The 144,179-nt window shown below is 38.1% G+C and overlaps 3 protein-coding genes and 1 long non-coding RNA gene across 4 annotated transcripts; 1 reads left to right on the top strand and 3 right to left on the bottom strand.

Moving 5' to 3' along the window:
- Positions 1–9,962: 9,962 nt before the first annotated feature.
- On the bottom strand, positions 9,963–12,363 carry LOC145807810 (uncharacterized). The gene is made up of 2 exons (XM_082906762.1): positions 10,853–12,363; positions 9,963–10,761 (listed from the first exon to the last, which is right to left on the bottom strand). The coding sequence occupies exons 1-2, from the start codon at positions 11,288–11,290 to the stop codon at positions 10,132–10,134; spliced, it is 1,068 nt and encodes a 355-aa protein (XP_082762888.1). The 5' UTR covers positions 11,291–12,363; the 3' UTR covers positions 9,963–10,131.
- A 47,887-nt stretch (positions 12,364–60,250) lies between these two features.
- LOC145807322 (uncharacterized) lies at positions 60,251–62,777 on the top strand. The gene is made up of 6 exons (XM_082905302.1): positions 60,251–60,791; positions 61,299–61,478; positions 61,571–61,651; positions 61,759–61,922; positions 62,423–62,569; positions 62,667–62,777. The coding sequence occupies exons 1-6, from the start codon at positions 60,251–60,253 to the stop codon at positions 62,775–62,777; spliced, it is 1,224 nt and encodes a 407-aa protein (XP_082761428.1).
- A 20,370-nt stretch (positions 62,778–83,147) lies between these two features.
- Positions 83,148–86,082, bottom strand: LOC145807809 (uncharacterized). The gene is made up of 5 exons (XM_082906761.1): positions 86,007–86,082; positions 85,139–85,327; positions 84,696–84,771; positions 84,494–84,585; positions 83,148–83,409 (listed from the first exon to the last, which is right to left on the bottom strand). Exons 1-5 carry the CDS (start codon positions 86,031–86,033, stop codon positions 83,269–83,271), a joined length of 525 nt encoding a protein of 174 aa, XP_082762887.1. The 5' UTR covers positions 86,034–86,082; the 3' UTR covers positions 83,148–83,268.
- Positions 86,083–86,211: 129 nt separating this feature from the next.
- LOC145807808 (uncharacterized) lies at positions 86,212–86,844 on the bottom strand. The gene is made up of 3 exons (XR_014351222.1): positions 86,760–86,844; positions 86,565–86,659; positions 86,212–86,461 (listed from the first exon to the last, which is right to left on the bottom strand). It is a non-coding gene; the product is annotated as an uncharacterized LOC145807808 (long non-coding RNA).
- Positions 86,845–144,179: the final 57,335 nt, after the last annotated feature.

The raw sequence follows: 144,179 nt of genomic DNA, 5'->3' as shown, positions 1-144,179 counted from the left end.
GCAAACCATCACTTCTAAGCCAAAGAAAACAAACTTTGAGAGTCCAAACAAGGTCCTCTAGTACCTCAGCAACAAAGCAATGGTGCTTTACTAGGTGTTGTAGTGCAAAAGTGAAGACAAAACCCACTTTTAAGCAATATATATAGAGAGAGATATATGTTTTGTATCTCCAATTTTCAGAACCTCTGGAAAGGGAGAGGGTCTCCCTTCTTATAGAAAATCAATTCCTAAGCTTGTTGGATAAGCTAAGGGCTTGGTTCAATCCCTCTATACACGTGTATGGACGATGAAATCTGTGCTCACCAGCTGTCACAGCTGGCACAAAAATATTTGCAAAAGCAAATAAAAAGGCCTTGGCCAAGAGATATGGCCGATCGGCCAAAAGGGGTGCCGATCGGCCAAAAAGAGTGCCAACCGGGCAACATTGATGGCCGATAGAGAGAAAACATGGCCGATGAGCACAAGACTTGGCCGATGGGTTGTAGGGATGGCCAACAAGCCACCCCTTTCCCTCAGAAACAAAACCACAAGCTCTTGGTCCACAACCAAGCACAAAACAGACAAGTTGAGAGGTTCCAAGGCAAGGTGCGCAGCCGAGACCTTCAGAAACTCAAAACGAACACGAGCATGGATGATCATCGAGTGTTCAAACGATGACGTCCAAGTTTTGAGAATGGTAAAAAATGGGGTGTCTACAAGGAGCATGTGTATATTTTGTGCATAATTTTAGGGGGAGTATATATATATATATATATATATTTTCCTTATTTGCACTACTTCTTATCTACACCACCAAATTTTTTTTTTTGCAAAGACAGAATTTATATCTATATATATATATATATAAATTAAAAAAAAAGAGGAGAAATGCTTGCAATTTTATTTTCGAAGGAGAAAATATTACTTGATTATATGTAAGTTTTTAGAAGGCTTCCTAGATTTTTTCCGTTTCACTTCTCTCAACAATTTTTCATGAGCCTCTTTTACATGCCTCTCTCTATTTTCAACTTCTGTGAGTCTTGGCATTATAACTGTTGCATAATATTGCAACGCATTCTCCAACTGCGCATTTTTCCTTTCTAACTCTTTCTTCTCCTTGCGAATATTAGCCAATTGTTGCTTTACCAAGCACACCTCATCTCTCCATTGTTGATTTTCTTGCATTCTTGTTTGTAATCACCGAGCCATATTGGAAACTGCAGTCATTGCCTATGTACTCAGAGCCATAGTGTTGTTAATAGCATCGATATCATTCCAATTACCAATAACACTAGGACCCTCATTTACAGTAATAACATATGCCTGCACCACTGGTAACCTCTCATTTGCCTGCATTACAGGCACCTCATGCATGTCCGAACCATTGATGGCTAAGGTAAGGAATGACATGATTACACAATGAGGTGAAACAAAATTTTCTCTCCGACACTTGATAATTTCGTATTTTTGCCTATTATCCTTGTCCCTTTTTACGCACTCCACTGATCCAATACTTGATGCATGTTTACTCAAATATTTTGTTTGTCAACATTTCGGGCGTCAGAGATGCTCCAAAATCCCTACAATGATCTCGGCAAGACCTAAGGACCATTATTATATTTTTGGCATCTCAAATTATTTTATTCAATGTGTTTGTTTCCTATCTCCGTATTTTATTTTGATGATGTCAAAGGGGGAGAAAAAATATGATCTTGAATTGTTGTGTATGCATGTGCTTTAATTATATGCTGTAGAGTTATCAAGCAAAGTTATCAACTATTTTTTTGATTTTAATTTTGTGTCAAATCCATCCATTCATGCATTGCCATCATCAAAAAGAGGGAGATTGTTAATCATGTGGTTTAATTTTGATGATGCCTAAAATATTAATTGATAATTTTTTATATACATATTGTATATTATTTGACACAAAATTTTATCTGTTTAAATTATATATTATATGATATATTTGTTAAATATTATTTAAATGAAAATATTGTGAAAACTTTACTATTCACTTTTTGACAAATTTAAAATTGATTAGTTGTATTATTTTGACAAAATTGATTGGTTGGTTGGCTGGTGACTATTCACCTTTTGATAGATTTAAAATTGATTAATTGTATTATTTTGACAAAATTGACTGATTGGCCATATTATTTTGACAAATGTGATATTGATGATTTGTTTCCTTTTGGTATATGAGAGGGTGATTTATGCTCCGGCGTTGGGCCGAGGTATAAACCGAACAGGTTGGGGGCCCAGCAGAGCAGTGGGCCGAGATGATCGACTGTTCACCCGGAGATGGGGTACCAGAACTTCGGCCGGGCAGAGTTTGGACTATGTGCTGCCCCGAACCGTGCAGAAGGTGCCCGGCTAGGAAGTGACCGGTCAAACCAGGATGCTCGGTCTGAGGATTGTCGAGATCAGACAGACCGAGAGGCCGGCGCTCGGAAAGGCGCGGTCAGCCGAGGTAGTTGACTGACCGGCGAGAAGACCGACCAAAGGAGGATCCCGGGCTAAGCTTTGCCGAGATGCCGCCTAGCCCGGTCCTTCATTCGGTTATCCGGTCGGGCGCTTAAGGTATGAAGCATGGTATGACCGAGGTAGGGCAGCTCGGCTGCCGAGCTCCAGCTATGCTGTCAGGCAGTTGAGAGCAGGTGATGAACGGCATGGTTTAAGCTGACAGATGGGATAGCAGAGCCACGTGTCAGGAGATGACAGGGAGTGGATATGGGGCACAGAAGGTATATAAGCCTGTCTGCGCCCCCCATACAAAAACACGAACACTCTGTAAGAAAATCCTTACACTCAAACACTCTCCCTTCTCTCTATCTATCCCCTGTGTGTGTTCTAACTTGATCGTCGGAGGGGTTTTCCGGCCACACACCGCCGGGTAGCTCACCGCTATTGTGCTCGCAGGTGATCGGACAGAAACGGAGCTTGGAAGAAAGGAGTACGGGCTTGCCGGAATATTTGCTCCCCGTACAATTGGCGCCGTCTGTGGGAAGCTTGACAGACAAAACCTTGTCTTCCAGGTTCATCTGATCGCCGTCCATGGCGAACAACGACGAGTTCCCGTTGTCCGCCATCGATGGAGCCACCCCGGAGTATACCCGAAGGAGAGAGGGACCACCTGCCGTCCATCCAATGGCTGAGTTGGGGACGCCCACTGGAGGACAGTCAGGGGACGCGCGGGATAAGCGCGGAAGGAGTCATGGGCATTCACGGAGTCCAGACGGTCACCGGCGGAGAGACTCACACGCCAGGCGACTGGAAAGCAAGTTAAGGGACCAAGACGCTGTCATCAGGCGGATGGCGGCGGAGATGGAGGATCTTAAACGGCATGTCAAAGGGAAAGGTGTAGCTGGAGTGGGTGACCACAGTGAGCGCACCCTATCCCGCCGTTCAGGCGGACAGAGCCAACGACATACTCAGTCCATATCTATCACCAGAAGTTACCAGGTTGGTGATTCCGACGTGCGTGCAGAAAAGTCCAGCGCGCAAGACAGCACCTACAAACCCTCACGTCCGGCGACGACGTCGAGGTATTCTTATTCGGCTCAGTCAGAGGACTTACGGGCAGTATTAAGGGAGCGGGCTCGCCGGCGCGAAGCTCAGAGAATACCTGCTTTCCAGCGCCTCTCCTACGGGGTACATGCCAGCGAGGAGGTCGGAATGCCTCCACCCCGCCAGGCAGTGCCGATATTCGAAGATACAGACTTGGCAAGGTTGAATGCCACTCCTTTCTCCCTGGAAATAGAAACAACGCCGCTTCCAGCGGGCTTCCATCAGCCTAAGTTCACGCTTTACGACGGGAAAACCGATCCATACATGCATGTGAGCCACTTCCGACAGGTTATGGCCGGACATCGGCGCAATGACGGACTTATGTGCCTAATCTTCCCGTCAAGTTTAGGCGAGCTGGGCTTAAAGTGGTTCGAGAGGTTGCCGGAAGGGAGTATACAAAGGTGGCATCAGTTGGCCGAGGCGTTTGTTACGCGCTTCAAAACCAACACAAAAACACCAAAGGAAGTTGATCACTTGCTGAGTGTCAAGATGGAACCGTGCGACACACTGAAGGCGTACAATTCGAGGTATTGGGAAACCTTCAACGAGATCTTAGACTGCCCGGTCAACCTTGCTATCACGCAGTACAAGCGTGGTCTCCCGGTCGGACATAGACTGCGGGACTCGCTTACCATGCACCAACCGACTTCCATGGGCCAGCTCATGCAGCGCATCAACGAGCACATCCGAGTAGAGGATGATGCGTCGGCTTCCACCGTAAAGGCCACTCCGGTCGGAACAGACAAGAAGACAGCAGGCAAGGTGCACGCAGTTGGGCAAGAGTCCAACCGCTCAAATGACCGGGCAGAGGAATCAGACCGAGGTTCAAGTCGAAAAAACCGGGGTAGAGGACGTCGGAATGACCGGGATGACTACCCCCGTGATGACGTTGAGGACGCAAACAGGAGAATGAAGGCAAGGACTGGCATAACCACGGTCTTTAAGATTCCAATCTATCGCATACTTAGCGAAATCCGAGACGAGGAGTATGTCCGGTTTCCTGCTAAGTTGGGCGATGGACAAAAGGGGTACAACCCGCGGTATCGTTGTACGTTTCACCGGGAGAGGGGCCACCGGACTGAGGATTGTTTGCCTTTGCGACAACATTTGGAAGAATTGGTTGCGGCCGGGCATCTGGACCTTTACATTGATGGCGGAGTGAAACCAAATCAGGCTCCGGTCGATCCCAGGGGACAGGACGACCGAGATGCACCACCACAAGGAGTCATTAATGTCATCCACGGCATCGTGGAACCGGAGCGTGTCTGCGAACTCCGGGGCATGATCAAGAAGGCAGAGCACATGAGGGAAGTTTTGTCAGTACAACCCGCCATCAAGAGGGGGAAGACAGAAGAGAAAGACGTGATAAGTTTCACCTCAAGAGATTTAGAGCGCATCCAGACGCCGCACAACGATGCTCTTGTAGTAACACTACGCGTCAAAGAATTTGATGTTAGACGAATCTTGATCGATCAGGGAAGCTCGGTCGAGATCATGTATTATGATGCGTTCAAACAGCTCAAACTCCGTGAGGCAGACTTGGCTCCGGCCACTTCGCCACTAGTTGGATTTAACTCGCAGCCGGAGTGGCCATTGGGAAAGATTATCCTGCCGGTCAAAGCGGGATCCGTGGTCAAGCAAGTGGAATTTTGGGTGCTACAAGTCCCTTCAACGTACAACCTTATCCTTGGAAGAGGATGGCTTCACGCCATGCAAGCCGTAGCATCGACCTACCACCAGGTGATGAGATTCCCCTCGGCTATGGGGGCAATCGAGGAGATTTGGGGTGATCAGGTCATGTCCAAGCAATGCTTCGTGGCGGTCAACGGGAGCCGGGCTGCCAAAGGATTCGTTCAAATGATCGAGGGACCGGAGGACCAGAGTGTCCTGGATGATGTTGGCACCAAAGCCGAGGACAAGGCTGTCGAAGACTTGGTGGAGGTGCGGATTGATGCCGAGCAGCCGGACAGATTCTTCTTGCTCGGTTCAAGTCTCTCGGCCATGGAGAGAACCGAGATGATTGAGTTTTTGATGGCAAATATTGAAGTCTTTGCATGGTCGCCCTACGACATGCCCGGCCTTGACCCAGGTTTTATCTGCCATCACCTCAATGTCTTCCCTGGAGCAAAGCCAGTCATCCAGCGAACAAGGCGATCGGCGCTGCATCACGCCGAGGTAGTAGCAGAGGAGGTAAAGAACTTGCTTGAGGCACGAGCAATACAGGAAGTGCACTACCCTCGGTGGATTTCCAACACGGTGGTGGTGCCCAAGAAAAATGGAAAGTGGCGAGTTTGTGTCGACTATAAGACAGTCAACCGAGCTTGTCCAAAAGACAGCTTCCCTTTGCCGCGCATTGACCAGCTAGTGGATTTGACGGCTGGACACAGCCGGCTCAGTTTCTTGGATGCATACCGCGGCTATCACCAGATTGCCATGCATGGGCCTGACCAAGAAATCACCTCTTTTACGACTCCAAGGGGACTCTTCTGCTATCGAGTTATGCCCTTTGGTTTGAAAAACGCCGGGGCAACCTTTCAGAGGATGGTGACCAAAATGTTCGCTCCTTTGCTCGGCCGGACAATGGAGGCTTACATCGATGATATGGTGGTAAAGAGCCGACATGAGGCACACCATCTGTCCGACTTAGCCGAGATGTTCGCCATTCTTAAGAAGCACAAGCTGCGCTTGAACGCCTCGAAGTGTACCTTTGGCGTGGGATCCGGGAAATTTTTGGGATTCTTAGTCACGAACCGAGGCATCGAAGCAGACCCTACTCAGATCAAAGCCGTGCAAGAATTGAAACAACCTAGCTCGGCTAAGGACGTACAGCATCTGGCCGGTATGGCCGCCGCGCTTAATCGATTTATAAGCCGGTCATCAGATCGCTGCCGCCCTTTCTTTCAAGCATTGAAGTCAAAATTCTCATGGGATGACGAGTGTGACCGAGCTTTGGCTGAGCTCAAGGCTTATTTGTCTTCCCCGCCGCTGTTGGTTACACCAGAGCCCGGTGAGGAACTCTACCTTTACCTTGCCGTCTCCCAGCATGCAGTAAGTGCGGTGTTAGTTCGGGCTGAAGGAATTAAGCACCTCCCAATTTTTTACGTAAGTAAGACCCTTCTGCCGGCTGAGACGCGGTACTTGCCGCTGGAAAAACTAGCGTTGGCACTGATGATGGCTTCGAGGAAATTGGCACATTATTTTCACGCCCATACCATCGTCGTACTGACCGAGTTCCCTCTCAAGGCCTTGTTTGAGCGCGCAGACTTTTCCAGCCGAATATTAAAATGGGCGGTCGAGTTGGGACAGTTTGATGTGAAGTTCCAGCCGCGCACCGCAATCAAAGCCCAAACCTTGGCCGATTTTGTTGCCGAGTTCTCACCTGGCACTCATCCGGTATGCCCGGTCGTCATTGCCGGGGCAGATGATGAGACGCCCACAATGCCAACCGAGGAACTACTATCCGCAGAAGGTCGCGCCGCGGAGTTAGCGCGCACCATCGAAATTCCCTCAGTTTGCACGGTAATACCTCCCGGTGTTGCGCTGACGGAGTTGTGTATCACCAACCCATCCACTCTGTCCGGTACCGCATCACCAAGGGGGGAAGGAATGGTTCCACACCGCTCAGAACTTGATGATTCGCCTACGGACTTGGGCATTCTGAACCAACTTGCTGAGTCCGGTGCCGAATCCTCAAGGAGGGAAGGAATGGTTCCAGGCAGCTCAGAACCTGCGGCCGGCCTCACACCGCAACCTGGTGTTTCGCCTACGGACTTGGGCATTACGGACCAACTTGCTGAGTCCGGTGTCGAATCACCAAGGGGCACTGACTTTGAACCGGTCAACACCAAACTTGACACCGCACAGCCGAGCAGTTGTGATCCCATTGCCCTTCGCAACTCTCAGGACCCATCTGACTGCTGGAAGCTTTTCGTGGGGGACATGTGGAAGCTTTTTGTTGATGGAGCGTCCAACCGCCATGGTGCCGGCCTAGGTATTGTTCTTATATCCCCGGACGGCCTAACCATAGAGCATTCTATCACACTCGGCTTCCCGGCATCTAACAACGAGGCTGAGTACGAGGCGCTTCTTGCCGGGCTCAAGAGCGCAATCCAAATGAAGGCTGCCGAGCTTCTGGTATATAGTGATTCCCAGCTTGTGGTTAATCAAGTTTCCGGGATTTATGAAGCGAAGGACGACAGGATGGCGAAGTACCAAGCTCTGGTCAGGGACCATATCAAGCAGTTTGAGGCAATCAGAGTCCAGCAGATTGGCCGGGAAGAAAACAGCCGGGCTGATGAACTCGCCGGCCTCGCTTCCATGGTAGATAGCACATCTCCAAACCCCCTATTGATTGACTTTCTTCCGCGGCCAAGCATTGAAAACGCCGGGCAGACGGATGTACTCTGCGCCGAGCTAGGTCCTTCATGGATGGACCCATTGATCTCGTTCCTCAGAGACCGGACTCTTCCAGCGGACAAGAAAGAAGCACACAAAATCCGGGTGAAGTCCGAGCGGTTTTGGCTCTCTCCATCAGGCGCGTTGTATAAGAAGTCCTTCACCGGTCCTTATCTCAAGTGCGTGCACCCGAACAGTGTGGAGGCCTTCTTGTTTGAAATTCATGAAGGCAGTTGTGGCAGCCACGTCGGGGGACGGTCCTTGGCTTACCGAGCTATTTCGCAGGGATACTGGTGGCCGTGCATGCAGGCCGACGCCCAAAAATATGTCCGCAAGTGCGAGAAATGCCAAAAATTCGCTCATCAGATCCACCAGCCTGCCAGGGAACTTCTTCCCCTCACCAGTCCTTGGCCTTTCGCCATGTGGGGGCTAGATATAGTGGGACCGTTGCCAACAGCACCGGGCAACCGGAAATTCTTCATCGCGGCCACGGATTACTTCACAAAGTGGGTTGAAGCTGAGCCCCTGGCCACCATCAAAGAAAAAGACGTGAAGCGATTTGTCTGGCAGAACATTGTCACGCGGTTTGGCGTCCCCAAGATTTTGATCTCTGACAACGGTACCCAGTTTGACGGTCGCCTATTCAGAGGATTCTGTGATGACCTAAAGATAGAATTCTACAACTCCACCCCGGCCTACCCGCAGTCCAATGGTCAAGCCGAAGCATCAAACAAGACTATACTGGATGGGTTGAAGAAACGGTTGGAAAAGGCTAAGGGCAAGTGGGCTGAAGAATTACCGAGCGTCCTTTGGGCATATCGAACAACCCCGCGACGTTCGACCGGGGAAACTCCATTTGCTTTGGCTTATGGCATGGAGGCGGTCATACCCTTGGAAGTTGAAATGCCCACCCTCAGAACTGAGAGTTTTGAGCCCGAGCTAAATGCCGAGGCTATTGCCTTGGAGTTGGACTTAGCGGAAGAGCGCCGGGAGAAAGCCCTCATCCATGTTGCCGCTTACCAACAAGAGCTCTCCAAGAAGTATAACAAGACAGTGCACCCCAGACCGTTCAAAGTTAGGGATTGGGTTTTGAGGAAAATTATGGGCAACACCCTGGTGCCAGGAGAAGGCAAACTAGGGGCAAATTGGGAAGGACCTTACAAGATCACTGGTCTGGCGGGCAAGGGGGCTTACCACTTGGAGGATCTAGAGGGAAGAGCCATACCCCGGCCATGGAATGCGGCCAACTTGAAATTGTATTATTTTTAAGCTTTTTACTTTCCTCTTTTTTGTAAAGCAATTTTTTGGCTTGCAAAGCAGAATGTAATTCTTTTTGTCAAATTATAGAAGTCATTTTGCATTAGCACTCGGATTGTTCTTTTAATGTCTAAAACCGAGATGATTTGTTCCGGTTGGAAGAGTTGGTGTTTTGTCCAACTTAGGATCCCCAACCGAGATGATTTGCTCCGGTTGGAAGGGCTGGTGTTTTGTCCAACTTAGGATTCCCAACCGAGATGATTTGCTCCGGTTGGAAGAGTTGGTGTTTTGTCCAACTTAGGATCCCCAACCGAGATGATTTGCTCCGGTTGGAAGAGTTGGTGTTTTGTCCAACTTAGGATCCCCAACCGAGATGATTTGCTCCGGTTGGAAGAGTTGGTGTTTTGTCCAACTTAGGATTCCCAACCGAGATGATTTGCTCCGGTTGGAAGAGTTGGTGTTTTGTCCAACTTAGGATCCCCAACCGAGATGATTTGTTCCGGTTGGAAGAGTTGGTGTTTTATCCAACTTTGGATTCCCAACCGAGATGAAGTACTCCGGTTGGAAGAGTTGGTGTTCTGTCCAACTTGGGATTCCCAACCGTGATGAAGTACTCCGGTTGGAAGAGTTGGCGTCTTGTCCAACATGGTATCTTGTCCAAACTTAGCAACAACCGAGATGGATATTTCGGTGCGTGAATTTGTTTTGTTATGCTCAACTGCGTCGACCATGTTATGGACTCCGGTCGACCAAGTGTTCAAATGATAAGTCGTACCGAGATAGTTTGCTGAAGACGGAATTAATTACTACCGGGCAAACACTTGGCGAAAATTCAAAATTTTTCATTGATAAAGAAATTCATTACAAAAGGTGGGGACAAAGCCCGGTTACATCAAGTGTATTGAAAGCAAAAATACAGAGAAAAGAAACCTAAACTAAGGGGGAAAGATTGGCGAACTCATCCTCGGCAACATCAGCGTCAAGGTCAACAGCTTGGCTTGCTTCTTGAGCGCCGGGCTCATCGTTGCCGGGCTGTTCAGGCACCTCGGCCTCTTCTTCCTCAGAATCTGTGTCATCCTCTCCATCTTCAAGTCCTTCCTCGGCCTCCGCTTGAAGCGCAGTAAATACATCATTTGCATATGGCACGAGGTAGACCGGTAGTGAAGCTTTGGGAGGATTGGCAAAAACGTCGGTGTCAGAGCCCTGGCCGAGGTGTTCACAGGCAGACTTCCAACCGGCCTTGAAGTAGATGTCTTGTGTTGCAAACACCTGCTTCTTATAGCTCTCCTCGGCCTCGTTGAACCCGGCCTTGTTGGCAGCCCGGCAAGCCTTCTTCTTCGCCTTCTTCAAAGCGTCAACCTCGGCCTGAAGCTCACTTTGTTTTTTTTCGGCTGCGCCCAGCTGACCGAGCAGTCTATTGTTGTCATGGTTGGCCATTTCGAGAGAAGCTTTAGCCCGGCCGAGCTCGGCTTGGAGGCTTTCAACATGGCTCGCAGTGTCGTTGGCTTTCTGCCTAAGCCGGTGGATGCGCTCTAGGACCAAATGTTGTTTTTGAATGGCCTGCAAAAAGAAGCAAAGTACATCAGAAAGGGGACCGAGCAAGAAGGACCGAGCAAACACCTGTGAAATGTTAAAAAGAACGCCGACTTACCCTGGCCATCGACTTCACAGAAGATTTTACCAGCCGGGTGTCAGGGACGTGGTCACTGCCTACCACGTCGCCCGGTAGGAGAAATGCTTTGGAGAGATCGAAGGCGAGCAAATGTTCTTTGTCTGCCTTGATCGATGCAGTCGCCGGGATGTCCTGTCCCCGGTGCTTCAGCTGAGGACGCCAAGCGGGCACGGGAGCAGGAGTTTCAACAGGATGCTCGGTTGTCAGCTCGGTGACGAGCTCGGCGGAGGGATCTGCCCTTGGTCTTTTTCCAGCCCGGCGCGCTTCTCTGGCGGATTGCACGGCAGCTGGAGCCGGAGAAGCAAGGGCTACGACGGCTGCACTCGATTGACCGGCAGCCGGGGAACGGGTGGTGACGCTCGGTATCTCGGCTGAGGTCGCGGTTAGAAGGTTTTTGATCCGAGATCTTTTGGCCATTTCTTGCTCGTCAGTTAACCGGATTAATGGGACGTCTGGTAGTGTTGGATCTGGAGGTGGCGAAGGAGCTCTAAGAAAGTCAGTTACTCTACTCCGGCGCGGAGCAGAATATCTGTAAGTCGGTGTGTAGCCGAGCAATTCGTTGCAGTCTCGGTGACGGTACCTAAGCACGGCCCGAATTGCCTCGACGTTGGGGAATTGGTAGTTGGCTTGCAAGGCTTGGATAGCTGTAAAAGAAACAGGGAAACCGGTTAGTAAAACTAAAGAATAAAGTTAACCGAGCAAGTTTGAGTGGCTTACATGAAGAACCGAAGTCCTTGCTTATGAACCAACCCGGCACCTCGGCTGTTTCGTAGTTGCCGGACACCCAGAAGAAATCATCATCGTGCATATCTTTGTCCGGGGTGCCGGTTACGATTTTTTCCTTGCCCGGTCTTATTTTCAGGTAGTAAGCCAGGCCGTCACCGGTGTGGCCCATAGTGTATTGCCTTAATATCTCGGCTAGGCCTAAATTGGCGCCCAGCCGTTGGTTCAATTCGTGTACGCCGTTGATTATTCTGTATGTGTTGGTGGACACCTGTGTGGGTGCCAGCCCGGTTCGGCGGAGGAACTCGGTTATGAGAGGGTTGAGTGGGAAACGAAGACCCCCTTCAACGATGGATAGCACGGTGAAGGGGCATTCCTCCCTACCCCAAGGCGTGGTCTCTTCTTCGGCCAGCTCGAGATGGACGTCGGCCGGGACGCCGTAGTCCTCTCTGAAAGCGGCTAGCGCGGCCGGAGTATCCACAAGGAAGCGGAACTTCCCCATTTGTGGCCGACTTACTATAGCCCGGTTGATGGGTTGGGCACGGTGATAAATTGCTGCAGCTCGGTCCTGAGAGGTTCAGGAATGACAGGGGTCCCTTTGGACTCTGCAGGAAAAGGATGGTAAGTGTAAGTGTGTGGTTTCGCTAAGAGAGCTAGACTTCAGCTCGGTCGGTAAGGGGGCCAAGCTACCTCGGTTGTCTGATTAAGGAGCTCGGTCGCCCAAGCAGACCTGATGTTAGCCCGGTTAAGCGACCAAGCCCTTTGGTTATCTCGGTTTTTGCCATAATTGGAACAAACACGTTGTTTGCCCGGTTTGGCTAACTTTTCGGATCAAAAGAAGGCCCAGAGCCCGGTTCACCCCAGTTTTTCGATGTTCTTCAGGAAGACGAAGAACACCAAGAACAGTGGGAGGTTTAGGACGTTTTCTATGGTCTAAGCCCTAAAAGCTATGTTTTCGGGTCCTAATGTGTGCAAAATAAGAGTAAATAGCAACATAAGAGAGATTGGACATCTTACATGTGAAGGGCCGAAGGTGTTCTTCCCAAACACGAAGAATGGCAGGATGGCAGTCGAGCTTGGGTCTGAGAATCGACAGAGATGGATGCAGCAGTAGAGGAAAAATGGAACTGGGGGGGGCAAATTTGTATAGGCGTTAGAGACCGCCCAAATTCAAATTCTGGCAAAAACGGCGGGTTGGCTGCCCGATGACCAATGGCAGACCGCCACGTGTCACCATTTATGGCTTTGGCAGGACTGAAGCGACGGGTTGAAAAGACGAAGAGCCAACCGAGCTGCTTTCAACGAGAAAAGGTCAGCCGAGGAATACAACCGGTCAAATCTGCGGACAATTGCGTCAACTAGCTCGGTCGAAGCTTGGCATCCTGACGACCGGATAAACGTTATCTCGGACAAGGTGAATAATCCCAGTCACGCTTCCGCGGACGGAATTAAGGGGCAATTGAGAGGGTGATTTATGCTCCGGCATTGGGCCGAGGTATAAACCGAACAGGTTGGGGGCCCAGCAGAGCAGTGGGCCGAGATGATCGACTGTTCACCCGGAGATGGGGTACCAGAACTTCGGCCGGGCAGAGTTTGGACTATGTGCTGCCCCGAACCGTGCAGAAGGTGCCCGGCTAGGAAGTGACCGGTCAAACCAGGATGCTCGGTCTGAGGATTGTCGAGATCAGACAGACCGAGAGGCCGGCGCTCGGAAAGGCGCGGTCAGCCGAGGTAGTTGACTGACCGGCGAGAAGACCGACCAAAGGAGGATCCCGGGCTAAGCTTTGCCGAGATGCCGCCTAGCCCGGTCCTTCATTCGGTTATCCGGTCGGGCGCTTAAGGTATGAAGCATGGTATGACCGAGGTAGGGCAGCTCGGCTGCCGAGCTCCAGCTATGCTGTCAGGCAGTTAAGAGCAGGTGATGAACGACATGGTTTAAGCTGACAGATGGGATAGCAGAGCCACGTGTCAGGAGATGACAGGGAGTGGATATGGGGCACAGAAGGTATATAAGCCTGTCTGCGCCCCCCATACAAAAACACGAACACTCTGTAAGAAAATCCTTACACTCAAACACTCTCCCTTCTCTCTATCTATCCCCTGTGTGTGTTCTAACTTGATCGTCGGAGGGGTTTTCCGGCCACACACCGCCGGGTAGCTCACCGCTATTGTGCTCGCAGGTGATCGGACAGAAACGGAGCTTGGAAGAAAGGAGTACGGGCTTGCCGGAATATTTGCTCCCCGTACAGTATACTTACAAGAGAAGATTGGTTATTTTTATTTGAGTGTATTTATAATATACATACAAATATTTTATTAAGAATAGCAATGTACATTCAACTAGTTTAAAATAAAATTCACTATGCACTTTTTGTTCTTTACGTACTATTCATTAATAGAAATCCATTGCCTTTTATTCAAAATATTTGATTTGTTCTTTATGAAAATCAAAAAGCACCAACAACCAGCTGCCACTCTTTTTGAAAAAAATGAAGCCACATAATGAGCATACCCCAGCTGCTAATCCATGTGAAGGGACTCCAAAGTCAGAAGAGAAGCGTCCCCTCTTCCAACGGATATATATTTTTGTGTATAAATAGAAGTGTTATGTGTGAAGAAAAATCAAGAACTTGAAGAGAAAAATTTTTGTGTGCTCCAAAATTTTGAATATATTGTGTTCTGCTCTTTCACTTTCAGATCTAAGTGTAGCCTTTGTTCTTACACTTTCATATCTACTATTTGTGAGAGATTTATTGTAAAAGAGGGTTTAAGTACCACTTATTTTTATTCATTATTTTTGTGAGAGATTTTGTAAGGGTAAAGCATTTATTGTTGAGTGAGGCTCAATGGATAAGAGTACGTCCTATACCAAATCCACAAGCTTAGTAGTGTATTTATTCAGTTGATAGTAAAGAAATTTTCAAGGAGGTTCCTTGGAGAGTGGACGTAGGCCTGGCGCGTCGAACCACTATAAATCCTAGTGTTTGATTTTCTCTCCATATCTCTCTTGCTTTTATATTGATAATTATTATTATTTTTTTTGTTTGTTAAAATTCTGAATATTGTGTTAATTTTAATATTATAAAATTTTTTAATAACCCAATTCACCCCCCTCTTGGGTTGCCTACTTAGGATAACAACATTTTATAGGAATGTGATCATAGTGAAGTGAAAAATCTTGAAGTTGTTGTTTCATCCAAAATAATTGTGCACAACATCCAGTGGCGGCAATGTATTCTGCTTCAGCAGTTGACAGAGCCACTGAGTTTTGTTTTTTACAAAACCAAGAAATGAGTGAGTGTCCAAGAAAGTGACAAGTACCACTTGTGCTTTTTCGATCAAGTCTACATCCCGCAAAGTCGGCATCCGAGTAACCAAAAAGTTCAAAAATGGTTCCCTTAGGATACCATAATCCCAAATTTGGAGTGCCAACAAGATATCTAAAAATATGTTTGATTGCAGTTATGTGTGACTTTTTCGGTGCAGATTGAAAACGTGCACACATACAAACACTAAACATTATATCGGGTCTACTTGCAATAAGATAGAGTAAGGAACTAATCATACTTCGATATTTCTTTTCATCTACAGGTTTACCTTGTTCATCTTTGTCGATTTTTATTAATGTACTCATTGGAGTTACGGCAGGCTTTGATGATTCCATTTCAAACCTTTTGAGTAGATTCTTGATATATTTCAATTGATTTAAATGGATTCCATCATTAGTTTGTTTAATTTGTAGACCAAATAAGTAATTTAACTCCCCCATCATACTCATTTCAAAAATAATAAGTAAACACTTTGCACAAATTTTCATTAGTAGCACCAAAAATAATATCATCAACATAAATTTGAACAATTAGCATATCCTTATTTTTGGTTTTTTTAAAAAGTGTTGTATTAATTTTTCCTCTAGAAAAACCTTTGTCAAGTAGAATATTATTTAATCTTTCATACCATGCTTTAGGAGCTTGTTTTAAATGATATAAAACTTTTGAAAATTTGAAAACATGATCCGGGTATTTATGACTTTCAAAACCAAAAGGTTGTTCAACATAAATTTCCTCCAAAATGTACCTATTTAAGAAAGCAATTTTAACATCCATTTGATACAATTTGAAATCTTTAAAACATGCAAAAACAAGTAACATTCTAATAGCTTAAAGTCTAGCAACCGATGCAAAAGTTTCATCAAAATCAATGCCTTCTTCTTGATTATAACCTTAGGCTACTAATCTAACGTTATTTCTAGTAACAACTCCGGATTCATCCATTTTATTTCGAAAAACCCATTTTGTACCAATAACGGGATGATCATTAGGTTGAGGAGTTAAAAACCAAACTTCATTCATTTCAAATTGATTTAATTCTTCTTGCATTGCTATAATCTAGTTTTCATCATTTTCAGTTTCTAAAAATGATTTTGGTTCAATTTGTGAAACAAACACTAAGTTACCACAAACATTTTTAACAGAGGAACGAGTTTTTATACTTTCTGCCACATCACCTATGATAAGGTCTTTGGGGTGGCCATGAGCATACTTCCATTCTTTTGGTAGATTTGAGTTGTTTTTTGGAAGATCATATATTTCTTGAAGTTTCTCCATTGTCATTTCTTCTTCATGTTCGTGTAATGAATTTTCTTCATTTTCTTTATGTAAATGCTCTCCATGCTTGGTTGATTTTATGCAATATCATTACTTACAATATTCTTAGAAATCATGTTGTCAGATTCATCAAAAGCAACATGCACAGATTCTTCAACAAGTAGAATTCTTTTATTGAATACTCTGTAAACTTTACTGGAAGTTGAATACCCAAGAAATGCAGCTTCATCCGATTTAGCATCAAATTTTCTTAAGTTATCTTTATTGTTATTCAATACAAAACATTTACAACCAAATGCACGCAAGTGACTAATACTAATATTAGCATGGTTTACAACATAGTATGCAGAGTTAACGGCTTCCGCCCAAAAATATTTAGGCAAATTATTTTCACAAAGCATAGTACGGGCTATTTCTTCAAGAGTTCTATTTTTTCTTTCAACTACATCATTTTGTTGAAGAATTCTAGGGGCAGAAAAATTATGATCAATTCCAAACTCATCAAAAACATAATAAAATCATCATTTTCAAATTATCTACCATGATCACTTCTAATACTACAAATATTAAGATTTTTTTGATTTTAAATTCTTTTACAAAGTCTTGAGAAATTATACAAAGTTTCATTTTTGTGTGCTAAGAATAATACTCATGTATATCTAGTTTAATCATCAATACAAACAAGATCATACGATTTTCCTTCTAAACTTAATATTTTAAGTGGTCCGAATAAATCAATATGCAAAAGTTGAAGCAGTTTAATAGTTGAAACGAAATTTTTGTATTTAAAAGAAATTCTACTTTGTTTTTCAAATTGACATGCATCACAAAGTTTGTCTTTTTCAAAAATAATTTTTGGTAAACCAATGACTAACTCATTTTTTAAAAGTTTGGAAATTAAATCAAAATGAGCATGCCCTAATCTTCTATACCAAAGCCAACCATTATCATTTGTAGCAGATAAACATTTAATATTAAAATGAGAAGACAAATCATGCAAATTAAATACATATACATTCTCATGTCTATAACCTACAAATAAAGTTTTGTTTTCTAGGGTGTTCTCAATGGTACAATGAGTTTTCTCAAAAATAACTCTATACCATTTATCACATAATTAACTAATGCTAAGCAAGTTATTGTTTAAACCTTCAACAAGTAAAATATTTTCAATAATAGGAGAACATTTTTATCAATACTTCCTACACCAATGATTTTACACTTGCTATTGTCGCTGAAATTCACATATCCACCATCCTTTAGTTAGAGTGTGGCGAACATAACTTTATTTCCGGTCATGTGCCTCGAACATGCACTGTTGAGATACCATTTATCGTTACTGGATTTTGTCTTGAAACATACCTACAAAAATTTGATTTTTCTTTTGGTACCCTTAATTTTCTTAGATCCACAAGAGTTAGAATTTGACACTCTTAAAATGTTCTTAGGGACTCACATTTTTTTTTTATTTTAGCAAAATGATTTCTTTTAACAAGACATGAAGGTGAAATATAACCTTTTGTACCACAAAAATGACATGTGAGATGAGAGTGACTAGAAGATGCATACACAAAACCATTTTTAACAGTTTTTACTTTTGAAAAATGTTTATATCCAATTCCGGTTCTACCAAAAGTACGATTTTGATTTTTAAGAATTTATCTAAAGTCTCTCTACCTTAAGTGAATTTTGAAAGAGTATTTTTCAAATTTTCAATGTTTTCTTTCAAAACAATTTGCTCATTTTTTAAAATCTCATTTTCTTTTTGCAATACAACTAATTTTTTTTTTCAAAAATTAAAGACTCTTTTTGAGTTAAAATATCATTTTCTTTTTTCATTTTCATGACTTCATTTTCTAAAGCATTTATTTTGGAAGTGAAGGATTCATTTTTGTTTGATAAATTTGAAATTACTTTTTTCTAACAATTACTTTTCAAATTAAGTTTCTTAAATTCAGCATGTAATTCATCAAAAGCTGATTGTAATTCATCAAATGTAAAAGATTCTTCATTTACCTCATCTTCGTTTCCAAGTGCCATTAAGAATAGGTTAGCAACGTCATCTTTTCAAACTTCGGTTTCTGAGTTGCTTTCATCGCTATCTTCTCCCCATGTTGCAATCATGACTTTCTTCTTGTCCTTCTTGAATTGTTTTTTAAGTTCCGGACATTCTGATTTGTAGTGTCCAGGTTTGTTGCATTCGTAGCAAGTAACTTCAGATTTTTTGTGATTTTCTTCCCTTTGAAATCCTTATTGTTGAAGTATTTTCTGAAAAATTTTCACACACCCTGTTTCTTTTTCACAGATCTTTTGAACTTTCTAGTGATGAATGCTATTTCCTCATCATCATCCGAATTATCTTCCTCATCCTCTTGATGTTTTGAGGTGGATTTGAAGGTTATTCCTTTATTCTTCTTCTTCTTGTCCTCCTCTTCCTTTCCTTCTTATATTATGAGCTCATGAGTTAAAAGAGATCCTATTAACTCATCTAGACTTAGATTTGATAACTCCTTGGCTTCCATAATGGCAATGACTTTTGTCTCCCAACTTTTTGGCAATGACCTAAGCACTTTTCTTACAATTTCAGTATTAGTGTATATTTTGCCAAGAGAGGTTAAACCATTAATAATATCAGTAAAGCGAGTAAACATTTGAGGAATAATTTCATTAGGCTTCATTTTAAAGAGTTCATAATTATAGACTAGCAAACTGAATCTAGATTCTTTAACTTGTTCGGTTCCCTCATGAGTCACTATAAGCTTATCTCAAATTTCTTTTGCGATTTTACATGTGGAGATTCTGTTGAACTCGTTGGCATCTAAAGCGCAATACAACATGTTTGTGATTTTGACATTAATTTGGGCCATTCTAGTATCTGATTCATTCCACTCATCTTCAGGTTTTGGTACCTTAAGGTCATCTACAAAACCTAGGAATTTTTGGACCATTGCAAATAATTTTTCAGCATTCATAATCATTAGATTGAACATATATGGTCATCCTAATTTTTCAATAGCTAAAATTTGTGCCGCTAAACAGAGGTAGTCTATTGGATGCTTGTCTATCAGGTAAGGAATAACTAAGGTTATTAAAAATTTTACAATATTACAAAATAATAAACACAATATTTAGAATTTTAAAAAACAAAAAAACAAAATAATAATTATCAATATAAAAATAAAAGAGATAGGAAGAGAAAATCAAGCACTGAGATTTATAATGGTTTGGCACGCCAAGCCTACGTTCACTCTCCAAAGAACCTCCTTAAGAATTTCTTTACCATCAAAATGAATCAATACACTACCAAGGCTTCACCAAGCCTGTGGATTTTGCACAGGTCTTATTTTTATCTAATGATCCTCACTCAACAATAAATTCCCCACTCTTACAAAATTCCTTCACAAAATAATAAATAAGGATAAGAGGTACTTCAACCCTCTTTTACAATAATTCTCTCACAAAGAGTAGATATGAAAGTGTAAGAACAAAGGTTACACTTAGATCTGAAAGTGAAAGAGCATAATACACTCAAAATTTCGGAGTACACAATATTTTTTTCTCTTTAAGTTCTTGATTTTTCTCTACACACAACACTTTTATTTATACCCAAAAATCTACCCGTTGGAGAGAGAAATGCTCATTCGAATCATGAGAAATCAGCACAAAACTTTATCATTATGGGTTTCTTGGAGTCAAAAACCATATGAAAATTGTGTCTACTTTGTAACTTTTTCTTTTTCTTTGTGTAAGCAAATTCAAACCAACTTACAATTTTTTCTTTTTCATTCTGCCGGCAAAACATCTTCAAGGATTTGTTTACAATAAAAAATTAAATAAGTATTTTCCTGTAATCATTATAGTATATCAATTTCAAGATTTTGACTATATATATATATATATATATATGTAAAAAGTGCATCACATGGCACCGCCCCCACCCCCATACTTATAAATAATATATTATAAACAACATACAAGCAATGTATACATATATTTGAATAAAAAGTCTGATTTGCTGTCAAACACCACTTGAGTATGTTACACAAATCAAATATTTTTGTGATTGCTATATAGATTTTAAATATACCAACCATCCCATGTGAGTATATTAAATTTGTCAAAAGATGACAACTCACTAAATTCACATTTGTCAAAATGATACAACTAATTAATTTTAATTTTGTCAAAAAGTGAATAGTGACCAGCCAACCAATCAATCAATTTTGTCAAAATAATACAACTAATCAATTTTAAATTTGTCAAAAAAAAAAAAATAATATTTTCAAAATATTTCCATTTAAATAATATTTATAACAAATATATCATACAACCTATATTTTAAACAACTATTATTTTGTGTCAAATAATATAGAATATATCTATTGAAAAAATCCAAAATTTTCAAATAATATTTTAGACATTATCAAAATTAAACAATATGATTAACAAACTGCATAAGCCTGTAATCCAATAAGTATCTCAAGTCCCATTATTAAAGTTTCATATTCAGCTTGGTTATTGGAACAAGTAGTTTCATCCACTCTGAAACCATTAGTGGTGTAACAACCCCGACCCATGATTAACATTAATCCATACTTAATTATCCTAATGATTAAATAAAGTGAAATTTTACATCATATGTTGCCTTATTTGTGTTTATATTTGTTTAACATAGGAAGATCTGTTCATGTTTTCGTTTCGATTGCGAAATTGAAGGCCTTGTTGGCACCTAATTAAAAAATTAACTTGATTTATGTGTTAATTAGAATTTTAGAATTTTAAGGTAGGTTTAATTGAATTTCGAATTGGAACGATTAAATTAAAATAATTTAATGTCTATTTGATTAGTTTGATCAATTAATAATTACACCTTACCCAAGCCTATATAAGGCAAATTGTAGACTCAAGGCTATTATATACATTTTCATCTCCTCATCTTTTGACTCAAACGTGAGAGAGGAGAGAGTGTAAGAGTTGGGAGAGGAACTTTAACAATTAGAGTGAATTGTAGGAAATTTAGAGGGAAAATCAAGAATTACTCAACCTTGGAGGGAAGTTTGGCTCCAACACTTGTTAGCTCATGGCTTAAGGTAGGAAATTCAACTCCTTAAACATGAATTTGAATTACTTAGTGCAAGAATCCAAAAGAATTAGAAGATTAAGCATGGGAATTAAAGTAGGAATGTAGAGTGAAATATTAATTCATGCATGCATGCATCATTCATGAATTTTGAGTTTAATTTACAATCAATCCATGTAAGCAAGAGGTCATCTTTGTTAAATGTTCACCATAGTTTTGCACTTACAATCCCAAATTACTTATGTTTTGAAAGACAATATCTTATATCACTGCATGCATGTTGTATATACAAAATTTCAAGCTTAGTTTTGAAGAATTGATTTGGTTTTGGGCTTTGATTTTGGGAATTAATCTTCATTTCATAATGTTATACAAGTTTCTAAATGTTTCCTTAAGTTTTTGGCTCCAAAGAACAAAAATTGTAGCTTTGAAGTTGGATTTGGGAGCTTGGAGGTGAATTTGGAAATTCCAGAATTTAACCTCTTCGCTCGAGCGTGAGATTCTGCGCTTGAGCAGCCACCTTTTTTTTTGCATCTCCGCTCGAGCGATCAGAAGTTTGCTCGAGTGTGAAATGCATGCTCTCAGAAGTTTCATATTTTTGCAAACTGCTCGAGCGGCAAGAGTTGTGCTCGAGTGACCATCGAGCGTTCGTCGAGCGTGAAAATCACTTAACCAGAACTTTTTCAAAGTTTGAGTGGAGGAAGTTACGCTCGAGCGTCCCCTCACATTTCGTATATCCGTTCGAGCGGGGACCCTGTTTTCAGAAAATTTGATCAAGTGTTTTCAAATGCATTTTTGCATCCTCATTCCATCCTAGGCATTTCTAGGCCAAGTTTAGGGCATAATAATGAGGGTAACATGTAGAAACACACTATAAATAGAACATAATGAGTTAGATATATTCCAACGTGTGTTTCAAATGTGTTTTCATTATGTGAGTAATAAATTAGTTAGTTTAATTAGTTTGCTCTGTCTGTCTGCACCCGAAGCCAACTGTGAGTAATAAATTAGTAAAACTATGTTTAACTTTATTTACTTTCTGTATGATAAAATAAGATCTGTTTTTTGAAATGCTATGTTCTATACAATGAATGATTGTCCAATTTCTGACAATGTATTCGTGGCATCCTTAGCATCATGTGATACCCTTTAGCTGTTACCCGGTATCGGAGGTTCCATTATAGAAGTTATTATGTCTGTCATCTGTTACCTGTACCGGAGGCTCCATCGTGGAGCTCAGCATGTATATTCTCTGTTACCTAGATCCAGAGGTTCCTTTATGGAACTGGTTACTCATAATCACCATACGTTCTGCATCTGTTCTGTATCTTCTCTGTTAGCACTAATGGATGTACCACGTATAATTAAGCATTATCTCTGACTTTTGTGTATGATTTGAACAAGGATATGAATATGAATCTGAATTATGATTTCTGAATCTGATATGGACTTCATTCATTAAATCCTTTACTCCGTTGTTATTCACTGAGCTTTCACTCACTATTTATATTATGTATGTAGGTGACTAGGCACGTGATCAGGGCTAGAGTTGATGGCTTGGGATTCCGTTTTGTCAGCCATCCTTTGCGCCTCCCGAGGGGGGGTTCCGGACCAAGTCATGTCGTGTGGCCATGTCTTTTTGAACGTTCAATACTTTGATTTCTCTTGTTTAATGAACAATTTGTTTTTGGTTATCTGTACATGGGATGACGTATAATTATTGTATCTATGTGACGTCACATGTATGCTTATAAAGTTTAACATTATTTGTCCCATGTCTGTTTGCACAGTTCAATGGACACTGTATTTTGTATATTTGCTTCCGCAGCCTCTTGATTATACGTTATTCTGTTCAGAGGCCTTGGTAATCCAATGATTACTAGCCGGTTACAATACTAAACCTATAGGAGCCGGTTTATGTCGTGACATGTGGTTTCTACCGCCTGTGGTGATTTAATTATAACACCAATTTCAACCAAACCATTGGCTTTTGATCCGTCGAACCACATTTGCCGTGGCTCAATATTGACCACACCAAGGTCCATTATCTCTTGGCTTTTTGTTTGACATGAATGATCTGCCAAGAAGTTAGCCAAAACTTGTCGTTTTATTGCCTTTTGGGGGACATATTCTAGATGAAATTTTGATAGAGCTAATATCCATTTGCCAATTCTTCCTCTCAGTATAGGTCTAGATAACATGTACTTAACCAAGTCTGTGGTTACAATTACCAAGACAATAGTAGACAAAAGATAATATCTTAATTTAATTGCTGCAAAGTACAATGCAAGGCACAACTTTTTTACAACTGAGTATTTACATTCACAATAATTTAAAAACCTACTAAGGTAATAAATTGCTTGCTCCTTGTCTTCTTCGTTGTCTTGAGCTAAGAAAACTCCCAATGAATCTTCTATTGCAACAATGTATAACTTCAAGGGCTTATCTCTCCTTGGTGGCAACAACACTGGAGGCTTGGCCAAGTAGGCTTTAATTCTTTCGAAAGTAGCTTGATGCTCTGTTGTCCACACAAACTCTTCTTCATTTTTCAGCTTTAACAAAGAAAAAAATACTTTAGTTTTTCCTGTAGTATCAGAAATAAATCTTCAAAGGAAATTAACTTGACCAAGGAACTTTTGTAATTCTTTCTTACTTGATGGAGGTTTGGCCTCAATGATGCCTTTGGCTTTATTCTAATCAATTTGTATTTCCTTCTTGTGCACTATATACTCCAAGAAGTTTCCAACTGATACACCAAAAGTACATTTAAGAGGATTACGTTTTAACTTAAACTTTCTCATTCTTTCGAAAGCTGCTACCAAGTGAACCAAGTGTTCCTCCATAAACTGGGACTTTACAACAATATCATTAATGTAACACTCTAGGTATCCTCCAATAAGATCATGAAAGATAGTATTCATTTCCCTCTGATATGTTGCCCCAGCATTCTTTAAACTAAATAGCATTTTCACTCATTCGAAGGTGTCAATATTCCTAGGACACCTAAATGCTGTCTTGTGGACATCCTACTCTGCAATGCAGATTTGGTTGTAACTAGAATGCCCATCCATCATAGACAAAATCCTGTGCCCTGCTGAACTGTCCACCAATAGATCAACTATAGGCATAGGGTATTCATCTTTTGGAGTTGCCAAATTCTGATTTCTAAAATCAATGCATACCCTGTGGATGAAGGCTTGATTACTTGAATTGGAACAATTCATCAAATGTGAGTTTTAAGCCCACTTTGTGAAGTGGCAAATCATCATGTTTTAAGCCTACTTAAGGGTGGCACTTTCAAACCATTTTCGAAAACAAACATGAGTTATTTTGTTCCAATTCTCGCGATTTAGTCTATACTTGTATGCTGTGCGCATCACATAGTAAGTTAGTAACTGGATAAGAACGCATGAGGTTTATAAAACAACATATCATGCTTAGTAGATGCTGATCCTTTGATCGGGCAAGCGAGGGTGCTCATTTCATGGCTTTCCCCCCTCGTACCCAAGTTCTCGAGTCGAGGAAACTTTGGTGATGACAGACACGTGGCCTTTGGCATGAGTCAGGGTTTCCTAAATTTTCCTAAAATAAAATATTTAGGTGGCGACTCTGTAATCTGGCAAAGTAGTCTAGTTTGGCATTATTTGATTCAAAATCTGATTTTCCAAAATGATTTGCCGGATTGGATTCTTTGGTGATTTATCAGCCTTACATTGCACTTTGTGAGATTAGATTCAAAACCGTGATAGGAGTCCGAACTGTAGGACCTATTCGCGCCTTCTCCAAAAGGGGGGCGCGCGAAGAAAGTCAAGCGCTACATCTACCCTTCTTCCACTCGCGTGAAGACGCGTTTGAACTTCGAATTTACCTTTACTCCTTTCACGTGAAACATGTTAGGATTTGAAGTTTATTCAGTCAAAATCTTTCCCCTTCTCCGTATGAAATACGGCTAACAACATCTGTTGGTTACACCACTATTCCTCCTCTCGTGTGCAACGTGTTAGGATTGTAAACTTCCTCCTCTCGCGTGCGACACGTTAGGATTGTAAACCTCCTCCTCCCGCGTGCGACGTGTTAGGATTGTAAAACTCCTCCTCTCGCGTAAGAAACGTTAGGATTGTAAACCTCCTCCTCTCGCGTGAGACGCATTAGGGTTGTAAACCTCATCCTCCCGCGTACGACGCGTAAGGATTGTAAACCTCCTTCTCTCGCGTGAGTCGCGTTACGATTGTAAACCTCCTCCACTCGCGTGAGACTCGTTTGGATCTCAAGTTTACTATTCCTCCTCTCGCGTGAGACGTGTTTTGATCTCAAGTTCACTTTTCTCCTCTCACGTGAGATGTGTTTGGATCTCAAGTTCACATTTCTCCACTCGCGTGAGACGCATTTGGATCTCAAGTTCACTTTCCTTTTGTGTGAGACGCGTTTGGATCTCAAGTTCACCATTCCTCCACTTGCGTGAGACGCATTTGGATCTCAAGTTCACATTCCTCCACTCGCGTGAGACGCGTTTTGGATCTCAAGTTCACATTCCTCCACTCACGTGAGACGCATTTGGATCTCAAGTTCACTATTCCTCCACTGGCATGAGGCGCGTTTGGATCTCAAGTTCACATTCCTCTACTCGCGTGAGACGCTTTTGGATCTCAAGTTCACATTCCTCCACTCGCGTGAGACGTGTTTGGATCTCAAGTTCACTCTTCCTTCACTCGTGTGAGACACGTTTGGATCTCAAGTTCACATTCCTCCACTTGCGTGAGATGCGTTTGAATCTCAAGTTCACTATTCCTCCACTCGCATGAGACGCGTTTGGATCTCAAGTTCACATTCCTCCACTTGCGTGAGATGCGTTTGGATCTCAAGTTCACATTCCTCTACTCGCGTGAGACGCGATTGATATTCCTCCACTCACGTGTGACGCGTTTGGATCTCAAGTTCACATTCCTTCACTCGCGTGAGACACGTTTGGATCTCAAGTTCACATTCCTTCACTCGCGTGAGACGCGTTTGGATCTCAAGTTCACATTTCTCCACTCGCGTGAGAAGCGTTTGGATCTCAAGTTCACTATTCCTCCACTCGTGTGAGACACGTTTGGATCTCAAGTTCACAGTCCTCCTCTCCCGTGAGACGCGTTTGGATCTTAAGTTCACTATTCCTCCTCTCGCGTGAGACGCATTTGGATCTCAAGTTCACTTTCCTCCTCTCACGTGAGACGCGTTTAGATCTCAAGTTCACTTTCCTCCTCTTACGTGAGACGTGTTTGGATCTTAATTTCATATTTCTCCTCACGCGTGAGATGCGTTGAGATTTGTTCACTATTTCTCTTCTCGCGTGAGACGCGTTTGGATTTGTTCACCATTTTTCCTCCTGTCGCGTGAGACGCGTTAGGTTGTTGATTTAATCAGTTAAAAACATCAGGTGCGCCTGGTATTCACTCCATCTTTTCTCTTTTGATTTAAGCTTTTCATTCATGTTATCATATTGCTTATTGCAAGATCATAAGTTTTTCAAAAAATAATTGGCTTGGCGAAGCGTGTATGTCCAACTTTCAAATTGCATTTTAAGCATCTCACTTGTATTCTGCCCCTGAACTACGCTGGTTTGATTCCTTGCAAAGGGATACGTAGGCAACCTTTAGGTTCAACCACTTGCATTGCATCTTGTTTGTTTGCCCAAGTCTTACGGCCTTGTCAAAAGGGTCATCTTCGGGCTTTGACATTCACTCACGTCATGAAATGACTTCGAGCTCTGTCAAAGAGGGGCAACTGTAGACACCCCATTTTGACCGGCCCTAAGACTTGAGCGCTTTCTTTTGATTACCTGATGATGACAATTAGAATGTGTTTCTCACAGAATCCTCAGTAAGAGAGATGGAATTTGAGCTTTAATCCTAACCTTCACGCATTTTTGGCCAAACTATTTTAGACCTTAAAACCCTCTTTTCAAAATAATTTTCCAAATATTTTTACGATGTGTAAAGACAAAGTGAAAATAAATGGAAGGGAGGTGAACTCTTTGAAAAAATATTTAAAATTTTTTTCTTTATAGGTTTGGATTTGAAGGAAATAGGAGGGGATGAAAGAGAACTAGTTTAGGAAAATAATGAGCATCAAATCATTAAGAAGGAAATGAATAGCCTTCACCAAATTAGGCATATGTCTTTGTACACTTAGAATTTAAATGTGAGACCACCACCATTGGAAATTAGATTTCTGGGGCTTCAATTTAGACCCAAGAATCACCTTAAACCGAGTTCGATTAAAGGAGATATACCGTTTGAGGCTGGGCTTACGATCAAATTTTGTTGACCTAAAATGAACAGCATTCACTAAATTAGGTATATCTCTTTGTATACTTGGAATTTAAATGTGAGACCACCACCATTGAAAAGTATACTTCTGGGGCTTCAATTTAGACTCAAGAATCACCTAAGAACGAATCCATATAAAGGAGATATGCCCTATTTGAAGTTGAGATTAAGAGCAGATTTTGTTGAACTGGCCCGAAATAACATCAAACCCGTTTTTCTCTGTTTCGGTTCGGTTGGGACACCTCATTAACTCATTTTATGATATATTCACCACCAAATATATATATACACTTAGCCTCCATTACCTAAGGCTTGATCCATTAGAGATAATGCTCCACTTTTGTCTCCCATTAGCTCCATTAGTGCTCCATTAGCTTCAATATCTTCCTTTTGTCTTCCATCTTGTCTTCCACCATTTCTCTACTTGCTTAGCCTACATCTATACATCAGATTGTTGAGAGAATCAAGAGGATAGATTAAGGAGAAAACATTTGAGCTAGAGAAAAGAGGAAGAAAAGAGAGAAAAGTTGAGTTTTTGAGCTAAACACACTCCTATCTTCCAAAACACTTCCAAGCTTTCATGGCTACTGAAATTCCATCTTTTCTACACCCAAAAATCCACCAAAAATTCTAAAATACTTACATTTCAGTAGCTTTGATCAAGATGAAGGGTGGGTGTTGGTAAAAGTGAACAAAAACAAGAGAGATTATCATTTTTCACCATATACACCTCCAAGCCATCATTCTAGCAAGAATTCCAAGTTTTCAAATTGAGGATTGAGAACATAATTCATACACTTGAGGGTGATCAAAAGGAAGTTTGGAAATCATGAAATTCATCCTTTCTTGAAGAGGTGAATTTTCAATTTATTTCATTTTCTTGCATTTCTTACTTATTTTGATATATTGTATATTGTTGTAATATGTTGTTTTTTTTTTTTAGTTTTGATTTATGGTTTTCCATACTTGTGATCACCTCTAATCACCTCTGCAACCTCTCTCATTTCTTGGCTTTTGCTTTTCCTTAAAAGTTGGTTCAAACTAGTTGCTTGTTTCAAGCTTGAGATTGAGGTCTTATGCTTAATGGTTTAATCCCTTTGGAGGTTCATTACCAACGGCATGAAACTTCTCTCATGCCTAAGACAACTCTTGGTTTGATGCTTCTTTCCATTAGAGGACTTAAAGCTAACCTTTGGACTTAATAAATTAAAGAATGGAAAGGTAATAAAAAGGGGATAATAAAATTGGACTAAAAGAGGCACAAGATAATAAAATTGAGTTGAGTTCAATCAGACATCATATTGAACCCATTGTCTTTTTTTTTTTTTTTTAGTACTTTTTTTTCTCTTTTGCTTTGATTTCTTGTTATATTGTATACTGTTGTAATCTAACTGAAAGTGGTGAGTTGAGACTCCCATAGATATTGTTTTTAGTTCTGTTTTTATTGTTGAAATCTAAGAAAACAGAGTTTGGCTGAGCCTATCGAGCTACCCAGCCCGTTAGTTGGCCGGATAGCCACCAAAAGTGCATCATCGCTCCCGCAACCTTCATGATCGTGCTTGCAACCTCTAGGCAAAACCGGGTAGTCTTCCGACATTAAGAAGATCAACCTCCGCCATTTTCTTATGTTTATTTTATTTTGAGTGTTTGTGAGGATTTTTATATTGTGTTGTAATATTTATTCATCCCCTTCGAATTTGTAATATTTAAAATGTTGTAATAATTCCCTGCCCCGCTTCTTTCTATCCCGTTATTTTACTTGCTTTCTTTATTTGTGACCATGCATCATATTTTGTTTTCCATTATATCCATGCTTTGCATCCATGTTTTATGCATCTTGATTCGGCTAAGTTTGCATTTGTGGATTTAATCAATTCGTATGCGATTATGTGCGCTACCTCATTTTTTAAGATGATTCGCATGTCATATCTGAGAAGCCGAATCTTTAGTTGCATCTCATGAGTGAGTTGCATTAAAATTTTGTATATAAGATCATGCATATTTTACTAACTTTGTTTTGTAACTGTTCACGAGACGTTGGTAAATTTGTGAGTTTTTATGCTTTAGCATCCCGCTTGTGTGTGTTTTCTTTTTATTATGTTTAAGCATCCTACCATGTGGCTACTTTCTTACTTGATATAACTGTATGAATGCCAGTGGATGGAGGTTGTGTCGCTTAAATTGGAATGATGTTGATTTTTCATGTTTGTAAACTCAATTTATTTGGATTGTACATCTTCAAAACTCCGTCAAAATACATGATATCAAATTATTCCAAAATAAATGGCATAGTCTATACTTGTTTGCTTCACATAGTAAATTTTAGGACTTATTAAATAATTAGAACATGAACATATAGAAAAAAAAAATTCATATCATGGTTTAGTAGAGGCCGATCTTTTGATCGGGTGAGCGGGAGTGCTCAATTATTGATCTTCCCCTCTCATACCTAAGGTTCCAAGCCAAGCATCCTTGGTTACGACGAACAGTGGCCTTGGCACTGAGTCATGGGTTTCCTAATTTCCCAAAAATATTAGGTGGCAACTCTGAGATCTGATGATCCAGTCCATTTCTGGCAAAATATTTTTACAATAAAATGGATTTTCTAAAAGTTGCCAAATCTGGACTCTCATCTATGTTTTACATTGCACTAGTGAGACTCGAGGGTCTGAATTGTTTAACATGCACGGGTACTGTCGCGCCCTCAAAATAATAACATTAAACCCATCAATATAGACATGCATTGATATATAAAAACTCCACATTCTTCTATTCATCAGAATTCCATTACAAAAAGTATTACATGTTAACGACAAAAGCAAATGCCCTAAGGGCTTACAGCTTTCCAAGTTAACACTTGGTTACAATAAAAGAGTACTAGCTCATTTACACATTAAGCACTTGGCTTGAATTTACATGTAATACATCAAAAGAAATAAGACAACAAAAGTGTGTCCGCCTCTAGCCTCCCAAGCTATGTCCTTGGAGGTGGCATGCTACCTGTACCTGAAAATGATATTCCCATATAGGGTGAGCCACAACCCAGTAGAGATATGCTAAACACAGTATGAGCAATGACTAAGACATTAGCAATTGATAAATGTTCAATTTTCATAAATCCATTCATAATCCATTTCCATTTCTTATCAATTTCACAGTTTCCATCAATGGCTCAAAACCTGGCCAACCACTTATATGAGACCAAGACTCATATTAAACGTTCTCCATTTTTTTTTCAATAGATAAACACACAGGTTATATCAATATCTCAACAGATAAGCATACAAGCTGTATCCACATTTCAACAGATATGCATATTAGCTATACCAACACTTCCAATGACAAGCATATGAGCTGTATCAACACATTATCTGACAAGCATATGAGCTGTATCGGTGGAGTCCATCCCCTATCTCCTCCCAAACAACATTCGGTTTAGAGGTCCATCCCCTATCTTCCCCTAAACCGTGGAGTACATCCCCTATCTCCTCTCACACACACACAATGCATATATACACAAAGGTCATATACACAATCAATCAATACATAACGTTAATGTATTCTATCAACCGTCATACTCTATGACATATTCAATTGATTAGTTTTAGTTTGCCTAATCATCATGCATTGTCTACAACAATCAAAACTACCCTCCACCGGTAGCCCAAGCAATTATTTCTAAACAGATAATAAAAGCTCCTAACAGATAAAATATCAATGTTTTCAAAGACGAGCGATTTATAAATCCAACTCCATCATTTCACAACATGATGAGCCAATTTCATTATTTTCAACTCAATTCCATAAGTTCACAATTTTTCCAAATTAATTATACCAATTAATTTACACAACAAATTAGGGTTTTCTACCTCCTTTTCCCATATTGACCCAATGGCCTAATATCAACAACCAACAACTATATCACTATTTTGAAACCCAAAATACTCATTTTAAAATCAAAATAATGAAACCCTCTTTGACATTTTAAAACACTAAGTCCCAAAATTTCTCAACTTCAACACTTTATCAAAATTACCAAAAATCTATGTTAAAGACCATAAAAGTGAGTAGGAATCCCTATTTCAATTTCGGAGCCCAAGAGGAGAAGATATAGAAAACTAAAATGCTCCAAACTCCAAGATTCACGGATCAAAACGAAGCCCTCGACAATCAACACAACTTTTACAAAGGGCAAAGGGAAGGAAAACACTCTAACTAGATCAAACCCTAGAGAGAAGGGAATTTCTAGAGAGAGAGGCTCTCAAAATATCTTTTTAGAAAGTAGGAGAGAGAGAGGAAGTGTAGAAAGTGATTCAAAAATGCCTAGTTGCCCTCTGTTATACGACATTCCCGCTCGAGCGGAAAACACAACGCTCGAGTGTCAAGAACAAAAATCTGGACACGCTCGAGCGCAATAAGGCCCGCTCGAGCGCCAAGACACAAGAGTAAAGCACATCCGCTCGAGCGCGAAAACCAGTCCGCTCGAGTGTAGATTTCCCCCTCCCAGAACTTATACCCAGGAAGTACTACCCGCTCGAGCGCCAACAAACCCACTCGAGCGCCACCGCTCGAGCGTAAACAAACCCGCTCGAGCGCAAAAATCACATCTGCAGAAGTTTTGCAGGAACCCAAAATACTGGAGGTGTGCAATACCCGTTCGAGCGCAAGAAGACCCGCTCGAGCGGATCACCTAAAAACTGAACAACAAGGAATTGAAACCAAGGCCTAACCAACCTGTAACAACCCTATTCAAAACATCCTAAAACTCAATCAAGTGGAATTAAAGGACGACAACAAGATAGATACCACTACCAACTTCACGGAACCGAGTCCGAATACAACAGAACAGTAAAGGGACAACCGGGATCGCTATAGGTACCCCCCTGGCATGTTACATTTACTTTTCTAGTGTCGAGTTCGGGTTCTAGGAGAAGTGGCCAAGGAGATATGACTTGTTTCAAGTGTGGTCAGTTGGGCCACAAATCTCTAGCTTGCCCGCAGAGAGGAGGAGGGCAGCAAGCAGCATCATCTTCAGCCCGTTCTCAGGGCTAAAGTCAGGACAGAGGCCAGCCGCCCACTTGCTATCAGTATGGTCAAGCGGGGCACTTGAAGATGTTTTGCCCACAGTTGGGTGGCACACCTAGTGTGTCTGGTTCGAGGCAGACACAGAGTCACCAGCCAGCTCAGTTAGAGCCGACCTCGAGGGCCAATCAGGGAGCCTCTTGGAGTCTGTCAGTGCAGCAGACTTATGCTCCGAGAGGTGAACAAGTGGATCAGAGACCTACGGGACACATGTATGCTGTTACCGTGCCAGATCTTATACCAGCTCCATCTGTTATGAGAGGCACCTTTTTGTTTTACAACTTGGTTGCTAATATCTTGATTGATATGGGTGCATCCCACTCTTTTATTTCGTCTGCATTTGCATCTATTTTGGGGTTGGAGTTGGCACAGTTAACATCTCCTATTTGTGTTGGGTCACCTATTGGGGGTGAGTTGGTTCTGAAGTAGGGGTGTCGGGGCTGTGATATAGAGGCCGCCGATTGTCGGCTTCATTTTTCTTTTGTATTGATGGATATGTCTGGTTTTGATGTTATTTTGGGTATGGACTGGTTATCGTCATACCGGGCTATTATAGATTGCTACCGTCAAAGGGTTACTGTATGTACCCTAAGCGGCGATTGTTTTCATTTCTTGGGGGATCGGGTTGGTAGAGTTTTACCACCAGTGTATGATCCACGGGGCAGAGTGAGCTTAGTTATCTTCTTGCTAGCTTCCTGGATAGAGAGTGTGATAAAGTCCTGGTTGAGTTTCCAAGAGTGGTTTGTGAGTACTTGGATGTTTTTCCCGAGGATCTTATTAGTTTACCACCTCACCGAAAGATTGGGTTATCTATTGATCTAGTGCCTGGCACGACACCAATTTCTATGGCACCATATTGGTTTGTGCTAGCTGAGTTGAGTGAGTTGAAAATTCAACTCCAGGAATTACTAGATAAGGGTTTTAGTCGCCCTAGTACTTCGCCTTGGGGAGCACCGGCCCTTTTTTCTAAGAAGGGGGCCTTGAGACTTTGTATTGACTTTCGAAACTTGAACCGGGTTACTGTTAAGAACAAGTATCCTATACCTCGTATAGATGACCTGCTTGATCAGTTGAAAGGGTCCCGTTGTTTCTCCAAGATAGACCTAAGATTGGGTTACAACCAGTTGAGGGTCACAGAGGAAGATATCTCGAAGACGGCATTCCGTACGTGGTATGGCCATTATGAGGTTCTGGTGATGCCTTTTGGGCTAACCAATGCACCAGCTGTGTTTATGGACTTGATGAACCGAATCTTCTGAAAGTTCTTAGATCGTTTTGTGGTTGTCTTTGTGGATGACATCTTGATTTACTCACCCTCTGAGGAGGAGCACGAGGAACACTTGCGGGCAATACTTGAGTTGCTTAGAGCCTATAAGGTGTATGATGAGTTTGGGAAGTGTGAATTCTAGCTAAGAGAGGTTAAATTCTTAGGCCATGCGGTATTCGGGGAAGGGGTGATTGTAGATTCATCAAAGATAGAGGCAGTGCAAGGTTAGGCACAACCTAAGAATGTTTTCGAGATCCGTAGTTTCTTGAGGTTGGCCGCGTATTACTGTCAGTTTGTGAAGGACTTCTCTAGACTAGCCTCACCTTTGACTAGACTGACGAGGAAAGGAATTAAATTTGTGTGGAGTGAGACTTGTGAAAATTTGTTCCAAGAGCTTAAGGTTAGACTTACCGCTATTCTAGTCTTCATTATTCCAGAGAGGAGTTTGGGCTATTCAGTTTATTGTGATTCTTCACGGGAAGGTTTGGGCTACGTATCGATGCAAGAGAGGAAAGTAGTAGCGTATGGCTTGCGACAGTTGAAAACACATGAGAGAAATTACCCTACTCACGACTTAGAGTTAACGGCGGTGATCTTTGCCTTAAAGATTTGGAGGCATTATTTGTATGGTGAGAAATTCGAAGTATTTTCTGATCACAAGAGTCTAAAGTATTTGTTTATTCAGAAAGACTTGAATCTGAGGCAGAGGAGGTGGATGGAGTTTATAGAGGATTATGACTTTGAGTTGCATTATCATCCGGGAAAGGCCAATGTTGTGGCCGATGCCTTGAGTAGGAAATCTATTAGCAGTGTGGCTTATATCGCCATTCGAGAATGGGAAATGTTGGGTGCTCTCAGGGAGTTTGACCTACACCTGAGTGAATCCATTGAGTCTGCAGCTTTGTTTTTAGTAGTCGCACAACCTACACTTGTGAATTGAGTGTTGGAAGCGCAGAAGGGTGACCTTGAGTTAGAATCCCTCAGAGAGAAAATTTCCAGTGGGAAGGTAGAGAAAGGTTTGAATGTGTACCCCGATCAGAGTATGAGGTACCGTGACCATTTGTTTGTGTCGGAGTCTTGCCAAGAGGAGGTACTCCGAGAGTTTCACCATTCATGCCTTGCGGTGCATTCGGGAGGCACAAAGATGTATCATGATCTTAGTCGCTAGTTTTGGTGGAAGGGTATGAAAAAGGATGTGACAGTATTTGTATCGAGGTGCCTTACTTGTCAGCAAGTGAAGGCTGAGCATCAGAGGCCAGCGGGTTTGTTACAGCCCTTGCCTATAGCTGAGTGGAAATGGGAACATGTCACGATGGATTTTGTTGTGGCCCTTCTGAGGACTCAAAGGGGTAGTGATACCATTTGGGTAGTAATTGACCGATTAACCAAGTCGGCGCATTTTATTCCTATGCACGTAAGAGATTCTATAGAATACCTTGCTGACTTATATATTCGGGACATAGTGAGATTGCACGGAGTCCTGGTGATGATTGTTTTGGATAGAGATCCGCGTTTCACAGCTTGGCTCTGGCAGAGTTTGCAGAGTGCCTTGGGCACTAGATTAACCTTTAGCACTGCTTACCATCCTCAGACTGACGGGCAGTCCGAGCGTACTATTCAGATCCTTGAGGATATGCTTCGAGGCTGTGTCCTTGACTTTAAGGGGTCGTGGGAGAGACACTTACCCTTAGTGGAGTTTGCCTACAATAACAATTTCCAATCAAGTATTGGCATGGCATCGTTTAAGGCCTTGTATGGCCGACCGTGTAGATCTCTAGTGTGTTGGGCCGAGGTGGGTGATGCACCTTTGTTGGGTCTAGAGTTGGTTCGGGAAACGACGGAGATAGTGGCACTTATCCGCAAGAGGTTGGTTACAGCCCAGAGTCGCCAAAAGAGTTATGCCGATTGTAGGAGACGACCTTTTTCATTTGAAGTGGGTGATCACGTCTTTCTAAAAATATCACCTAGGCGGGGTTTGATGAGGTTTGGGAAGAGTGGGAAGTTATCCCCTCGGTTTATTGGCCCTTTTGAGACCCTTGAGCGAATTTGGGGAGGTTGCCTGTCGTTTGGCGTTGCCGCCATAATTTTCCGGAGTGCATGACATGTTTCATATTAGTATGCTTCGAAAGTATGAGCCGGATCCATCACATGTGCTGGATTGGACCAACTTAGAAGTAGACGAGGATGCCTCGTATGAGGAGAGACCGGTGAGAGTCTTGGATAGACGGGACCAAGTCTTGCGAGGCAAGACAATTCCCCTGGTCAAAGTATTGTGGAAACATCATGGGATTGAGGAAGCAACTTGGGAGCGTGAATTGGAAGTCCGAGAGAAATATCCAGACTTATTTGTTGATGTTTGAATGTATGTTGAGATTTTAGTTTCGTTCATGAAATATGAGAACATTGTATATGTTTCGAATTATGAAAGCATTGTAAATGTTGAATATGTTTCAGAAACACAAGTTTAATTTGAACATTGCACATGTTGTTTAAGTTTTGGAAATGTAAACTTGTTATAAACATTGAATATGTTTTGGAAACATGAGATACATGTATTGAAATTAGTTAAATTTCGGAAGAATGCATATTGGTAATACATGTTGAGCTATATGTTGTGGATTTGTTTTCTTGTGAAGAGATTCAATGACCAGTGGATGGGTCATGATGTGGAGAATTGAATTGTGAATATTTTGAAAATTGGGTAATCATGATTTTTCAAACTTGTACTAAAATTTCGGGGACAAAATTCTTTAAGGGGGAAGGTTATAGCGATTCTGGATTTTAGCCCGGCTTTTATGGTGTTCCAGACTCGGGTCATGTGGTTTAATGTTGTTGCTTATGTCTTTTCCTCCTCTTACTCTTTGTATTTGAGTTTTGGAATGTCTCGAGTGTGTTTAGAACAGGTTGGTGGCTAGTTGGTCTAGAACCTCATTGCCCAAAATTTTGGCCTTCCGCTTGAGCGGGTCTTATTGTGCTTGAGCGGGTTTTGCAAACCTTCAATACTTTGCACGTCTGCAAAAATGCTGGAGAAGTGTTTTTAACGCTCGAGCAGCGGTTCTTACGCTCAAGCGGGTCTACACTCGAGCGGCCTTTCTTGCACTCGAGTGGTTGTCTGAAGTCTGTAAATACTGGAAGTATGTATTCTACGCTCGAGCGAGTATTATTACGCTCGAGCATTTAGTGCCTTGTTGTTCTGTCTTGGTGCTCGAGCGTCCTTTATTGCCCTCGAGCGGGATGAATTTTTGTGTCTGATGCTCGAGCGTCAAACTCTCCGCTCAAGTGGACTATGCGTATCTCAGATTGTAAAAGTGACTTTTTACATAACTTTTTCATCTCCTTTCATCCAAAATCCTAAAGTTGAGAGCCTCTCTCTCTAAAACTCTCATTTTCTCTACATTTTGACCTAGACCCATTGATCTCTGCACCCTTGAGCTTTCATTAAAAAGATAGAGCTCCTCAAGATCTTCTCTTCTACCCGATTAAAGTTGGATTTTGGCATTTTTGGGATTCCATCCTTGCTTGGCTTGTCTATACTCTTTGAGGTAGGGATTTTCTACACTTTGATATGGTTTTTAACTTGGTATTTTGTAGCTGTATAACAATGGTTTGGGGTATTTTGAATACAAACCTAGGGTTTGGGTGTTATTTAAAACAGGGGATTTTTGTGGAAATAAAATTAAACAACATGGGGTTGAAAATGAAGTCTTGTAGTGCCAAGATAGTTGATTTTGATACTTGGTTGAGATTTGGGGAAAAAAGGAAAATTTGCCCTAGAATGAGTATTATGTTTATTTTGCATAAATGAATGATATTGATGTTGTAAACATGGAATTGGACATGTATGGAGATGGATGGTGAAATGAAATGAATGATGCGTCTCACCTTTGAAAATTTTGAATAAATTATGTATTCGTTTATAAATATCTGTATTGGGCTATCGGTGGAGGATAGCTTTGATTGTTATAGAAATTACATGTGGATTAGGTGAATTGAAACTATCCCATGGTTGACTATCATTGAATATGATCATGTTGTGAATGCAATGTATATGTATGTTTAATTGGGAGTGGAAAGGAGATGTACTCCATATGTGATTTTGTGTTCAGATGCATTGCACATATACGTTTGTTTGGAAGAAAAAAGTGAAGCTAACAAAAGGGTGAAATGGTGAAATCCTCTTGTATAGAGAGAGAGTGATTTCACCCTTTTGTTAGTTTATCATGTGGCCCTCCTCTTGTATAGAGAGAGAGTGATATATGTCTTGTATATCACAGATGCATTGCACATATATCACTTTTGCTGAACCTCTAAATTATGCATTGCACATATACGTTTGTTTGGTGTTAGTTTATCATGTTATACCTCTGTTTCATGTTGCTTCGTTGGCTTATTGCATGCATCATGCACTTGCCTTGCAATCCTCTCATTTGCCTAAACATGTATCATGCATTTTGACCATCATGCTTGCATGTTTTAGCTTGACTTCATGAAGATTTTATCCATGTTGTGACATGTTTAAGCTCTGTTTGGTGTTGATTTGGTCATGTTTTCCATGTTTTGTATAGCCACCATACATTTTAGCTTGTTAGCTTTGGGTGTGCGAGTCATAAGCATGCTTTACTTGGGCTATTTCAGTGGTTTGGAATCACTCATCATGCTATTTCAGTTCATGTTCCATGCTTGTATGCTTTCATTTGCCATCCTTTCAATGCTTTGAAGAGTTGTTGTCTTATGCTCCATGTTTGGGCCATTGCGCATACCTCTAGACTTAGGTCATTTAGATGCCATCTAAGTGGGTATTAGGGCTTATCCTGGCATATTATAGCTCTATTTTTCATTGCATAACCCAAGCCATGTTTGGTTGAGGTAGTTGTAGTGGAATGCTCTCTTTGTGGCCTTGAATGCCCTCTATTTTGCGCCCATTTCTTAGCATGTTTTGGCCTTGTTCCGTGCATGCTCTAGCCTTATTTTGGTCTGCCCTAAGACTGTTTTAAGTCATCTTGACTCTTTGGGGCTTGGTGGATATGGCCATGGTTCGAACCCCTTTGTTAGTCTCAAGTTTTGGGCTTTATAGCATGCCCTACGTGCATGGCTTGGTTGATTTGGCATCATCCCTTGCACATTTTCAGAGCTTATCATGCTTGTCATTTGTCCATATTTGTCTCTTCTTAATGTGCTTAAGAGTCGACTCTTTTTATGCCTAAGTGTTGGACCTTTACATGTGCATGTTTGGGTGTGTTTTGTCCATCATTTCTTGGCACTTTGGCCACTGTTTTGGTACGGCTGAGGCCTATCCATCCTTAGTGTAAGTCCATGGATCATGCACTTATGTATTGTTGTAAGCTTACCGCATTGCATGTTGTCGTATCCTTGTGGTTGGTGTCATTGTTGCATGCCTATCACTTTGTATACTTCCATACCTAGGTTGCATTGTAGTATTGCATACCTATTGTATTACCATGTTGCTTGCATGTTAAGTTGCATTGTTCATGTTGCATTGCATTAATTGCATGTTTCGCATTGCATTTGGCATACATGCATTGCATTTTTTGTTTGGTTTGGGGTATCAAACCAAACATGAGGATCAAGGGACGTTTCGTACTTAAAGTGACGAAACGTGCCTCAATCCTCGGTCACCGACATTCTTGACCCAACATGATAGAGTGTGTAGCATTCATTTGTTTGTTGCATTCATTCCATATTAATATGCAGCTTTGACACCTTTGGCCATCATGCATTGAAATACGTGATTGGTGGCCCGAGGGTCGAGAGCCATACTCCCTTGAGTTCTTAGCATGATAGGGAGGGTGGTCGTGCATACATTTGGCTTGTAAATTCCTTGCCATGCACTGTCTGTCTTCTGCTGCAGCAAAACCAGTGTTCTGCAGGAAGAAATGGTCGGTCGGCCACTTTCAGTGCCGGCCGACTACCAAAATCCAGCCGATGGTCCCACTTTTGGTCGATGACCATATTTCCATGGCCGGTGGTATTTTCTCTTGGCCGGTGGCATCCCATAATGCTCAGGGAGTAGTTCAGAAGCATATTTGGGACTTGTGCAGTCTTCAGAGTCATAAAACAGGACAAACAGAGGCAAAGAGGCATGGCAACGGGTTTCCGAGCTAGGCAAATCGAGCATGCATCATCCAATCATTCCGAGGCGGAGCTGCGGCGGCCTCTTTAGTTTAATGCTTAGACTGTTTTGTAATTAATTGTTAATTAATTGAGGGTTCTGTAATATTTAATTGGCTAGGGTAGTTGATTAATTATTCGGTTTGTATTATTTATTTGAACCCTCCGAGAGAGGGCACCATTATGTAATAAGCGTGCGTGTGTGTGATGCATGTCTTCCGACCCCACGTCTTTCTCTCTTTTATTTAACCGTTTACAATGGTTAGTTTTAGGGCACGTTTCAATTAGCATACATATGATAGCATGTTTGCATAGATTCATTCGTATTGCACGCACCAGGCTCGGCACATCATACTAATTGCATAGCATTTCAATTCCAACTTGAATACGTGTATCGAGTTGTCGCATTTCACATGCCATCCTTAGGATAGCCGAGCCTATTCTAAATTGCATTTTGTATGCGTTGCATTAGCCATTGCTAATATGAACTAGGATCACGTATGATTACTAACTAGTTTCTTGTTTTGGCTTGGAGTACACTGTGAGTGTTTATGCTTTAGCATCTTGCATGTATGTGAGTGTTAACATGACAGCATGTTTGCCATGAGCTATTTGCTTACGTGATATAACTGCCTGAATGCCTGTGGGTGTAGGTTGGATTGCTTGAATTGGGACAATTCATTAAAATCTGTGTTTTAGCCTACTTGCGAGTAGCAAACCTCAAACCATTTTCCCAAACAAACGGGTATGCAATGCTTTGTTCCAAATTAGGCGATCCAGTCTATACTTGTTTGCTGTGCGCATCACGTAGTAAAGATTAGCTAATTAATCGGAATAAGAACACATGTGTTTTCAAAAACTCGATATCATGTTTAGTAGTGGCCGATCTTTGATCGGGCGAGCGGGGATGCTCATAGATGACCTTCCCCAATCGTACCCAAGTTCCCGAGCCGAGGCAACTTTGGTAATGACGGACACGTGGCTTTAGGCAATGAGTCAGGGTTTCCTAAATTCTCCCAAAATAAAATATTTAGGTGGTGACTCTGTATCTGGCAAAACAGTCCATGTTTGGCACTTCTTTACAAAAAATCTGTTTTCCAAAACGATATGCCGGATTTGGACTCTTTGGTGATTTATCAATCTCACATCGCACGTTGTGAGATCAGATTAAGAACCGTGACATTTGAGTCCGAACTGTAGCATGAGGCCCTGGGGGCGCGTCTACAGTATATTGCCTTCTTTATATATGTTTTTGGGTTGTATTTTGAGGGTGTTACACCCGGGACGTCTGGTCAGTTGACCAGTCAGTTGACTTGAATAATGCGATTTTTTTTTTGACAATTGGCACTTGTATTATATATATATATATATATTTTTAATAAAACAATATTTTTGAATTTTTTTTAAAAATTTATAAGCTTTTAATAAATTTTTGAATTGTGTGTTTGGTTATAAGTTATAAGTTTTTGTATCATATATCATATGTCACATCAAAAATTCCCTACTCAATTCAAAACTCTTTTCAAAACTCATTCACTAAACAAATTTTTTACACTGAAATCATAATTTCAAAACTCACAAACTCAAAACACAACTCATATTCTCAAATCATATTTAAAAAACTCTACCAAACGCTACCTAAGAGTTTTTTATTTGTTTTTTCATAGATCTAAAAATAAAATTTGACTCTGGTTCATTCATTTATTATGTAATCTAATTTTTTGTAACAATAAAGTTTTATTCTAGTTAATAACATGTTGATCTACTTAATGATAATAAAATTTTATTTTGAATCAGAGTAAAGTTTACTATGATTCAAAATAAATTTTACTCTGAAATAAGTTACGAGAATGGCTTTATAGGAGAGTCAGCTATCATGAACCAAAGTAAAATTTTATTGTTCGAAGAACAGAGCATCATGAGAAGAAGGAAGAGAAATATGGAGACAAAGTTCGAAAATAGAGGATCATGAGAAGAAGAAGAAGAAGAAGAAGAAGAAGAAGAAGAAGAAGAAGAGGGAAGGAGAGAGAGAGAGAGAGAGAGAGAGAGAAATTGTGAGTGATACGCACACATACACATAGAGAAAGAAAGCATGAACCAGCAGAACCACAAAGAGAGAGAGTGAAGTATCTCAGATCTCAAATTAGCGAACCGTCGAGAACTGTCATTTTCCAACGACGACGATTGTGAATAATCTCAAATCTGAGGTTGTGGATGTGACGAGTGATGGTGGTGATGAAGACGGTAGAGAAAGAGTTCCATGGTGAGCAGCGGTGGCGCTGGTGGAGAGTGACGATGGCACCAATGGAGAGCAACAATAATAAGAGCAAGACAGAAAGAAGAGATATTGAGATGAGAGAGAGTGATTGCAATCTGATACACACACACATATCTGTACATATATATGAGGGTATTATTGTAAAAAAAACAAGTTTAAAAATATTAAGGGGTTTTGAAAGGATCCATATAATTCTTGTCATTTTGAAGGACAAATTAGACATTGAGAGGCCTATCACCAAATTCTCCCAATAATAATGGAGCTGCATTAATAAATGCATGGAAAATTTATTATTTTGTGTTTAGAAGCTAAAGAAAAAATGATGTACAAAATTTAATTTATGTACAATATACCTTTATAATTTTTAAGGAGCTATCAATTGATAATTAGTACCTTGGTAACACGGGCCTCAACAACAGTTTATCATAGGAGAGGGGGAGCGAAGGACCTGTATGGCCACATGAAGAAGAGGAATATGGTTTGATAATTATTATTTTGCATGTTTGTGTTTCCAAAATAAGAGAACAACTTAATTTTTTTTAGTAACAAATCAATGTGTTACTGATATTGTGATGTAAAAGCAAGCTAGGCAATTAATTTGTAGATTCAAAATTTTAGAATTTGAGAATGAATAAAAATACCACAAGAATTATATGGGTATAGGCATTGCCACCTGCCATGGTTATAGATTATTACATGTATAACAGTTGTCAAATTCTTATCAAACGCTGCATTAGTGTTTTATGTTAGGTAAAACTCATCAGGATATGCAATTTTATCAATATAGAAGTCACTGTCATATTCTTATTAGTGTTTTATGTTAGGTAAAACTCATCAGGATATGAAATCTTGTCGATATAGAAGTCTTAAACAACTGAAGATTGTTTGAAATAGGACATCTTGAAACATTCAAACTACTTGTGAGGTTACTGGATATTATAAATAGGCAACACCCCATGGATTAAGGTACGCAATTTCTCTTTATGAATTAGTCCACTAAATATTTTGATAATATTGGAGGACTGACTTGGGCATCGGGGGCCCCCGGCTATAGCTAGGGGTGTTTTGTCTTGCAGATAGCAATCGTGTGGTGGTGTTGATCATCTTCTTCGTTGGATTTCTTAATCATCAAATACGATATTTTTTTATGTTCGTACAATTGGCACCGTTTGTGAGAAATGACTAGATCCGAAGAAAAGACACGCTGGTGTCCAAATAAGATGTTCGTTTATTCTATTGACATCAAATTATCAATTTATCAATTTTTGTAGTATAAAACTTATGAGAGTTATATCCATAACAAGTTGTATGAGCATTAAAGGCTTTTGAAAGGTTACAATCCATATCTTATACAAAAGTCTTTCATAAGGCTCTGTTTTGTTTATCGCGGAAATTGACACAATGGCCATTGTAAAAAATTATGTATTTTGCGAATAATTATTTTAAAGAACAAATGATAAATTTTTATGTCTTTATAATCACTATAATTTTACTTGAATAATTGAGGTATTTGGATCTCAGAATTTGGCTTGGAATTTCTGAAACAAAGGTTCTTATGGACCAATGTTATGGCACACTATACTTTGTCAACATGAATTAGTTTGCCTTGTTCAGCGCCAAACTTGATTCAAGGAGCGAATCAAATAGTTCCATGAAGCATGATTTTTTGTGTATTTTGGACATGTGATACTTTTATCAATTATTATATCATATTTTTTATATGCCAAATATGGAGTTTATGCACTATTATTCTGATCATGGAGATATGGAAAATCAATTATATTGAATTTTTATTATCTGGGACGTATGGGTCTTATGTATTATCATTTTGGACATGAAGGTATTATTATCAGTTATTATGCTACGGAGCATAGATTTTATACACTATGTCGGATTTTTGTTATATGTGGAGGATTAACTTTATGCATTATTATTCTGTGTTAGAAGGAGACCGTTATTTGGTCAAATATGCCAAGATGGAGTCTGCGCTTTATAGATCATGGGGACAAAATGAATTACACTACCCATTGGTTAAAATTTTTATCTCATTGCCAAGTTTATTTGGGCAAGAGATAGGTTGGTAGGTTTGACCAACTTGAAAAATCTTCGTCGAGCGGGTTTTGCTTGGCAAAGTAGGTTGGCAGGTTTGACTAACTTAGAAAATCTTTGTCGAGCAGGTTTTGCTCGGCGAAATAGGTTGGCAGGTTTGACCAACTTTGAAAATCTTTGTTGAGCGGGTTTTACTCAGGAAAGTAGGTTGGCAGGTTAACCAACTTGGAAAATCTTTGTTGAGCGGGTTTTGCTCAGTAAAGTGGGTTGGTAGGTTTGACCAACTTTGAAAATGTTTGCAAAGTAGGTTGGTGGTTTGTCCGACAGTGGGATTCCTTACCGAGTGGGTTTTGTTTGCCGATAACCAAGTTGGTGTTTTGGTAGTTTCTAACGAGATTATGCATTCTTGGAATAAGTCCTAACAAGGTTAGGTATTTTCGGAATAACTCGTAACAAGGTTAGTAAGGCATTCTTGGAATGAGTCCTAGTAAGGCATTTTCAGAATAAGTTCTAACAAGATTAGGCATTCTTAGAATAAGTCTTAGCAAGACATTTTCAAAATAAGTCCTAACGAGGTTAGGCATTCTTAGAATAAGTTTCAGCAAGGCTAGACATTTTTGGAATAAGTCCTAACAAGGTTAGGCATTTTGGAATAAGCCTTAGAACCCATAAACGGTTCTAGCTAGGCAATATTACCCGGCTATTTTTATCAAAACAATAAAAAGCTTCCACTCTTTCACTGGGTTCAGTGAGAATGAAAGCTTGGGGGCAATTGAAAAGAAATAAAAATAACCACAAGAATTATATAGGAATAGGCATTGCCACGTGGCATGGTTATAGATTATCACAGGTATGACGGCATTAGTGTTTTTTGTTATGCAAAACTCATCAGGATATGAAATCTTATTGATATAAAGTCTTAAACAACTGAAGATTGTTTGGGATATGACTTCTGAAACATTCAAACTACTTGTGGTAAGTCACTAGATATTATAAATAGGCAACACCTCATGGGGTAAGGTACGCAATGTCCCTTTATGAATTAATCCATTAAATATTTTGATAATATTAGAGGACTTACTTGGGTGTCGGAGGACCCTTGACTACGGCTGGGGGTGTTTTGTCTTGCAGATAGCAATTGCGTGGTGGTGTCGATCATCTTCTTCGTTGGATTTTTTTATCATCAAATATGTTTTTTTTTATTTTTTAAATGTCCATGCAGAATCCAAAATAGAGTTTGTTTGTGTTTGTTGATTTAATGTAGATTTAGAATTTATTTGATGTTTGTGTTCGTTTTTGTTGATTTAATCTAATGTTTTGGTTTTTAGTTTTTACGCTGCAATGCTTTATATTTGATTTTCTTAGGCAGCGCTTAGTTATTTAGACGTGTAATAAAATTATAATTCCATCACAAACTTTATTTTCTCATTTACTAAAAAGCTAATAATGAAAAATGCATTATATGAATGAAACAGCCATTCCATATGAAAGATAAAAACGATAATTCTAATAAATTGAACTTTGCACCTCTATTGGTTACAAAGTGATCATTTTATTTAAAAAAAGAAATCTTAATAACGAGTACTTTAAGGCATTAATTAACTAATTTTAAAATTATTATAAATTTCTTATATTTTTAGAAAGAATGTCTAATTATTTTAAAGGACTAGGCTCCTTTCTAGTTCTTAATTGGTTGAATCGTACTGTTAGGTTATCATGAACACATCATGAGTTTCAATTTCATAATTCAAATAGTTCATTTTGTAGGATTTTTTGAAAAGATCATTTAGGTAAAAAAGTAAATTGATCCGTTAACTGTGACGCCCCGATTCTACACTATTGGTTGCAGACAAAGGAGAGTCACTAATGAGTCCTATGGTCAATAGCCAAGTAAGATCCCAGATCGCCGGAGGAGTCAAAATAGCCTCCATTCTAAGTCCAGCTTTCTTAGGTAGCGCACTACCCTTTTGACAGATCTTAAAAGGTATTGACACAAGGTCTCATAAGCAACGATAAGGTTAATACATATATAGAACATAATAGCCACAAATATCTTTTATTACAAAGTTTGTTCCATTACATTACATCCCCAAAAGAAAACTTAAATCCTTATATGAGTCTTTACAAAACATCCAAAAAGAACTTCTAATTTTTCTAGGATAACCAAAAGTCTTCAAAAGTTTCCGGCTCGTCGTTTTCCGCTGTGAGTTCCGCTTCGTCACCTGGCATGATACGCCGTGAGCTTTGAATGCCTAGTAAACACACACACACACCCTACCCCTTTTTCCCAGTCCAATACACAGTCACAACTATAACATCAAGTAATAAAGCATGATACTTCAATAAACAAATAAATACATTAAGAGTTGAGTCAAAAGTTAGTAACTAGAAATCCCCCAAAGAGATTTCGTCCTCCCGACCACAAGAATCTGACGCGGATTATTCGGTATGCCCCCTCTTTTGCTGCTTTGTTGCAGAACTAACCTTGGATGCCTACCAACGGTTATATACCGCGTAGCGCCAACCGCAGGGCCTCAAAAGAGACGGTAAAAATAGGGTCTTGCCCGAATCCCTCCTTACACCAAACCACCTAGGGTCCGAATACAACCGCTCCGTTCAAGGGTCCCGAAAACCACTTGCGCAAGACTTAAACTTTCAAATAGGGAACGCATCCCAACAATCCATATATCACATATTCTCATCTTTTCATTACTCAAGTGCTCGAAAACCCAATACCCTCCCAATTAGGTTTCCCGTTGAATTAAGTGTTTTAAGTCAAGGTTAGTCCAACTAAACAATAAAATGAGATTCACATAAGCATGCTTCCTCAAGAAGATAAATAACATGACATACCCATACAACATTCTGCCAAGATATGATAATAGGCCATTAAACATTTTCATGAATACAAGGGTAATAAACATCCAAACATAACAAATTTCCAGATTTAACATCACATGAAGGTTAATATGGAAGAACTACTTAGGTTCATCCACCAGACTCGGTTTTCCTATGGTTCGTAGATAATTTGATCTAGTTCCTAGAACATTTTTCAGAAATGGGATTGCTTTTCCCGATTTTAAGTTATTTAGAAAATAGTCCAGCATTGTTCCAAAATCTGTCCAGAATCTGCCCAGATCTGTCGACTGTTACGAAAACTTGAGTTTCTTGCAAACCGCTCAATGTTTTTCGATGAAACCAATTTTATTTGAAAGCTAACTCCTTAAGGAAGGTTTTGACATAAAATAGAGGTTCAAAATATTTTTGTACATTTTTCTGGAATTTTTGAAATTTGACTGCAAAAAACAAGTTTTAAGGTAGAATGTCCGAAACAAGAAAATTTATAAAAAGGGGGTTCCACCATGGGAAAGTTTCATTTCTTTTGTGAAGAAAATATGATAACTATCACATGTTTAACTCAGAAAATTTGTTTGAGAGAGTAACCTTGAAAAGTTGAGAGATGTGTACAAAAGAAGATGGTTTTGTGCCAAAATGGGTAAAATACATGAGAGATGGAAACAATACTCAAATCTTAGAATTTTTAACATAAGAACATGATAATAACAGATCTGAAACATCACTTAAAATCTTTAAAAAGAACATGCATTAGAAAAGAAAATGAAGAGAAGGTTGTGTTGGTGGCTTACCTACTAAGCTTTGCACAAGAAACTCTCTTCTTCTTCCCTCTCCTCCTCTAGACTTCTCTCTCTCTTGCTCTCCTCCCTCTCTCTAATAGAATATGTGTGTGGATGAGTGTGTTATGTGTGTTTGCAAGCTAGGGGGATGTGTTGGTATTTATAGACAAACCTTTGAGGCAAAAAGTCTAAAAAGTCCCTTAGTTGGAAATGGATGGAAATGTTAGGATTTGTTTGGATTCTAAGGAAATGGAAGGGATTAGGGAGGCTTGGTCAATGATTTAGGCAACACTTAGTTAAAAGGGAACTAGTTTTGAAACTTGCACCCTAGGTCTAGGTCACTAGGTTTGGGTTTCCTAGAATATCATGATGATGTTTCTTGGAAATTAGCTTCTCACTTTCTTCTAAGAAGGCTAGCCATAGGGAAGGGTGAAGGGAAATTTCTTTATTATTTTATGTCCTAGGCACATTCCTCAAGGTGTATACATACCTATATACATATATATTGCAAGATTGATGGTATACCAAGGTACAAGGTACAAGTACTAGTTTTGGGTAAATTTAGAATTTAATTAAAGAAGTGAGGGCTTGGAATTAAACTCATGTATTGGAACCTTACTTATGTAGAATTAAATTAAATTAGGTTAGGGAACCTAATCTGGCTAGTGTAATTCCTGTTCCGATAAAAATTAAAAATGCTATCCGGCAAGATTCGAAATAGTTTAAGAAACTGAGGGGCTTTAAGGAAAAATACATTTTTCCGAGGCTTCACATTAAATGTAATGAAATGAGGAGGATTAGAACCTTAATGATATATTTAATTATGATCTAGTTAGGTCTAGGACTAATGTAAATATCTTAGAAGTACACACAAAAATATAGCAAATCTTTATAGGTACCAAAATCATTATTGCTCCAAGATTTCAAGAGATTTTAAAGTACAATGATTATAGTCTAGGGGGGGTATGATGGCTAGCCATGTGATGGTGAATTGATGGACATGTTATATATATATATAGTACAAATCTTGGAAATTGCAAAATACATTATTATTAAAAAAAGATTTTTGGGTATAAGTGCATATATATATATATATATATACAAATATAATAGTACTTGTTTGGGGTCAATTTGTGATTTAATAAAATGTGCGGGCTTGGGTTCAATTAAAGTATCTATTTCAAAATAATTCAGTTTGTATTATCTTGCTTTGAATTTAAAGGTAAATAACCGAACGATGACTGTAAAAATTGAAAGTTAAGGTTTATAGCGATTAATCTAAAATTTGAGAGTTAAGTAGTTAATATTAGAGTGTTAGAAGTGATTTCTAAGCTTCCAGGATCGATTAGGGTTTGTATGGATTCGCCCGTGATGCATTTTCAGTCCTAGGGCTTAATTTGCGATTAATCGACGAACTAAGGGCTTTATTATAATAATTCAAAATTTAGGGACCTAATAAGGTTTACAAAAAAGTCAGGGGCCTCACATTAACTGTAGCCAAATGATTAGATCACATGTGTCTTCAATATAATTAATGATCTATTCTCAAAATCATATTTGTTATTCATTTTCTAGAGATAAATGTAATATGATCACATAAGTATAATTATCTAATCAACTTAATTTTTTATATAGATGATCTTTTTTAAATGTCTTACAATAAATCAATATGGATTTAGTGATGAACCCGCAATGACTCACTCTATTTAAATCTCTTAACTAAAGACAAATTTGGTCATACTTCAAATTACACAGACGTATTATTAGAGCAATTATGGATAAAATTATTGTTCAAGGGTCCGATTGAGAATTGATTAGATGGGGGAAGCGATGAGAATAGTAATTACATGTATATATATATCTATATAATAAGGGAGAAAGGTTTTTGAAAATATATAAAATGTATGAGAGATACAATTTGATCCAATGGCTTATATCAATCCTAGATTTATATCAATGGTTCAGATCAATCCTTTCAAATGTACCGACCAATTGGTTCCCGCCCAAACTCTCCCCTCTCTCTCCTTCACGTCTCATAAAGGCTGCCCATCTACCCCACTCTCTCTCTCTCTTTCTCTTTCTCTTTCCTCTTGATTTTAAACTCCCTTTCTCAAACCTTCTCTGGAGAGTTCTAATTTCAACTCTCTGGTTTTCGTTTCGGTTCTTTAACTGTTGCTATCCATCTTGAGTCGCAATGCGGACATCGAAGGTTTTGGTTCTCCAAGAGCTCGCCAGAGTGGTGGCGACGGCGGAGGAGGAAAATAAGAGATGGGTTCTGCTAATTGTTTTGTTTTACTATTTTTTTTTATGTTGTTTTGAGGTTAAGTACTATTTGGATGAGCAAGTAATTAAAGTGGGTCATGGGTTGATTGTGTTTTTTTTTTTTGTGTGTGTGTGTGTGCGCAGAATGTTGATGTGGGAAGATGGGTTTTGCAAAGGAAGAATTGCAGATTGTTTGGAAGAAATTGATGGTGTTGTTTCATCTGTTGAATATTTTTCTCTTGAATATTTATAACTGTTTTCTTTGTATTCTTCATCTCTTTTGTTCCTTGACTACATTTAGATTATTCTAGCATAATCCTCCCCATTTGCAAAGGGCATAAAACTATGTTTGTTGATTCGTTAGTCAGTTAGATTGCACTTGAATAATTCTTTTCCCTGATGTGCATCTCCAATCCTTGCTCTCTCTTATTTCATCAAATTTGAGTGAAATTTTGTTCTGGTATGGAACACTCCAATCCTCACTCTTTATTTTCACCAAATCTTTTGAAAAAATTCAAAATTTATCACAATGTTTGATGAAAGAAATTTGTCTCCAAATCTTTTTTTAAAATTTAATCAAATTCGAGTAAAAATATGACTTCAAAATTTGGTGAAGATTTGATTCAACCTTGATTTGGTGAAAAATTTACCTCTCCCTTGATTTGATACAGGTTTGATGAAATGATTGGAGCTCACTTTTCTTTAATTGGTGAAGGATTGGGGATGCTCTAATGTGCATATTTTATCTTATTGAAGCTTATTTTTTCATTTATTGTTCTGTAATATTCTTGAGGAGCTTGGTGAATTTTATCAATGCCACTTGGAATAAGTGAGGTTGATTGTAAAATTAACATACTATGAATTTGATATCCTTTTTCTTTGTCCAAATGCTTCAGGCAACACCAGAAACAAAGTATGGCCGCATGAACATTGGAAGTCGTCCATCAAAAAGAAAACCCAGTGGTGGAATTGAATCACTTCGTGCAATCCCATGGATCTTTGCTTGGAGGAACCCAGTAATGGAGATTTTCCTCTTGAATATATATATATATATTTTTTTTGATCCTCAACAATCCAAAAACAAGAAAGAAAAGAATCTGCAATCTTCTTTGGTAGTGGAAAAGCTATAAAGAAAGTATGTTTTGTTGCATATTATCGGGTCATGATCTGAGAGAGAGAGAGAGAGAGAGAGAGAGAGAGAGAGAGAGAGATAGGTGGAAACATGACTTGCCTTTGTGAGATCTCTCAGCCTTCTCTTTTCTTTTCTTTTCTTTTTTGGAACTGGATCTCTCGGCTGAATATGACTTTTCCTGGTCTGGTCTTTGTGGGTGTAAAAGAATAGAGGACTAGAGTGTAGTAGGCAAAGCTTTTTCTTATAATTGCAAAACAATTTTTCTGTTACATGTTTTTTTTCTATTTCACTATTTTATTGGTGAAATAAAATAGAGGACTATTTTTTTTTATTGGTGAACATTATAAATTTTTTATGTTTATTTTTTAATTTACATTAAGCTCGGGCAGAGTTGTTATTTTTAATTGAATTTTGTATAATGTGTGGTACAAGCAAAATTATTAAAAATTCTTTTAAAAAAATAATATTTTTGAATTAAAATTATATTTTGATCTCAATATTATTTATATCGTCTTGATACCTTTCTTTTTGTGAGTTTTTTTCCCGAGAAAAAAGGTTTTGCAAAATCCATTCCCATTCTAAGCTTAAATCTTGAGCAATAATGGTGAAATTTGAGAGAGACAGAGAGGCAGGGGATGGAAAATCTCTGCCCATTGATGGCGATAGGAGAAATAGTGGGAGGGGTTCCCATGTGGGCTTGCTTCCTATGGATGCTCAGCAACTCAACACTAATTAATATAAAATATATTGTAATATCACTTTAAAATTTTTTAATAGTAAAATGATATGGTAATATGTTCTTATTATAAATATTATATTTTGTGTGGTGATATATGCTATAAATATTTTTAATTCTCTTATAATTACAATATTAAGTAATTATGAATAAAACATAATTTAATCAATTGAGTTTAAAGTACATAATATTATTAAGATGAACTTAAGAAAATCTCTACCACTTACATAATTAAAAAGGACTAAATAGTTAAGTAAGACTTACCTATATAAATCGAAATTATCATGTTGTAAGTTTTAACACCCAAAATTTAATACAAAAATTCTACCATAAATTAAACTGAACGATCCGTAAATATAATTTTATTTTATTTTAATTCTACCTAAAGGCAAGTCTACAAGGACAACCACTTGGGGATCATTCTACCATGATTATTTTATTTTATTTTAATTCTTTAACTACTGTAAATATGATTTTATTTTATTTTATTTTAATAATTTTTTATTTTATTTTATTTTTTTGGTCTTTATATAGATTTGCCCTCTTATTGGGGTAACAAAGTGTGTTTTGAGGAGAGAGAGACAGAATGAGTGTGTTCCAAAATTTGAAATATGAGAAAATGAGAGCGCGAGAAAGGACAATGGGTGGGTGGTGCAGAGTTTTAGATTTATTTTTTTATTTTATTTTATGTGTTAGGATCTTAGGCTCATGTGTTTTACTATCTGTTACCTCACTCTAATTATAAAATTCATTTGAATATAATTTGACCTCAATTTTTTTCTTTTTTTCTTTTCAACAAATTATATTTTAATCCATAAGAAAAATAATATTTTTTTTTATAATTTTTTCAGTATTTTTATTAAAAAAATGTTACAGACTCCATAAATTTGAACATAATACATATAAATTATAACTGTATTTTGATCTTAACATTATTTATACCGTGTCTTTAGGCACGGGCATACACTAGGGATGGCCTTAATTACAATTGTCCACAGGATGAATATTGTTAAGATCCTACCATTACAAATAGATTATTTATGCATATCTATCTATCTAGTTATATATTATACAGGCAAAAATGAGTTTTCGTAAAGAGTTTTGTAAGAACTCCAAATTTTTATAATAAATTTGTGATTTTATCAAATTAAAAAATAAATTTAAATAGTGTTAAGATTACAACTGTTCTGACTTAATAAATAATTATATGTGAAGAGACAACGACAATGATGCTTAAAAATAACGAATATATACCGATATTTGGCTAACACATGCACTGCATCAGCAGCGTAGTGATATGTTTGTATTAGTTTGTGGCAGGCAAAGGCAACACTGCAATTACACTATATACTCATTCTTAGTGTGGGGATATATTTTCTGAGTACCAACACGTGACAAGGTGACGCCGACGTGTCAGCCGAGGTGCCACGTGTCCTGGTCGTGACGCCGAGGTGATCTCGGCAAGGCCGAGGTTATCTCCGAAGATATCGGAATCCGAGATAAGTGGATAAGGGACAAGAGTCCTAGAATGAAAAGGGAACTCAACCTAGATAAGGGACAAGAGTCCTAGAATGAGAGAAAACTTCAGTTTGTATTAAGATAAGACTCTTAGAGAGTTTATCCTAATCATACTGGGAGTCCAAGATTAGCAGTAATCCTGAGTCCATAGAAGTTAGACTTCTATTGGGACTAGGTTTATGTTGGCTATAAAAGAGAGGCACCCCATGGGTCTAAGGTATGCTTTTGATACTCAAACTTGTGAGTTTAGTACTTGATTTATCTTTGAGAGATATACTGACTTGATCGTCGGAGTGCCCCCGGGTGGTTGAACTACCGCCGGAGACTTCTCTTTCTGTTGCAGGTTAGCTAGAGGCTATCTATTCTGCCAGTGCTTTTCCAACTGATTACTAGGCGGGCAGTGTGGTCAGAAAATCACCCACACAATTTGGCGCCGTCTGTGGGAAAGAAAGAAGAATAAATGGCCAATGAAAGAAAGAAGAATAGATGGCCAATGAAAGAAAGAAGAATAAATGGCCAAGGAAAGAAAGAAGAATAGATGGCTAATGAAAGAAAGAAGAATAGATGACCAATGAAAGAAAGAAGAATAGATGGCCAATGACGGACAGAAAGATCAGATTGGAGACAACGCTCCTGTTGGGAGTAGGAGACCTATCAACCTCGACGTTGAAGAGACGACCGCAACACAGAAACTCGTGACCAGAGTCACGGAGTGAAAGACGCCGGCCAGGAAGGTGACGCACCAAAAACAACAGATCGAAGCGGATACTATAACGAAGATGACCTCTAGGTATGGAAGGATAGATACCTGCGGAGGAACGAAGACCCTACCAGAAGGGATGCAAAGACAGGGGCATGAGCGCTCCGAAGGAGATAACATTCAAGTATAGAAGAGCTCAACTTGAGTGAACAAATCTCGGATCCCAGATCCCAGAAGACATGATCTCGGCCTAGATGAGTAGGTCCGAGAAAGGAAGAGCTCAACCTGAGTGAGCAGATCCCGGCACCTGAGTCCGAGAAGAGAAGAGTACAATGAGCAGATCTCAGATCCTAGAAGATAAAAAGGAAACACACAAGATTAGACTAAAGATGGCCAGAATTGAGAAGTATGCTAGGGCCGAGGAGCACATGCCGGGAACAAAGGCGTCGAAACAAGAAAAGAGAAACGGCTCGCCGATGCGAGGCCGAAAATCAAACTCAGGTTGGAGCCAAGTAAGATCAATAGAGAAACCAAGGCCGACAACCTCGACTTGAATTCAACCTCGGCAACAAGGTCGAAGCTACATGTATGATGAGAACCCAAGTGGATTTTAAATTCACACTGGGGGGCAGAGAGAAGAAGAATGCGTTTACCACTTGTTGAAATTTGTAGCAATTTACAAGTTGCTTAAACCGAGATGATGTTTACCGCTTGTTGAAATTTGTAGCAATTTACAAGTTGGTTAAACCGAGATGATGTTTACCGCTTGTTGAAATTTGTAGCAATTTACAAGTTGGTTAAACCGAGATGATGCTTAACGCTTGTTGAAATTTGTAGTAATTTACAAGTTGAAGTTAAACCGAAGTAATGCTTAACGCTTGTTGAAATTTGTAGCAATTTACAAGTTGAAGTTAAGCCGAGATAATTGTTTATCTTCACTTGTTGAAATTTGTAGCAATTTACAAGTTGAAGTTAAACCGAAGTAATGCTTAACGCTTGTTGAAATTTGTAGCAATTTATAAGTTGAAGGTAAGCCGAGATAATTGTTTATCTTCACTTGTTGAAATTTGTATCAATTTACAAGTTGAAGTTAAACCGAAGTAATGCTTAACGCTTGTTGAAATTTGTAGCAATTTACAAGTTGAAGTTAAGCCGAGATAATTGTTTATCTTCGCTTGTTGAAATTTGTAGCAATTTATAAGTTGAAGTTAAGCCGAGATAATTGTTTATCTTCGCTTGTTGAAATTTGTAGCAATTTACAAGTTGAAGTTAAACCGAAGTAATGCTTAACGCTTGTTGAAATTTGTAGCAATTTACATGTTGAAGTTAAACCGAAGTAATGCTTAACGCTTGTTGAAATTTGTAACAATTTACAAGTTGAAGTTAAGCCGAGATAATTGTTTATCTTCACTTGTTGAAATTCTGTGTGAATTTACAAATTAAAGTTAAACCGATGTGATATTTAACACTTGTTGAAATTCTGTGTGAATTTACAAGTTGGTTAAACCGAAATGATGCTTAACGCTTGTTGAAATTTGTAGCAATTTACAAGTTGAAGTTAAGCCGATATATATTGTTTAACACTTGTGAAAATTTGTAGCAATTTACAAGTAGATCATTGTTTAGCACTTGTTATAACTTAAGAAAAAGTTTACAAAGTTAAGATTAAACTAGTATATGTTTATCCTTGTTGAAATTTGAAAGCAGTTTACAGGACAAGTACTTGCCGAAGTAAAACGTCAGGTGGCATAACCGAGGTGTGTCACCCCGAGAAGATTGCACAAAGAAGGAAAAGTACATAAGACATGCAAAATATTCTGAGTATAGAATCATGCAAAAGCAGTTAGAAGAAGATCAAGACAGAATTCATGGTGATTGACACGCCCTCGCCATACAATATCATCTTGGGAAGGCCATGGTTGCATGCAATGGGGGCAGTTCCCTCAACGTTGCACCAACTATTGCAGTTCCCAATAGAACATGGGATTAAAGAAGTCAGAGGGAATCAACTACAGGCAGAGAATTGCTCCATGGCAGCAATGAAATTCACCTGCAGCATTCGAGAACCAGAGCAGTTAGAGATTGAAAATGAGGACATAGAGGTCCTAGATGATGTCGGCAAGGAGCCAGCCGAGAAGAGTGAAGAGACACTGAGGAAAATCCTCGTCCAGGAAGGGGATGAAGAATGTTTCTTTCTTCTCGGCTCAGGGTTAGCCGAAGAAGAAGAAAGGGAATTGAAAGCTTTTTTGAGAGTAAACATTGAGATATTTGCTTGGACACCTTACGAAATGCCTGGCATTGACCCCGAGGTCACTTGCCACCAACTGAACGTCGACAGGTCGGCCAAACCTGTAATCCAACGAGCAAGAAGACCGACGTTGATGCACGTCGAAGCAGTAGAAGAAGAAGTAGATAGACTTCTGGAGCCCAGGGCCATCCGAGAAGTCAATTACCCGACATGACTATCAAAAACAGTGGAAGAAGGAATGATAATCAAGAAGCAAGGAATGTTAACATCGGCCAACAACAGACATTTTTCAGAAGCAAAAAAGGTTACAAATGCAAAGAAAACAAAAGTACAAAGATGACGACCCTAAGAACTAGGGACTAGGGTAAGAACGCCGGACTAATCTACTTCAACGGTTGACGATGGTTCAGCATTGGCAGTCAGCTGGGAGAGCTTCTCTACCATTATCTCGACAACAATTTTAAGAAGGGACATGGTTCTAAGACTATGCAGAAAACAGAAACGAAGGTAAGAATCTGGAGATACAACAAGAAAAACAAGAAGAGAAAAATCAGAGTCAAGAAGATGACAAAGTTCAAAGAATAAAGCCACGTACACAGGTACTAAGTAAGTATGCAAAGAACAAGAAAGTAATGAACCAGACATGATACTAGCAACAGAAAGCGGATATGACAAGAACAATGCCAGGCATTCAAACAATTCAAAACTTGAAGAGAGACAAAAATAGAAGGCAACAGATGGCAAGTAAACAGATTCAGAAGAGTTATGAAAGATCGAGCTTAATAGCAAGTAAAGAGTTTATGAACCTACCTAGTGAAATGAACGCCGACATGAAGAAAATGGAAATGCTCCAAATCTCGAGATTCTTGGATCAAAAGATAGCCCTCGACGATCAACAACTTTTTTGTAAAGGCCAAAGGTAAGGGAAGCACTCTAACTAGATCAAACCCTAGAGAGAAGGGAGTTTCTAGAGAGAGAGGCTCTCAAAATCGGTTTTGGGAAAGTAAGAGAGAGAGAGTGAATGTAAAAAGTGATTCAAAATGCCTAACTGCCTTCTGATATACGACATTCCCGCTCGAGCGAAGAACAGGACGCTCGAGCGTCATGCACAAAAATCTAGACACGCTCGAGCGCAAGAAGGCCCACTCGAGCGCCAAGACACAAGAATAAAGTACATCCGCTCGAGCGCGAAAACCAGTCCGCTCGAGCATAGATTTTCATCTCCCAGAACTTTTCAGAAAAAGAACTACCCGCTCGAACGCCAACAAGCCCGCTCGAGCGCGACTCGCTCGAGTGCAGTAAACCCGCTCGAGCATAGAAAACACACCTGCAGAAGTTTTGCAGGGACACGAAATACTGGAAGGGTGTAAACCATGCTCGAGCGCAGAATGACCCGCTCGAGCGGACCATACAAAAACTGGGCAACAACAATGGGAGCCAAAGCTCTACCAACCTGTAACAACCAAGCCCAACACAACCTATAACTCAAACAAATGGAATCAAAGGACGACAACAAGGTAGATACAACTACCAACTCCACGGAACCAAAGTCCGGAATGCAACAGAACAGTAAAAGGAATACCGGAATCGCTATAAATAAAATAAAAATATACTCACAAAAATAATATATATAAAAAATCTATACAATTCTTTGTAATGTTTGGAAAAAATCTATAAAAAATCTATATCCAGATTCTTTGTAAAAATCTATATATAAATAAAAAATCTATACAATTTATATCCAAATAAAATCTATACAATCTATATCCAAAACGAATCCAGATTCTTCTGCATTATCTCAAATAAAATAAAAATATACCACAAATAAAAAATCTATAAGAATATGAGAATGTGTGTCTATATCCAGATTTTCTTTTTTGAATTTATTATGAGAATGTGTGTTTATATCTAGATTTTTTATACAATCTATATCCAAAACTAATCCAGATTCTTCTGCATTATCTCAAATAAAATAAAAATATACCAACAAATAAAAAATCTATAAGAATATGAGAATGTGTGTCTATATCTAGATTCTTTGTAAAAAAATCTATACAGTCTATATCCAAAACTAATCCAGATTCTTCTGCATTATCTCAAATAAAATAAAAAAATACTCACAAATAAAAAATCTATAAGAATATGAGAATGTGTGTCTATATCCAGATTCTTTGTAAAAAATCTATATAATCTATAAAAAAATCTATACAATCTATATCCAATTAAAATCTATACAATCTATATCTAATTAAAATCTATACAATCTATAGATTGACAAAGTACATAGTCACCATATTTAATTAGTTTGTAAATGAAAGAGAGAAAATCAGAAAATAGTAGAAAAATAGGGGTGTGATAAACGAACTCAGAGTGATAGCAATCAAACATAATAAAATGAAAATCATTGTAGTAAACAGAGTGATCTTTACCTTTAGTTTGAGAAGAGTGAGAGAATTCTAGTGTGACGCAGAACAGCCCGACAGAGAGAAAATCTGAAAAGAAATCGTTTGTGAGATCAATTGCAAGCAAGAACAGAGTGATAGCAAGAAATCGCCAGAAAGTAGTTGATTAGATCTGTTTGAGAGATCAATTGAAAGTAAAGTGATAGAAATCAAACAACAGAGTGATCTTGAAGATCATTGTTTCGAAAGCCCTAGATCGAATTCAGCAATGCGATCAGATCATCTATGAAGCACAATAGAGAAAGAGAGAGAGAGAGAGAGAGAGAGAGAGAGAGAGAGAGAGAGAGAGAGAGTGAGTGATAGAGAGGGAACTCAACAGATTTCTTTTATGACAGAGTGATCTTACCTGGACGGCGCCTTGAAGATCATTGTTTTGAAAGCCCTAGATCAAATTTTGCAATGCGATCAGATTGTCTGTAAAGCACAGTAGAGAGAGAGATAGAGAGAGAGAGGGAACTCAACAAGTCTCTTTTATGACAGAGTGATCTTACTTGGAGAGTAGCAGTTTCAGGAGTGAGCGAGGAGGGAGGGTAGGGAAGAAGAAGAATAGGGAGGGAGAGAGAGATAAAGAGGGAATGAGGTGGGTGAGAACAGAGAAGGGAGAGATAAAGATAGAATGGAGGGGAGACGTGGGTAAGTGGGAAGGCGAGAATAGAGAAGGGAGAGAGATGAAGATAGAATGTAGATGAGAAGTGGGTAAGTATGAAGCTTTTGTTTTTTTTAATCAAAAGGCATTACGTTCTAGCCAATATGTTATGCTACTTCAAAATTAGAAAAGATAATTTTAAAAATTTTAATAGTAAAACTTGGCATCTTATTAGATAAGTAGAATAAAAAATTATAAAAATCATAAACAAAGAATAATATTTTATTTTATTTTATTTTTTTTAACAGTGACATCTATATAAATTTTATGTCATGACAATCTCAAAAAATCTTACCTTTTATATTTGTTCTCAATTTTTTAGATTTGTTGGAGAATGGTGAACATGAGGGTTGTAGCAAAGATATGAGGGAGTTTCCCAAAGATAAAACACTATGTCTTGGCATGGAATTTCATTCAGAGGAAGTCACATATCAATTCTATAATGAATATGGAAGGATTATTGGGTTTGACATTAGAAAAATTACCATAGCAAAAGTACAAAAGATGGTGCTATGATTAACAGGAAGTTTGTTTGCTGTAAGGAGGGAGAAAAAGAAAAAGATAAATGGTACATGATTGTAAATCACCCTAAACATGATACAAGAACAAAGTGTAATGCATTTATGTATGTATCTTTGGATCAAGACTTGTCGAAGTGGATAGTGAAAAAGTTTGATGACAATCACAACCATCATTTGCATTTCCTCACACATTTGATACCATCTCAAAGAAAGTTACGTCAGGCTCAGGCTTTGAATGTTGATATAACTGATGACACTGGTATCTCTCTTAAAGCATCACATGATCTCATTAGTGCCTTAGCAGGGGGAAAAGAAAATTTGGGATTCAGGAGAGAAGACCCAAAAAGCTACTTGCGTGGAAAAAGAGAACGAAATTTGCAATACGGAGAAGCTGGGAGTATGTTAAGATATTTTCAGCAACAAGCAACTGAAAATCCATATTTTTACTATGCAATTCAATTGGATGTGGATGAGATGATTACTAATATTTTTTGGGCTGACCATGAGATGATTACAGATTATGAACTTTTTGGTGATGCCGTATTATTCGACACAACATTTCGCACAAATAAAGAGTATCGACCACTAGCTTTATTTACTGGCTTTAACCACTTTAGAAAGACAATGATTTTTGGTGCCTCATGATTATATGATGAAACTATAGCTTCATTTGAGTGGTTATTTGAAACCTTCTTGCATGCAAGGTCAGAGAAAAAGCGTACCAGTTTTTTCACAGACCAAGATCAGGCAATTACTAAGGCAATATCTGAAGTCATGCCTAAGATTTTCCATGGATTATGCACTTTTCACCTAATGCAAAATGCTTTGAAGCATTTAGGGTACTTGTATAAAAGTGGTTCAAAATTTGGTAGTGATTTCAAAGCTTGTATTTTTGGATGTGAGGATGAACACGAGTTAATTGAAGCTTAGGATTCGTTGATTGATAAATACAACTTGTATGAGAATGTGTGGATGAAGAAGACTTGGGAAAAAAGAGAGCAATGGGTGCACGTATACATGAAATAATTGTTCACTGCAGGAATGCGAAGCACCCAACGTAGAGAAAGCTTGAACGTAGCATTAAAGAGGTATTTGCAAGCTGATCATAATATTGTTCAATTTTTTACCTACTTCAATCGGATTGTTGTAGATAAGCGGTACGAAGAAGTAAAAGCTATATATAATTCTAGACAACAATTGGTGAGAATGAAATTGAAAGGTCTCCAATTTTCAACCAAGTTGCGAAATTGTACACCCCTCCTATCTTTGACTTATTTCATAATGAGTTGGACATGTCTCTTTCTTGTCAAGTGAAGCAATGCCATGAGTTAAAAGGAGAAGTTCGGTACATGATTAGCTTGTATGGTGATGATAGAGAGTATATTGTGGAGGGTAATATTGAAGTAATGAGTTAGGAGGAGAAAAAATTGGTCAAAAAATTCATTGCACTTGTCAGAAGTTTGAAAACATTGGAATTTTACGTGGTCATGCAATTAAAGCACTTGATAGAATGAATGTTATGGAAATTCCTAAGAGGTACATATTAAGTCGATGGAGATTAGATGCCAAGAGTGGTGAAATTAAGGGAGGAAATGTTGAAGTGGATGAGAATGATCCCAAGTTAGAGATATCAGCACGTTACAGGGATCTTTGTCCTAGGATGGTAAAGCTAGCAACTTAAGCATCTGTGTATAAGCCTGCTTATCAATTGGTTGATGAAGGGATTAAGGAACTGTGTACAAAAGTGAATAAAATGATGGTATCGTTTGATGATTTTGGTGATTGTGGTAGTGGAAGCAACATTGATATGAGTTCTAATCCTAACTTTGCACGAGTTAAAGGCTTAAAAAAAAAAAAGGTGGATAGAAGGGTGGGCGTAGATTAAAACCTTGGCATGAGAAGACTAATAAGAGGACAAAAATTATTTCACAACCTACCGGCCTTAGTAAGGTATTGTTCACCTAATTGATTCTAATTTTTGCTTTCTTTTTGACTCATGCAATGTATTGATAAATGTTATAATTTGTTAAGAAAATTGACCAATTAAACAACACGTTAGTTGTTCAAAGTTCCTCTTTATGCCGCTCACAGGTTAGATTTTATTTTTTATATTTAAATTTTTTATAATAGTATATTTACTTCTAATAGTATTTTATGAATTAGGATGTTAGGATGCCCTGTTGGCCACAATTGACGAATTATGGTCACAATTTTTTGAAGCTTGACGATACTAACATTGCGTGCTCATCAAGTTACCCACAGTCTACCCTTTTATCTTCACAACTATCAGTTAATCCACAAACTTCTCAGGTATGCAATTTAAGTTTGTCATGTAGTTTGTTTTTAATAAAAAAAATAAATTGATTCCAATACATTCTCTCACACTTATTCATTTTTATTTTTTTAGGGGATGTCATTTGATGAAGGAGAGCTCAATCCCACGAGGGGCGAGTCATTCTTAGATAATGAAACTTTTTTAAAATTTTGTAGTTATTCACAACCTCCCCCACAGAATTGAAATGTAGTATTTTTGTTTTATTTTTTATCGTAATTCTTAGATAATGGTTTTTTTTTTTTTTTTTTTTGAGACATATTTTGAATATTTCAAATGGGTTTTATAGAATTTTGTTTGAGCTTTGGAATTTTTTTTAGTGTTGTTTTGGATGGACATATTTTAGTTTTTGGCATAACTTGATAATTATTAGTTTTTAATTATTGATTTGATGAATTATATTGTTTATTCTTGAAGTAGTCATTTTGTAGTCATTTTGCTTCTTGTTTAGATGAATAAGTGCAAATATATATCGAATTGAGTGGCATTATCAATTCATAAAAAATATAAATTAAATTAAATGGACATTATTTATTCTCTCACTATGAAATTAAGAACCTCAAAATAAAGTGAGATGATGACATCCACCTAGTTAGATTTATATACGTATAGTTTTTTTTCTTTTCTTTTTTTTTTTATGACACTGCACTTGGGTATACATTTGAATAATATAATAAATAATAGATGTGTCCTCCCTAATAAGGAGGACACAAAGTGGCGCAGTGGTAAGAGTCTCGCACCTGTTGGAGTTGTCAAGGGATCAAACCCTTATACCTTTGGAATTTTTTGAAATAACCTTGGAGCGTAATAGAAAAGAAGTTTATTTGGGCAAAATTTTTTTGAAATAACCTTGGAGCATAATAGAAAACAAGTTTATTTGGGAAAAAATGTTTGTTCTTTGTGCTCAATAGAAAACAAGCTTATTTGGGCAAAAACGTTTTCAATTTTTTAGACTTGGAAAGTGTTTTTTGAACTTGTATCTTACCAACCCCACTACCATTGTCACTACCCCTACCAACCACTACTCTACCACTATGCTACCAATTCAACAAAAATATTTTCGTGCTTAATGGAAAACAAGCTTATTTGGGCAAAAAATGTTTTCAGTTTTTTAAATGTGAAGATCATTTTTTAAACTTATATCTTACCAACCCCATTACCATTGTCACTACCCCTACCAACCACTACTCTACCACCGCCACTGTCTCCTTAGCAGTTCACTGGTTCTTCCTCACCTGCCACAAAAAGCTCGCATAGTTTCTCAACGCCTACGCAGATGGTGGCTCCTCCTTATTTGTTATCTTAAAGTACTCACCAACTATCTTTCAAAACAAAACAAATAAAATAAAATCAAAGGCGAACAACAACCCAACTTCAAATGATTAAGTTGACTAAATCATTTGTTCATCTTTCCTTCTAATAGAAGAGTGGACTAAAACACAGTCTCCATAGTTATGAGTTACCCTTTGCTTGCCGATAAGAAACTCCACATTTCCATCAAAGATTTGAACCCATCTTATATCTTTAACTAAACGATAATTTGTCTTATAGAGATCAAATCTCTCTCAATTGAAAACAATTTCAACCTTCAAGAGTTCATGTGACTAACAATTTCAACCTTCAAGAGTTCATGTGACTAACAAGTTTTAACTCAATACTCTACTAAGTACTACCACTGCTGCCGCTGCCGCTGCCGCCGCCGCCGCCACCACCTCATCACTACTACCATCGTTGCCATCAATGTGTCTGCACTCTCACTGCCTTCGCTTCTGCCACCACCACACCAAACATTGTTACTACCACAACTACTAGCACATCATTTTTAGTGTCGCAACCAAACAAACAAAACATTTTTTTTTTTACAAAATATTTTTTTAGGAAATATTTTCCACAACCTTTTTTCTCAAGAAAATATTTTTCTTAAAAACAAATGGAATGTGAGTGAATGTCTATAGATATTTATCTGATTTTGAGTTTTATTTCTTCTTCTTTCAAGAAGGTTCAGGCAAGGCAATCATGGGAAAGAATGGTTCTGAGAAGACGACCTTTGCGATGGTTAGTATGTTTCATGACATGAAAGCTTGATTTGATTTATTAAACTGATAATAATGTTTTGTTTTGTTTTATTTTGGGAGGTAAACTAATTATATCATAGTTTGATTATTACTTGCTATATTGTAAGTTTAATGATGTACGATAATCAAATCAATTGTTGGTAATACATTTGAGGATACCTTTTACAAACATACTTGATGATACGTGTCAGAGCATGAATGAAATCAATAGTCGATCGCATAACGTTCTGTCTATTAATAATTTTTTTCATTCATTGTGCGATCATATTTGGAAAACTAGTTATTACTATTATTATTATTTTGTTAAAATAATTAAAGAAATAAACGGAAAAGGTCAAATAATTATCAAATGTTTTACCAAATCTCTCACATGGGTGTGAGACCTATACAAACCTACATGTTTGTTGGGCTCACACCCATGTGAGAGGTTTCGTAAAACATTTGGTAGATTGTTTGGGGTCTCTAGCATTACTCTTAAAAGAAAGGAAAATGCTAAAGGTTGCAAATAAACTACCAAATGTTTTACAAAATCTCACACATGGGTGTGGGACCTACTTTGATGATATGAAATGATAAGTGTCAACTTTTGATTAATCACATCTTTAATTATGTAGATTTTATTTTATCATCCCATCATTAATAAAGATATAATTAAAAGGGATATTTACCAATAAATCCTATCTCACAAACAGTTTTACCGATTGGTCCTAAGGTTATTTCTATTGTTCTGATTAGTCCTATTAGTGGGGAAATATCTTACCAGTTGATCCTATTTCCTTTGTTTAGTAACATTGAGTGGTCAATTATACCCTTTCGTGTGTGTGTCACGTGACATACATCATTCCAAGGCAAAAAGCATAAAGCGCCTTAGTGTACTTTGTTGATGTGCGACACCCATTGTGTGTATCACATGACACTCCAAGGCAAAAAGCATAAAGAGCCTTTGAAAAATCTAGAAATCCGCTAGATATTGATTTGTGATTATGTATCAATTTTAAGCAACAAAACAATCCCAATCAAACAATCAAGACAAATCAATACAACGGTTTTAACGTGGAAAAACCACAATTGGAGCACCTCCGATTGTGATAAAAAAAAATCACGGGCAACAGCCATAAAACAATCCACTAAGAAGATATAAATGAATTACACAGGTATACTCTCAATTACCTAGCAAATCCACGCCTGAATTGAACCAACTCCTATGTGCCTCTTCCAACCCCGTCTTCACCTCGGAATTGTCTTGATGATGAGCCACTCTAGAATCCACCAAAGGTTCAGGCTCGAATTCCCCAGAATCTACTGAAGAACAACTCTCTCTTTTGTGTAGAATAAACAAACAAACCTTTGATGTATGCTTCTTAAACCATGAGTTGAATACTCAATGAAAACATCAAAGAAAACTAGCAAAATAGCCCCAGATATAAACCCTAGAACCCAAGAAGAAGATCTGGAGGGGTAATCTTAGATTTGGAGCAACTTGTCAATTTATAGAATCTGAAATCGCGAGGTCCGCTCGAGCGTGGGAATTGACGCTCGAGCGGGGACTCTATATGACGTGTTCCGCACTAGGGTGTACGCTCGAGCGGGGAAATGGACGCTCGAGCGTGAAAACACGGATCACAGTATATTTGCAGACTCACCAAACTTCTGAAACTTAGCATTCTCTACTTGAGTGGGGGAATGTCCGCTCGAGCGGACAGGCAAATTTGAATGCATTTTTGCATTTTGCTTCGAGGGCGCTGCCCCTCGATCCTGCGAGCTGACCGGGCAGCTCGACCCCGTCATAATCAGCGAAGTGGCAATCTTGAAAGCATTAACATCACAAACTTCTCTGCAAGGCTCGATTCGGGTTGGATTCGCATCTAATAAACTCATAGCCTCACTGAAATAAAACTGCGAAAACAAATACAACTGAAAAGAGTTTTGTCAAACGGGGTTGCTAAGAATAAAAACCTAACAATCTCCCCCTTTGGCAATGCCATGACAAAACACACCTAACAAATAAAATCCTAATCACCCTAACCCATTACAGCCAACAAACACAAACTTCTTTCTCAAGGTTATGATCTGCAAAACAACTATCAGTGCCACAATCTCCAAAACAACTATTAGTCCCACAAGAGTATATGAAAAAAACAATAAACATATGACAAGATTATCTTGAAGTATGAGATGAAAAACATGAATAGATGTGACTTGAAGATTTTAAGAACATGTAGCATGGATAGATGAAAACCAAGTCATATGCATCCGACACATGACATGAATACATCAAATCCTAAGACACATGAAAAAAAACTTTCTTCCCCTTTTTGTCACGAATTGACACAGGAAGCTCAATCAGCTAAAGCAAGATCATAAACCACACAAGCAATGATATAATAATGCAAATATCAGGAGCATGCAAGAAGGAAATAATAAGCAAATAGTGCATAGCAACATGCAAAACAACTATAGCCAATCTCCCTTACCTAACAAATCAAAGTGTTCATGCTAACAAACTCTTGTAAAGATAAACCAAACTCCCCCTCACTAAAAAACAATGAAGAAGAAGAAAACAACAAAAAATAATATGGTGGAGCAAGCAAGGAATTTCAGATTTTCACCTTGAAACACATAAGATTATCCAAGAAGCACAATTACTTGAAAAGACAATGTGCACAGCCTCTAGAAGATTCCTCATAAAAGAAAGTGATGCATTATGTGAAAAGCATAGATCCCATGATAAAAGTGTGTGTATGACTCTTGGAGTTCGACAAACACTAGATTCAAATCCTAGTAGTGATCAAATAGCTGAACCTCTGTCAAGAGAATCTAAGCACAACTACGGAAAGTCAAACCACTAGGAATCAAGGGGTATTTGGTGAGTAAAGGCGGAGGCTCCCCCTCAATCAATGAATCCTTTATTTTATTTTTTTTACATCTTTTTCTTTTCTTTCTTTTGTACATTTTTTTTTGTTTCTTTCTTTTGCACACTCATTGGCGGCTGACACGCTCAAGAGTATGGAAACCGAACCAGAGAAGCATGGATATAATAAGGATGGCCTGGTTGGTGACTCTGAGGTAGCCTTTTCCTCATGGCTGGACTACAAAGAATAAAGGGGAAAGCCGTGGAGTTGCAAAAAGATGGAAGGTGGTTAAGAGACTCAACATCACCCAAGATATGCTAGTATCGGTCAATTCCTCGAGAAAAACAAAAGATACCATGCCTGAAGTCCATAGAGAAAAAAGATCACTAAGGTGGAAGACTCCAATATTTGCTAATTCAAGAGTGTGTACAGAATGAGACATACTAATCAAAGAACACACACTTCGAAATGAGTAAAGACCACAGAAAGTACACATATATTAACATGTAATGGTTATTCTCATCAATTCCAATATGCGCCAAGGACATCTTAAAAAAAAATAAAATTCAAGCTTGCAAAACCATACTAAGAAAATCTTTTTGGATTTTTTTCTTTTTTCTTAACTAAAGCAAGACAAAAAACGAACATGCACACATTTTTTTTTTAAACAAAACACACAGAAAACGAACAAGCACACATTTTTTTTCTCATTAAAAAAAACACACAAAAATCCAAAAACTAAAGCAGATAAACAAATCAACACAGGTCAAGTTTTCTCACCCAAACCGCTTTAGTATGAACAAAGTTGTGAGAATTGCGATTTTTGGGTGGTTTCTTGACGTTGTGGTTCCCTTCCTTTTCAATGGGAACCCGTCTCGACTTGGTTTCCAACTTCCTATTTCTAGGTCTAGGCAAATACAAACTCGCCCCATGTTTGGTCTCAAGCATATCAAAATAGCAAGGTATATTATGACCCTTAACCTCCTTACGACCAATGAAGTGTCTCATTCCCCACGAGATGTTGGAATTTCTTCCATTTTTATGAGACACTCTCCTATGCAACTCATAACAATAAGGGCGAATATGACCATGCATACCACAATGATGACAAATAAAAACAGAGTGTACCTTCTTTTCTTTGGCCTTACCAACTCTAGGAAGTTTGAGAAGACCATCCTCATGTTGAATTTTTTGTTCTCCCTTTCCTTGAGTTCTTGTATTAGGAGATGTAGAAGCACTCTGTTTCTGCTCTTTCTTACCACCAAAGCCAATTCCACTCTTGTCAGAACAAATTTGTTGAGACCCAATGATATTGTCTAAAGTCTTTGATCCTTTGTTCCAAAGACCAATGGTAGTCATAGCACACTTGAGCTCTTCCTCTTTCATGATCATTAGTTCTTCCAAAGCAACTTGAGACATCTTGAGAGATTCAATCTTTTCTTCATACGCTGCATAGATTTGCTGTAGCTCATTCCTCTCTGTCTCACAAGTCAAGAGTTTTGCACAAAGAGCTTGTCGATCATTAGCTATCTTGATGACATTAATCCTAACCTCAGAAATCTCCTCCTTAAGTTTGACATTCTCACTTTCACATGCTTTGAGTTTCGTTGTGAGTTTGTCATTCAATTTGGATAAGTTAAAAGACTCCTTATACAACTTTTCATAAGCTTGCTCAAGCTCTTCATCATCAATCTCCGAGGATTCATCATCAATGGCATTCTCAACCGATCTCTTCGGATACTCTGATTGTCCGTCAGTTCCGAAAGCCGCCATGAAAGCAAGGAATTGTTTATGTCTCTCATCGCCTTGATCTTCATTGTCACTTTCATCTTCATCAGATTCTGATTCATCATCCCAAGTGATAGCGAGGGCTTTCTTCTTCTTCTTCAAACAAGTTTGGCATTTTGAAGCAAAGTGGCCAAATCCTTCGCATTCATAGCATTGGACTCTTTCAGAGTTCCCTTGTATCTTTCCTTTCTCCTTCTTGGCTATAGAATTAATTTTGAGTTTATCTTTGCCTTTAGATTTATGAGTCTGAGTAGATTCCAAAAGATTAGGATTTTTTTTCAAATTTTTTTTTTAAAATTGTTTAACAAAGGCAGCCGTAATCTTGAAATCTATCTCACAATCCTCATCAGAATCCTTTCCAACTCTATGAGCACTACTAAAAGCAGTAGCATCTTTTTGTTTCTTTTTGAAGTTCCTATGTACCTCATAAGTTTAGAGATTTCCAACCAAGTGATCCAGCTTGAGGTTGTCAACATCTTAAGCCTCCTCAATAGCGGTAACTTTTGGTTGGAACCGATCGGACAAGGATCTCAAAATTTTTCCCACAACTTTGGATTCTGGTATTTTTTTCACCTAAATTGAAGCTGGAATTTATAATGTCACTCAACTTCACATAAAATTAATCAAAGCTCTCACTATCTTTCATTGAAAGGTTTTCAAAACTAGATGTGAGCCTTTGAAGTTTTGAGCGTTTAACAGAAGGAGTGCCCTCATGAATAGTTTGCAAGATATCCCAAGCCTCGTTTGCGACTTCACAATTACAGATACGACTAAACTCTTCAGGTGTAACAGCTCAAAAAAGAGAATTGATAGCTTTACTATTCCAGCTACTATTTTGGTAATCAATTGTGTCCCACTTATCAATTGGTTTGAGAAAAGTTACTTCATCAACGGTAATTGTTGGTTCAGTCCACCCATACATGACAGATTGCCAAACTTTTTCATCAATAGATTTTAAAAATGATCTCATCCGAGCTTTCCAAAATGAATAATTGGATCCATCAAGTAGGGGTGGTCGAACCATAGAATTTTCCTCACGATTTGAATCCATTATCACAAATCAAACAAGATCTCGTTCTAAAAGTTTTTTTTTTTTAAAAAAAATTGAACAGCCCACTCTGATATCAATTGAAAAATCTAGAAATCCGCTAGATATTGATTTGTGATTATGTATCAATTTTAAGCAATAAAATAATCCCAATCAAACAATTAAGACAAATCGACACAACGATTTTAACATGGAAAAACCACAATTGGAGCACCTCCGATTGTGATAAAAAAACACGGGCAACAGCCATAAAGCAATCCAGTAAGAAGATATAAAGGAATTACGCAGGTATACCCTCAATTACCTAGCGAATCCACGCCCGAATTGAACCAACCCCTATGTGCCTCTTCCAACCCCGTCTTTACCTCAGAATTGTCTTGACGATGAGCCACTCTAGAATCCACCAAAGCTTCAGGCTCGAATTCCCCAGAATCTACTGAAGAACAACTCTCTCTTTTGTGTAGAATAAACAAACAAACCTTTGATGTATGCTTCTTAAACCATGAGTTAAATACTCAATGAAAACATCAAAGAAAACTAGCAAAATAGCCCCAGATATAAACCCTAGAACCCAAGAAGAAGATCTGGAGGCGTAATCCTAGATTTGGAGCAACTTGTCAATTTATAGAATCTGAAATCGCGAGGTCCGCTCGAGCGTGGGAATTGGCGCTCGAGCAGGGACTCTATATGATGTGTTCCGCACTAGGGTGTACACTCGAGTGGGGAAATGGACGCTCAAGCGTGAAAACGCGGATCACAGTATATTTGCAGACTCACCAAACTTCCAAAAGTCAGCATTCCCCGCTCGAGTGGGGGAATGTCCGCTCGAGCGAACAGGCAACTTTGAATTGCATTTTGCTTCAGGGGCGCTGCCCCGCGACCCCGCCAGCTGACCGGGCAACTCGACCCCTGTCATAATCAGCGAAGTGGCAATCTTGAAAGCATTAACATCACAAACTTCTCTGCAAGGCTCGATTCGGGTTGGATTCACATCTAATAAACTCATAGCCTCACTGAAATAAAACTGCGAAAATAAATACAACTGAAAGGAGTTTTGTCAAACGGGGTTGCCAAGAATAAAAATCTAACAGCCTTAGTGTACTTTGTTGATGTGTGACACCTATTGTGCGTGTCACGTGACATATTGTGTGTCACGTGACACACCCTCATAAAGAGCCTTGGTGTACTTTGTTGATGTGTGGCACCCATTGTGTGTGTCACGTGACATATTGTGTGTGTCACGTGACACACCCTCATAAAGAGCATGCATCTAATAACATCTAAACGAGGGCATTAAGGTCCCTCAAAATATCCAAGGACTAAACAGTTTATTAGAAAAAAATTGGAACCAATTGGTTCATATGTTTAACATTTGGGATTTATTGGTAAATCTCCCTAATTAAAAATGATGAAATCTCTAATTATGTAGATTTTCTATTTTTTTTTTTTAGAAAAAAAACTTAAATTTCTTGATTCAGTTTGATAAAATGAGCTAAAAAGGCATAATTTTTCAAAAAACATCTAATAAGTTACTTTTCAATTTTTTTTTTTTAAATAAAACTTTAGATTCCTCCCGACAAAACGGATCCAAAAAATAAAAAATTTCAACATAATTTATAAAAAAAATACTAAATGTAAAAAAAAATTAAAAAAAAAGGGATTTTTTTTTTTGGGCCAAGGCCAAGAGGTACAATCGCATAAGGTTTACGTCTATTAATAATTTTTTCATTCATTGTGCGGTTATATTTTGAAAGCTAGGTATTATTATTACAAAAATGCTCGGGAGCACTAAAAAGAGAGCACTAGGGGAAGTATTAATGAGTTGGCTCCCCCCATCATGTGATGGGTGTCTCTCTTGTTTTTTTTTTTTTTTTTTCAGTAATGATTTAGAGCTCTAAATAATGAGCTCTGAATCCACCACTAATGAGGCGGAAAATGAAAAAAAAAAAAAAAAACAAAGCACAACACACACTGCGGCAGTAGGTGGGACTCACTGTGGCATCATTAGTGGTAGCTCTAATTAGTGGTCCCAAGTATTATTGTTTTTTTTTTTTTTGACATTTCCACCTCATTAGAGCTATTAGTGCTCTATTATTTAGAACTCCCAATCACTTCTGTTACTATTATTATTATTATTTTGTTAAAATAATTAAAGAATTAAAAAGAAAATGTTGGAGATCTCTTATTAAATCCTTATGACTCTACTTTAATGATGTGAAATAATAGGTGTCAACTTTTGATTGATAACATCTTTAATTATGTAAATTTTATTTTATTATCACATCATTAATACAGATATAAATAAAAATTATGAAATTACTAATTATGTAGATTTTCTAATGTTTTTTTTAAAAAAAATTAAATTTCTAGATTCAATTTGATAAAACGAACTAAAGAAGCATAATTTTTTAAAAAACATCTAATAAGTAATCTTTTTAAATTTTTCAAAAAAAAATCAAAAACTTTAGATTCGTCACAACAAAACGGATCCAAAATATAAAAAAATTTAACTTCATTTATAAAAAAATTAAAAATAGGGTTTTTTTGGGGGACCAAAGATGAAAGGTATGATCGCATAACGTTTACGTCCATTAATAATTTTTTCATTCATTGTGCGATCATATTTGGAAAGCTAGTTATTATTATTATTATTATTTTGTTAAAACAATTAAAGAATTAAAAAGAAAATGTTGGAGATCTCTAATTAAAAGAAAATGTTGGAGTCCCCAAATAATTACCAAATGTTTTACCAAATCTCTCACATAGGTGTGGGACCCACATAAAGCTATATATTTGTAGGTCCCACAACCATGTGAGAGGTTTGGTAAAACATTTGGTAGATTGTTTAGGGTCTCTAACATTACTCTTAAAGGAAAGAAAAATGCTAGAGGCCCCAAATAAACTACCAAATATTTAGGGGTGTAATTTTGGCCCGTGGCCCGTAGGTGACCCGAAGCCCGCTCGCGGCCCGAGGTGGGTTCGACCCGTTTAGACCCGAGCCCAAGCCCAGCTCGAGGCCTTGGGCCAGGGCCTGAGTCATCGTCTTGAAGCCCATCCCGGACCATGGGCCAGACTCGCTTCGCCCGGCTCATTGGCCCGCTCAAGGCCCACCCAAAAGCTCGGCTCGAGGCCTGGCCCGCTCGGGCCACCCAATGCCTAGTGTTATTTTTAATGTAAAATAATAAAATTTTGGTGAAAAAAATAAAAATTAAAAATTGTTTAGGCCCGCCCACATGTAACGCCCTCAAATATAAACCCATCATAGCATACATTCACGATAAATGAAAGAGTTTTCATATTACAATCATCAGAGTGTTCTTACAAAAGATATTATATGTTGACAATAAAAGTAAACGCCCTATAGGCTTACAACTTTCCAAGTCAACACTTGGTTACAAAAAAGAGAGTACTAACTCTACACAAATAAGCCCTTGGCTTGATATACATATAATACAACAAAAACAACAAAAAAGAGTCTACAGCCTCAAGCCTCCCAAGCTACGTCCTTGGAGGTGGCATAACACCTGTACCTGAAAATGATGTCCCATATAGGGTGAGCCAATGCCCAATAGAGATATGCTAAACATAATATGAGCAATAACTAAAACATTAGCACTTGATAAATGTTTAACTCATATAAACCAACGTACAGTACAATCCAGTTTCATAATCCTTAACTTAACAAAACTCAACTTATAAACATGGCTCAGAACCTGGCCAAACAACTCAAGTAAAACTACATCTCATGCCAACTATACTACAAACTACCATTTTACGGAAATTGCGTCCGCGGGATTTGGCACCCATGTATTTTTATTCTCTTATGGCCATTTTACGGATATTTCATCCGCGGGACTCGGCACCCATGTGTAGATATTTTCGAATTTGCCATTTTACAGAAATTGCGTCCGCGGGATTCGGCACCCATATATAATTATATTCGAATTGCCATTTTACGGATATTGCGTCCGCGGGATTCGGCACCCATGTGTAATTATTTTCAAATGGCCATTTTACGGAAATTTCATCCGTGGGATTCAGCACCCATGTATTCAAATATACACAACTTGATTAGTTTCAATTCACCTAATCATCATGCAATGTCTACAACAATCAAGACTATCCTCCACCTATAGTCCAAAGCAGTTATTTCTAAACAGATAATAAATGCCTCAACAGATATATAATTGACATTTTCAAAAGTAAGCGATTTATAAATCTAACTCCATCATTCTATCTCATAATGAGCCAATTTTATTATTCCCAACTCAATTTCATAATTCCATAACAAATGTCATTAATTACACTAATGACCCAAATATACCCAAATATGGCATTTTTCCCCTTAAGCTCAATATTGACCCAAAGGTCCAAATATTATCAACAACACCAATATTCTCATCTCTACGCTCAAATACACATGTACAGGCTCAAAATACAAAATCCCTCTTTTACACATTTTGAAACCCTAACATCCAAAATCACCCAACTCAACATTATATCAAAAAGACCAATAGTTTATGTCAAAGACCATAGGAATGAGTAGTTATCCCTGCCTCAAATTCGGAGCTCAAAGGAAGAAGATGTAGAAATCTTGAAGTGCTCCAAATCAAGAACTTTTCAGATCAAAAGACAGCTCACGACAAACTCCACACTTTTTACAAAGGGACTAAGGTGGGAGATCACTCTAACTAGATCAAAACCTAGAGAGAAGTTGGGTTTCTAGTGATGGGAGCTCTCCAATGGAGTTTTTCAAAAAGTAAGAGAGAGAAAGGATGTTGAAAAGTGATTCAAAATGACCCAGCTGTGATCTGATATACATATGATCCGCTCGAGCGAAGAATAGAACGCTCGAGCGTCAAACCGCCCAATACAGGCCCAGTTCAACCCGATTTTTTGACGGGAGCCCGCAAGGCCTAACATGGACTGGGCCAGACCAGGCCAAAATTACACCCCTACAAATGTTTTAGCAAATCTCTCAAATGGATGTGGGACCTACTTTAATGATGTGAAATGATAGCTGTCAACTTTTGATTAATCACATCTTTAATTATATAGATTTTATTTTATCATTCCATCATTAATAAAGATATAATTAAAAATGATGAAATCCCTAATTATGTAGAAAAAATAAATAAAAGTAAAAAAAAAATTAAAAAATAGGATTTTTTTTTTTGGGGCCAAGGACGAGAGGTACGATCGCATAACGTTTACGTCTATTAATAATTTTTTCATTCATTGTGCGATCATATTTCGAAAGCTAGGTATTATTATTATTATTTTGTGAAAATAATTAAAGAATTAAAAAGAAAATGTTGGAGATCTGTAATTAAATCCTTATGATTCTACTTTAATGATGTGAAATAATAGGTGCCAACTTTTAATTGATCACATGTTTAATTATGTTGATTTTAATTTATTATGACATCCTTAATACAGATATAAATAAAAATTATGAAATTTCTAATTATGTAGATTTTCTAATTTTTTTAAAAAAATTTAAATTTCTAGATTCAGTTTGATTAAACGAACTAAAGAAGCATAATTTTTTTAAAAACATCTAATAAGTAATCTTTTTAAAAAAAAAAATTAAAAAAAAACTTTAAATTCGTCATGAAGAAACGGATCCAAAATATAAATTTTTTTAATTTCATTTATAAAAAAAAATTCTCAAATTTAAAAAATAGGAATTTTTTTGGGGGGCCAAGGATGAGAGGTTCGCATAACGTATACGTCCATTAATAATTTTTTCGTTCATTGTGCGATCATATTTGGAAAGTCAGTTATTATTATTATTATTATTATTATTATTATTATTATTATTTTGTTAAAATAATTAAAGAATTAAAAACAAAATGTTGGAGATCTCTAATTAAAGGAAAATGCTAGAGGCCCAAAGAACCACCCACATCCATGTGAGAGATTTGATAAAACATTTGGTAGATTGTTTGGGGTCTCTAACATTACTCTTAAAGGAAAGGAAAATGCTAGAGGCCCCAAATAAAGTACCAAATGTTTTACCAAATATCTCCAATGGGTGTGGAACCTACTTTAATGATGTGAAATGGTAAGTGTCAACTTTTGATTAATCACATCTTTAAGTATGTAGATTTTATTTTATCATCCCATCATTAACAAAGATATAATTAAAAATTATGAAATCTTTAATTATGTAGATTTTCTAATGTTTTTTTTAAAAACAATTTCAATTTCTTGATTCAGTTTGATAAAATGAACTAAAGAAGCATAATTTTTTTTTAAAAACATACAATAAATAATTTTTTAAAATTTTTTGTTTTTAAAAAAAACTTTAGATTCGTCACGACAAAATGCATCCAAAATATAAAAAATTTTAACTTCATTTATAAAAAAATTACTAAAAGTTAAAAAAAAAATTTAAAAAATAGGGATTTTTTTTTTGGGGCCAAGGATGAGAGGTACGATCGCAAAACCTTTATGTCCATTAATATTTTTTTTCATTCATTGTGCGATCATATTTGGAAAGGTAGGTATATTATTATTATTATTATTTTGTTAAAATAATTATAGAATTAAAAAGAAAATGTTGGAGATCTCTAATTAAGGGAAAATGCTAGAGGCCCTAAATAACTACCAAATGTTTTATAAAATCTCTCACATGGTTGTGGGACCTACACAAACCTACATGTTTGTAGGTCTCACACCAATGTGAGAGGTTTAGTAAAACATTTGGTAAGTTATTTGGAGTCTCTAGCATTACTCTTAAAGGAAAGGAAAATGTTAAAGGCCCCAAATAAATTACTAAATATTTTACCAAATCTCTCACTTGGGTGTGAGATCCACTTTAATGATGTGAAATGATAGGTGTCAACTTTTAATTAATCATATATTTAATTATGTAGATTTTATTTTATTATCCCATCATTAATAAAGATATAATTAAAAATGAAGAAATTCTATAATTATGTAGATTTTCTAATTGTTTTTTTAAAAAATTAAATTTCTTGATTCAGTTTGATAAAACGAACAAAAAAAACATAATTTTTCAAAAAAATCTAATAGGTAATCTTTTTAATGCAAAATTAATTGTCATTAATACGAAATTAATTATTAAATTTTATGCCAAATCTAATACGGAATCTTTTTAATGCGAACTTAATTCTCATTAATGCGAAATTAATTATTAATCTAAAAGGAAATGAAAATGGTAGAGGCCCCAAACAATCATAGCCATCATCAGTAGTGCTTTATGCAACATGCTGCACTATTTCTTGTGCGAACAAAAATAATCGTCTGCCCCACCCTTTGTCCTAATTCAAAAATTTTGTCCTTAATTACCATTATCTTTGCAAGTTCATTAGGACACTTCACTTTGTGGGTGTTTGGAAAGTGGCTATTTTTTAGGTTTTTTGACTATTTTAGTAGGCTATTTTAATTTTTGTGTTTGGGAAGATGTATTGAATATTTTGTTTGATTGTTGTATTGAAAAATATGTTTGAAATGATACTGAAAGATGTATTGTGTTTGTACAAAATTTGACAAGGAGGTTTGGGACGTGGGCTTGTTAAGGTAAAGTGTTACTTACGTAAAATGATTTTCTTACTTCTAAACAGGATAATTGTTCGAATTCTAAGGGGATAGAAGCCTCCTAGTTCTTTAGTTGTCTTATTGAAAAAGGATTAAAATCTCCTACGAGTTTTTAGTGAGAAAGAAATAAAGGTAGGAGGAAAACACATCAACACGAATTTGTTTACTTTAAAGTATTTCAATGATTAAAAGTACATAAAGTGACAAAAAAAAAAAAGTATGAATGAAAAATAAATATATTCTAACTGATTTAAATACAATTAAGGTAAGAATAAGGCTGTTACACGTAACACGAATACTCTAAAGAAAGTTAAATTATGGCACAAATGACTTTGAGATAATAAGCTAATGCTAAATGACACTAATATCAATTGAGAGTTATGATGTGTTGAATTGATTTGGATGCCCGTTCTTCGACTTGCAAATTACTATTTATAGCTAATAGATGCCTCCTAAAAGTCAGAAATGACTTACTGAGACCTCTTAACTAGTGGCATGCTAGGTTGGCTTTATGTGTCATGTGTCCCATGAACAAAAGTTGAGACCCAAATATTTTCATGACGTGTTGAATTTGTTAATTTGCATGAGGAATAGTTGCTGCCCCCTTTTTCTGGTCATTGGATCGTAGATTGTGAAACTACAAATGTGACGGATGGATGAATTGCCATAATCACCGGATCAAATCTCAAGATATAACTTCGTATTAATAATTATTTACTAAAATATAGGAATAGGATTTGCGAGACACTATGAGATAATATCTCAAACTATTCCCTATATAATATCTCAAATTTAAAAGTGAACTCTTTTGACATTCAAATATCATTTATAATTTTTAAATATTTTATTTTCATCTAAAAATATTTTATTTACATTTCTCATGAAAATGATTCATAATATTTCATATTACAAAAAATAGGAAATTTTCATTTTCCTTCTTAAAAAGGGGATAAAAAAAATTCAATGTTAACATACAGGTCTAAAACGAGAGGGAAAATTGAAATCACAGTGCCCAAACAGGAAAGATCAGCTCGAACTCAAAATCACACAGAAGGGCTGCAAATCCAACAGATCGCAGACCATACATTATTTAAAAAAAATAAATGAATAAAGATACCAACGTTAAACATAAAAAAAACAGTCGATCAAAGGATCGACGCCTAAAAATAAAATGTTTGCCATTTTTTTTTAATCAAACTTTTCATAACATAACTATTATAGATTATAGTTCAAAATGTTAAAATTCAAAGATTGTTACGTTCTTAAATTTTACCACATCCATCGGCTTTGGGCTAAATCATTTTCGGGGGGCAAAATGTACAAAAAGTATTAATTTTAGACGAAAATAAAATATTTAAAAATTATAAATAATATTTGGCTATCTATTGCACCATTGATTGGTATTGAATATGTGTTTGTTCTAGTAATTCGAGAAAGAAGACTCAAGTGAGTGGTAAATGAGAAATTATTCAATACTCTAAGATCAAATCCAGGTGGTGCTTTAAAGTCGTAATTATTGGTTTAAATTGTGGGAGTTATTACTTTTGTGTTGGAGTTTTAGGAGACAATTGATTTAAGTATCAATCTATAAATGGAATAGAGTAATGCACTTAGGGCATTGAATAATTTCTTGAGGTAAATGGGCTAAAAAGATAAAATAAAGAGAAATGTATAAAAGAATATTTCCGTCACATTAGGAAAAGTATATTATTTAATACATTTATAATTTTCGTTTCAATATATGATAGTGGGGTTAATTATTCATATTTAATGCATTTTTAATAAGTATTTTGGCATTTGTTTACAAAATCCATATATATGGGTTTGGTTATCTTTAATTCAATTTAGATAATATCTAAACCAAGAAACAATCCAATCTTATGAGTGCGGCAAAATCTGTGTTGATCTGATTAAATGTTATCTAAATTTGAATTCGAACCAATTGATCTAAACCCAATTCCATTTTTTACAGATGTCCCATCCATAAATTCGATCCATTTTTGCTCACAACATTATCTATATAATTAAAGAAAATATCGTTTTGTTCTCGCAAATTATCACTTGAAAATCAATTCAATTACTATTATTTTAATAATATTAATTTTATACTTAAACTATTTGATTTTCTTTATATTTTACCCATAAAAAATATGAATTAGACCCCTAACAAAATAAAATTTGGAAGCCTAATTAATATTTTAGAGATAATTTAAATGATAAAATGAAATTTCACATTAACAATTTTTATTTGCTTATAAACCATAATTAAAGGTGAAGTAAAATCGATCCAATCCAAAATCAAATACTATAGAATTGATATTATTAGAAAAAAAAATTAAATTATTATTATTATTTAGATAGTAATTAAATTAATTTTTGAAACGGAGCAAAATCATAGTTTTCTTTTCTTCCTACAATTATGGGAAAATACCCCAACCTAGTTGGGATGTATTTTTGAACTATGATGCTTTTGTGCCAAGCTTTATTTTGTACTTTTTTGTATCAATAAATTTTTATTTTCTTTGACGATAAAAAAAAAAAAGAAAAAAACCCCGGAAAGTATATTGCTAGACTTTCTAGCCTAGGGTTAGGGTTTGAGTATTTTCAGAGGAACACCACCACGTTGTCGCTTCCGTCGCCGAAGTTGAAGATCTCATCGTTTGCAGCTTTGCCTCCGTTAGGATCGATATTCTTCTATCTGATTCTGGCAGCAGTGGTTGGCGTTCTCGGCTTTCCGTTCTTGGTGAGTTTTAAATCGGTGAAATTTTTGACCTAAAATTCGTACAATATTTTTTGAAAAATTTATACTTCATTTTGTATATATAGTTTGATATTATTTAGAGCTACAAAATCAATATATAGTGTCAATTGGTTTATGAAGGCTGAATCGTGTATTAAGACTATAAAATCTTCTTCATTTTGTATATAGTTCAATATGTACTTTTATTCGAACCGTTTATTAAGACTGAGTTGGTTTATGATTTAAATTTTTATTTCTTTTTGGCTCAAATATAGTTTACATGCATTTTGTTTCCTCATTCTGTTCCATAAGGTTCACAGTAATTGAGTTTCTTTCTTCAATAATCTGGGACCTACTTTAATGATGTGAAATGATAGGTGTCAACTTTTAATTAATCACATATTTAACTATGTAGATTTTATTTTATCATCCCATCATTAATAAAGATATAATTAAAAATGATGAAATCCTATAATTATGTAGATTTTCTAATTTTTTAAAAAAAAAAATTAAATTTCTTGATTCAGTTTGATAAAATGAACTAAAAACGCATAATTTTTCAAAAAAATCTAATAAGTAATCTTTTTAATGTAAAATTAATTGTCATTAAAATGAAATTAAGTAATAAATTTTATGCCAAATCTATTAAGGAATTTTTTTAATGTGAATTTAATTATTTATGCTATATGCCATATCGACTTTTCCCCCAACGCCTTTTGATCTCGAGCTCTATAGTATATATATATCCCTCGCCTGCAATAAGTTTCATTGTCAATAAAGCCTCAAACGTCCACTGGGGGTGACCCCCAGGGCCCCCAGTGGGGTGTGATTGGTCCATTATTTTTATTTTTTTTAATTTTTTTTATCCAATGACCAACCCCTACGTGTGTGTGGGGGTGGTGGGGGTGCTTGGAGACTGGCGGTCTCCAGTACGGTTGGTTTCATTGAAGTGTCCTGTAATTAAGGACAAAATTTTTGAATTAGGACAAAGGGTGGGGCAGACGATTATTTTTGTTCGCACGAGAAATAGTGCAGCATGTTGCATAAAGCACTTACTGACGATGGCTATGAGGTCATGGCTACTCAAGTCGTGACCTCATAGCCATCATTAGTAAGTGCTTTATGCAACATGCTCGCACCAACTGTCACGGGCCGACTCCTTTAGAGGCGCAGCGGATCAATTTTTGCCCGTGTGGCGCTCAAACTCCACCAAGTTTAAGCCCGCCATAGCTCGTTGACAAATCGAGTGTTGATGATCTCATCCATTTGAACATTAGGTCCCAGTGCTTTGTCAAGCAAAACAACTTCACAAGGAAGCTCCGTCTTCACCCGAATGCCACAAGTAGGCCTAACGTCTCAAGTGCACCAAGCACGGCATAAGTCGCTTCATAGCGCCAAGCTTACTTCAAGCAAGGTGTTCGCCCAACTTAGGTTTATGTCATCAAGGCACCTAGCCACACAACAATGTGCTAGCGAAGGTCCTCAAATTAGCCGACAAGCCAACGTTGTATGTTGGGTCTTTAGTAGCGTCTCGAAGTACCACAGGGTCAAGCATGCCTCAATAGATGCATATTGGATGGCCACTTGGTCATGCGAAACCCACAAGCCACCGAGGGCCAATCTCGAGCCCACGGCGTAGTCCTTGTGCCAACTCTAGTGCTTGTTTGGGTTCGACCTTGCACGAGGGGATCCCGTGGTTTAAGCTAAGCGGTTGGAAGGTGACACCACATATGTGGGCTATCGAATGAAGGCAAAAATAATCGTCTGCCCCACCCTTTGTCCTAATTCAAAAATTTTGTCCTTAATTACCTTTATCTTTACTAGTGCATCAAGACATTTCACTTTGTGGGTGTTTGGGAAGTGGCTATTTTTTAGACTTTTTGACTATTTTTATAGGCTACTTTAGTTTTTGTGTTTGGGAAGATGTATTGAATTTTTTGTTTGATTGTTGTATTGAAAAATATGTTTGAAATGATATTGAAAGATGTATTGTGTTTGCACAAAATTTGACAAGGAGCATTGCTGGAAATGAGGGTTTTGGCGGCGTTTAAAAAACGCCGCTATAAGTTCTAAAAACGCCATCTAAACCTTTTGTGGCGTTTTTCACCAAGCGCCGAAGATGCGGCCGTCGCTATAACTTTGTGACGCTTTAGAAACGTCGCTATAAAACGCCGCTAAAAGTTCCACCATGACATCACCATGCTATTTAGCGACCTTTTTAAAACGCCGTCGTACTCTTTTTGAAAAATCTAACCGTTGAAATAATATTTAGCGACGTTTTTAGAAACGCCATGATAGCCTCTTTTTTTTATAAAAAAAATTATACTAATTTTATATGATTGAACAAAAAAAACGGAAAAATAACACTATTGTGAAATAATAACTCTCATTCAAATATCAAATACAACATTAGTTCACTTTCCCATTCAATTTAATATCCAATCACCATTAATCACAAAATAACATATTCACAAATCATGTTTTAACAAAGACATTAACCGAGAAAGAAGAAATGGCAAATTACTAACATATTCACAATTTAATGATTGATCCAACTATACAAGAGATGGCAAATTACTACCAAGAAAATTATCCCCAACTCAAGATATCACCAAAGTAAGAGACTATTGAACTTTACTAAATTGCATTTCAAAAATCTATTCCTGCCTGTAACATAAATTTCAAGTTTGGATGAGTTAAATTCAAATTGATGAGAGAGTTCACTATTAGTCTTCATTGGTCTACATACCTGCATCAGAACATAAATTACAATCAGATTCACCAAAATAAACATAAATTGAAGAATTTGTAAACTTAATTTTCTTAATCACTTGATTGCATTTATTTATTTTTAATTGTTTAATTTTTTTGGTAGAGGTGGTTAGAGTTTTGCTCCTGACACAAATCTATGATTTAAGTTACAACTTTACTCCTTCAATGGTATTTAAACAAAAACTAAGGCTAAAATTTTTGTTTTCGTCCAGAATTGAAAAGAAGCTTTAAAAACAATTTAGGTTTTAACAGAAAGCTCTGTTTAAGGGATTTATTACATTTCTTTATTTATTATTTTTCCAAAAAAGACTAAAGCCCATCAATATAAACTTTAAGCCTATTGTTGGCAACTGTAATTGAGCTCTATATTCCCTTTGTTAATTGGAATCCCAATTTTGTGCATTAACAAACAAAAGTTCATATGCCAGAATCCTCACCTTAAAGAGGACCTACAAAAATTTTGTTGTGTTATAGAAATTAGGCTATCAAATCCCAAGGATTTTAACAACAGCAAATTATTTTCACAAGCCCATCAGCAAATCAGTAAGTCTTGCCCTGGCATCTACATAAAGATTCTTTGTGCACATCAAATATTTTGTCATCAACACCATGGATTTTAGGAAGGAGAAAATGTTGGAAATAAACATGTTCCAAGTTTACTGAAATTTCAGTTGACTTTTGAACATTTGGAAACTAGTAACTTAACACTCTGTTCATTCATAATTATCTTTATAAAAGACATAAGTTATTATGATATCACTCTCCGTCCACTAAGCCAGGAAATTCACACAAAGCTTTAACCCGATCCTGTCGTGGCATTGAACAATTTATGTTTTCAAACAACACATGCCAATTTCCACACTAGAAGTTTTTTATTGCATTAAAAAAAAAATACTGTTCTGTCTAAGGAGACATTGCCATGAGGATCTTCAGGCTGTGGCATTTGAATGAAAGTTCTATTCAGATCAAGTTTGACCAAGACAGTCATAATTTCATGTTTACCAAGCACTATAAGCAGATTATGGAAGGTGATGCACCTTTAGTAATAGACAAAAAAATACCTCTATGGAAGTATCTCTTCTCTCAGCTGCTGCAACAAGTGTTTCAATGTTCAAAGCAGAACCAAACCCTGTAGTAGATGAATGTTGCATGCCTACATAGATGGGATGCTCAAGAAATCAACACTAGAAAGGAAAAGTAAGGGATTTCATGGTGAAATGAGGATTTAATATCGAAAATGGCAAGCATGATAAAATAACTTACTCGAAGTAATTGCCCTGGAAGAATGTAGAAACCCAGAAGAAGAAGATAATACAGCTGCTGGAACGCCAGTTGCATTCTGTGATGAGATCATTTGTAAAGACCGAGAGACAATTGGAGGCAAAGAACATCTTAGATGTGTAAATTAAAATAAATAAATAAAACCAATAAAAGAGTAATTTTATTGAAAACAATACATACAATGCCTTCTAAGGATGTACAGACGTCTATAAAGCTTACTTCAATCCGATTTATTCATTTTTGGAGAAGACTTTTTATTTTTTGGTAGATATTGTAGGAGTTACATTTTAGGGAAGGGATTTAGTTTTGGGATTCTTGTGTCTAATTAATTTTTTTTTCTTTTGCTGTACAGGGGTGACACCCCCTTGGTGTCCATCTGATACAGTTCCGTACTTATTCATAAAAAATAAAATACAATGTAATACCTTCTGAGGATTAGGAATATCACTCAAGGAAACATTTGAAGAATTCCCAGGAGGTAAAATTGGTTTTGAGAAAGTGCCTGAAGTGGAATGTGCTTTATGCCTGTCACCGAGTAAACCTTGGTGTATTTGTTGCACCGGGAGGGAAGAAGAGAGTTGCTTCCCATGCTGTGAGGACCTAGGTCCCACTAACTGCCACAAGGAATCAGGCATCTAATGTAATAAAAACAAAAAATAAAAACAAAAACACGAACCGCTAGAGAATGCTTCGCTTAATAAACTAAAGCAGCTCAAGCACAGAAAATGAGAATACAGAACACAGAGGCACTATCTTCTAAAAGTAAGAATACATGCAACCAGACATATCCGAGGCAAAAAACTATACACAGAAAATGGGGTCACTGAAAACAACTTGGTGATCAAAAACAATTAAATGTTCTCAATAAATTTTCATTTTATGCAAAAACAATTAAAAGTTCTAAGACAATAAATTTTCATTCTATGCATTTTTGTTTCCATGTTCTCAATAAATTTTCATTTTATGCATTTTCATTTCCAACTATTCAATCACTAATGTGATCAAAAACTCAAAATGTACATATTCAACTCCACGAGACATCCAAATCAAACACCAGTTTCGAGCTAGAGAGAAACTACAGCCAAACTAATAGCATGTACAAATGCAGTCAAACGAAAGGACAATTTGTCGACATGAACAAACCGAGAAGAGAGAGAGAGAGAGAGAGAGAGAGTAATTTGGACATGAACATTTTAAGGCTTAAATGATACACACAAACACACGAATGCACAAGCATTTTGTGAATATGTAACAGACATTACCGTACAACGCGTAAAAGAAATGGCTACTTACCAAACAAAGCATCACCCTTCTCAACATGATCAAATTCAAAAAGGGGCAGCAATATAGAGTGTAGTTTCACTCTTCCTTCGCGTTTTTTCTAATTTTAATCAAAAGAAGTAACAGTGTTATACAAGTAATTAGATTTTTTTTTAGATGATTTGAACATAAAGGAAAAATGAGAAGGAAACACATGATATTAGACAAACACCTGGTATTTCATGAACTTTTCAGCGTGTTCCCTTTCTTCTTTAATTTGTTGACACTTAATTTGTTCGTTCTTGAAGGAATATACATCATCAGTAGAGTGGCATGCGATGCAGGATCATACTTTCAATCCTGGCTCTTGACAAGCCTCTGCAAATTTAGCTGCTGAAAGAGCTGCATTTCTTTTCATATCAGCTTTCTTGCGCTCTAGTTCAGCCAGTTGCTGTTAAGTCCTTTGGACCTGATTTTTCTGATATGGTCTTCAAATATGAAATACAATTGATCAATAATATAAGCTGCACTAACATCAAGCAAATATTATTATTTAGCATTAACCAAGTAGACAATCACGAGAGCACTCACATTTCATAATTAACATTCTGGACCACTAGCTGAGCAGCCTCACCAAGGTAAATATGATCTTTCTCAAAAGATTGCACGATTGACTCCCAAACACCCTGCCAAAGGTTAAAATTTAAATAAGAATTATATGTAGAAAAATGGTAAGTCAGGGGAGGGGCAGAGAGAGAGAGAGGGGACTGTTTTTGAAGATCTTACAGCAGCACCTGAAAGCTGGCCAAAAATATTACGGCTTTCTGGAGTCAACTTCAAAAGAATACCATATATTTGTTTGGCTTCCAAGTAACTGTTAGGATCAAAGACACCCAGAGAATTATCTCACACACACAGAGAACACAATATTTACGTGGTTCGGCCCAATGCCTACATCCACGGACAGAAATGAGAATTATCACTAAAATGGAGCAAAAATACAAATACAGAGGAGGAGATGAAACTCACTCAACTCACAGCTCTCACACTCAATTTCTGATGGTTCTCACTCACAATTTCAACTCTCCCCTCAACCTCTATTTATACACCAATGAGGGAGAGCCTCATTGGTCACCACCTACCCTCTTCCACTCTCTAGTGGGGTTGGTAGAGTGGGAGAGCCACTTCCATTGGGTGGAGAAAGTGGGTTCTCCAATGGGAGCTCACATGGGATGATCCAACAAATCACCCCCTCAACTCATGTGAGGTGATCCAGTCCACACACTGCTGCTAATCTTGTCACGCCCAAAAGACCAACAGAATCTTCATCTCCTCACTGAGACATTGCATCCCCTGAAAGCTAGAGATAATACACCAGAGATACAAGAGGAGGAGGGAATCCTACATCCTCAACTCAACTCACACCACTCTCTGATTTGGAGAGAGCCTCTGCTCCTATCTCCCACAAATCTCTTCCACGCTTTCTGTCTCGGATATCTTCACTTGCTATGCTTGAACTTGCGCAACCAAGATATCTTGACACCCCCTGATTGGATGTCCTGCACCCCCTGCTCGGGATACCCTTGCATTACCGTGCAACTCCTTGCATGATGAACACGGGAGCAACTAGAAAACTTCAGAGTGTGACACATCAACATCCTCAATTTTCCTTGCTCGGAGCTTATTTCTGAATAACCAGCCTTTGCTTTCTGCACTCTAGAACAACTTCCCAGCGATCTCATACGCCCGTTGTCTGTGCTGCAATCCCTGATGTTCAGTTCAGTCTCACTTGTACGTCCGTACTGATGTTTGACAGTTAGCCCTTCTGCCAAGACAACTTCCACCGGTCTGTACAAGTTACCACTATGCAACTCCATGCATAGTGCTTGCACCCCCTTATTGGAGTGCATTGCAAAGCTCACTTTGCGACTTGAGATTGCATCCCTCCCTTCCATGCATCTTTTGAGAGGTTGCAAAATGTCTCTAACACGGAAGCAAAAGAAACTCTCTTCTTCACTGGCATAGTCTCTACAGATTTGGTTTCTTTGCTCTGAACTTTCTTCAAGATAGGCTTCACTGGCTCAGATCTGTGCACCTTTGAACTGCCTCCTTGCGTTCCCGTGCACCGTTTTCGCCATTCCTGATGAAAGCCTTGCTCAATCATACGCTTTGGTTGCGTATGTTCTCTCTTTGTACCCTTCGACTGGCATTTGACAACACTCATCTTTGTCAAAACTTCTCCTTCCAGTCTGTACAGTTTGTTGCACAATTTGCCTTGCAACATTTCTCTATCACCTCTGCGTACATGAAGAACCCCGCCACTAGATGAGAAACAATTTCCTTTTAGATCTAGCATACTCAGGGAGATTAGATTCCTCCGTACTCCTGGCACATGTCGGACCTCAGATAAAATTACTTTTCTTCCATCCTTAGTAAGGAATCGCACTGTCCCTATGCCGACAACTCTGTTCACTGTGTTGTTGGCCATCCGGATAATGCTACCGCTGACTCTTCGGTAAGTGGAGAAAAGCTTCCTATCCGCACATATGTGGAACGTACACCCTGAATCCAAAATCCAGCCGGGTGTTTTCAACTCTGACGAGACTGTAAGCATCACCTCTTCATCGTCAGAGGAATGCACTGCAACTGCTGTAGTTGAGGGACCTCCGTGTCCCTTAGCCTTCTCTTTGGCTTGTCTGTCCGCCTTCTTCTCTGGGCAATCTCTTATTACGTGATCCTCTTGATCACAGTAAAAACACCTTCTCGTGTTGTCCTGTCTGGACTGTGAACGCCCTCTGCTTCTACTTCTTCCTCTACCTCTGCCCCTTTCTCTATCTCTGCCTCTACTTTCTGTGACAAAGGCATGGGACTGCTCTCCTTCCATCTCTTTCTTCCTTGCCTCCTCGTTGAATAAGGCGTCTGTGACCATCCCCATGGTCAGCTTCCCTTCGGGTGCAGAATTACTGAGAGAAACCACCAACGTCTCCCAGCTGTCTGGTAAGGAACTGAGTAATAATAATGCTTGCATCTCATCCTCCAACTCCATTTTGATTGATGCAAGCTGGTTCACAAGGCTGTGGAATTCACTAGTGTGTTCAGCAACAGACACACCATTCTTCAGCTTCAGGTTTATAAGCCTTCTCATTATCAAGGCTTTGTTCCGTGCGGTCTTGGACTGGTACATGCCCTCAAATTTCATCCATAGGGCATAGGCGTCTGTCTCTTGGGCAACATGGTGGAACACACTGTGGTCAATCCACTGTCTGATTTGACCGACAGTCTTCCGGTTGGTTTTTATCCAGTCCCCATCCTTGTCTCCATCTGGTTTGACCCCCTTTAGCGCTATAGGGTCAAACAAATCTCTACAATACAGGATGTCCTCCATCCGCGGCTTCCATATCGCATAATTAGAAGCGTTCAACCGAATCATCGGCTCTGAAACTGATGTGGATTCCTCCATCATCCAGAAAATAATCTCTGTTTGAAAAACAGGCTTTGCTGTGAAGTCCGGCCTGCTCAAATTAGCCGGAAAAGCAATTCAGATTGCCAAAATAAAAACTGCAAATTTTTGAAAGCTTATTTGCAAAATCTGACCGTACGGATGTGTCCAAAATATTCCAAATAGTCAGAAACCACTATTGGATCACCAAAAACGGACTCCAAATGACTTCGATCAAGCTAAAACAATTTTAACGGTTCAGATCGGCAGAATCTGGTGCGCCTGGGAAGCACCAGATTTTTCTCCGGTTCGGCTGGCGTCTGGTTGACGTCAGCGGCTCAGTCAGTGGCTCGGCCAGCGGCTGGGTCAGCGGCTCAGGCTGGTCAACGCGGCTCCGGCTGGGCGGCTTGGTGCGCGCGCGTGCGGCGCGTGTCACGTGTCAACTCACGCGTCGTCTACCTCTGAAAGCGCGTGAGGCGCGTGCAGCGCGTGAACTCACGCGTCTTCTACCTCTGGAAGCGCGTGCGGCGCGTGCGGAGCGTGGGAGCGCGTGGGAACGGCGTCACAGGCGCGTGTGGCGCGTGTGTGTCCGTCCGATCTTTGTTTTTGACGCGGTTTTCACCTTTGTGCTCGTCTCGTCGAGTACTTTAATGTGGTGTAATCAAAAGCAGATTTCTACTACTTTGATTTCTGGGTAAGTTTTGGAACAACACTCTGTTTTTCCAAAAAACATACAACACCGGCTTTGATACCACTTGTTAGGATCAAAGACACCCAGAGAATTATCTCACACACATAGAGAACACAATATTTACGTGGTTCGGCCCAATGCCTACATCCACGGACAGAAATGAGAATTATCACTAAAATGGAGCAAAAATACAAATACAGAGGAGGAGATGAAACTCACTTAACTCACAGCTCTTACACTCAATTTCTGATGGTTCTCACTCACAATTTCAACTCTCCCCTCAACCTCTATTTATACACCAATGAGGGAGAGCCTCATTGGTCACTACCTACCCTCTTCCACTCTCTAGTGGCGTTGGTAGAGTGGGAGAGCCACTTCCATTGGGTGGAGAAAGTGGGTTCTCCAATGGGAGCTCACATGGGATGATCCAACAGTAACCAATCCCTGGAAAGAGAATGTGAATTGACACAAAACACCTAAATAGTAAGTAAAAAAGAAAAAATCCACACTGCTGAGTATAATTCCTTGAGTTTCAGTGCAACAAATTAATAAGCAAAAATTCCTCCATGAATAGAACATATATTCCATGGCTTGTGAGCATGTCTATCCAAGTACTTGTATACACATATACTTATGTATGTGAACATATATCCACATGTTAAAGAAATATTAAATCAACAACATGTCGGAAAGTATCTACAACCTTTAGATCTTTGAATCGCACCCAGTTTAGCATTTAGATCTTTGGAGCTCCTTCATATATATATATATATATATATATATTTGTGAGTGAAAGACAAATCGGCCAAGTTTGGTTTTACTCCGCTATCACACATTTGCATATAGCACAAACCAAAACAAAAGAAAAGGTGTTTAAAAAACGTCTTCCTTTGTGCACTGGCAGCATAAGCAACTCCTTCCATTTTTGAGACAACAAATAAAGATCCAACTATACCAGCATAGAGAGATTACCCATTAATAAGTTTAAACCTTTCTGACCCTCTTACAAAAACATAAAGCATATTTGACATTATGAAAATCTGCATACCAGGTGCATATAGCCTGAAGTAGCAAATAGCAAGGTAATAACCACATACCAGAAATCCCTTGTGCACTGGCAGCATAAGCAAGAATCATTTCCTCATTTGCATCATCAATACAATACAAGTGAGGAACCTAATGGTAGAAGTATTGTTTCAAGAACCAGTTGCAAAACCATACAGAAAATTGTGTTCATGACGGAATCTATAGATAACAAACCAGGTTGCCACTTGCGTCAATAACTTGCATACGCTCATCTACTAGAACAAAACCCCGTTGTGATAAATGCCGCATCTACCTGTAGCAAAACAATCGAATTTTTTGATAAAGGGTGTGGTACAACAAACTAGATAAATAAAAAAGCATGGACAGACAGTAAGGTAGAAAAGTCAGTTGTTGTCTCAAATTGTCTTCATTAACCAACTAATTTAGACATTGGAAGGGCGTTGGCTAGCACAACACCCAAGTCAAATCTCATTTTTTGGCAGGTTTTCTCATTTTTTGGCAGGTAAAGTAAAGCTATTTTGAGGATGCCTTGTGTTATCTAAATTTCAAACTAATCCATCATTTTTTTATATATATTTTTTTATTGGCAAAAATAACTCAATCACTCCATATGAAAGAAAACAACACAAAAGTACTCCCCTTAATCATACACAAATACTCCCCCATTGCCTTTCAACCCCATTAACTTCACAACACAAGTAAAGAAAAAAAAAAATGTTGGCAAGATACTAGCAGATGGAACACAACAACAACAAAATGAAGGAACAAAGAAACAGGGGCAGCACTACAATCATATTCCAAAACTGACCCACAGATTGCTCAAATTAAACATGAGTCATCTTCCACAAACTCCTTCCCAATTGTTAATCAAATCATTAAAGCTCATGAGCAGTATCACTACTGGTATGTGCTTTCACCCAAGTCACCATTCAATTACCTCTTTTTAAACATAATCCACCAAATAGTTGTGGATTTTTTATTTATTTATTTTTTTTATTTTTTTTGATAGCCGTATTACAAATATGAAAAATAAATGGAAAACAAATTTGTTTGATCCCATAAATCTCATTCCCCTCCACCAATCAAAAAATATGGAAAACAAATTTGTTTACATACTTTTGATGTTTGTGAACAAAACACAATTTATGATTGGTGTAGACTGTGGGTCATTCTTATCAAGAAGTGTATTGATCCCATAAATCTCATTCCCCTCCACCAATCAAAAAATATATTTTGTTCCAATTTATAAATTTCATAAAAATCATTACATCAAACTGAATAACACCAAGCCCAAAAAAATAAACAACCATATAAAATTGTCATATTTGGGAGAGAAAATAAACCACCAAGAAGATATAGTTTTGTTGCTCGATTAAGCTTATGAAGGAGATGCTTGATTTTGAAATATTGATTTTCTTCTTAAGTAGATGGTAAAGTCTAATTATAGATAGATAATGTTTAATTATCAACATGAAAAGAAAATAATCTATTTAATTTTTGTAAAGACAGTATATGTATTGTAGTAAGCAAGCTGAATCTCTGAATCACAGAGCTGAACTGACATGGTTAAGTCTGAAATGGCTCTGATGAATCACCGATCTGATGAATCACCGATCTGTTTCGCTGAGACCGAGCTGAATCTCTGAATCACAGAGCTGAACTGACAGAGATAATTAGGGTTTAGACAGCACAGAGAGAGAGAGAGAGAGAGAGAGAGAGAGAGAGAGAGAGAGAGAGTCGCTCACCGATCTGAATCGATTTGGAGAGAGAACTTCGAAATGGCTCTGATGAATCACCGATGTAAGATCTTGGAAATGGCTCTGATGAACTTCGAACTTCGAAGAGGCTTTGATGAACGCTTACCGATCTGAATCGATTTCGATTTTGAGAGCGAGAGCGAGCGCGAGTGTGAGTGAGAGTGAGAGTGAGAGCGAGAGTGAGATTCAAAATAAAAGTGAAACAGGGAGAGGGAGCGTGTAGGACAAAACCATTTCAAGTCGTTTATAAATGTCTTCTATGCATAAAACGGCGCCGTTTTGATTAGAGAAAAATACGACGTTTATAAAACGCCGTTAAATATTACAAATAGTGGCGTTTTAAAAAACACCGTTAAAAATACGCCTCCAAAACTGATATTTCCTGTAGTGGAGGTCTGGGATGTGGGCTTGTTAAGGTAAAGTGTTACTTACGTAAAATGATTTTCTTACTTCTAAACAGGATAATTGTTCGAATTCTAACGGGATAGAAGCCTCCTAGTTTTTTATTTGTCTCAGCGAAAAAGGATTTAAATCTCCTACGAGTTTTTAGTGAGGAAGAAATAAAGGTAGGAGGAAAACACATCAACACGGATTTGTTTACTTTAAAGTATTTCAATGATTAAAAGTACATAAAGTGACAAAAAAAGTCTGAATGAAAAATAAATATATTCCAACTGATTTAAATACAATTAAGGTAAGAATAAGGGTGTTACACGTAGGAAAACTAATTAATCTAAATGACACAGATATTGATAACACGAATAAAGAAAGTAAAATTATGGCACAAATGACTTTGAGATAATAAGCTAATGCTAAATGACACCAATATCAATTGAGAGTTATGTTGTGTTAAATTGATTTGGATGCACTTTCTTCGACTTGCAAATGACTATTTATAGCTAATAGATGCCTCCTAAAAGTTAGAAATGACTTACTGAGATCTCTTAACTATTTTGGTTAGTGGCATGCTAGGTTGGCTTTATGTGTCATGCGTCCCATGAACAAAACTTGAGACCCAAATATTTTCATGATGTGCTGAATTTGTTAATTTGCATGAGGAATAGTTGCTGCCCCCTTTTTCTGGTCATTGGATTGTAGATAGTGAAGCTACAAATGTGACGGATGGATGAATTGCCATAATCACCGGATCAAATCTCAAGATATAGCTCCGTATTAATTTAAATGGAATAATAATCAATAATTATTTACTAAAATATAGGAATAGGATTTGCGAGACACTATGAGATAATATCTCAAACTATTCCCTATATAATATCTCAAATTTAAAAGTGAACTCTTTTGACATTCAAATATCATTTATAATTTTTAAATATTTTATTTTCATCTAAAAATATTTTATTTATATTTCTAATGAAAATGATTCATAATATTTCATATTACAAAAAATAGGAAATTTTCATTTTCCTTCTTAAAAAGGGGATAAAAAAAATTCAATGTTAACATACAGGTCTAAAATGAGAGGGAAAATTGAAATCACAGTGCCCAAACAGGAAAGATTAGCTCGAACTCAAAATCACACAGAAGGGCTCCAAATTCAATAGCAGATCGCAAAGCATACATTGTTTAAAAAAATAAATGGATAAAGATACCAACTTTAAACATAAAAAAAACAGCCGACCAAAGGATCAACGCCTAAAAATAAAATGTTTGTTACTTTTTTTTTTATCGAACTTTTCATAACATAACTATTATAGATTATAGTTCAAAATGTTAAAATTCATAGATTCTTACGTTCTTAAATTTTACCACATCCATAGGCTTTGGGCTAAATCATTTTTTTTTTGGAGGGGGGAGTATATAAAAAGGATTAATTTTAGATGAAAATAAAATATTTAAAAATTATAAATAATATTTGGCTATCTATTGCACCATTAATTGGTATTGAATATGTGTTTGTTGTAGTAATTCGAGAAAGAAGACTCGAGTGAGTGATAAATGAGAAATTATTCAATACTCTAAAATCAAATCCAGGTGGTGCTTTAAAGTCGTAATTATTGGTTTAAATTATGGGAGTTATTACTTTTGTGTTAGAGTTTTAGGAGACAATTGATTTAAGTATCAATCTATAAATGGAATAGAGTAATGCTCTTAGAGCATTGAATAATTTCTTGAGGTAAATGGGTTAAAAAGATAAAATAAAGAGAAATGTATAAAAGAATATTTCCGTCACATTAGGAAAAGTATATTATTTAATACATTTATAATTTTCGTTTCAATATATGATAGTGGGGTTAATTATTCATATTTAATGCATTTTTAATAAGTATTTTGGCATTTGTTAACAAAATCCATATATATGGTTTTGGTTATCTTTTAAATCAATTTAGATAATATCTAAACCAAGAAACAATCCAATCTTATGAGTGCGGCAAAATCTGTGTTGATCTAATTAAATATTATCTAAATTTGAATTCGAACCAATTGATCTAAACCCGATTCCATTTTATACAAATGTCCCATCCATAAATTCGATCCATTTTTGCTCACAACATTATCTATATAATTAAAGAAAATATCATTTTGTTCTCGCAAATTATCACTTGAAAATCAATTCAATTACTATTATTTTAATAATATTAATTTTATACTTAAACTATTTGATTTTCTATATATTTTACCCATAAAAAATATGAATTAGACCCCTAATAAAATAAAATTTGGAAGTCTAATTAATATTTTAGAGATAATTTAAATGATAAAATGAAATTTCACATTAACAATTTTTATTTGCTTATAAACCGTAATTAAAGGTGAAGCAAAATCGATCCAATCCAAAATCAAATGCTATAGAATTGATATTATTAGAAAAAAAAATTAAATTATTATTATTATTTAGATAGTAATTAAATTAATTTTTGAAACAGAGCAAAATCATATTTTTCTTTTCTTCCTACAATTATGGGAAAATACCCCAACCTAGTTGGGATGTATTTTTGAACTATGATGCTTTTGTGCCAAGCTTTTTTTTTTGTACTTTTTTTGTATCAATAAATTTTTATTTTCCTTGATGATCAAAAAAAAAAAAAAAAAACCCCAGAAAGTATATTGCTAGACTTTCTAGCCTAGGGTTAGGGTTTGAGTATTTTCAGAGGGAACACCACCACGTTGTCGCTTTCGTCGTCGAAGTTGAAGATCTCATCGTTTGCAGCTTTGCCTCCGTTAGGATCGATATTCTTCTATCTGATTCTGGCAGCAGCGGTTGGCGTTCTCGGCTTTCAGTTCTTGGTGAGTTTTAAATCGGTGAAATTTTTGACCTAAAATTCGTACAATATTTTTTGAAAGATTTATACTTCATTTTGTATACATAGTTTGATATTATTTAGAGCTGCAAAATCAATATATAGTGTCAATTGGTTTATGAAGATTGTGTTGTCTACTTTGTGAAGTTAAATACATAGATTCATGATAACATAAATTAAAATAAGAACACATGTTGGACATTATGACTATATTAAACAGAAATACATGATACAATGAAATGGTAAAGAAAGCAAACCGAAGCCTGCACGGTAGCAGTTTCCTTAAAACATATTTCACCGCCTCACGGGTCGAGTGCTTGAGGAATTCCGGCATCTGTCTCCCAGGATACGACAGTTAAAAACCAGCTACGACAGAAGCACTTTCTGTCTAGCTTAGCGAACAAAAACTGTAGCAGTACTCTCTCACTGTAGAAATTTCTAGCAAACTGACTAAAGAATGGAAAAAAACAATTTCTGTGTTTGAGACTTGACAGAAGGGTCTCAATTTATACATGTATAGGGGAGAGAGGAGAAGCCTCCAGCCTTTATGGCTGGTCACTAATGCACCATTAACCTCTGCAATAAAGGCAGAAGTTACAAACTCCATTAATGCACTATTAAACTCTGCAATAAAGGCAGAAGTTACAAACCCCATTAACTCTTTCATGAAGCTAACTTCATGGGGCAATTTCTCATTCAATTCTCAATGGTTTTTGGCCATTCTACTTGTGGTGTAAAGATCTCATTGCGAAGTATCTAAACCCACTTGGACCCAACACAATAGATGTTTGGGACCCACTTTAATATTTAATTAAAGTCACCAAAAAATCATTTTTTCCAACAGATTGAATCGTGTATTAAGACTGTAAAATCTTCTTCATTTTGTATATAGTTCAATATGTACTTTTATTCGAACCGTTTATTAAGACTGAATTGGTTTATGATTTAAATTTTTTTTTTTTTTTTGGCTCAAATATAGTTTACATGCATTTTGTTTCCTCATTCTGCTCCATAAGGTTCCCAGTAATTGAGTTTCTTTCTTCAATAATCTGAGGGTCCGGAACTCAAATCCTCAACTATATCCAGAAACTCTGAACTTGGATTTTGAAACATATCCAAAAAAAGAAGGGTAATCTAGAATTGAATTGTACAATAAATTGATGTGCACCTCCATGGAAAGGAAATTAAAAATTATATTCGAAATGTTTGAGGTTGGGAATGGAGTTTCTATTGTCATTCGAAGGCTTGTATTATGGAAGTTATGTTGTGATGCAACACAAAAACTGAATTATTTCATAAAACTATTGTTCTAATTGTTTTGTTTGATATCATTTTTTGAAGATCAATCTATTTTGATATTGTTTTATTTCTATGTCAAAGCATATCTTGTTTCAAAACAAAGCTTGTTTTGGGAAGAGAAATTGATGATATTGTAGACAAACATATAGAAAAAATGATACATGTAAAAATTTGCTGAAAGTCATCATATCTCATACAATTTGGACTTGAAAACCTGTGAATCGGTAGCTGTGTTTCGGAATATTGATGAGTCAAGAAACTAGATCATAAAACATGCCAAACTGGTGTTGATGTTGGTAGTGAACTGTCAAGTAGCAAAAGAAGACAGTATAATTTAAGCCTGATATATAGGAGTTGAAATGAGAAATTTCTATTTGGTCTGCTAGAAAATCTAGTTAATGAACTGATCTTTGTTTTATTTATTATATATAAAAATGTATTCAATACCATGAATATATGAGAAAGATTTTTTTTTGGAACCAGAAAGATGTACTTTAGCGTTAGCATTTTAAAATGGAAACCGATATACAAATATAAAATTTATACGGAACATTGCACTTGGAATTGGTGGAAAATGTTTGTAACAGTGTTTTATTCTGTAAGAAAGTGATTGAACACAGAATCTGTGCAATATGTTGGTGGTCGGGGTGTGGGTTATTTTATTCACATGCAATGCATATGCATATGTTAAATCTAACCTCTGCCGGTGGATTTGGTCTCTCCTTACGGCTCTCTGACCTCAATTTAATAGCAACTGTCACATTAAAAATAACCTTTTAGCATGTTTTTTGTTTGTTGATGCATGCACTTACCCCTTTTTTTTGGGGTCCTTTTTTGGTTGGGAAATGTTCATGTATGTGCTTGTGGGAATAAATTTATTTAATTTTTTTTTTAAATTCAAGGTTGTTATTGTTGATGGGAAGAAAGAAAATTGAAAGTATACAAAGACAAATGTAAATGATAAATCTCAATATACACGTAAAAAATATTAAAAAATGGAGAAAATTTCATTTTTACTCCTATACTTTGCTTCGATGATCAATTACACTCCTAGACTTTGAATGATTTCAATTTTATTCCCAAAATTTTTGAAATCGTATCAATTTTGCCATCACATTTGAAATGGAACAAGTAAAAAAAATTGCATTTTGCCCTCAAATTTTAAAAAAAAAAAGATGCAAACCCATCATCTCCTATCCAAACTCACCCTCTCCGGCATACTCTGGCAACTCACACCACCACGACCACCGCGACCCTCACTTTTCAGCGCCACTCTTTGATCCCCACAACATCATTGTCGCAAACCCATTCACCCTCCTCCTCCTTCTCCTAGTTGAGGTTGGTTGCGGTGGCGGTGGCTAGGGAGGATTGCGCAAACCCACATAAAACAGAAGAAAAAAAAAAAAAAAAACCATTTCAAATACACATTTTTACATATGTCAATATGTATCCATTTCAAAACATCAAATCCCACAAAAAACAAAGAAAACACAATTCAAAACAATCACATAATGCACATTCACAGTTCAAAACATCAAAAACCCACAAAAAATCAAAGAAAATCTATTTCAAAACAATCACAAAATACATGATTGGAAATGGGGTTTGGACAGATGTCTGCTCAGACGCATGTGTCAGTTTGAGTATGCATCTATTTATGAGGATTTTCTTTTAGTGTTCTTTTAGCATGTTACAATATGTCTGTTTATGGTTGGTGTATTCTTATTCTTATTTCTTGAGCTAGCATCTGCTTATGGTTACATAGCTTTAGAATCAACATGTACTTATTGTCTATTGTTTGGTTTATATTTATTTCTCTCCCAGTGCTCTTCTTCTTGTGGGATATGGCTTTGGAGCTTCATTTGTTGCCCTTTTTGCTGAATTGGGTGATGGAATATACATAAAAGCAGCTGATGTTGGAGCTGACCTTGTTGGTAAAGTAGAGCAGGGGATACCTGAAGATGATCCTCGCAATCTTGCTGTCATTGCTAACCAACTAGGCCTAGCTTAGTTGGCTACCATGCCTTCCTTAGGGCTTAGTCCCAAAAAAGTCATAGGTTCAATTCTCCTTAGGGAGGTTGAATTAAGGGTGTGCAAGCACTTAGGTGCTTTGCCAAGGTAAGGAGATTTTTTCCCATAAATGCTAACAACTAACATTTGCTGATAAAAAAAAATCCTGCTGTCATTGCTGATTAGGTATTTAATCAATTCTTTATTTATCTTCTTCATTTAGGTATGCATACATAGAAACAAGGTTCTGAAAAGCAGTTGCCGTCGCCGTAACGGTGGTGGTGACACGGTTGCGGAATATAAAGGTCGTAGCGTAATGGTTGTGGTAACCGGAACCGTGAATTTTTTTATTTTTTACACAATTTGAAAAAACTTACCGATACGCATATTTTTTTTTCCATAGTCATATTTATTGGGTTTAAAATAAATATTGATCAATTTTTGTAAATTTTTAAGTATGATCCAATATATTTCATATTTTTAAATCACTATAAACTAAGTTTTTTACATTTTATTTTAATAATTAATGACTTTATATTATACAAAAAATCAATCACTAACTATTATATATAAGATAAACAATGACAAAAATAAGAGAATAAATAAGAGTCTAAATTTATATATATATATATATATATACATATTTTAACCAAGCCAAATAGATAATGACCATACTTATTATTATTATTATTATTATTATTATTATTATTATTATTATTAAATAATATATAGATAGACGCACACAAACAAAATAGTTGAGTGATAACAGCTGAATAGAATAGCATAAGTTTTACACCTTCAACAAATCAATAACATGTTCTTCATCTTCCCTCTTCTCTCTCTCTATCTCTTTCCCCTCCATCTTCTCTTTTTATCTTCCCTCTTCTCTTTATCCCTCTTCTCCCAATTTTCAGCTTTTTTTGTGTGTTTTTTCAAAAGAAACAGTTCGGAACCGTTATGTAATGGTGCGTAACAGGCCGTTACGGCTGTCACGGCAGCGTTACGACCGTTACGGCCGACACACCTATGAATCTCAATCACACTGCAAAAGCGGCTGTAACAGGTGGCGATAACCACCAAAATCGTTACGTAACGGTTGCAACCGCTTTTTAAAACCTTGCATAGAAAGTATTGCAGCTTGGAATGAATTCAGAGTATGAGGTTGGATTTTTACACATAAATTATAATTTGGAGTAAATAAAATTGGTGGACTATGGTACTTGGTTTGCTACTATGGTTGCTGATCTAAACCATTATCAGCAACGATGGTGGGTCAGAGAGGGGCGTCGAAGAGTGGGTTTGCAACAATGGTACCGGAGAGGGTGAGTTTGGGTAGAAAATGGTGTGTTTGCATCTTTCTTTTGAAATTTGGAGCAAAAATGCAATTTTTTTAACCTTTTCCATTTCAAATGTGATGGCAAGGGCAAAATTGATGCGATTTCAAAAACTTTGGAGGTAAAATTGAAATTATTCAAAGTCTAGGAGTATAATTGATCATTGAGGCAAAGTATAAGGGTAAAAATGAATTTCTCGTAAAAATATGTAAAAAAGTGTATATAGAAATGTATCATGTTATAGTCAATTGAAAATTAAAGTAAATAAAATATCTCCCACTCAACCAGTTATAGCGATCCCGGTTTCTCTTCCTTTGATTATTGTATTCCAGACTTAGGTTCCGTGGAATTGGTGGTTGTATATCTTGTTGTTATCCATTAATTCCGTGTGTTTGAGTTTTCGGATGTATTGGGCGTGTTTCGAACAGGTTGGTTGAGCTTTAGTCCCATTCCTTGTTGCCCATATTTTTGGTGGTACGCTCGAGAGAGTCCCTTTGCGCTCGAGCGGAGTTTGATTTTTGTTGTCCGCTCGAGCGGGTCTTCTTGCGCTCGAGCGGGGTTTACACGCTCTTAGCATTTCGTGCCTCTGCAAAACTTCTGCAGGTGTGTTTCTCTCGCTCGACCGGATTTCCTTACGCTCGAGCGGGTAGCGCTTGAGCGGGTGTCTTGGCGCTCGAGCAGATAGTTCATTGTCTGTAATAGTACTGGAATGGGGAAATCTACGCTCGAGCGGCTTTTCCTTTGCGCTCGAGCGGGTGTGTTTTACAGTTGTGTTTTGGTGCTCGAGCGGGAATCCTTGCGCTCGAGTGGGTCCAGCTTTTGTGTCTGATGCTCGAGCGTCCTATTCTCCGCTCGAGCAGGTCATACGTATATCAGTAGACAGCAGCGGGATTACACTTCACTTTTTCATCTCTTTCTTTTTCGAAAACCCTAGATTTGAACTCTCTCTTCCTCTAAACAACTTCTCTCTACGGATTAATCTACTTCTAATGAGTTTCTAACCTAGGATCTTTGTAAGAAAGATAGAGAGGGTTGAGGGTTTCTTTTTAATCTGAAAAATCTTGGATTTGGAGCATTTTGGATTTTGGTCATCTCCTCCATTTGAACTCTTCATCTCAAGGTAGGGATAACTACCCATTCCTATGGTCTTTGACATAAACTATTGGTCTTTTTGATATAATGTTGAGTTGGGTGATTTTGGGTGTTAGGGTTTGAAAATGTATAAAAGAGGAGTTTTGTATTTTGAGCCTATACATGTATATTTGAGCCTAGAGATGAGAATATTGATGTTGCTGATAATATTTGGACTTTTGGGTCAATATTGAGCTTAAAGGGAAAATGTCATATTTGGGTATATTTAGGTCATTAGTGTAATTAATGACTTTTGTTATGAAATTGAGCTGGGGATAATGAAATTTGCTCATTATGAGATAGAATGGTGGAGTTGGATTTATAAATCGCTCACTTTTGAAAATGTCAATTATATATCTGTTGAGGTATTTATTATCTATTTAGAAATAACTGCTTTGGGCTATCGGTGGAGGATAGTCTTGATTGTTGTAGACATTGCATGATGATTAGGTGAATTGAAACTAATCAAGTTGTGTATTTGAATACATGGGTACCGAATCCCGCGGATGAAATTTCCATAAAATGGCCATTTGAATATATTTATACATGGGTGCCGAATCCTGCGGACGTAATTTCCGTAAAATGGCTATGCGAATATATCTATACACGGGTGCTGAGTCCCGCGGATGAAATATCCATAAAATGGCCATAAGAGAATAAAAATACATGGGTGCCAAATCCCGCAGTCGCAATTTCTGTAAAATGGCAGTTTGTAGTATTGTTGGTATGAGATGTGGTCTCACTTCAGTTATTTGGTCAGGTTCTGAGCCATGTTTATAAGTTGAGTTTTGTTAAGTTAGACATTTATCAAGTGCTAATGTTTTAGTTATTGCTCATATTATGTTTAGCATATCTCTACTGAGCGTTGGCTCACCCTATATGGGACATCATTTTCAGGTACAGCTGTTATGCCACCTCCAAGGACGTAGCTTGGGAGGCTTGAGGCTGTAGACTCTTTTTTGTTGTTTTTGTTGTATTACATGTACATCAAGCCAAGGGCTTATTAGTGTAGAGTTAGTACTCTTTTTTTTGTAACCAGGTGTTGACTTGGAAAGTTGTAAGCCTATAGGGCGTTTACTTTTATTGTCAACATGCAATACACTTTGTAATGAATACTCTGATGAAATGTAATTATGCTTTATCCTCTTATGTCATGAATATATGATTGATGGGTTTATTTTGAGGACGTTACAACTTGGTATCAGAGCTTACCGTGTTCGAATACTTTGGGTACGCGGGAAGTGGTTAGTACCACAATGGGTTCGTCTCGCTTGGTAGAGACTTAGATGTAGTGTTATATGCTTACGTGATAACATGTTTATGTGACTATTTGGGTATGAGATTTAGTTTCTAGGATGTTGATTGGATCCTTAGGTTTCTATGAGTCTTGTTGGAAAAGCACTTGATCAATGCTGTTTCTAATCGGAACTCTAGTAACGCCTCGGAACTATCATTCTCCGGAAGTGAAATTCGTAGGTGCTTATGTGATTATGTGCTTACGTGGAGTGAATTACAGTTGTCTATTGCATTAGGACGCGAGTATTATAGCTTCGGCACATTTGTGAATGTGTTAATGTTCTTCATTACCTTTATTAGGATGTCAGGACGAGGACATGGTGGTAGGCGAGGCAGAAAATGCCTATACCAAATGATATTCCAGCGCAGTAGGAGGGGGTTGGTCAAGCCAATGTGGCCGAGCCAGCAGGTCAGCAGGCTCTAGGTGCCTTAGCACGTGGGATAGCAGATGCTTTGAGGGAATCCATGTGCATTCTCAGAGCTGAGAATCCAGTTCAGGCCCAGGTTCAGGCCCAGGTTGTTGACGCCGGGCCTTCCTTTCAGAAGAGGGAGTTCTTCCGGTCTAATCCGGATGAGTTTGTTGGGGACCCAAAGGAGCCACTTAAGGCTAATGAGTGGTTGGAGCAGATGACCGAGACATTTGAGGTGATTGGCATCAAGGACAGGGTATTAAAGGTGACCTTGGCATCTTTCCAGCTTAAGGGGGATGCTGGTCAATGGTGAAAGTTCACAAGGGGCCGTATTGGTGGCACTTAGGAGGCTTTTGTAGATGCTTTCCAGGAGAAGTACTTAGCCCCAGCTATCAGGGAAAAGCTGAGGGACCAGTTTTGTCAGCTCAAGTAGCTAGGTTTGTCAGTGGCCGAGTTTGAGGCCGCCTTTACCAGTTTGTCCAGGTTCGCACCTGAGCTCGTGGCGTCGGAGGAACGCCGTTGTATTGAGTTCGAGAGGAAGAGTAGGCATGGCCTCAAGATGAGGGTTGGGGGATCCATGATCCGGGAGTATGGGTGTCTTGTGGATGCCGCGACTTATATGGAATCTATGATGGAGGAGGAGGAGAGGATGAGGGGCTCCAAGAGGAGTCAGGAAGGCCCGGGAGATATTAAGAGGTAGAGGGGTTCTAACCCTCAGCAGTCCAAGAGTGCTTTAGCGAGATCTACCTTACCAGTGCCGAATTCAGGTTCTGGGAGAGGTAGCCAGAGGGACTTTACCTGTTTCAAGTGTCGTCAGCTGGGCCATAAGTCTTCAGCTTGCCTGCAGAGGGGAGGAGGTCAGGGAGCAGCTTCATCTTCAGCTCGACCTCAGAGCCAGAGTTAGGGCAGAGGCCGATCGTCCTCTTGTTATCAGTGTGGTCAGGCAGGACACTTGAAGAGGTTCTGCCCACAGTTGGATGGTACACTCGGTGCGTCTAGTTTGAGACAGACGCAGAGTTCGCAGCCAGCACAGTCTGTTCAGGCCTCGAGGGCCAATCAGGGGGCTTCATCGTCTCAGTTTGTGCATTAGTCTTTTGCTCCGAGAGGTGAGCAGGTAGATCAGGGGCCTACAGGGCGCGTGTATGCTGTTACCGCTCAGGATCTTGTACCAACTCCATCTGTTGTGAAAGGTATCTTTCTGTTTTACAACTCGGTTGCCAATGTGTTAATTGATACAGGTGCATCTTATTCCTTTATATCTGCTGCATTCACATCTGTTTTGGGATTGGAGTTGGCACAGTTAGCATCTCCTATTTGTATTATATCGCCTGTTGGGGGCGAATTGATTTTGAAACATGGATGTAGAGGTTGTGACATAGAGGTCGCCGACCGCCGACTTCCATTTCCATTTGTTGTTATGCCCATGTCGGGTTTTGATGTTATTTTGGGTATAGACTGGTTATCGTCATACCGGGCAGTTATTGATTGTTACTGCCAGAGGGTCACAGTTTGTACCGTGAGCGGGGAGTGTTTCTATTTCTTGGGGGATCGGGTTGGTAGTGTGTTGCCACTGGTGTATGATCCGCGAGGGCGGAGTGAGCTTAGTGGTCTTCTCGCTAACCTTATGAGTAGTGAGTGTGATGAGACCGGGGTTGAGTTACCGAGAGTGGTTCGCGAGTATTCAGATGTTTTTTCCGAGAATCTTTTTAGTTTGCTACCACATCGAGAGATAGAGTTCTCTTTTGATTTAGTGTCGGGCACAACGCCGATTTCTATGGCACCTTACCGTTTTGCCCCAGCCGAGTTGAGTGTGTTGAAGGTTCAACTCCAGGAGTTACTAGATAAGGGTTTTGTTCGCCCTAGTGTTTCACCGTTGGAAGCACCGGCCCTATTTGCTAAAAAGAAAGATGGTGTCTTGAGACTTTGTATCGACTACCGGAAGTTGAATCGGGCTACGGTTAAGAATAAGTACCCTATTCCCCGTATAGATGACTTGTTTGACCAGTTAAACGGGTCCCGTTGTTTCTCCAAGATAGACTTGAGATCAAGTTACCATCAGTTGAGGGTTAGGGAGGAGGATATTCTGAAAACGGCATTCCGTACGCGGCATGGCCACTATGAGTTTCTGGTGATGCCTTTTGGGCTCACCAATGCACCGGCAGTATTTATGGATTTGATGAACCGATATTCCGGGAATTCTTAGATCGTTTTGTAGTCGTTTTCGTGGATGACATTCTGATTTATTCTCCTTCGGAGGAGAAGCACGAGGAGCACTTGAGAGTGGTGCTCGAGTTACTTAGAGCCCATAGGCTGTATGCCAAATTTGGGAAGTGTGAGTTCTGGCTAGGAAAGGTCAAGTTCTTAGGCCATGTGGCTTCCGGGGAAGGGGTGTCTGTTGATACATCCAAGATTGAGACAGTGCAAGACTGGGCACAGCCTAAGAGCGTTTTTGAGATCCGCAGTTTTCTGGGATTAGCTGGGTATTATCGCCGGTTTGTGAAAGATTTCTCTAGACTAGCGTCGCTGTTGACTAGATTGACGCGGAAAGGGGTCAAATTTTTATGGAGTGAGACTTGTGAAAAGTCATTCCAAGAGTTGAAAGTTAGATTGACCACCGCTCCGGTGTTGATTATTCCGGAGAGAGGTTTGGGTTATGCGGTCTATTGTGATGCTTCACGAGAGGGTTTGGGTTGTGTCTTGATGTAAGAAGGGAAAGTGGTAGCCTATGGCTCACTTCAGTTGAAGATTCACGAGAGGAATTACCCTACTCATGACCTAGAGTTAGCAGCAGTGATCTTTACCCTGAAGATTTGGAGGCACTACCTGTATGGTGATAAATTCGAGGTGTTCTCGCATCATAAGAGTTTGAAGTACCTGTTTACACGGAGGGACTTGAATTTGAGACAGAGGAGGTAGATGGAGTTCAATGAGGACTATGACTTCGAGTTGCACTATCACCCGGGAAAGGCCAATGTTGTGGCCAATGCCCTTAGTAGGAAATCCATTAGTGATGTTGCTTGTATAGCCATCCGGGAGTGGGAGCATGTCACTATGGACTTCGTTGTAGGCCTTTCGAGGACTCAGTGGGGTAGTGATGCTATTTGGGTGGTTGCAGACCGGTTGACTAAGTTAGCGCACTTTATTCCTATGCACGTGAGAGATTCAGTAGATCATCTTGCCGACTTATATATTCTGGACATAGTGAGGTTGCACGGGGTCCCAGTGTCAATCGTCTCTGATAGGGATCCTCGCTTTACTGCTAGGTTGTGGCAGAGTTTGCAGAGTGCCTTGGGCACTAAACTGACATTTAGCACAACTTACCATCCTCAGACTGACGGACAGTCCGAGCGTACTATTCAGATCCTAGAGGATATGCTTCGAGGTTGTGTCCTTGACTTTAGTGGGACGTGGGAGAGGCACTTGCCCTTGGTGGAGTTCACCTACAACAACAGCTTTTAGTCTAGTTTAGGTATGGCGCCGTTTGAGGCCTTGTATAGCCGACCGTGTAGGTCTCCGGTTTGTTGGGCCGAGGTGGGTGATGCACCTTTGTTGGGCTCGGAGTTGGTGAGGAAAATGACGGAAAAAGTTGAGCTTATCCGTAAGAGGCTTGTTACAGCCCAGAGTCGCCAAAAGAGTTATGCCGACCGTAGGATGAGGCCTTTGGCATTTGAGACGGGTGATCATGTTTTCTTGAAAATATCACCTAGGCGGGGTTTGTTGAGGTTTGGAAAGAGTGGGAAGTTGTCCCCTCGATTTATCGGTCCCTTTGAGATCCTTGAGAGGATTGGGGAGGTTGCTTACCGTTTAGCTTTGCCGCCGCCGTAGTTGTCCGGAGTGCATGACGTATTTCATGTTAGTATGCTTCGGAAGTACGAGCCGGATCCATCGCACGTGTTGGATTGGACCGACTTAGAGGTAGATGAGCATGCCTCGTATGAGGAGAGACCGGTACGGGTCTTGGATAGGCGGGATCAAGTCTTGCGAGGCAAGACCATTCCCTTGGTAAAGGTTTTGTGGAAACATCACAGAGTGGAGGAAACCACTTGGGAACATGAGGTGGATGTCCGTGAGAAATATCTGGACTTGTTTGTAAATGTTTAGCCATGTATTGGGATTTTGTAATATTGATGAACTTTAAGAGCATTAAATATGTCTTAAGTTGTAAAACATTGTGAATGCTTTGGTTTATGGGAATATTGTGGAACTTGCCTTGTAATGGAAGTTTATTTTAACATTGCATATGTTAACTCTGTTTTAGAAATGCAAATATAATTTTGGCATTGAATTTGTTTTGTGATGCATGTTGATAATGCATGTTGGAGATTATGTTGGAAGTTTGCCTCTTGAATAGAGATGGAATGACTGGTAATAGGTCAAGTTGTTGAATTTTACATTGTAATAATGTTGGTAATTGAGAAAACATGTTTTTGAAAAACTTGTACTTAATTTCGGGGACGAAATTCTTTAAGGGGGGAGGTTATAGTGATCCTGGTTTCTCTTCCTTTGATTGTTATATTCCGGACTTAGGTTTCGTGGAGTTGGTGGTTGTATATCTTGTTGTTATCCTTTAATTCCGTGTGTTTGAGTTTTAGGATGTATTGGGCGTGTTTCGAACAGGTTGGTTGAGCTTTAGTCCCATTCCTTGCTGCCCAGATTTTTGGTGGTACACTCGAGTGAGTCCTTTTGCACTCGAGCGGAGTTTGATTTTTGTTGTCCGCTCAAGTGGGTCTTCTTGCGCTCGAGCGGGGTTTATATGCTCTCAGCATTTCGTGCCTCTGCAAAACTTCTGCAGGTGTGTTTTTCACACTCGAGCGGGTAGCACTCGAGCGGGTGTCTTGGCGCTCGAGCGGATAATTCATTGTCTGTAATAGTACTGGAAGGGGGAAATCTACGCTCGAGCGGCTTTTCCTTTGCACTCGAGCGGGTGTGTTTTACAGTTGTGTCTTGGTGCTCGAGCGGGTCCAGTTTTTGTGTCTGACGCTCGGATGTCCTATTCTTCGCTCGAGCGGGTCATACATATATCAATAGACAGCAGCGGGATTACACTTCACTTTTTCATCTCTTTCTTTTTCAAAAACCCTAGATCTGAACTCTCTCTCCCTCTAAACAACTTCTCTCTACGGATTGATCTACTTCTAATGAGTTTCTAACCTAGGCTCTTTGTAAGAAAGATAGAAAGTGTTGAGGGCTTCCTTTTAATCTGAAAAATCTTGGATTTGGAGCACTTTGGATTTTTTTCATCTCCTCCATTTGAACTCTTTATCTCGAGGTAGGGATAACTACTCATTACTATGGTCTTTGACATAAACTATTGGTCTTTTTGATATAATGTTGAGTTGGGTGATTTTGGGTGTTAGGGTTTCAAAATGTATAAAAGAGGGGTTTTGTATTTTGAGCCTATACATGTATATTTGAGCCTAGAGATGAGAATATTGATGTTGTTGATAATATTTGGACCTTTGGGTCAATATTGAGCATAAAGGGAAAATGCCATATTTGGGTATATTTGGGTCATTAGTGTAATTAATTACTTTTGTTATGAAATTGAGTTGGGGATAATGAAATTTGCTCATTATGAGATAGAATGGTGGAGTTGGATTTACAAATCGCTCACTTTTGAAAATGTCAATTATATATCTATTGAGGCATTTATTATCTGTTTAGAAATAACTGCTTTAAGCTATCGGTGGAGGATAGTCTTGATTGTTGTAGACATTGCATGATGATTATGTGAATTAAAACTAATCAAGTTGTGTATTTGAATACATGGGTGCTGAATCGCGCGGATGAAATTTCCGTAAAATGGCCATTTGAATATATTTATACATGGGTGTCGAATCCCGCGGACGCAATTTCCGTAAAATGGCGATCCGAATATATCTATACATGGGTGCCGAGTCCCGCGGATAAAATATCCGTAAAATGGCCATAAGAGAATAAAAATACATGGGTGTCGAATCCCGCGGACGCAATTTCCGTAAAATGGCAGTTTGTAGTATTGTTGGCATGAGATGTAGTCTCACTTCAGTTATTTAGCCAGGTTCTGAGCCATGTTTATAAGTTGAGTTTTGTTAAGTTAGACATTTATCAAGTGATAATGTTTTAGTTATTGCTCATATTATGTTTAGCATATCTTTACTAGGCGTTAGCTCGCCCTATATGGGACATCATTTTCAAGTACAGGTGTTATGCAACGTCCAAGGACGTAGCTTGGGAAGCTTGAGGCTGTAGACTCTTTTTTGTTGTTTTTGTTATATTACATGTATATCAAGCCTAGGGCTTATTAGTGTAGAGTTAGTACTCTCTTTTTTGTTACCAAATGTTGACTTGGAAAGCTGTAAGCCTATAGGGCGTTCACTTTTATTGTCAACGTGTAATACATTTGTAATGAATACTCTGATGAAATGTAATTATGCTTTATCCTCTTATGTCAAGAATATATGATTGATGGGTTTATTTTGAGAGCGGTACAATATTACTATAAGTTGACATAATTTACAAATTAAAAAGTTTCATAGTTTTTGATATTATGAAAATTTCTCATTTTTTTTTTGAATCTGAGCGTTTCTCAGTAAAAAAATTAGTTTTGCGAAACACAAATTTTGATAGATCTTGATGAGTCAGTGTCGAAAATATAAGTGGGCAAATTACTTGGAGCTTTCTTGAAGTTTGGAGAAAATATGATTAGCCTCCCAAGTTTGATTTTTTTTTTTAAAAAAAAAAGTTTGACATAATTTAATAAGGGTTAATTACACCAAGACTTTGTCAATTATTAGTGAATATCATTTTATCCCTCTCATTTATGAATTTGTACATATTGACCCACTTAATAATACTCATTTTGGAGGTGGCCAAAAAAGGGTAAAGTGATATTCATTAATAATTGAGGGATTGTTGGTGTAATTCAACCTAATTAATTAGTAACACGTTTCTATACCATGAAAATTACGACATTTTAGAAATTCGAATTAAAAATGTAATTTTTACACAAAACAATTGGGTTTTTAATTTTATATAATTTATAGTCAATATTGATATTGTTTGACATATCTTGATAATTAGGTTCTAAAAATATAAATTTTATTAAAAATAAACGTGTCTAACAAACGTTATCGCATTTTAAAATTTTAAACATAAAAAAGAAAGCAGTATAGCACGTGCTAGTGCATCAACATGCACGGCGTTTGCGTACATCTTTGGTTCATCACTGAGGGTAATTTGGTCTAAGATGGAAAATTTATTTAAAAGTGGGATCTTATGGTTGAAAACTTTAGAACAAGACTTGTAGGAGCATGAGTCTTGCAAACGGTAAACACGTTTTTTTCTAAAATATTTTATTCGGACCATAAACACATTTTTTAAAAGCATGTTTTTTGAAACCTGCTTTACCCTATATGCTTAAAGTGAAAAAATTAGCCTAATTGAGGAATAAAGTAATGGAAATGCCCTAATCAAGTTTATCCGATTCTGTTTTGTTTGAAATCGGATTTTGTGGGTTCGATTTAGTTGGGTAATCGGATGTGGATCTAAATAAATGGATTAGATTATTTGGGCCAGATTCAGAAGAAACTCAATCTGTTGACACGCCTATTTATCTCTATTAATCTTTTTTTTTTCTTAGGTCTCTCTGCGTATTCCCTTCCTATTTGAAATCCCTTCATCCTCTGCATCTTTTTTATAATATTTCTTTTTCTTGTTGGTTGCTTGAAGATCAATGGATCCAGAAATAGATTTTCGAACTTATCTATCATCATTGCCGGATACATCTGATACATCTCATGATGATGATAATCAGGTATTTAGTCTTTCTCAACTGTTTGGGTATGATGAAGAACTAAAACATATTCCTCTACCTGCATGGTCTGATACCCTTGATGGTGATGATTATTATATGGAGGTGGAAATGTTCGTCGCTGTCCGTGCTCCTTTCGTCCAAGCTCCTTGTCTGTCCGATCGACCTGCGAGCACAACGACGGTGAGCTGCCCGGCGGTGTGTTGCCGGAAAACCCCTTCTACTGTCAAGTTAGCACATACTCAGGGAGAGAGAGGAAGAGAGAGATATATTGCAATGAGTGTTTCTCACCAAATGATGTTTCATGCCCAGCATGGGGGGTGCAGTCATGTTTATATACTTTCTGCGCTCAATTCTGCACCCATTAGTCTCTTGACACGTGAAGCTGCTCTTTGTAGACGTCCCCGAACGCCCCGGGAGGGTTAAGCTCCCGTTCTGTTCATTTGGGGTCACTACAGCTCGGACTCTTAAATGTCACGGTTCCTAATCTGAACCAAAGAGTCCAAATCCGGCAAATCGTTTTGAGAAACTGATTTTTTGAAAAAGTAGTGCCAAATATGGACTACTTTGCCAGATACAGAGTCGCCACCTAAATATTTTTTAATGGGAAATTTAGGAAACCCTGACTCGGTGCCAAAAGGCCACGTGTCCGTCATCACCAAAGTTGCCTCGGCTCGGGAACTTGGGTACGATTGGGGAAGGTCACTTCGTGAGCACTCTCGCTCGCCCGGTCATAGACCGGCCTCTACTAACCATGATATCAATTTTTGAAAAACATTGCGAGTTCTTATTCTGGTTTATTAGCCTAGGTTACTATGTGACACGCACAGCATACAAATATAGACCGGGTCGCCCGAATTGGAACGAAACATTTCATGCTTGTCTTTGAAAGTGATTTGCTACCCGCAGGTAGGCTTTAAAACATTTGATGATTTATTCCAATTTAAGTAACCCAACCTTCACCCACAGGCATTCAGGCAGATATATCATGTAAGCATATAGCCTCATGGTAAGCATGCTATTCATGGCAGTCACTCACACGCATGCAAGGATGCTAAAGCATAGAACTTACCGAGTACTCCAAGCCAAAATAGAAACTATATTTGAAATCATGCATGATCCTAAGAATACAAAAATGCTTAATGCGACACATACAAAATGCATTTATAGCAGGCTCGGCTATTCTAAGATGGTATATGAAATGTTACAACTATCATGTATTCAACTTTGGAATTGAAAATACAATGCAGTTAGTATGATGCGCCGAGCCCGGTGCATGCAATACAGATGAATGAATGCAAACATGCTGTCATACTGTATGCTAATTTAAATATGCCCTAATCTAACCATCATAAGCGGATAAATAAAAGGGAGAAAGACGTGGGGTTGGAAGACATACATCACACTCACGCACACTTATTACAGTTGTGCCCTCTCGCAGAGGGTCTGAATAAATATACAGTCCAAATATTACAGTTCCGAATAAAAGAATATTACAGTCCAAAATATTACAAAATCCTAATTAATTAACAAATTAACTAAGAAAACAAGTAAATTGGCATGCAAGCCAGGGACTGCCTTGCTTCTGATAGATGATGCATGTCCGGATTGTCTTGCGCGGAAATCCACCGGAATGCCCCAATTAGCCTCTGTTTACACCTGTCCTTGAAATGCGTGCCAAGTCCCAAAAAGTTGCTGATTCCTGATTTTGCTGCAATAGAGAGCAGGAAAGGGGCATAGCAATGTATTTGCACAAATATATGCATGTCTCGATCCTCGTGCCACCAATCACGCATACTGAGGCATGATGGCCGAGGAGTCGAAATGCACAACTCAATATAGGATGAATGCACATGAAACTACAGCTAAAACCTAACTCCATCATGGATAATCCGGAGTGTCGATGACTGGGGAATTGAGACACATTCCGTCACTCGGAGTACGAAATGTACCTCGTTTTCCGTGCCCGGGCTAACTCCTATTCCGGACATGATGCAATATGCATGGTATGCATGAAATGCAACTAAGATATAATCCTAACATACTCAATGCTATGGAAATGAGATGCCTCAAAATGCGTGCACACGGGCACGCAAACCGAGAAAATGGCAGAATACAATCTAAGATACAACCTAGTACACCTAATGCTATGAAAATGATATGCCTCGAAATGTGGGCACATGGGCACGCAAACCGAGAAAATGGCAGAATGCAATGAAAATGAGGTGCCTCGAAATGCGTACACACGGGCACGCAAACCGAGGCAATGACAAAATGCTGTGAAAATGAGGTGCCTCGAAATGCGTGTACACGAGCACGCAAACCGAGGCAATGGCAGAATGTAATGAAAATGAGGTGCCTCGAAATGCGTGCACACGGGCACGCAAACCGAGGCAATGGCGGAATGTAATGAAAATGAGGTACCTTGAAATGCATGCACACGGGCACGCAAACCGAGACAATGACAAAATACTGAAGTAATGACATGAAAACACGATATGGGCTTATACCAATCATGAGTGAGCCTCAGCCACACTCACATAGGATGCCGGCGGATAAAAATGAAGTGCCTCGAAATGCGTGCACACGGGCATGCAAACCGTGGCAATGACGGAATGCGATGAAATGGCATGGAAATGACAAATGGGCTTATACCAACATGAGTGAGCCTCAGCCACACTCACATAGGATGTCGGCGGATAAAAATAAAGTGCCTCGAAATGCGTGCACACGGGCACGCAAACCGAGGCAATGACGAAATGCGATGAAATGGCATGGAAATGACAAATGGGCTTATACCAACATGAGTGAGCCTCAGCCACACTCACATAGGATGCCGGCGGATAAAAATGAAGTGCCTCGAAATGCGTGCACACCGGCACGCAAACCGAGGCAATGACGGAATGCGATGAAATGGCATGGAAATAACAAATGGGCTTATACCAACATGAGTGAGCCTCAGCCACACTCACATAGGATGTCGGCGGATAAAAATGAAGTGCCTCAAAATGCGTGCACACGGGCACGCAAACCGAGGCAATGACGGAATGCGATGAAATGGCATGGAAATGATAGCAATCATTCTAATGGAATTTCAGCAGTAAAATATGGGGGAAAACAGCCCCGAAATGAGGCGAAATGACGTGAAATGCATGGAATTGTCCCGAAATGCGAATTTAGGCACCCGAAATGGCCTATAGCTATGCCAAACATGCACAATATGGACATGCAATGCAAAGACAGAAGCTAGACAGTCCCAAAAAATGCACTTTCACAGTTATAGACATGGCCAAACAGCAAGCATAGGTATGGTAAAAATGGCATGCAAGGATAGGGGCCAAAAGAGGGGTAATGAAGCAAGTGATATAAGCAAAACCCAACCGTTGGTAATCTCAGGATTACTGGCCGGTTATGGCCTTAACCCATAGGGGCGGGTTCGGGTCATGACAGAGTGGCATCAAAGCACGAATTAATAACTTAAACACTTGTCCAAAAAAGCAATAAGCGTCTAGAAAAGATCTAGGATGCATTCATAAGTATGAATTTGAAAGCATCGAGGATGTGCTTAATTGTTATAATATGAACAACTACGTGTTATAAATTTGTGATTTACTTGCTTCACAATTATCCGAATATGTATGCTTTTGTTATATGCATACCCGTATATCTGTTGTATGAAATATAATGCAATCTTAATCAGATTGTGAGAACAAGAGGTGATGAATTAGAGGAATCCTCGGTTGCCAGAATAGACAGAATGGAAAGACTGATACAGCAAATGGCAGAAACTTTGAGACAAAAACAGGAATGGCAGCAACAGTGGCAACAACCACATCCTCCACCTCCACCACCGGCACCTCCTGTGCCAGATAATCAGATTGATGACCGAGTCATAGCTCTCACCAAAGAGTTCAAGAAGATGAAACCACCGCAGTTCCATCGTGGATTAGACCCTTTAAAAGCTGAAGCTTGGGTTCTCGGCATTGAAAAGATGTTCGAAGTGTTCCCATGTTCGGAGACACAGAAAGTGCTTCTAGCCACCTTTATGCTAGAAGACGAGGCAAGAAGATGGTGGATATTGATGCGTGAGAATTACAAAGATGCCGATTGGACAAAATTTCTAGAAATCTTCTACGACAAGTACTTTCCGCAGTGTGTTCGGGATAGAAAGGTAGCCGAGTTCATGGAACTGAGGCAAGACAGCATGACCGTAGCCGAGTATGAGGCCAAGTTCACTGAATTGGCCAGGTTTGCGCCACACATAATTGATACAGACTATAAAAAGGCGAGACATTTTGAAGGCGGGCTTCGAAGCGACATTCTAGAGAAAGTGAATGTCTTGAAACTGGAAACCTACATTGGGGTACTTGACAGGGTCTTAACATCAGAAACTAATATAACTAGACAAACCAAACCGACAACTGACTGGGAAGGTGGTAAGAGGCAGGGCTTCTTTTCAAAGAAGAAGTTTCCAAAGAAGCAAAATACGGGCTCCTCGAATAAGCTAATTCTTCCAGAGATACAACCCCACTGTGTACTAGCTGTGGTAATAGGCATCGTGGGGTTTGTTACCGTGTGTCAGGAGCTTGTTTTAATTGCGGTAAACAGGGGCATATGGCCGGAGATTGCAAGCAAAACCGTGGAAAATTTGCTACTAGTTCAACAGCATCAGTTCCAAAACCAGGAAATGCTACGGGATCTACTCCCACCGAAGATACTGTGAGACAGGGAAGAGTTTTTGTGCTTGTTTTGGGTGATACACGGAATGCCAATGCTGTTGTCTCAGGTACTATTTCAATATGTAATCAGGATGCCTTTGTATTAATTGACTCTGGATCAACGCACTCATTTGTGACATGTACATTTGCATTTAGACTGAATAGACCCCTAAAATTATTGCCATATTTGCTATGTGTGTCTGCTCCATCGAGGGAATCTGTGTTGTGTGAATCTATATACCGATTTTGTGATATGCATATTGAGGATGGTACCCTATATGTAGATTTGTTGCCCTTGAATTTTAGACATTTCGATGTAATTTTGGGCATGGATTGGTTGACCAAGTATTGTGCCACCATAGACTGTGTGACAAAAAGGGTTGTATTTAACCCACCAGAACAGAAAGAGATTGTGTTTGTGGGTAATGGGGTAGTGCCTCCACCTTATTTGATATCTGCAATGAAAGCATGTAAACTGATAAGGAAATGGTGCTAGGGTTATTTGTGCTATGTGTTGTCTGAACAATCTGAGAATGTTGAATTGAATGATATTCCTATTGTTAGAGGATTTCCAGATGTGTTTTCAAATGAATTACCAGGAGAATTGGTAGACAGGGAGATAGAGTTTACCATTGAAGCTGTGCCAGGCACCCAACCCATTTCTAAAACTCCCTACAGGATGGCTATCGCTGAGATGAAAGAATTGAAGGAACAGTTGCAAGACCTTCTTAACAAGGGGTTTATCCGACCTAGCACTTCGCCTTGGGGTGCACCGGTACTATTTGTGAAAAAGAAGAATGGAACTTTGTGTTTATGCATCGATTACCGGGAATTGAACAAGGTAACGATAAAGAACAAGTATCCCTTACCCCATATTGATGACTTATTTGACCAATTGCAGGGATCACAGGTGTTTTCTAAGATTGATTTAAGATCCAGGTATCATCAGCTGAAAGTTAAGGCATAGGATGTTGAGAAAACCGCATTCAGAACTAGGTATGGTCACTTTGAGTTTCTTGTCATGCCATTTGGAGTGACTTATGCTCCAGCGGCATTTATGGACTTAATGAACCGGATTTTTAAAACCTACCTTGATGAATTTGTTGTGGTATTCATTGATGACATTTTGATATATTCTAAGGATAGACTTGAACATGAACACCATTTGAGAACTGTCCTACAAATACTTCGGGAAAGGAAATTATTTGCTAAACTTAAGAAATGTGAATTTTGGTTGGATGAAGTTGTTTTCTTAGGGCATGTGATCAATAAGGAAGGAATTTCAGTTGATTCGCAGAAAATTGAGGCGATTGTAAATTGGCCTACATCGGCTAAAGTGACAGAAGTTCGCAGTTTCATGGATTTAGCTGGGTACTACAAAAGGTTTGTGAAAGACTTTTCGAAGATAGCAGTACCACTTACCCAACTGACCCGCAAGCGGCAACCATTTGAGTGGAACGATGAAAGAGAATCAGCCTTTCATGAATTGAAGACAAGGCTGACCACTGCACCAATGTTGACACTACCGTAAGGTACGGAAAATTTTGTGATTTTCAGCAATGGATCTTATAAAGGTTTGGGTTGTGTATTAATGCAGAACGGAAAGGTTGTTACTTATGCCTCTCGACAGTTGAGACCGCACGAGAAAAACTATCCAACACACGACCTGGAATTGGCCGCAGTTGTCTTTGCTTTGAAAATCTGGCGGCATTATTTGTATGGAGCAAAGTGTGAAGTCTACACGGATCACAAAAGTCTAAAATACTTCTTTACACAGAAAGAGCTGAATATGCGACAAAGGAGATGGCTTGAGCTGATAAAAGACTATGATCTTGAGATTCAGTACCACCCCGGGAAAGCTAACACAGTTGCTGATGCATTAAGCAAAAAATCAACGGGGAGTGTGGCCTGTTTGATCACCGAACAGAGAGAAATCTTGCAAGATTTTGAGAAATCTGAAATTGAAGTGGTAATAGGTGGACAGGGTGGATTGATAGCCGCTATTACAGTCGAGCCGGCAATTATTGAAGAAATCAAACAGAAACAGAAGGAGGATGAATTCCTCAGAAAAGTAATTGACGAGTTTAAAGCAAGTCCGAAAGTAGAGTTTAGCTTTGAGAATGAAGTGTTGAGATTTCAGAATAGAATGAGTGTCCCAGACATTCCGGAACTAAAGAAGAGGATTATGGATGAAGCCTATAGATCCGCATTTGCTATGCATCCGGGTAACACCAAAATGTATCGGGATTTGAAACAAACTTATTGGTGGCCTAAAATGAAGAAAGAGATTGCAGAATATGTGTCCAAGTGCCTTCAGTGTCAGCTGTAGACGCGCCCGCGTGGGGCCCCGCTACAGTTCGGACTCGATTTGTGTCACGGTTCTTAATCTGAACCAAAGAGTCCAAATCCGGCTAATCGTTTTGAGAAAACAGATTTTTGAAAAAAAGTGCCAAACATGGACTGCTTTGCCAGATACAGAGTCACCACCTAAATATTTTATTTTAGGGGGATTTAGGAAACCCTGACTCGGTGCCAAAGGCCACGTGTCCGTCATCACCAAAGTTACCTCGGCTTGGGAACTTGGGTACGATTGGGGAAGGTCAGCTATGAGCACCCCCTCTCGCCCGATCCAAAGATCGGCCTCTACTAACCATGATATCCAGTTTTTGAAAACGTTATGTGTTCTTATTCCATTTATTAGCCTAGAATTACTATGTTATGCGCACAACATAGAAGTATAGACTAGATTGCCTAATTTGGAAATAAGCATTGCCTATCCGTTTGTCTTAAAAAAAACACTTTGGAATTTGCTACTCGCAAGTAGGCTAAAACACAGATTTCAATGAGCTATTCCAACTCAGACAATCCAACCATCACCCGCAGGCATCCAAACAGTTTATCACATAAGCATCTAGCCACATGGTAATCATGCTATCATGGCAACACTCACACACATGCGGTATGCTAAAGCATAAATGCTTACCTAGTACTCCAAGCCAAAACAGAAACCAGTCAGTAATCACATGCATGATCCTAGTTCATGTCAAATTGACTAATTGCAACACATACAGGATGCAATTAGGGCAGGCTCGGCTAACCTAAACATGGCATGTGAAATGCAATCAATTGATGCACGTATTCAGTTTGGAATTGAAATACAAATGCAGTTAGAATGATGTACTGAGCCTGGTGCATGCGAGACAAATGTATGGATGCACGCATGCATAGCATAAGGTATGCTAAGTTAAACATGCCCTAATCTACCTTCATAAGCAGGTAAATAAAAGGGAAGAAAGAAGTGGGGGTTGGGAGACATGCACACACTCACCCACACTTATTACAAATTTACCCTCGCTCGGGGGGACCGAAAGAATAATACAAATTAACTAACTCGCAAGCTAATTAATTATTACAAATCACCTAATTAATTAACAAATTAACTAAGCATAAGGAAAGCAATAAAAGGGGCGTCGGGAAGAGGGTTCGATGCGCGCGTGCTCGGGTCTTGCTCGGAAGTGCACTGCCATGCATAGGCTGCCTCTGTTCTCCCTGCTCTGCCTCTTTGAAGACTGCCAAAGTCTCAGAATTGCTTCCCTGGACATTGGGAGACACCACCGGCTGAATAGAATGGCCACCGGCAGTAGTATGTGATCGCCAGCTGTTGGTGAAGATATCGGCCCAGGAAGGATTGCCGGTCGGCGCTGGACACTGCCGGTCGGCATAAAGTTCCTGAAGAATCTACAATTGACAGCAGCAGAGGGCAAGGCATAGCATGGCAATGCAATTCAAGCAATGTATGCACCAATCATGTCCCTTATCATGTTAGTGACTCAAAGGGACATGCTCCTTGGTTCTCGGACCATCAATCGCGCATTTCCATGCGTGATGGCCCAAGGGACCAAGTGTGCACATTTTGATGTTAAGTGCAATGCAAACCAACAAACCAAAGCCCAATTCCTATCACTAGATCAAGGAACAAGACATGCATGCTAGATGCAATGCAACCTAGGCATGCAAGCTAAGGATGCAACATGGGAATGCAAGATGTACATGCAAGCATGCAAACAAACATGCAAGGTAGGCATGCAAGCAAGCAAGGGATGGACTTAAGCATGATTTAGGCAGCTCTAATTAGGCCCAAAACAGTGGCCATAAGTGCTATGAAATGAGGACCAAACACATATACACACATGCACACATTAAGGCCTAAACACTCAAGCATCAAGGGGCACCTTTTAAGCACACTTAGAAGGGAATAATCATAGGCATGGGGCATGCATTAAGCTCTGAAAATCATGCAAGAACATGGTGTCAAACCAAGCAAACAAGATAGGCTAAACATGCAACAAATGACCCAAGCATTCAAGGCAAGCTAATGAAGTATTAAACTACACTTAGCAAGACCAAACATGGCAAGACCTAAATGACCAAAACCAGAGTTTTAGCACATAAAACAAAGCCCAAAAGACCACTTAGATGGCATCTAAATGGCTTGAATTCAAAAGCATGCACAATGACCAAAACATGGAACATGCAAGACAAGCTTTCAAAGCTTCAAAGAGGCATCCAAAGCAAACATACAAGCATGCTAAGGGGACTGAAATGATGTTATAAATGGTGCCAAATCATTAAAACAAAGCAAGTAATGCATGCTACACACTCGCACACTTAAGGCCAACAAGCCGGAATGCAAAGGGGCTATACCAAACACATCATGGCCGACCAAAATGATTAAGGACAGACCTTTAGCATGGCAAAATAAGCACAAAAGCTTCACAAAGCTCGACCTAAAACATGCTTGGACAATGGTTTACAACCTAAGGCATGTTAAGGCCTAAACATGGCATTACAAGGTAGGTATGCTAAGCATGCATGGTGTACCAAAACCAACTAAAAACAGAGGCATATCATGACATAATAAGCGCAAAAATCAGCTAAGGCATGGTCAACATGAAGCTTAGCTAGGTGCTCCCTCAAGAGGCCAAAAATGGCCCATTTCAAGGACAACAAGGAGAGGGGGTGGCCCTCTCCTTCTTGGGACCTCAAGGCACCATCCTCACCTCTGAAATCCCTCAAGATTTCAGTGGTGAGGAGGCCCAAACACCAAGGTCCCGGAGCTCACTCAAAATAGCACAAAATGGGGCCTCTCAAGGCCTAAGAGGGGTCAAACACCTCCAAACCACAAAACACTCTAAACAAACTATTTAGAGGGCCCAAAAATAGAACTTTTTTGTATTATATACTAAGCTCAAAAGAAGTTCTAAGATAGGCAAAAATAGTATGCAAGAATGGGGAATAAAGGGACAAGATTGTTACCCTTGAAGACCTCTTTCACAAATGAAGCTCCAGCAGCTTCTTAAGCTCCAAACCAGCTCCAAAACTCTGAAAACAATCCCTTAGAACCTCAATAGCCAAGGGAAGGTGTAATAGTAGGTGTTTGTGTGCAATACTATGAACAAATACACCTAGAACACTCAAGAGAGAGAGATATAGAGATAGAATGTATATAAGTTCTAACCCTAGAACCAGAGCTTCTAACAATGTTTTTTCTCTCTAAAATGTCTAACCCTAAGCAAGGGAGAGGGGAGCTCCTCTTATAGAGGAGCCAATCTTGTAAAGCTTACAAGGTAAGCTAACAAGAAGGCCATCCCTCCATACACGTGTATGGAGGGGAACAAAATGCCATACAGCTGTATTAAAATATCTGCAAAAGCAGATGAACAGTAGTCGGCTGCCCAAAATTGCCATCTTGACAAAATGGACTGCCGACCGGCAACAAAGAATGCCGACCGGCAATATACATTGCCGATGGCAACAAAACACCAGCCCGTGGCCTCTGGCCATGGCCGGTGATGTGTGGGGATGCCTCACAAGGCATTCCCTGCCCCTCTAAGGCAAAACACAAGTGTTTGGTGCAAAACCAGACACTAAACAGTTGAGTTCGGAGATCCTGAGGCAAAGCGCGTAGCCGAGGCCTCCGGGAACTCCAAACGAACACAAACATGGATGATCACCTGGTGTTCAAACGGTAACGTCCAAGTCTTGAGGACGATCAAAAATGGGGTGTCTACAGTTGCCCCTCTTTGACAGAACTCGAAAGTCATAACAATGACAGGAGTGAATGTCAAAGCCCAGAGACGACCCATTTTTGACAAGGCCGAAGACTTAGACAAACATGCAAGACAAACAAGGTACGCGCCCGAAGGCAGGGGCAAAATGCAAGACAATGCACGAAGCCGAGCATAACTTATGATCATGCAAAGAAAGCTGTAATGAAGCATACATGCGACAATTTTAAGCTAGCATACACCGAACTACACTACAATGCAGAAAGGATGTAAGAGAATTATGCAATTCTCGATACGTCTCACTCGGAGGATACAATACCTGTGCGGCTCATCTGGTTGCACCAGCCTCAAATGAACCGTACATACAATATCGTGCCTATAAAGAAAATTCACATCGGATATCAATTTGTGAATGAATTTTGTTATGAGCACTTTAAATCATGTTATAATGAGAAGGAAATTTGGGGAAATGATTTATTCATTATATAGATGACATAAACTCGGTTATGGAATGTTGAAATGGGATTTAAGAATCCCTCTTGAATTATGTCGAACTTTATTTAATGATGTTGAGTTGAATCATGATGCTTATGTTGAATTGTGGTGATTATGTGGGATGGTATTGACTATGTTAAGTTTGATTTTGTGGCCTAAAATGTGGAGTTTTCAATAATGGGTTTAATCCCCAATCATTTTACTAAATATTCGTGGGCTTGCTTAGTTATTAAAATTAAGAGAATGATTTAATGGGGTTTCTTTATGGGGATGGGTAATGTTTGGTTTTTTGTCAAAACCCTAGACAATCCGGGAGTTTTGGAAAAATGTGGAAGATGTCCATACAATTCGTTCGAAGTAAGATGAAGTAAGAAATGAATTAAGAAAGGAAAAGACCTAATGACTAAGTTATGTTTGTATACAGGGCACACTCCAGGAGGGACAAGCACTCCGTTGTAGCACTATGAGTAGTAGTACTGTGGTTCTACATTTAATCATCGTTACTGATCTTTATTGTTAACATTCCATTTCTTGCAAGTGATTATACTAATGTTATATTGGTTGGAAGATTTTGTGTATGTTAGTATGACTTGGAAACTACTCTACATTCCAGTTACGAGTAAGGGCTATCATTGATGTGCTAGAATCTGTAAATTATCTCATGGAACTATTAAAGTCGAGTCCATTAGGATAAAAAGCAACCCATGTTATGGAAAAGAAGCTGTGTGTGTTAAGGGAATGATTTTACTGTACTTCCGTAATCGGGAGTTAATACTATGGAATTGGTTAACAGGAAGGAATGGTAAATGTGAACCTCCCTTTTTGGGAACATGACGGTCTGGACATTCCATAATGAACCATCAAAATTGGATGATCAAATAGGACTGTGGATAGTCCTAAACTGGTACGTTTGGTTTACCGTTAATAGGTCTTATTAACGTCTTGTTATCTGGAAGTTCACTTTATTGATTCATGATGAACAAATAGAATAATGATGCATGTGTCTTCTATCAATAAGTATTACTACGATTCCGATATATGTAAGACGATTATTTTAGCTTGGAATAACCTATGAAGAGATTTGTGTACACTATTGGGTGATAGTATTTTTATGAACCTGGGGTAATTCTGTCCTGGTTATTCGTTCTGTTTATGATATGATATATAACGATATGATTTCTGGTATGGAACAAAGTGTTGTACGGAACTAAGTGCTGCAATACGAGTCACCTCTAGAATCCGTACGAGCCACCTCTTGAGTCCATACATATGTGAACTGGGCTTAAAGCCGATGTGAAAGTTATGCGGCCTATGGCCATTCTGTGAAAGATATAATTTATGAAGTTATGAAAGATACAATTTGTGAAATTATGAAAGATATAATTTGTGAAGATATGAAAGGTATAACTTGTGAATTTGTGAACTTATGAGGCCGAGGGCCACTTTGTGAATTTGTGAACTTATGAGGCCAAGGGCCAACTGGTGAATTATGAAATTATGAGGCCGAGGGCCAACTTGTGAAATATGAATCTGTAACTTGTGAATCTATGAATCTCAGAGGCCGAAGGCCAATTTGTGAAGTTGTGCATCTAAGTTAAGCCAAGGGCTAATTTGTGAATGTGTGAACCCATCAGGCCAAGGGCCAATCTGTGAAGTTATGAACCGACAAGGCCGTTCTGAAATGTGTACAGAATCAGACTAACCATAGGATTTTTGCATTTACTTATGTAATTAAATGAATATGTACATTGTAAGTAAGTTAAGTTAAGCTTTAAATTGTTTATGTACTACTGTTCATTGAGCTTAACTCACTTTGTGTTATGTCTGTTTCTGTAGGCATTCCACGTGGAGGTCAGTTTTAACCCATGGCATCCGTGCCTCTTTTGTCAACCTCAAAGTGTCTAGGCACTTAAGTGAAGGTAGCTCATTTTGTTAAGCTTTTGATTTTGCACCCTGATTGTCTGCTTAAGGTTGATGTATATATAATTCCTTTGCCTGTCCATATTGTTTTGCGCCCAATTCTAAGGGCTGGGTCTGTATATATATATATATATATGTACATAGCTAATTCTCTGATGCACGTCACTGTATGTTTATTTGCCTTATGTTCTGTCTGTGATCCTGGCATGATAGTGGTCGCTCAATGGATGCAGTTCTTTTATTCATGTTAATTTATATTGGTGAATGCTTCCGTTCAAGCCCCATATGATATGTATACCAGGTTATGCGTCCGTTTCTGGGTAGGTCATGCCCAAACTTTTAGGGGCAAGTTTAGGGTGTGACACAACACCTACGCATATGGCAGCTCCACCTTAATTGCTCTCTTGAAGTACTCATCAGCTATCTTTCAAAACAAATCAAGATAAATTCAATGACGGACAGCAACCCAACTTCAAATGATGAAATTAATTTAATCATTCGTTCATCGTTCCGTCTTCTAAAATAAAATCATTTGTTTGTTTAATCATTTGTTAAACAAACAAAACATTTTTTACAAAATATATTTTTCAGGAAACATTTTCAGCAAAAATTTCTTTTTTTTAGGAAAATATTTTTCTTAAAAACAAATGGTGTGTATTTGATTGTCTATAGATATTTACCTAATTTTGAGTTTTATTTCTTCTTCTTTCGAGAAGGTTTAGGCAGTCATGAGAAAGAATGGTTCTGGAAAGATCAGCTTTGCCACGGTTAGTATGTTTGGTTCATGATAAGAAAGCTTGATTTCAATTATTGAACTGATAATAATGTTTGTTATGTCACGACCCCATTCCGCCCTTAGTAGAATGGTGCCGTGATGGCCAGTAATCCGAGATTACCGAAGGCCAACTTCCAAAATTCACACACAATCAGAGTATAAATATATGGAGCTCACAAGTGCGGAAGCAATATATACAATTCTAATTAGTCTATAAGAGCTGTGCATAAGTCAAATGGAATGACATATATCTTAACAAGGTTTTATAACTTGGGTACAAATAAAATAAAGTACAAATATTACATCTTGACCAAAAGGCTTCTCGAGCCATCATGTACAAAATACAATGAAATGCAAGCTAAGAAGCATGATCTTCAAGATGCTACAAAATGCGAATCCAAAACAAGGCAAAGCACATCTAGGCGTCGCCGTCGTCCTGCTCATCACCTACATATATATAGAGAGGGTGAGCTTGGATACTCAATCAATGGTACATGTAATAAAGGGTTTGCATGCATGATATCCGAGATTTTTAACAAAACAATACATAATCATAGCTTGTAACAAAACATGGGATGAATCAAGTTCATCTAACAAATCTTTCAAGCTTCATCAATCAAAGTCTTTCAAGTTTCAAGGGATGACATTAACAAAGGTTGTGCTACGAATGCTTATAGTCCCCTAGCACGTACGGACTTTCAAAGGTTGTGCTACAAATGCTTATAGTCCCCTAGCACGTACGGACTTTCAAAGATTGTGCTACAAATTCTTATAGTCCCCTAGCACGTACGGACTTTCAAAGATTGTGCTACAAATGCTTATAGTCCCCTAGCACGTACGGACTTTCAAAGATTGTATCAAAACTAAGGCTAATACTTGGCACACAGAATAGGGATAGTCATTCATGCTTGATCAAATACTTTTCAAAACAAAGCAAAGCAAAGCTTTATCAAAACTTTATTAAAAATACCACTCACATAGTTCTTCAAACGTCGGGGTTACAAGCAAGGATCCAAGGCCTACAAGCACACAACAAATCCCATTGAATGCACTAGCAAACAAGCTTTACATGAATGCAAATGATCTCGGCATTCCTTCAAAACTAAGTCGAACCAAAACAAAACACTGTTCCTCATCTCGGGAAAACATAATGGGCACCAACCAGGTCTTGGCCGAGGTCCCACATCTCCTCGCCGAGGTGTGGTCCCGATGGCCACATTCAAGGAAATGAAATTAGGAAAATCTGGGTTTCCCTTTCTTTGAAGAACATGATCATGAAGAACATGAATGCAAAGAGCATAACCTGTTATTACAAAATCTGAAATTTCATGCTATGAATTCAAAAACATGGACCCGGGCACCCATACTTAAAGATTTTATGAAAACAAACACAAAAACATGAATCTTAATGCAAACTTCCGGATCAAACAAGGCTTTTTCTTCAAGAACACATGAATACTACTTTCTCTTTATAAACCCAACTTTAAATCGATGCATGGCTTGCAAATCAGGTTCGATCATGCAATGCAGCTAGATGATCAATAAGAACAACATGAGTAGATTAAGATTCTAACCTCAAAACACAAATCAATCAGTTTGAACTCTAAGGATCAAGCTTGGAAATCTATTCCTTCTCTAAGAACTTCTCTCTCCTCAAGAACAAGATATGATACAAAATGATGCATTTCTCTGTCTGCCGGCTGATTTAACACTCAGCTCGGACACGTGGCAACGGTTGGTTGGTTCTTCTAAAAAAGGTGACTGAGTGAAAAGACAAGACTATGACAAAGTGTGTTCAACAAGCAAGATGGCGCAGGCACTCCGGCAAGTAGTGATCTCGGCTAATAACAAGGCATCGGCAAGTAAGGGAACAATGATATCGGCTAAAAAGGACAACACTTGGCCTAGCTATGCCACACCTCGGTCTAGGTCACACCAATCCAAGAACAAGATCACTTAGGCGCAAAGGTAACATCTCGGCCTAGATAATACACATCTCGGCTTTGGTGATGAACACCTCGGGCTAGATGATAACATCTTGGCCAATATGCCTTGGTGAAGGTGGAGGTCAACCAAAGTGGTTCCAAGATGGTTCTAAGCTTAAGGTGACCTCGGCTTGGATTAACCTAGGCTAAACACACACACCAAACAAGGAACAAAGCATGCAAGTAACACTTATGCAAGACAAATCAAGGTTTTGCAAATGCAACATATCAAGACAAGATCATGTAATATATGCAAGCATGACTAGAGTGATGTGAGGGTTGTTACATGTTATGATATTTTGACTATTACTTTCTATACTGTTGGTTTAATGACATGAGAATCACATCAATTGTTAAAAATACATGTGATGATACCTTTTATAAATGTACTTGATGATGCGTGTTGGAGCGTGAATGAAATCAACAATCAATGAAACATAGTTTCAAGAACAAAGAAATAAGAACAGAGCTTCAGATCTGAAGAAAATTAAATGAGAGGGAGGGAGGGAGGGAGGGCCTTGGTTATTTTGTTAAGGGAATGCTTAAATTGAGGATCATTCAACTAGGTGCACAAGTTTCTAGGCCTTTTGGCAGTCATTTCTATTGCATGTTGTCTCAATTGAGGTCCTTTACTGCACATAAAAAGCAAGCCCCTTAATAACGTTGCCATGCATTATTAGTCTTATCTTAAGGCACTACACGCAGTGCCTTGCCTCACCTGTATCCTTTATTTGTATGTGTGTCTGGAGGTGTTTGGACACATTCTAGCAATAACTAATTCCTCCTCTTTTTGTGGGTCAAAATTTGTCTTCTTTGTTTCTGCCTTCGTTAATTTAGGAGGAGCCAAATCCTAGTTTTGAACTTTCTGATACTATTGTAAATAAATGGTAGAATTGTCTTTGATTATTATTATACACCCAGTGGGTGTTAAACTCACAACCTTACCTGTATATGTTCGATGGGAGGAGATGCTATTTGAGATAGGACACTCTGGTTAGGGACAATTGGTTTGCTTCAATAAATAACTAAATAAAAGGATAATGACTGAAATTTTGATTTGTACAATGTTTATGAGAAAAATAAATATTTCTTATGATAATTGGAGAGGACCCCAGATAGATCTAGATGTAAAAGGCTGTTATAGACTTTAGCCCATTGTTGCCAACACGTAGCTTCAACTAGAAAATAGATTTTGATCCGCCTCCATGAAGTGCCTTTGTTTTGCTCATATTCATTTGAAGGCCTAATTTGAAACAATGGATTCAATTGGAATTGCATTTTTTTTTTTTTTTTTTTTTTGTGCATTAACCTTGGTACTTTAAATCTGTATCTATTTTGAAAATAAATTTGCTAGAAATGAAGTTATGTATTCACTACTGTAGAGATAACAACCAAACTTAAGTTGAAAACCAATTAATGCTTCGGCCATCACATTAGTGGCCACTGCATCAAATTGAGATTCAAAATGTCCACCATAGCTCCAAATTGTCTTCACCATCGAACACACTTCTTATCTGTAAATCAAAGATACAAAACTTGCAGCGGAATAAAATGTTTAGATCATACCTGATTCGATCTAAAACCTCATGGATAAATCACGTGCTTCCAAAATCTAATCAATCAATCCCAGCAGTGGGGTGATATTACAATGGTGAATATCACCCACACAAACCACAGTGCAAAATGACTTGATCGTTGTTTCTTGGGAGAGAGTCAGTTTATGGGTTGAAACAAAACCTACGTTCTTTCTCTCTTAGGTTACCCATAACCATATATCAGATATATATTATATTATTATTATTTATCCATATCAGTTAAAACTGATAATATCTATATCCTGAGTGGTTATCCTAAATAGGTTTGAATTTAATTCAAAACCTATTTGGATAAGATCCAAATTATGTTCGAATGGTCATGCCACATGGGCGCCCATTACTAACATCTCCCACTCGCACATGAGTTGGCATGACACTGCCACATCTCTGTCTCAATCTCCCAAAAATAAACAATCTCATACTAGCCACTGCACCGTGCGACTGCTGAGAACACCTGCATGTGGGAGCTCTATACTAGCAACTCAAAATGAGCCAGCATAGAGACATCAACCCAAAAAGAACAGAAATAGTGTCTCATATACCCCAGACCCATCTAATTACACCAGTCCAAAAAACATCTCTAATCCCTCAAAAAGAGCATGTTTGACCCTCTCAATTCTTGCAATATATTCACACTCAATTCGCCTCTCATACAGAGCGATGTGAGTTGCCGGCAGTGAATATACAACAGTGGTGTAATACTAGATGATCTTCCCTTTGCACTCATGCCATTTAGTTTAGGATTGACCGCTTTCCCAGTGATGTCCCTTAAGGCCGAATCATGCATGATCGCAGGCAACATACCAAAGTAGCAGAACATCAACCCCTTACCTTATGACATAGTCAAAAGTCACAAAAGGGTACATAAATGAAAGTCATATCAATAATGACTCGTAAGACTCACACGGTGAGGAAGCAGGGATCCATTCTCTCACCTCATTACTCGGTCGCTAAGCACATATAGTATGAATACATGTTACGGTGGAGTAACTCTTCCATAAAGAGTGATGTCATACTCGATACACCGTACAGATATTAGTCTAGTCGCTTTCTAGTGCCTAACCCGAATTCTCTATTTGCTCGCCTTCTAGGCGCCAAATGAGATCTCGTATCTGGCTAATCATAACAGGCACAACATGGAAAGTGGGTACTAACATCCATGTTTGGTCCTTAACACGACCTCATCTTGGTTATAACCAAGGCGACATACATAGTGGATGATTTAAGCCTCTCTTGGCTCCAAATAAAATAAACCACCAGTCTCATCCTTGCTCGCTCCCAAGTGTCAAGGGCGATTGCTCGTGTGAGTGAGCCAATCTTGCCTGCTGACATCATCATTTGCTAATCATTATGACACAAACCGCAATAGTGTCAACATCCCATCATCTCAAAATAAGTGATCGATTTTAAAAAAAAAATTGACCACAACTTGCGCAATTATAGATTCCAAACATAAGCCTTATCAGCACCTCTTGCGATAAGTATATACAACGGAATCCACCATGTGCGCCTCACATGAAATGATTTAAGATCACTACCTCTTGCGCAATAACCTCTCTAAAGATATTTTTGGTGACCAATTTGCGTTCATTCTTAATGCGCCCAACTAGCGCAGATGCGCCCAACCAGCGCATTGAATTTTACAAGGAGCAAATTAATATGCTTATAATAAAGCATTTTATCCACAGTCTAATGAGCAAGGTCAAAGTCTGAACAACTCAGTTAACCATTTATCAAAGATAACACTTATCATGCCGAATATGCCCACATAGCGTACTTTAGGCTCCCACAACAAAGAAAAGATCAAGGAATACAGGTCATCTGTTTCTCCCAAAGACAATCTGAGGATTCACTCAATAGCTAAGGCTCTGGCTTTTACCGATAGATAAGTCAATGGATTTGCAATTTTGCATCTAGAATCATTCTAAGATATTCTCTATGTAAGTCATCGAAGACAGACCGAGAATTTTCCTAAAACAATCCCTAAGGATCGTACATCCGAGCATATAAATTACATCACCCATGTCCATCATATCTAAAATAGAGGACTGCCCACCCTAGGTGGCGACAACCTTATAAATTCCTGGCTCATAATGACTAAGTAAGGAAAAACTTCTTTTGGACCATTGATCATGCCTCAGTGGTCTTCATTGATCATCGTTGGCCTATCATGGCTTGACGAAATCTAAGAACCACTGTTTGGATAACTGCTTTAGGTTGTAAAAGATTTATTGGAACCAGCAACCTTTTTGCGCTCCTAACTTTTCACCATAAAAGCAGAAGGTAAATCCCTACGGATCTACTTATCCAATTCTCTAATGAGAAATCAGGTCACAATGTCCACAAATCAATGTTCCGAACTTATGTCAATTATAGCCTAAGTTAAAATAACCTCACTCCCCAGGAGGAAGTCTTCTCATGGTCTACACTTTCCTCAATGGTGCGACCATTCGGTATCTAGCGAGCCTTATGCCTCAACAATGATTATCCAAATTACGCATAACTTTATAACAGTTTTGCGTCATAATGGAAAGTCAACCAAATTATAAAAATGGTTAATCCTCAAAGACTTTGTCTTAAACTGCGCAACATTGATCCACTTTCTAAAAACAGGGGACTAGAGCCTTTGGCATTATCCTAGGCTCTTTATCATCTTGCGGAACAATCATGAATGTTTCCCTCTCAATCACCCAGTGATGACGTGGAAAATTTTCACATTTGCTACCACGCAACTAAGAATGTAGAGTATTCTGCTCTAATGGAGTAATCCATTAGTAGACACATCGCTCCCACTGTCCCTAGGATATTGGAAATTTCTTTCCATTCTCAACTAGGCTACATAGAGCGCTATGCTTGGAATTCTCCATCTTATAGAGTTCCGAAAACTCTATTCACGTCACCTTTACTAATAAAACTTTATGTGACTTAGTTACACTACCACAAAGCTGCTTACATATGTGCACATGACCCGGAGGGTTTGCATGACCGCATACAATAATGCGCCACACGACCCTTTGTGCTTACAAGACAGCATACAATAATGCGCTATAGAACCCTAGGTCTTAACTTCGCAATCTTATGAGAAGTAAAATAAAGATAAGCTGCTTAATGGTTACAGATCGCCCATAGATGGCTCTCTGCTAACCCATTACTCAAAATGGAGTGTAAAATCTGATATGGAGGGCACTTAGTTAGGGATATAGGCAACAAACTAGTGCAATTCCCAATTGGGAAACATTTTGCGCCATTATCTACCTAACATTAACAATATTTAATTCCTTATCTCTACTACACCAGTGTGTTGTTGAGTACTAGGAATAATCAATTTTCTAAGCATCCATCTCTCTTCACAGAGTTTTTCTGAAAAAATAACTCAAATAGATACTCGCCACCTTGGTCAAAACTAAAAGCACAAAAAACTCTTATCTAATTGATCTCGACCTCATATGTGCAATGTCAAAAATCGTCTCAAAACTTTTGACTTATGGGAGATCAAATAGTCTTGACTCAGATGCGTATCGTAATCTATAAATGTGTCGAGATTGAGGCTTAGCTATCATACCCTCACACATATCTAGTCACAAAATATCATAGTGGACTAAATGCGCCAAAACAAATGACCTTATGCGGCTTTCCTACTTACTTGTGCGCACCCATTGCGAACAAAGTTACACATTCACATGAGAGCAGGATGTCATAAGCGAGTGGGCCCGAGAAGGCCTACTCAAACCATCGTGTCATCATCTCATTAATGTGATTAAGTATAATAAGCCACTGGTTCATGACCAATGTCATAAACTAATTCCAATCATCTTAATGTGTGAGTTCTCGAAGACAAGTTTTAAAGGTTTAGGCCCAACTAGGTAATGACTCACGACTAAGTCATATTCACTAGATCATAAAAAAAAAAGGATGTCATGGAGATATCAACTGCGCCTAAGTCGCAAATTTAACTAGTAAGTGCTAATCCCCTGCACCTTCAAGTCAATTTTATTCTCCATACACTTTAATACATCTAGTTGAAAGATGACGATACTCCTGTTGCCATCTCTATTTCTCGCTTCATAGTTACTTGCAATTAATTCTACTATCCGCAAGAAGGAGAGAATAAGCTATCAACTATGATAGCTCCTGAAGTAACTTAAGCGTGAATTAGGCTAAAGAGTCTAATTCAACACAATGCTCTTACAAGCGATGCGTTAAATTCTTAGAGTCATAACAACCTTGTCAGCCTTAACCTTTTCATTACTATGCTGCAACGTTTGCGCTTAGTGGTAAATGTTATTCAAAACGTTAGCCTAGTAAAGGAATCACACAAAGAAGCACCTCATCCATGTTTCACACTCAAGTGTGGAAACAGTAAGTGTCCAAACTTAGACAAGTTGGCAATGCTAATAGATTTTGCAGCCACTAATTGCTAATCTTTTCACGTAGTGTTAATAGATTTTGCAGCTTTTAAGCGCTGATCTTTTCACTTCACGTGATATTTCTACGCACACTATTATAGTGCATGAAATTTCGCTCAATCCACTCCCAATAATTGGGTAGAGAGCAAAACACTGCTCATACTGGCTACTCGTCTTACACTTAATGACTAATTTATTTAAGCTCGCATTTCTTGGATGACGTGACTCTTGAATGTTACTTCATCCAATGATGTAACATTATTTACAAGTCAAATTACAAAGTCAATCCGCGCAGCTCATTAGTCAAGATCATATACAGATCTATTGAGGGCTTACTAATTTCATAACTCCAAAACTCGCCAACCAAAACTATGTAGCGTGCCGCTAACTATAATGCATACATTAGTTTTATTGTGCCAAACAAGGCAACAAAAACACGGCGACTTTGAGTCATGTTTCCTTACTTTGGCTCAATTAAGGTTTGACCTAAAGTCTCCAAGACTTTTGCTCATCTAAAGAATGGGATTAGTTTGTTCACATTTGAACATCTCTACTAAGTTTAGGTCAACCAAATTAACTTCCATAAGCTAAATCAATTTAGAGAGAAATTCGCATTGGGATTAATTTGATTAGCATAATATAATTTTGCCGCAAAAATCTAAATTAAATAGTGACAATATTACACAAGTCGCAAGATCGAAAATCCGCTATGCTCGTAATCATCTCTTGCGCCACAAGTGACAATTATCCAAAATTTAGTTTAATTTATGCGCAAAATATTGGTTTTCGGGAGTTAATCTACAAAGATTTCTCTCAACCGAATAACCTCCCACTGACTATGGCATATACAAAGCATGATAAATTCCATACAATAGCATTTTAATGCAAATCTACAAATAACTCATGCTATATTTATTTAATAATGGAATTCTAATAAATAAATAAATAATCATGCTCTTCTAATTACAACATATTACAAATCCAAAAAAAAATATGTTGTATTCAATATTCAGATTATGCCATAATTAAAGTGTACATCATTTTGAAATTTTCTGGAATTTTTCTGAAATATTCTGGAATTTTAAATAACTAATAAACACACATAAAATTAGAAATAAAAAATCCAGAAACTGATAAACTGAAACAATATTACCAGTAGATAGTAAAACATTCAGAAGTCCACAATAAAAATTTCAACCCCAGAAAATTAATTATGCAATACCAGAATCATTTTAAAGCAAAAAAAATGCATTATTAACACAGGAAAAATATTAAATATTTTCGTAAAATTTTCAAAATTTTACAGAATGTAGAAAAATTAATTCTGAGTCTAAGGGTACCAACCATGCTTAAAACAAAGCTATAACGAATAAATTATGGCCAATTAACGCAATTCAGTATTAAAAACAAACAAACAGAGCCTTAGAGCCAAGCCAGGCGGGAAAACGGCTCGGCTCGGCTCGGCGCCGCTCAGCGCAACTCGGCGCGAGTCAACGCGGCGCGGTGCATGGCGCGCGTGTGTCGCACACGTGGCGCGGCTGGAAGCGGCGCGGCTAACGCGCGCGTGTGGAAGGGAGGTGACAGATCGCGCGTGGGGCGCGTGGGAGGCGCGTGCCTAACGCGCTCAGCGCGTGGAGGCGCGTGGTAGCGCGTGGGGCTGCTGCTCGGCGTCATACAGCGCGTGAATCACACGCGCCGCCTTCCCGGGTGTTTTCCGGTCCGATTTTTGTACTGACGGACTCCATTTTTCACAATAAAAACATTTATGGCATAAAAAATAACATTTAAGCAACATAAAATTGAGGTATATCACTCTCTCAATCTAAATGGAGTTAAAATGCAAAAAATAAAACCGTGCACTTCATCTTCCTCCTCCATTAATATTCATGCATATACATGTATATATACGAATGTAAAAATAGAAACACGAAAATATCCATCAAAGGCTCTGATACCAATGTAAATCAAAGATACAAAACTTGCAGCGGAATAAAATGTTTAGATCATACCTGATTCGATCTAAAACCTCATGGATAAATCACGTGCTTCCAAAATCTAATCAATCAATCCCAGCAGTGGGGTGATATTACAATGGTGAATATCACCCACACAAACCACAGTGCAAAATGACTTGATCGTTGTTTCTTAGGAGAGAGTCAGTTTATGGGTTGAAACAAAACCTACGTTCTTTCTCTCTTAGGTTACCCATAACCATATATCAGATATATATTATATTATTATTATTTATCCATATCAGTTAAAACTGATAATATCTATATCCTGAGTGGTTATCCTAAATAGGTTTGAATTTAATTCAAAACCTATTTGGATAAGATCCAAATTATGTTCGAATGGTCATGCCACATGGGCGCCCATTACTAACATTATCATCTCAAGAGAAGTTTGTTGGATAAACTTGATTGGTTGGTCATCGGTGGGAGAACGAAAAAGGATAGCGAGGGCTTGGGAAAATAGGGGATATCAATTTGGGTCTCAGGCCCTGCACATTTGGGTTTCATTGTGCAGTTTGCCAACTTTGATAGAAGAATATTACAGCAAATTCATAAAAGAATTAAGTGAGATCAATTTGGGTCTCAAGCCCTTCACATTTGAGTTTTGTCGTGTAATCTGCCAACTTTGATGGAATAATCTGACAACCTGTGGGTGAATTTCTTTCTTTTATATATATATATATATATATATTTTGGGGGGGGGGGTGTTTATTCTCACATTATTAACCTTTTTTCTGTTATTTTCAGGTGGTTGTGTTGGAGTTTGAGAAGGTTGCATGCATATGGAGTTTAAGAAGGTTGTTGGGAGTATACAATTTAGGACTGATTTGCGTATGTGCTTAATCATTATTATGTGGATGTGGATATCTACTACTATTTTACGGAATTATGCTATTGGCTTTGCCAATTTTATTTTGTGGTTCTTTTTATTTTTATCCTCCTTTAGGTAAACAACTGAATTTCATTAAAATGAAACTAATGGCCTTTTGTTTCCTGTAACCAAGTGCTTTTGCCTCCTTAAGTTTGCTTTAATTTATTGTCGTAGGGAGTGGATATTTTTTTTGTTAGAGAATAAATTAAAGTATAGTTAAGGGTGCAAAAGCACCAAAAACAAAAATTAAATTCATCTAAAATAATACGTTACTCACTTTGTATAAAATCCGTGAAATCATGTAGTAATATTTAAACGAGTAATGCTAGGAATTTCAAAGTGTTACCAATTTTTTTTTACCAAACACTCGTAAGGGTGTGGAGTCTATACTCATGTGAGTCTCATACACATGTAAATATTTGGTATAAAATTTTGTAAAACTCTTGAAATCTCTAATATTTTTCTATTTAAACATACGTCACTTGTTCTTGAAATTAAATTCTAAAAAGTATAGTAGACACATCATCTAAGGATTTGGGATGAGTGGAGAATGGCAATTAGTAAGGGTGGAGCTGTACAGGCTAAGACTTGCTTTGGGGGTGTTTTTTCCTGACTATGACATTCTCAAAAGTTTAGTCTCACTATGGGGTGTGTTTTTCACTTTATTCCCATTGTAGGGTAAACCGGCTTTACTAATGCTATTTTTTGTGAATAAAAAATTAATAAAATTTCCCTTCACAAAAATGGCTTTCGAAAAGCTGTTTTTACGTAACGTGTAATTAATTTTGACTAAATGAAAAACGGTTCACATAAAACCGTTTTTTAGTAATATTTTTTTTTTCAATTTATATTTTCAACATAAATATTGTTTGCCAAAAATAATTTAATTCATAAAACGATTTTACCAAAGCCGGTTTCTAAAACAACTTTACGAAAACCGTTTTATAAGAAACATTTTGTATTTTATTTTTGAGTTGTCTTTACAAAAGTCATTTTATACACTCCAACATTGTCACTCACCAAAACTCAAGAGGAAGACCGACGACGAAGAGCAACCAAACGAAGAACGGGCAACGCGACACCACTCGTGAAATAAGGAAGATCTTCAGCAAACATCCACATTTAGGTTTGTATTGCATAAATGAGGGTTTTCATTTGCGATTTGGGATTTTCAATTTCAAAATTAGGGATTGCTGAAACTAGGGTTTTGAAAAGGATAAAATTTTGTTATTCGTAAGATATATTTTGCAGGAAAGATCTAGGTTCATCAATGTTGAACAAAATCTTTTGTCAAAAAAAAATTTCAAATTAATTTTTTATATTTTGTAATTTATTTGAAATGGTTGTCATTATATTAATTTCTGTCGAAATGAATTTATATTCGTTTGTCATGAAATGATTGTCATTATAATCGTTTGTTATCGATGTGTAGAATTTTGGTTTCCAAAAAAATTATCGAAATTTTTTCTTTCCTATTTTGTATGTTATTTCAAATGTGGGCATTAATTTATTTTCTTTGCAAATGATTTTATTTCCATTTTCATTGTAATGAAGGTAAAAAGTGAAATAAAATTTGTTGTGTTTATGTTTTGAGAGGGAAAAGTAATTTTTATTCTTTATGGAAAAACTGATTGCTTTTGGAATTTGAATATTTTATACTATTTTTTGAGATTGAACAATTGTGGCCATGGTAGTTTAGAATTTATAGTCAACAATTTAGGATTTTGATGTTGGAAGTTCTTAGGTTGTTGTCGTATGACAAATTAGTGCTTGTAAAATTAGGTTCTTATAGGATGACAAATTAGGTTATTAGATTTTGCTGTTTTAAAGCCCTATTGCTTATAATGTCATATACATTAGTAATTAGGTTGTATGAACAAGCTTTAGGACCTAATGCTAGTTATATAGAGTTTCATAATTTCGGCTTTCAATCAGGCATTATAATCAAGTGTCATATACTAACAATTGAAGCACGAAAATATGTTTCCCAAATGTGGTTACTTTATTATTTTGAAATATTGAGTTAGTTTGAATGCAAAGTGTAGGTATGGAAGCTCTGAACATTATGTTCTATTGGGGGGGAAACATTTTGCGAAATTGTGAGGAAGGTGTGTCATACGACACCGAAGCACAGGGGTTGTATAATGTGCATAGGGGGATAACATTGGGTGAGTTGGAGGCTATGATGGTGCAGAAGGTCGGTACGTACAAGGAAATAATGCGATTAAAGTTTAAATGTAGACTCCCATGTCAAGGGAAGTATAGGTTGCTCCCAATCAACGACAATGAGACCTTAACTAATGTGTTAGAGCTCACACAGAAATTAGGTTATGATTTTTTGTTGGAAATCTATGTGAAGAAGAAGACATATGCCAATTCCGGTGGGAGGGACATTCACGCAGATGTTGACACAATCGTAATCCCTTGACAATACAGTTATACAGTCTGCACACATGTTCCCTCAAGATTACCCACCATTCAATTATTCTCAGAGTTACACGGAATTTAATTCATCAGAGAACCTAGATGTTTATTACAGTGCCGGAGCAGGTCCAAGTGCTTCGACAATGTATAATCCGATGGTGAATACAATGGATACGGCTGCCCAAATTTATGCATCCTCTGATGATACAGTGCCATTGATGACGAGGCTGGAGTAAGTGATGAAGATTCCTTGGAAGATTTCGATAGTGCAAGAGAAGGTGAAGACATTGACTCCGGTGATGACGAAGTTGGAGGGCATGATGATATGCAAGACGTGCAGCCAAATATTCATATCCCTTTATACCATAATGGAAATTTCGACAATGTGGGTTCCATCACTACCTGTGATGCTATCGAACATTGGCTATTGAGGGACTCTGAAACTACTCATTTGGAGAAAGGAATCTTTACTGATAAAAAAAAAAAAAAACTTAGTCCACACTATTTAGTTGTATAACCTGAAGCGTAATTGAAAATGCAAGGTTGTAAAATCCAAAGGAAACAGTTGGGTGGTCGAGTGCAAGCACAGCTGCAACTGGAGGGTTTGGGCGACAAAGTTGAAAGACAAAGATTTCTTTCAAATTAGAATGTTTCAAGTGCCGCATCAGTGTGTGTACGCAAGAATGAATAGGGACAATTGCAACCTCAAGTCTGAGCTCATTGCTCATTTCATCAAGGCACAGATTGTGGTAAGTAACATGTTAGATTATTTTTGAAGGATTTAATTATGAGTGTAATATATGTAAATACAATTTCTATTTGCAGATATCGCCAGAATTGCCTATTGCAACCATAATTGAGGTCGTGAATGAGAAGTTTCAGTTCACGATATAATATAAAAAAGCGTGGCTTGCAAGGATGAAAGCTGTTTGTAGACACCCCATTTTGACCGGCCCTAAGACTTGGGCGCTTTCTTTTGATTACTCAACGATGACAAATAGAATGTGTTTTTCATAGAATCCTTAAGAAGAGAGATGGAATTTGAACTTTAATCCCAACCTTCACCATTATAGCCAAATTGTTATAAAATACTAAATATTTCATTAGTTTAGTATTTTTGTAATTTTGTATAATTTTATGTGTTTGTTCATATTTTTGGTGTTTTTATATAAATTGGTATAAAATATATTATATATATATATAATAAAATAATAAAAAGTTATATTATTATATTATATGTTTAGTATTTTATGTATAGTTGTAGTATTATATTATATGTTTAGTATTTTATATATAGTTATACTATTATATTATATGTTTAGTGTTTTGGTATAAATTATATATTTTAGATATTTTATATATTATATTATATTATATTATAAAAGAAAAATAATAAAAAATTATTTTGATCGGCTGCCGACATCCAAATCTCAGCATAACATATATATAGTATATTAAATATAATCTTTATATAATATCTATATTATTATATTATATGCCTATAGCTTTTTATATTATTATATTATACTTTGTTGCCTATATAAAGCCAAAGAGGGAGAGGCTCAGGGAAGAAAAAGAAAAAAGAACATAAGAACGCTTCAAGAGAGTTAAAGAGAAAAAAGAGTAAAAAATTGTCTACATTTTCAATTTTGAGCCAACACTTCCAAGCTTCCATAGCTACTGAAATTCCTCATTTCCATACACCAAAAACATTCCAAAAACACTGCAAAAATTCTGATATAGCCAAAGATCAATTGCCTTGATCATAAGGAAGAGTGTTTAGTGATTGAAAGTAAGAGAAACTAGAGAGTTAGCCACTTTCCATACCATAAACTCCATAATTTCGAATTGAGGATTTGATAACACACTTCTTACACTTGAGGGTGATCAAGAGGGAGTTTGTGAACTAAGGAGTTCATCCTTTCCTTGGAAGGTGAATTTCACAAACCTTTCATTTTCTTGCATTTCTTACTTATTTTGCTCTTTTGCTTTGATTTATTGTTATATTGTATATTGTATATTGTTGTAATCTAATTGAAAGTGGTGAATTGATGTCCCATATATGTTGTTTTTTCAGTATGAGAAAGAGACCTTCCATACTAAATGGTTTAATCTCTTTGGAGGTACATTTCCAGGGCATCATATCTCTCTCATGCCAAGAACAACTCTTTGTTTGACACTTCTTTCCATTTAGAGGACTTAAACTCACCATTGGACTTAATGAATTAAAGAATGGATGATAATTTAAAATTGAGTAACTAAAATTGAGGCTAAAATGGTGCAAGATAATAATTTGGGTGTGTTCAATTGGACGTTAATTGAACACCTGGAAACTTGAGGCAGTTTATACTCATTAGTGATAAAATGATTCAAGTTTCCAAAGTCACCACTTCCCTTAATCAATTCATGAAAGGGAAGTGGTTAGAGTCATATTTTGTTGCATTTATTGAACTTGCACACTTTGATTCACAAGCCATCATGCAATGAAATTTCTTGAGTTAGTGGTTTGTGGCTTAAGTTTACTTCTCCTTTGATTCGTTCATGAAAAGGAGAGGTGAGTTATGCAGACAACCCTAGATAATGCCTTGTGCATGCTCTGTTTGTCCTCTGCAACAACAAGGTGAACTGGATAGCAATGGCCGGTAAGCCACTTTCCATGGCCAGCAGTGGCCGGCAGACCACCTTTGATGATCGGCATCCCTCACTAGTGGCCAGTCGGCCACTAATGCAAAACGCAACAGTGTGTTCCTTTAGCGGAGTAGAGCCATTTTGGAAGTGGGCAATAGTGTATGTGTTCTATTGTGCAACAGAGGCTCTCTAGAAGCAAAATAGTGGCTTTTCAAGTGGAAATCGAGCATGTGCATGAACATTCTTCACTTCCCGAGGCGGAGTAATTAGTTGTTTAGCTTACTTACTTCTTTTAATTATACTTGTGTTGTAATTATTTAATTAGTTAAAGTAGTTAATTAGTTATGAGTTAATTTATTTCATTTGGTTTGTAATGGTTAATTAATTAGCTTAGCTTAAATAGTTAGCTAGTTAGTTTATTCATTCGGACTCTCCATCGTGAGAGTATAATGTTGTAATAATGTGTATGTCTTCCAACCTCACGTCTTTCTCCCTTTTATTTAACTGGTTATGATGGTTAGTATAGGGACATCACATTTAAGTTAGCATTCTTCATGTTTGCATCCACTTGTATTGCATGCACCGAGGCTCGGTTCATCATTCCAACTGCATTGTTAGTTTAATACTTATTTGAATACATGCTTAAACCACATGCTATCAATTGATTCATATGCTATGTTAAGTAGCTGAGCCTATTTTAGATTACATATCGCATGTGTTGCATTAGTTATATTGCATAGTTAGGAATCATGTATTTTTTCTAACTCTCTTATGCCTTTTTGGCTTGGAGTACGAGGTAAGCCTTTACTTGCTTTAGCATATTATATGAGTGTGATTGTTGCAATGTCTAGCATGCTTACCATGAGGCTAAATGCTTAATTGATATACCTGCTTGTATGCCTGTGGATGAAGGCTAATTGCTTCAATTGGAATAATTTGAGCCATGCACATTTAAGCTCATTTTTCAAGTGGCAAATTCAAACTCTTTTCAAAAAACAAACATGACTCAAGTGTTCCAATTTTTACAAGTTAGTCTATACTTGTATGTGCGCATCACATAGTAATGCTAAATTAATAACCGGAACAAGAACATATAATGCAAGTAAGATTCATTTCATGATTAGTAGAGGCCGATCTTTGATCGAGCGAGCGGGGATGCTCAATTCATGACCTTCCCCTCTCGTACCTAAGTTCCCGAGCTGAGGCAATCTTGGTGATGACGGACACGTGACCTTTGGCACGAGTCATGGGTTTCCTAAATTTTCTCAAAATAAAACATTTAGGTGGCGACTCTGTATCTGGAAAAACAGTCCATTTTTGCCAATTTGATTCAAAATCGATTTTCCAAAAGATTCGCCGAATTTGGATTCTTTTCTATTTATCTGTTTCACATTGCACTTGTGGATTCAGATTCAGAACCATGGGAGTCCGATACTGTAGGGCTTATTTCGACCTCTAAAATGGGGCACAAAAAAGTCGAGCTACATTGTTGCAATGGTGTTTGGGGATTGGGACGAGTCATACCGACGATTGCCAAGATATATGGTTGCATTGTAGGTATTCAATCCAAGCATAGTTACCATGTGGGACATGATTACGAATTTGCACTCTACCTCAATTGGATCTGAAATGTACATGAACTATGTGTTCTAGGCATTTAAACCTGCAACAGAAGGCCTCAAGTACAGTCGTCCAGTGATATGCATTGACGGCACACACTTGTACGGGAAATACGAAGGCAAGATTGTTGCGGCCACTACAATGAATGATGCCGTCAAGGTTATACCTCTTGCCTTTACCATTGTTGACAAGGAGATGATCAAGAGTTGGGATTGGTTCATTACTCTGCTTAGGCGACATGTGTGCCATGACTAAGAGGGGGTGACATTGATATCCGACCAACACACGAATTTGCTTAATGTCTTGTCTAGAATTTGGGACAATCCAACAGTGCAACCAAGAGGTTACCATAGGTATTGCTTGCAACACGTATGTAGTAATTTCAATGAAAGATTCGCTAATACAGTAGCCAAGGATCTTGTGTGGAGAACTGGTTCTGCATGGCAAATGAGGAAGTTTGACAAGATTATGGAGGATATCTACAACCTTGAGAAGAACGCTGAACGGTGGTTTAGTCGGATGAACCCCATTTATTGGACATTGTGCCATGATGGTGGTTGTCGTTGGGGCATATTGCCGACAAACCATATAGAGGACTTCAATGGTGTACTGAAAGTTGCACGTAGTGTCCTGATTACAGCATCAGTTGAGATAACTTTTTATCGACTCGTAAAATATTTTGACGAGGGAAGGACCATTGCTGAAAGTGCGAGTAATTGGGGTCAGTTGTACACGACTAATGTTCAAAGATGGATTGATGAGCACCAAGCTAAAGCAAATGTCCATATGTTGGTATCGATTAATAGGTAATTTTGATTGGATGCACCGAATTCACTACACATTAACATTTCACACTCATCAATCATTGATGTTAGTCTATGTTTAAATGTATATGCATATTAATCCATGTACATACATTTTCTCTACAGGGGAATAGGGGAATATAAGGTGAGGACAGCACCGCATGGGACAGGGGGTGGTGCTCATCAAATATTTGGTCTCCGACCACTGAGTTGTTCATGTGGGAAGTACACATTATTTCATTTGCCATGTTCCCACATGCTTGCTATGACAGCAGACTTGGGTGAGGACCCTTTTCCTTTTGTTGCACCGAAGTATAGGTTGGAAGTCCACAAGCGTATCTTTGCGCAGAAGTTTAGGCCCATGCCGCACGAGCAATATTGGCCTAACGATGATTACCCAACTTTGCTCGCTATTCCAGC

Source organism: Camellia sinensis, chromosome 14 (assembly GCF_055761805.1).
Source record: "Camellia sinensis isolate YWXY chromosome 14, ASM5576180v1, whole genome shotgun sequence".
In the NCBI taxonomy this organism is placed as follows: domain Eukaryota; kingdom Viridiplantae; phylum Streptophyta; class Magnoliopsida; order Ericales; family Theaceae; genus Camellia; species Camellia sinensis.
Note: the sequence above shows the minus strand (reverse complement) of the source record. Positions and strands in the feature narration are given on the sequence as shown.

What these genes read in the sequence shown, in the direction of transcription:
- LOC145807810 (XM_082906762.1), bottom strand. Translation starts at nt 11,290, where the DNA reads ATGGCCAAAAGATCTCGGATCAAAAACCTTCTAACCGCGACCTCAGCC. An exon ending in CTGTGAAGTCGATGGCCAGG is followed by an intron (nt 10,762 to 10,852) that starts GTAAGTCGGCGT and finishes TTCTTTTTGCAG; the next exon opens with GCCATTCAAAAACAACATTT.
- LOC145807322 (XM_082905302.1), top strand. Translation starts at nt 60,251, where the DNA reads ATGATTAACAGGAAGTTTGTTTGCTGTAAGGAGGGAGAAAAAGAAAAA. An exon ending in TACAGATTATGAACTTTTTG is followed by an intron (nt 60,792 to 61,298) that starts GTGATGCCGTAT and finishes TGTTCACTGCAG; the next exon opens with GAATGCGAAGCACCCAACGT. An exon ending in TTAATCCACAAACTTCTCAG is followed by an intron (nt 62,570 to 62,666) that starts GTATGCAATTTA and finishes TTATTTTTTTAG; the next exon opens with GGGATGTCATTTGATGAAGG.
- LOC145807809 (XM_082906761.1), bottom strand. Translation starts at nt 86,033, where the DNA reads ATGTTGAGAAGGGTGATGCTTTGTTTG. An exon ending in ATATTCCTAATCCTCAGAAG is followed by an intron (nt 84,772 to 85,138) that starts GTATTACATTGT and finishes ATCTCATCACAG; the next exon opens with AATGCAACTGGCGTTCCAGC. An exon ending in TTCCAGGGCAATTACTTCGA is followed by an intron (nt 84,586 to 84,695) that starts GTAAGTTATTTT and finishes CCATCTATGTAG; the next exon opens with GCATGCAACATTCATCTACT.